At 43.8% G+C, this 144,179-nt stretch overlaps 1 protein-coding gene and 1 non-coding gene across 4 annotated transcripts; both read right to left on the bottom strand.

Annotated features, from left to right (window-relative positions):
• Positions 1-75,344: 75,344 nt before the first annotated feature.
• On the bottom strand, positions 75,345-135,783 carry Lrig2 (leucine rich repeats and immunoglobulin like domains 2). Of its 3 annotated transcripts, none has more exons than XM_048442282.3 (18): positions 135,318-135,783; positions 122,348-122,413; positions 120,025-120,099; positions 119,638-119,772; positions 117,567-117,710; positions 117,308-117,451; positions 116,693-116,836; positions 116,344-116,487; positions 111,334-111,414; positions 109,830-109,901; positions 109,484-109,552; positions 91,296-91,459; positions 88,615-88,935; positions 86,870-87,151; positions 85,567-86,016; positions 84,400-84,549; positions 83,202-83,312; positions 75,345-79,982 (listed from the first exon to the last, which is right to left on the bottom strand). In XM_048442282.3, exons 1-18 carry the CDS (start codon positions 135,554-135,556, stop codon positions 79,765-79,767), a joined length of 3,009 nt encoding a protein of 1,002 aa, XP_048298239.3. In that variant the 5' UTR covers positions 135,557-135,783; the 3' UTR covers positions 75,345-79,764. The 3 variants fall into 3 exon arrangements, with proteins under 3 accessions (XP_048298239.3, XP_048298238.3, XP_048298237.3); XM_048442281.3 differs by having other exon boundaries at positions 83,202-83,489; positions 84,400-84,528; XM_048442280.3 differs by having other exon boundaries at positions 83,202-83,489; positions 135,318-135,782.
• Positions 117,864-117,967, bottom strand: LOC125405694 (small nucleolar RNA U13). The gene has a single exon (XR_007233666.2). It is a non-coding gene; the product is annotated as a small nucleolar RNA U13 (small nucleolar RNA).
• Positions 135,784-144,179: the final 8,396 nt, after the last annotated feature.

Below are 144,179 nucleotides of genomic sequence, written 5' to 3'. Positions count from 1 at the left end.
CGCTGAGAGAAGGCAGACCAGAGACCACAGCAGCGGGCAGGTCCCAGAACGATTATTTAACCACAAGCCGCTCTGTTTCATCGCTAAATTCAACCTCATCCGGATTCTCTCACATCTTATTAGATCAAGGAGTCTCCTATCTCCTTCACAGACTGGACTACTCTACAGACAGTGACTTTCTCCCAGATGCCGGAGAGGGTGAAAAGGGAAGGCTGAAGAAATGGTTGGGAGTAGAAGGAAAGGGTGAGTGGATTTTCAGAAGAGGCAGGCCCCACCACACACCAGTTTTTCTCAGCAGGAAGAATGACTCCCCATGGGTCCCCTTTGGGCCCAGAGGAGTGAGGCACCCAGTGCCCACCCCACCTTCCCAGTGGCACAGCAGGATTCTTCCTGCAGACTCCTGGGGGCCGTGTAGATTCTCAGAAGTCTCTGTCTTTGTAATAAATACGAAAGAAAGAAGCTTTGAAGTCAGCATATTGGGTGGAAATGTGTCTCTTTGCCTCAGAAATTCCAAGATAAAACTCACCAAACCCATCATGCAGCAGTTGGTGATTTTTTTCTGTCGCAGATGTGTGTGTGTGTGTGTGTGTGTGTGTGTGTGTGTGCGCGCGAGCACGAGCACGCGCATGTGTGTGTATTTGCTCCTTCTGGTAAAAACAAAAATGGACTAAACAGCTCCCCACCCCATCCCCAGTTCCCCTGGCTGGTTTTGCTTTATGTTCAACAACAAGTTATTAATGACATTTCCGGTAAATCATTTCCTATCTCCTACAATCTTTCAAGGTTCTTGAGTATATTAAAACACTTCCCAAGAACATTATAAGAAAAATGATCTCCCATGGTACAGCTCACCATATAATGGCGTCCCTCCCCCTTTTTATCCTGTAGTCCCTCTTAACAAAATGTCATGGTTTAAGTGCAGAAATCTCAGAGAATCTTGTGGCAAACTAAAGTGCTTTGAATTTGCTTGTTTGATTTAAAGAGATAGGCAGGAAAGATACAGCAAGCCTTCCTCCAGTCTGGGGTGGGTTTCCCTAAGTGCATAAAAGACCTCAGCAATGCTTAATCAATTTCTTTCACCTTGGGGCTGGAGCAATGACTCAGCCCGGAGAGCATGTTGCTGGAGGAGAGGTCCTGAGTTCAATTCCCAGTGCCCAAATCAGCAATTCCTGACTACCTATAACTCAGCTCCAGGGGATCCGAAACCCTTTCTGCCCTCCGAGGGCAATATAGTCACATACACAGACACAAGTATGAACATATTTTTTTTAAAAGCAAATCTATGTGTTTGTTTAAGACAAGGAGTGCGTGCCTGGGTCTGCTGTGAAGATAGACAAGGGCTGTGCACACACCCCCAGTTCCCGTTACTTCAAACAGAGGTCTGGAAACCCCTCCCCATCTGTATAGGTAAATTGTTGATATTTATTGAAAAGCCCAGGAAGTCAGAACCTGCTGGACAAGCATGTGGTGGCTCACAGGGACAAAGGGAACTCTTCGTGCTTCTTCAATTCTACTTTTAATACCAAAGTCATTTCTCTGATGATGGGACAATGCCACTAAATTAAGAGACCCTGAGACCCCTTGTGTTAGTCCATATTTTTCAAAATAACACAAAATTCATTTCCTCTCTCCCCTTTCTCCCCAGTCTTCTCCTCCTCCATCCCTCAGAGACTCTTGAGCTATGAAAATTCATCTCTGCTCCTTTTCTGAAATTCAGAAAACAGTGATTATTTTTTTGGTATTTACTTCACTTTTCCCCATATTTTCCATTTTATTTTTTTAAGTTGTTTTCTCCTTAAGAACATACAAAGCAACTCTAAACTGGGGTTTCCTCCATGGAGCTAGGGATGGGCAGGGTGAGACACTTAACCTCACTCCCTTTGCCACTATTAAAATTGTGCAAAGTTCTTTATAGAATCTAAAACTCATTTCTCTAATTACCATGAGTCTATGTTTACTGTGGATAATTTGTTAAAATATAGAAAAGAAAATCGTGAGAAACTGAATGTCATTTTCATCCTTCAGGACTACGCCCTGTACGTCAAGTTCCTCCAGATAGGAACTCTGTAGGCTTCTGGATTGTGATAGGGAAGAAGGAACATGCCCTGAGTTGGAAATGGTGTCTTAGAGTCACGGTGCTTGTGACAGTGTCTTAATCCCCATCCCCGGGTACCTGACAGCCATCCTTTTGCATGTGTTTTAGTGTTAATGCTGTCTGTTTGACTTTAAATTACTATTTATTTTTTTATTTTGCTTTTTGATACGAGTCTCATGTAGTCCAGACTGGTTTTGAATCCCTGATTCCCCCTGCCCATCTCTTGAATGCTTAGACTCTGTGGTGTCTGTGATCAAATCCCGGGCCTCTCCTATGCTAGACAATCGCTCTATAGCCTGAGCCCCCAACTTCTAAACTCCGGCTGTTGTCTTCTCTCCTGTTCTGTGAGCCTGCCGGTATTTGCTTGTTTTGATCCCTGCTCATAGATGCTTACTGTATTTTCCAGATGGATAAAGGTTTGTGTACTCAACTTGGAGTCTTTAACTAGGAGCTGCCCATAAACGACTTGAAATATTTAACAGTCTTTCGATGCCTGCATAATCATTGTTGCATGAGCCATGATTTATTTAATCTCATCTTACAGGTATGGTTTTTGTCTATATTATTTATATTTCTAAGACAAAATACTAAAAGACAGGCTCTTGGCAGGTATGTACACCTACGTATTGGAATGGAGTCCGTGTCTGTGTCCCAGGGTTAAGGGAGTGCAATTCCCAACTCCCTGTGAATCTGCCCTGTCTCTCTGTGCTCCACTTTCTGAGATTGCGCCTCCTTGAGAAATGGGCCTCACTTCTGCTTGACTTCTCTTCTCTTTGGCTTTTGTTCTCCACACAGCTCCTCAGGGAATCATCTGCTCTGTACTCACCTAACCAGCATCACAGCATTCAGGGCTCTTTTCCAATCCTCATTTGCATTTTGCCTGATTTCCCATTTTGGATCTTCTTCATCAGAATGTTGGACCTTTTTTTTTAAAAAAAAAATTAATTCTATTTTATCTAATTATGTATCGGTGCTTAGTCTGCATGTATGTCTGTGCACTGTGTACATGTAGCGCCCACAGGGGCCAGGGAATGGTGTTGGATCCCCCGGAATTGAAGTTATAGGTGGTTATGAGTCATCATGTGGGTGCTGGGTATTGAACCTGGGTCCTCTGGAAGAGTGGCCAGTGCTCTTAGCCACTGAGCCATCTAGCCCAGGATGTTCCAGTCTTTACTCTTCAGCCTAGTTAACACTAGCGTTTCTGAGCTGCACTGTTTCCTCTGTTCATCAGCTTATTGGGTTAAATAAGGATTTGTGCCTTAGCCTTGTTTAAGTCTGTAACTTAGTACCTCTGCGGTCACTGTATGATTAAACCTGACTGTGGTTTTGTTGGTCTGAGCAGGGAGAGAGCTTGACAAATTAAAAAAAACTAGGTGGGCTGGAGAGATGGCTCAGAGGTTAAGAGCATTGCCTGCTCTTCCAAAGGTCCTGAGTTCAATTCCCAGCAACCACATGGTGGCTCACAACCATCTGTAATGAGGTCTGGTGCCCTCTTCTGACCTGCAAGCTTGCATGCAAACAGAATGTTGTATACATAATAAATAAATAAAATATTGAAAAAAAACTAGGCAAGCATTGGGTATTTTTGTAGGTAAATGCTCCTCTGTGTGAAGAAGCTAACTTTTCACTGTCTAAATGAGCTGGCTTGAATGTGTTTGGGGAACAGGGGAGAGGTCTGAGGCAGAGCATGGTCCCGACTGACAGCCTTCCGCAGAGCCAGGAAGAAACCCTATTGACTTTCTAGCCTGTTCCTTAATCACTAACCAAAGTTAAAGACCTGAAAATTTCCCACTAGTTCCAGGGCCCCATTGGCTCCTAATTTCACTTATTTTTCTGCAGTAGATAATTACTCTTCATTCTCACCTTGACTGAGTTAGAACCACTCAGGAAATACACCTCTGAGGCCATCTGGGAGGCCAGTTGTACAGGATAACTAAGATAAAAGTCCTGCCCCAGCTACGGATGACTCATCCCTTAGACGACTGAATGAAAATAAGAGAGTTGAGGCCCAGCATCTGTCTCTCTCTGCTCCCTGACTTTGGAGCAATATGACCAGCTACCTCACTGCTCCTGCCCGCCACCTCTTCCCTGCCAGCCACGTCTTCTCTGCCATGAAGAACTATATCAGCTCTTGAACGATGAGTCAAAATTAACCCTTCCTGTTGTGAAATATGTGTGTAAACTGTGGGAAGATATATCACTGTGATTGGTTTAATTAAGAGCTAAGTGGCCAATAGTTAGGCAGGAAGAGAATGGGCGGGATTTCTGGGGAGAGAGAGAATTCTGGGAAGGAGAAAAGTGGGATTAGCCAGTGAGGGACAGAGAGGAAACAGGAGGTATGATGGAAGAAAGTGTCAGAATGTAGATGAATATAAACGGGTTAATGTAAGTTCCAAGAGCTAGTTGAGGACTAGCCGAAGCTAAGGCTGAGCTTTCATAATTAATAAGTCTTCGTATCATTGTTTGCAGGCTGGTGGTCCCGACAACAAAGTACTGCTACACCTTCCCTCCCCTCCCCTCCCCTCCCCTTCCCAGTGGCTCTGTCAAGTATTTATTACAGCAACAAATACTCTCTGTTGAATGAACAATTTCTTCTGATAAAGAAGCATCCAGATGCTGCTTGCCCAGTGCCTGGGACTACCAAACGCTGCAGCAACTTTAGTTTTTCACGATGACGTCACAAAAGGCCGGAGATGGGGGTGGCGGTCTCTCTGACTCTATGGCGGTCTCTCTGACTCTACTTCTTGCTCTTGCTGTATCCGTTCTGTTTCACCGTTCTGTATTTTATCCTGGCCGTGTGTCGGCTTGTCTGATTCTGCTATGCGCTCTTTACTTCTCCTTTTTCTTTGAACGCCTCTCGTTGGTCTTTGCCACCTTCTTCCCCTCTTCAACAGCTGAGACGTCAAATTTCCCCTACGTATTGGAGAGCTGTCCGTTGCTGCTCGGTTCAATGCATTCAGATGTTTTCTGTTCCCAATTTTAGAGATGACTAGGCATTTTTTTTTTTTATTTTTGATGTGATTTTTCTCTCTCTCAAGCACAATTTATGTTTGCATTATTGGTTCCATGGCCCCACCTTTGACCTCTGGTGGTAAAGTTTCTTCGTAAGCAGGAGCACTCTCAGTCAGCTCTTCCCAAAGACCATCAAGATTCTGATGTTTTCCCTACCCACTTTTTTTCTGGTTTTATGTCTATGTTGTTTTTCCCTGGATGTAAGTCAATGCACCATGTGCATGTCTGGTGCCCACAGAGACCAGAAGAGGGTGTCGGGTCCCCTGGAACTGGAGTCACAGTTGTGAGGCACCATGTGGGTGCTGGGATTGAACCTGGGTTCTCTAAAAGAGTGGCCAGTGCTCTTAACTGTTAAGCTGTCTCCCCAGCCCTGTTTTATATTCATTCGGACACATCCATACACCTTTCTTCTTGGTCACTTAAAAAAGGGTTATTAGCATTAGAAGTAAGGCAGATTTCAAATATAGACGACGGAAGTCCCAGCCAGGCTTCCTCTCTGAACCTTCCAGCAGTCACCTGATAGGAGCATCAACCTTCTTAACCCCTGGTTCTTTGGCTTTTGTTATCTGTCTCACTAGGCAGTCCAAGATAACTTCAAGCTGGACGTACACGCCTTCCTCACAGTGCTGGGATTTGAGGGTATGCACCACATCACACCCCCATGCCCCACCTCCCCATACCCTGGCGCCCCCATACTTCACTCCTAACCCCCACGCCCCCACATCCCACCCCCACATCCCACCCCCACACCCTCATACCCTACTCTCAAGCCCCACACCCAACCCCTCACACCCCCACACCCAGCCCCCCCCCCCGCCTCCTAGTTTCTGTCTCTCATCCTTTTTCCTCATCTTCATTGAGAGAGAAACAAAGCTCTTCACTTAATAAAAACAAGCCCTGAAGACTCAGAGTAGCCAAATGCAGCAGTTTGCTTCATGACTTTACAAAGCAGGGCATGAGCCCCCAGACAGGCAAGCTGATTGAATGCTGAGAGAAGCTTCTATAACCCTACCACGAGCCCCAACCTTGGCTGCGTGGGGTGCAGTCTTCCACACCGTCTACGTGTTTCCCTCTGACGCTTAGGTTCATCTTTTATTTTTTTTTTCAACTAAAATCATATGCGTTCATCTCTACCTTCTACATCCTGTTCATTTTAAAGCTTAACCTGACCTTGTCATAGCTAAAGGTCACTAGGTAATTCTGGCTGTTAGAAATTTTCTTCTGTAAGCTTGCTGGGGAGTAGGGTAGCTTGGCCGCTTCCTCGTGTTTTCTGTTTGTCTGCAAAGGAACCTACAAAGACTCCAGACACTCCATTTTGTAAATGGACCATCAGATTTTCTCTCTTACACGTATCTAACATGATATGTCTCATTGTTTAGTTCCAAGTTGCTCTGTCTCCATGAGTGTTGCTCTCCGTGTGTGTAGTAGCCCTGCTTCTCAGAGCCATGCCTGGCCATTGTCACTGTCCTCAAAGGGCAGATATCAAGTGAGCAAGCTAACCCACTTAATCTCTGCCATGTCTTCTATCATCACCCCCATTTTAAAGATGAGAAAATAGAGGCATGGGATATTTGGGTACTTGTAACCATTATACCATATGTAGGTGAAAGGGCCAGCATCCTAACCACAGCGTTCTTGTTCTGCAGTCCTTGCTGGTCATTAACAAGAGTGCCTAGGTTTCTGCTGCTTGTTTATTTTCTAAACAAAATAGAGTTGTATTTAAAACAAAAAAGCTGTAGAGCCCTGTGAAGAGCCCTTTCAGCCTCTCCCATTACTGCTTTCTGCAGGGTTCCTTGCAGATATCGCCTGTCCTGTCCTGAGCTGGTGTGCCTTTCCCACCTGTGCCTGTCTGGCTTGCTGTATGGAGCTGTCTTTCTGTGACTGCTGAGCCAGAGTGGGGCCTCAGCCTGTACAATTAAAACTCCCAGATCCACCCAAGGCGAGTAGCAACTCTCATTTCTCTCCCTTTCCTGGGGTTGGAGTGATTTTTTTTCCCTCTCTTTTCTACTCACAGACACTCCTTTTTCTAGCTGAAAATAGAAAGCTTTATCAGATTGGAATAACAGTCCTTTTCGCTGTAGTTTTTTCCCCAAAGACTGGATGAATTTGGGCTTCGTCAGAAAGCCATCTGCTGTGTACGCACAGACCTATTTGGAGCCAGAAAAAGAAAACGAGGGAGGAGAAAACCCTGGCTTCTCATCTTCATGCAAAGAGCTGTAGCCTGTGGATTCCGGCTCCTCCAAAGGCAGCTGACCCCTGCCAGTGTGTGTGACTAGGGACCTAGAATCAGGGAGTTCTCGTTGAGCACAGCGACCTTGCAGTCACTGAGGAAGAGACTCTGATGGGGGGGGGGATTCCAAGCCAGTTTTCACGGACACGTATTTATTAATGGCTGACCGCCCGTTTCATCCACACCACTTCCTTTCCTGGTCATAATTAACTGTTTGTCATTCCTGCAATGTTAGGCCTTGTCAGTCTCAGGCCAGGACTATCTCAGACTATTGAGTTTTCCAGAGGCCACCTCATTCTATTGCTGAGTACACTTGCCACCACGGGAGCACTCACACCAAGGGAGCACTCACATTTGCTGCTGTAAAAAGGCAGAGAAGCAATCACCTTTGGTGTTGTCAAGGAGCAGTGGGAATGGCCACATTTGCTACTGTGGATGAAGAGATGGAGCACTTACAATTGCTCCTATAGACGAGCGCAGGATGAGAGGGAGCACTCTTACTGTGTTGCAGATGAGAAGAGGGAGCACTCACATTCACTGGAGAGAAGCAAAGAGAGCACTCATATTCGTCACCGTAGATGAACAGGCCCTCCACTAAAGACAGAGTCTCAGGGTCCTGAAGAAAACTATCTCTACCTTCCTCAGGCCACCAAGGCAAAATCAAAGTCAAGCGGTTTCATAGTCTTAAGAATACTCAATACTCGGGGCTGGAGAGATGACTCAGCAGGTAAGAGCACCTGCTGCTCTTCCAGAGGTCCTAGGTTCAATTCTCCACACCCTCATGGCAGCTAAAACCTGCCAGTAACTCCAGTTCCAGGGAATCCAATGTCTTTTTCTGGTCTCCGTGGGCACTAGGCAAGTGTGTGGTGTACAGATATACATGCAGGCAAAACACTCATACACATAAAAAAGCTTTAATTAAAAAGATACTTAATGCTGAATGGTGGTGACGCACACCTTTAATCCCAGCACTCAAGAGGCAGAGGCAGGTGGATCTCTATGAGGTGGAGGCCAGACTGGTCTCAAAGCAAGTTCCAGGACATCCAGGGCTGGTACACAGAGAAACCCTGCCTCGAAAAATACCAAAATAAATAAGTAAATAAAAACAAAAAGATACTCAATATTTTTTAAAATCAATTTAATTTTAAAATATAATTTATTTTATTTTATTTGCATTGGTGTTTTGCCTGTGTGTATGTCTGTGTGTGGATGTCAAATCTTGGAGTTATAGACAGTTGTGAGCTGCCATGTAGGTTCTGGGAATTGAACAATCGGCACTCTTAACAGCTGAGTCATCTCTCCAGCCCTCAATTTAATTTTTAAGGTTTGTATTTTCACAAGTACAAAAGTGATATAACCTGGTTATAAAACATTCCAATAACACATTGTACCTTTGAAAGTTAAAGCCCTTTGTTTCCTTGCTGCAGGGGTAGTTACTCTGACCTTCCACCTTTTGCACACTTGTGACTTATGTAAATCTGTGTACTTGGTCGTGCTGTCTACTTTCCAAACCAAGACCCTCCCCTCTTGTTGGGGACTGCAGACCACCAGACCCTGAATTTTCTGTAAACAACTTATTTTCTTCTACTCTGAGCAGCCTGCAGCTGCTCTGAGCATGAGACCCTGGGGTGGGTTCTGATGGATCTGCAGCTGAAAGATCCCGAGAGCTGGGGCATGGCCCATGTCTCTGTCTCTGTGTGTATGTGTGTGTGTCAATCTCCAGTCCCTTGTCTGGCTCACTAACTGTCTAGTAGTACCGTAGTACAGGCGGTACCTACTACCTACAGGCTTAGTAATGTAGTATATGTAGTGCAGGCGCTACAGGACCGTAATACAGGTAGTCGCGCAGACGCTACACCCTCTCACCTCCAGTTACTATGTAGTACCTGCCTCTCCTTCTAGACTGTCACGTCTACAAGAAATTAGATCCCAGTCTTTTGAGGGCAAATAGGGAACTCTGTCATCTAAGTACATCTTCCTCTTAGAAACTGTGGGAACTCATGACCATGTTCCCAACCAGAGGTCTTGCCAGGGTCCAAACTATCCCATGGAGGAGCCTCCCCATTCCACTGTGAGGGGGAAAAAGTCCTGTTCCGTTTGACATCTTTAGTAAATGGCTTACAGAGGAAAGATTATCAGTCGTTATTTTGGAGCACAGAACAGTGTTCAGGGACTGACTTGTGAGGTCCCTGGTTGAGTAAGCGATTCAGTCATGAAGGGCGGTTCTACTTGGCCTCCATGCTGACAGAGTGTGGGCCTCTCAGCTCTTGGCTGCCTCCCGCTGCCCTGGGCTCAGAGCCCTACAGTTTGTTCAGCTCTAAGAGCTGCAGCAGACCAGGGGCTCCATGGTGTCCCCCAGAAGTGAGGCTCTGGAGAGCCTCGCTGTGGTGCAGCAAGGCTCCTCGCGGTTAGCTCTGTACAGAATAGGCCCATTTACACAACCAAGGCTGGGCAAGGATCCATGCAATTCCCACCCATCCAGAAATTCTCAGGGGCACAACTGCCAGGGATGTCCAGCCTCCCAGATGGCTCTGTTATGCTGTGATCTTTTTTTATGTATTCATTATTCGGTCTTACATAGACTTGGCTCCTTCATTTCAGAGGAGACAATTTTCTTCAAAGCGAAATTGTGCCAATTCTTCAACAATATATTTCCACTTAAAGGACATTCGTCTTATTCCCTTCAGTTTTGATTTTCTTTTAAGCTAGTTTCAGAAGGTAATTCTGATATAGAATTGTGTAATTTGGTCTTTTGAATGCTCGTTGCTTTAATCATAAAAAGGGAAATATTCTTTCTCTCCCTGTTTTTTTCTTCCCTCCTCCTCTCCCTCCCTCTGTCTTCCATCTACACACCCACTGGACTTTCTTCTCTTCTTGCTTTGCTTTCTCTTTCTCATACTTCTTGGTCTCCTTCTTTCTTCTTAGGTACACCTGATTCTTATGTGTGGCACGGTTGTGCACACAGTTAAAGAGTCCCCCTGCCTCTTGCCTCCTGGCTGCTGGAATTTCAGGCCTGCATCATCACATCTAGTCAGCATTTGATTTCTTTTGAAGATTTGTATTTTTATTTTATGTGCATGAGTGTTTTGTCCCCGTGGATGGATGTGTACCACACAGATGTCTGTTGCCCATGGAGGCAAGGGAGGATACAGGATTCCCCCGGAGCTGTAGTTGCAGGTGGTGGTGAGCTGCCATCTGGGTGCTGGAAATCAATCTCAAGTCCTTTGCAAGAGCAAAAGTGCTCTTAACAACTAAGTCGTCTCTCTGGCTGCCAGGATCTGATCTTTAAATATGGTTTTATAAAAAAAAAAAACTCTCTTCATAAAAGATGTTAATTCTACTTTTCCCTAAAAAATTACTGTGCAAAACTAACTTACCAGATATTAAAATATCTTTCAAAGTTCCAGTCACCAAATCTATAAGATTACACAGACGGAGCATGGCACATAGAGGATTATAAACACATTATAAAAGAAACGTTTCAAATCAATAAAGGGATAGATTACTTAAGAAATGGTGGTGGTGACAACACTGGATGGTCATTTGAAAAACTAAGCCTGGATCCAAACCTTACTTTTATAGCAAACTAAAACCCAGCAATATCGCCAAAGGTCACGTATAAAATGTAATCATAAAAATAATAAAAGATAAGTTAAGTTTTAATAATTTTGGGAGAGACCTTTAAAAGTAAAAACATATAAAATCCAAACGAGAGTTACAGTAGCTTTTGCCCTATAAAAATGAAATGTCCCATTTAACATTCTGAATGACAGAGAACAAATCCTTAATTTACCTAAACACATACACACTTCTATACAATAAAATTAGGACACATCTACAGAAAGCTTTTACAAACCAAAAATATCAGCTGTCATGGGGAATGGAATCCTTCACTTTCTCTCTTCATAGTTGGATTTCCTTACAGTAAGGTCTGTTTGGGAGGGGGCAAACCAGGGCCCAGGGCCTTGCGCATGCACAGAAGGTATTTCTAATGTTAAAGCCGTTGCTAAGTAAAATGGTTATACATAGGTGGACACTTTCAGTAGTTAGATCCAAAGCCCAAAATGCATTTCCAGGAATCATCTTATGCTTCTACTTTCTCCTATAAATCATTAATAGCCTTCAATAATCCGTGTTGTAAGCTAATACTAATCCAGACAGACAAGATACTCAAGAAATAGTGGAGAAAATCAGAGACACAAATATGGAACAGTAGCTTGGAAATGGAGAATTTGTTCTACAAAACCTGATTTCAATATATATCTTTGGATTAAATTTGTTTGAAAAAAAAAACCCTCCAAGGAAAACAGTTCATTTAGCAAAAGTTCTCTCTCCCCAAGACATTCACTTTTAATACCAAGGTCTTTTTGTCTTAATACAGGTGTCGCCTTGCCACCTCTCTCCTTCCTCCTGACATCTAAGTTGTCCCATTAAATAAAATGCATGATTTAAATTTCAATTTTATTGAAGCTGCGGGTAGAATTAAAGGGATCATTCAGATGAGCGATTTCATTGAATGCTATTTCTCATAAATTTGCATAAAGGCTCAAAAAGAAACTGCACAGCCTCTAAAAATTCTGCTGAAGGAGAAAGGAGGAAAATGTATATTTATTGGACACCTATGGTTGTCAAGCACTGGAGTGAATGACTTTATGTCGTCTCATTTAATCCTTGTGGCCAGCAGGCCACATCGCAGTTTCACACTCACTTTCTAGGGGACAGAACAGCCCCCTGGAAGATGGGGTGATCCGCAGAGAGTCCTGCCCAGCTGACTAGAGCACACACTCTTGACCTTCCCTCACCCCCATGATCCAAATGTAGCTATTTCCTCTTAAAGGGGAACTTACACAGTATCAAGCATTCACAGGTCCTAAAAAGTGCTCTGTTAGCCTCTCAAGAGAACTCATTCACAGATGAGTTTTCTCCATCTCTGGTAAGTGACTGCATTGTCCCCTGCACAAGTTCAGATGAACTGTGGGGACCGCACCATGACTGTTCCCGAGGCACAGAGTCTAGAGTGGTCATCTTTTGCTTTGGCCAAGGCTGGAGTCCTGTCACACTCTCCCTCCCCACTCCTCTGCTAGATGCTGCTGGTGTCATGAACACGAGTGGTTCATGCTCCCACACTCACGTCTGCACAAGTGACTTGACCTCTCAGTACCCACCTCCTTCTCTGAAAGTTGAAGTCCACATGTAACAGGGTCATGGATTTCATGTTCAAAACCACGAGCGTGCTCAGCACAATGCCCAGCATGACACGTGCACCATTGCTCTCGCGATTGAGCCCCTAGCCTTGTCTCTGAGGTCCACTCGTTAGCAGACCTCAGATCACCCTTACTGTATCTTCAGGTCATTGCATCTTCACCCTTCTTGCCGTTGGGACTCATTTTCCCACATCCCCACCATGTAACCCATTGCTATTGCTATTCCTGGCTTACCTGGATCCTAGGATGGCTCCAAGTTAGGCACAAGTTTGATCTGGGGACAGAGCCAAGTCTTCCCTGGGACAGACACAAGCCCAGCTGCTGTGCTAAAGGAATCAATGTTAAATTGCAATCTTCCCTGCTGACAACTGATCTGTGGACTTCTGAGGGGAAATTGGACTCTGAGGCACAGTGGTGGTAAGGAAGCCCATGCCTGGGATACAGGCGGTCCCTAAGGATCCCTCTTAGTAGTAATTTTCCCTGCCGACAATCCTGCCAGAGACTTGTTCCAACAGAATGGCTGATGGCTGGCCATGAAGGGGCATCTTCCCAGGGAGGAGCAAGCTGCTGGATGGCTGTTCTTCCCTCTGCACTAAAATCCCAGCACATTCTCCTGAGGTCCTGGGTTCTCTCTTGCCTCCTCCCTTCCTATCCACTTTCTTGACCTTCCTTAAAACCATTGCAGATTGGATCCCTGTTATCATCCTGTGGCCGTGTGTGACTCAGATGATGGTCAATCCATTGCCGACTCTATCCATAGCTGCCCCCGCCTAGGACTCTGAGGGACTGAATGAAGAACTCCAGCCACAAAACTAAACCTTCTGGCCAAAGCCCAACCTCCCTCCCTTTAACAGCGCCAACTGCTCCCTCTTCAGGAAGCGCTTAGGGGGCTGGAAAGATGTTTCAGTGGTTAGGAGCAACTGCTGCTCTTGCAGAGGACCTGGGCTCGATTCCCACATGGTGGCTCTCAACTGTCTGAAACTAGTTCTCGTGGATCTGATGCCCTCGTCTGAACTCTGAGGGTTCCCGACATCATGCACATATATGCATGAATGCAGAGCATCCAGACACACAAAATGAAATAAATCTAAAACAAGAAAAATGAAGAAATGCCTTTCGCCATCTGTGTTTGGGTGGTGGGGGCATAGGATTCCTTAATGTCCAGCTTCCAGATACCTTATCACCATTTATGCTCTGCCCAAATCTCTATGTTAGCAATTTCTCTCTCTCTCTGTCTCTCTCTCTCTGTCTCTCTCTCTCTGTCTCTCTCTCTCTCTCTCTCTCTCTCTGTGTGTGTGTGTGTGTGTGTGTGTGTGTGTGTGGTGTGTGTGTGTATGAGAGAGAGACAGAGACAGAGAGAGAGAGAGAGAGAGAGAGAGAGAGAGAGAGCATTCCCACACTTCCACTTAAGGGCTGTCCTTGTGTTGTTTCATTTTGTATATATGAAAACAGTATTCTGAGACAATGTCTATGCCCCAGACTCTAACCCTTCCCCACAGTTCATTGAGGTGAGCTGGGTCAGAATGGATGACAGTCCTCCCAGCTGGTGCAGCACTGAATCCTCGTGTGCATGCCTTACTCGGGAGGATGCAATGCCCTGTGTGAAGGGCCAGGGTCATCCTGACTCTACGCATGCTGCTTTGTTGGCCAGGTCCTGAACTGGCTTTGGGGCTCCTGGGCTGCTGACCCAGCTGTCACTACACCAGGCTGGAATCCAGCCGCCAGCTTGTCTGTGGCTTCTCAAGGTCAAGGGAAAGCTCCATCTTAGAGCAGAGTCTCTCAAGTCTGAAGCACAGTCTCAGCAGAATTTGCTTTTGGCTAATTTGTCGTTTTTAACATCCAAGGAGGGAAATCGGACTCATTGTTCTTCTCTTAATAAAATGAAGCACAGTCTGCAGAAGCGCAGAGCTCGGCCACGCAGGCCAGCTTTCTCTAAAACTGATTCATGGCTACACATAAAATGATGTAATTTTTATGTCTCTGGAAATCCTTCACTACACATTTTACCTCTCTTTGAGGGGGTCTCAGTAGTGACTGATTCTGGAGATCACTCTTAAAGGAAAACCACCCCAGGGTGACAGACAGGCCCAGGCAGGGAGCTGGGGGTGGGCAACACACCCTCCTGAGCATCCCTTATGTCCCAGAGTATGCCACAAGTGAGCTCACTTACTGTCGCTGCGCCCCCCTGGGTAAAGCAGGAGGATCTACCCTTCACAGATGGTGAAGCTGAGAGTCGGAGTGGTGAGGAACTCACCCCAGCTAGGGCCCATCAGGGCCAGGTCTGAGCTCAGCGTGGTGCGCTCTAGGTCTTTCTCTTCCCTGCGGAGGGGTCTTGACCTTTATATCTGGAATAATGCATGCTTGGCCCTCTCACCTGGATCTGTCCATGTGTCCCTGATCCCTAGTGCTTCCTGGCCTCACCAGAGTCCCTGGGAAAGGTGTAAAATGCCCCACCACTTCCCTAACAGTGAACACGCCTGCAGGCAAGGAAGTGTTATGGTGTCCCAGGGCAGTGTTAAAGGACACTGGCCTTTCTAAACTTCCCCAGTTCTGGCTGCCTTTGTTCCTTGGTGCTACAGTTCCTCCCCATCTATCTATCTATGAACATCTTCAGAGATGTTCATGGGTCTCTCTTCGCCTTTTCTTACAGAAGTCTGCTCCAGTCCAAAGCCTCCATGGGTATTCTCTCTGTCTCACACCTAAGGAATGGATTTGTGCTCACAGAGCTGAGACTAACAGGCAGTGTAAAAGAAGATGGGAAATCGAGGAGAGGTGGACCATCTTCCTGTGAAGGCCCGAGATTCCATTTGGCATACAACTGCCAACAGCAAATTCTGTCCTTTTGAAAGGCAGCGTCTAGTTCCGCAGTTAAGGGCACTTGTTCTGGCAGAAGACCCAGGTTCAATCCCCAGCACCCACATGGCAGCTCGCAACCATTGTTTTGAGTTACTTTTCTGTCGCTGTGATGAAACACCGTGAACAAAACAACGTGGGGAGGAAAGGGTTTGCTTCACTCCTGTCTTAGGGTTTCTACTGCTGAGAAGATCGCAGCAACTCTTGAAGAAAAAAAAACACATTTAATTGGGTGGCTAGCTTGGCTCACTTACAATTTTAGTGGTTCAGTCCATTATCATCATGATGGGGAGCATGCAGGATGGCCTTCAGGCAGGCGTGATGCTGGAGTAGTTGCTGAGAGTCCTATATCTTGTGGGCAACAGGAAATGATCTCAAAGTCACACTGAGGGAAGTTTGACCAAAAGGGACCTCAAAGCTCACCCTACAATGGCACACTTCCTCCAACAAGGCAGTACCTACTTGAACAAGGGCCACTCCTTCTAATAGTGCCACTCCCTCCCTATGGGGGGGGGCAACTTCCTTTCAAATCATCACACTCACAGTTCCATATAAGACTCCATCATCAAAAGCAGCGAGGGCAGGAGCTCAAGCAGGGCAGGAACCTGGAGGCAGGAGCTGATTAGAGGCCATGAAGGGCGCTGCTCACTGGCCTGCTCAGCCTGCTTTTTATAGAACCCAGGATAGATAGATAGATAGATAGATAGATAGATAGATAGATAGATAGATAGTAGATAGATAGATGATAGATAGACAGATAATAGATAGATAGATAGATAGACAGACAGACAGATAATAGATAGATAGACAGACAGACAGATAGATAGATAGATAGATAGATAGATAGATGATAGATAGACAGACAGATAATAGATAGATAGATAGATAGATAGACAGACAGATAATAGATAGATAGATAGATAGATAGATAGATAGATAGATAGATAGATAGATTGATAGATGATAGATAAATGGCAGTATCTGAGTGGAGTGCTGGACTTGGCTCAGTGACCTCTGGAGCCCTCACCTGCTCCCAGCCTGCTCTTTTATCTCCTTAAACGCCCTGGAGGGCCATGAGGAGTCTCGCTTCCCGCTTTGCATCTGAGTTTTCTGCATGATGCTTGCTTGTTTCTTAGCTGCCCATTTGGCTGCTGTCTGAATATGTCAGGGCACCAGGGTCTAAGAGAGTATCTGTGGGCCAGTTTGGGCCCCATGACTCGGTCGTAGGGATGCTGAGGTGAGTCAATGTGATAGCTGTTTTAGGTTGCCAACTTGACTACATCTGCAATTAGCTAAACACAAATAATTAGGCACACCTGTGGGGGATTTTTTTCTTAATTAAATCATCTGAAGTAGGAAGTCCCCGATTCTAATCTGGATCTAAAACTTTAATCCAGATCTTTTGAGGAGAGAAGATCCACCTTTAATCTGGGTCACACCTTCTCCTGGCCACCTATATAAAGGACGTGGAAGAAGGAAGCTTGCTTTCTCTTTGCCTGCTTGCTCTTGCTCTTGCTAACAAGTTTGTTCCTTCACTGGCATCAGAGCCTACTTCTTCAGGATTCTGGCATCTACTGAAGACCAGCTGAGACATTCAGTCTCATGCACTAAATGAGTTCTGGATTCTTGGACCTTCCATAGTTAAAATAGCCATTGTTGGACTAGCTGGGCCACAACCATTCTAATGATTATCACCCCATATAGTGTGTGCACACATATGTGTGTGTGTGTGTGTGTGTGTGTGTAAGTGAAAGAGAGAGCGAGAGAAAGTGAGAGAGCATGAGAGAGAGAGAGAGAGAGAGAGAGAGAGAGAGAGAGAGAGAGAGAGATTCATCCTATAACTTCTGTTCCTCTATAGAACTGACTAGGACAGTTGGGCTAGAGCCTCCAGGGACTGAAACTCTGTCTCTGTCCCCAAGAAGCTTTGTCTGATAGGGACACAGGGTGACCTTACCATATGTCCACATATTTTTGCTGCCTACAAGTGGGATGCTGCAAATAGCAAAAAGAACTCACGCGTGTGAATAGCTTTGGAAGTAGGCCTTGTGAGTGGACGGATGTGCTCTGTTTAAAAGGCAAGTGTTTAAGTGCAAGTTGGCAAGGAATATACTTGTGATAATTAATCTTATTGTCAGTTCAACTGGATTCAGACTCTCCTAGAAGGCATGCCTCCATCCAAGTGTGTCTGTGAGGATGTTTCCAGAGAAAATTAACAGATAGGAGGTAAGACCAACCCTGAGGTTCAATCCCCAGCACTGCAAAAGATGGGTATAGAAAAGTGTGCAAGCCCCAGGATACATCACCATCTGAATTTCAGACCCATTCCGCAGATTTTCTTTGAGCACCCACCTCATGACTGTTAGGTGCACTTGCAGCTCCCTGAATACAGAGCTGGGCAGTCAGCCTTTCAGGAGCAGATCTATGGCTCATCGCCTGTATTAATTCATGTATTAATGCTGTTGCTGCGATAAAATGCCATAACCAAAGGCAGTTTATGAAAGAGAAAGTTTATTTGGCTTACAGTTTCAAAGAAAGAAGAGCCCATCACAGTGGGAGGTGGAGGGCCATAGCAACAAGAGGGAGGCATGGTGAAAGATGCAGGAAGCCGAGAGGTGGCATTCTCAACCACAAGCATGAAGTAGGAAGAGTGAACCAGAAGTAAAGTGAGATTGTCTAGTGATGTACTTTCTCAGACGAGACTGCACTTCCTATACTTTCCCACACAAGGTCACCAACTGGGAACCAAGTGTTCAAACACCCAAGGCCGTAGGGAACTTTCCCATTCAAACCACATCCTCACTGAACTCTTTCCTTCCGTCTCCCAGGTCTGCTCCTTGTCTGTCCACCACCTCAGTGTGTCGCAGCTTTGTTCTGTTCCAGCAAAGGGCACTGCTCTCCATGCTTAGGCAGAAATGAGGTGTGGTACCTCTCAAAGCTGACTCTGTACAGCCCACACTATCATCACAGTACCGGAAGCAGGGAGCGGAGCTTTCCAGATCCGTATTACCTATCAGTCTTGGTGTGTCTCTTCTCTGCCATAGAACCTGGCATCCAGAAACTCTACAGATGTTTACTGAACAGAGGTAGGAAGGTAATAAAGCAAGCACAGAAAAAACTTGGATTCTCCAGTCTTTGGAATACACTCTTAATAACCCCTCTTATTTCTCTTCTCCCTTCTCCTTCTTCCCCCTCCTCTTTCCTCTCTTCTCCCATCTCCCTTCACTAAAACATTATCATCAGTTAATATCTATAGTCAGTCTATAGCGTTTGTATCATTTCAGCTATAATCTAACAGCACAAATCACGTTACTATTCCTGCTCCCAAATCATTGCAGCCAGACTCTTGAAAATCCGTTCTGAACTCTTGTCCAAACCTGAGTTCCCTCTGTGCATGTGGCCTACCCTGCTCAGAGCTCTGTGTCCCTGAAGCCACCTTCCCCTGAGGAGCACCTGTTACCAACGAGATCTGTGAGTTCACTTGTACCAGGACCACTTGTTCCTCTCACGGGCAGACACTAGCTCTGACTGGTAATCTTGACCTTGATTATCGATTTGGGGGGGGCATAGAATCACCATGGGAACTAGTCTCTGGGCATGTCTGCAGGATTATCTAGATTAGATTCAATGAGATGGGCAAGCCTATCCTAAATGTGGGCGGTGCCACCCTATGGGCTGGGGCTCTTGGCTGAACAAGATGGGGAAAGTGGACTGAACGTAAGTGTTGCTCTCCCCCGCCCCTCTCTCCCTGACTGTGGACCCAGTATGACCAGCTGCCTCACACTCCTGCCACCGTCCTTGTCCTGCCATGACGGACTATTCCCTCAAACAACGAACTAAAATAAATCCCCTCCTTTTTAAACTACTTTTCTCAGATATTTCGTCCCATCAACAAGAAAAGAATCAAACTGAGAAGATTGGTACTAAGAGTTAGAGCGCTGCTGTTATAACCTGTTGTTATAAACCTGACCTTAAGTTTCTTAGGCCTTTGAAAATGGCTTGTGGCAGGAATGTAGAAGGACTTGGAACCTGGACCACAAAATTCCTTAACTACTGTCAACAGGGCTTATCTTAGAGGAGCCTGGAAGACAAGAATACTAAAAAAAGCAGAGAGAATGGAGACCTGGCTCTTGGAGTTTCAGGGGGGAACAAGAACCCTGCCATACCTGGGCTAGAGGCCAGTCATGCGATGTTCTGGCAAGGAACCTGGCTACCTCCTATTCATGTCCTGAGAGTCTGGATGAGGTTGAATTTAAAGGTAGTGGGTTCATTTATTAGGTAGAGGGGTTTTCAAAACAGGCTAGCAGGCAGGCTGTGCGGTACAACTGCTCTTTCCCAGGTCTGCGGAGAACAAAAAGCGGAGGAGGAAAGGTATGTGAGCCGCTTTGCAGCTCCAGACAGGGAGGAAGACAAAGCATCTCTAATGGGTAAAGTGATTAGTGTCACTAAAGAGAAACCTGCCGCGGGACAATGAAAGTGACCTGAGGAGCAAGATCCCATCTATCAAAGGTTCTACCTTGTAAAAATACAAATTCATTTTGCAAGGAGAGAGCCTAAACTGAGAATGTCACTGAAGGGGTTCCCTACTCAAATTAACTGGCTAAAATAGATGTTAACCCCAGACTCGAGAGGCAGAGGCAGGCGGGTCTCTGAGTTCAAGGTCAGCCTGGTCTACAGAGTGATAAAACTGGCTGGGACGGTCTTGCCCCAAGGTTAGCACGCAGATTTACACTGCTGTGGTTCAAAACCAGCCAGGCTCCATCCCAAGCTAGCTGCAGCCCTTGGCAGCATTGTCCGGCTGGTGTTGGTATTAAAGGCATGAAAGGTCAAAGACGGAAGAGGTCACGGGCTTGTACCGTGATTCCAGAAGGCCGTGAAAGCCAGGCAAGAAGACCCAAAAAGCTGCTACATGAAGCTATGAAAGTAAAGTTCAGTTGCAATGGAGACTCCAGGATGTTGGAGATGCCAAGACCATGGGGCATCTGCCAAAGAAAGCTGAGGGCAAGAGGTAGAGTTGGCACAAAAGAGCAGCTATGCTTGCTGCAGGCAGTGGAGCTGGAGGAGTGGACCACACGTGTCCTTTGGTGCCCAAACAATTCTATCCCTGTTCCCAAATGTCAGACATCGAGCTACACGGTTGCTTTGCACTGTTGGGTTTCGGAAGTCTGACTGCAGCTTGGTCACCTCTTTCTAGTTGCCTGCCCTTCCCTCTTGGAACAGGAATATTTACTCTGCAACACTGTAAACTGGTGCAGAATAAATATATAATATAATACAATTTATCTTATTTTATGCGCTCACAGTCAAGAGACTACTGAAGTTGAAGATGAGACATGGGTGTTTTGACTTCTAAACAGTGTTGTACTTGTTAAGACTATAGGGACTTTTGAAGTTGGACTGCATTTTCAGTAACTGGTGGCTCTTAGCCCCTGGGGAGGAGGAGGAAGCCTCTGGGAAGATTATGGCTTAAAAGTGATATGCTTAGGAGTCCAATTCAGAGGGGTTAGGAGAGTTCATCTTCATCATCAACTCGATGGGGGTTAGAAACAACGTGGAGATGGATCTCCAGGTGTGTCCGGGAGGGCTTATCTAGATTAGGCTAAATGAGACGGGAGGCAGCATGCCATGGGCTGGGGGCCCAGACTGAAGGGACAAGAGACGGTGAGCTGAGCACAGGCATTCACCTCTCTCGGCTTCCTGGCTGTAAATGTCCTCTATCCTGTAAAACTCTCCTGTGAGATAGCGTGCGTCGAGCACGTCAAGTACGTCAAGCACGTCAAGTACCAGCCACGTTAAGATGCCCAACGAATGAGAAGCATTGTTAGTCTCGGGAGAAGCAAGAGGGGTAGGCACAGAGATCACAGGTTTGGTCCTCTCTCTGACATTCCTTTTCAGGGAGCCAGAGTGTCAGAACTGGGGCAGAGGGGGGCTTCTCCTTACTGTGTGACACACGCGGCCCTCGGGTTACAGCCTGTGTGCTGCACACCTGCAATGAAGACTACTTCGTATTCACGTCCCTGCAGCACTAGAGGCTGAACACCGCCTGGAAAGGCTCCCGGCTCCTGACCTGGTAGACACTGGAAGAGGATATCTTCATCAATAATAAAGGGCATCTCACACAGACAGGGCGCAAGGCACAAACCTTCTCCCCGCTGTCACCCCCCACCCCACTGCAATCGTGAGAGCATAGGAACCAACCTTTAAGAAGACGATATTTGACAGAAACACAAACAAGAACATTAAGGGAAGCATAATAGCCAGGCGCCTGTCCAAAGCCCCACACTGTGCCTCAGCAGGAGAGAAACACAAGCTGCCAGACTCGCAGAGCACAGGAGAACCACGCCAAATATCTCATGCAAGTGGAAGCCAGGGAGGCTGCAGATCAAATATTCAGGGGTGGCTCTGTCATTACCTCTGAAAATTAAGTTAGAAAAGCTTCATTAAGACTTTGGAGTCAGAGCAGGCTCTCCCTTTGCAAACCTAAATGAAAGCAAGCTTCAGAAGGGAAGCCTGTCTGCTCAGTCGATCTCGAATCCCAGGCCCAAGCCAAGCCCAGGGTGAACTGTTGTCCCTGGTGGGGAAGAGGGTGTGTTCCAACCGGTCCCCCCAGATCTATGCAATATTAGGGGAAAGGGGCCGGCACATTTCTGAGACTAGAATGGCATGTCAGTGAAACGGACTGTGTGCCATAGCACAATATTGAAATGGAACTAGGTTGATAATGACTTGAATCACCAGTTACCAAAACCAGCAACACGACCCTGGAGCCCGAGTGCCTCATTCTTCTTATCCCACCACCCACCCTTATATCTGTCTGCTTTACTTCATGGTAACAAACACTTGAGATAATCAGCTTTATTTATGAGGGTTTTTAATTTTGTGTGTATGAGTGTTAACCCTGCATGTACATCTATGTACTATGAGCCCGCCTGATGCCCAGGAGCCAGAAGGCATTAGATCCCTGAAACTGGAGTTACCAACAGTTGTGAGTTGTCATGTGGGTGCTGGGAACTGAAACCCTTTGTGGGTAAGAGAACTCCACTTTGAAAGAGGGTAAACTGAGGCTTGTTGGTAGCATAACTTCTAGATAATTAGAAAGAGGAGAGATTTATTTATTGACCTTAAATTGGAATGCAGTTTCCAGAAATCCTGCAGAGCCATCCGAGACCACCTTGAGAGCAGTGGGAAGAGAGTAGGGACATTACTGGGCATTCCTTTCCTTACACCACTCAAGAGCCAAAACAGCATAGCCAAGTAGCCCTGGCCCCACTGAGAAGCTTCTGTTCAGCTCTGAACCACAAGTGCTGGCAAAAGGACTCTCCCAGCCCTGGACCTCTCAGCTCCTCTCTAGCTTGTAGGTCCAATGTCTGGGTTTACTTAACAGACCCAGTGGAGCAAAAATAATCCTTCAGTTCCAGCATGGCCCCAGACCCCAAGGAGGGCCTTGACCAATGTTCACAGAGGCCCTTCCCCAGCAGGTGGAAGTAAATACCCAAGAAGAATGTGATGCAAATGCAACTTGGCCCCCCTGTCATTCGTCTGTCCTTTAATTCAGAAGAGTGCCGTAAAAACCCTGATTGCCATTCCAGCAAACACAGACGCAATCAAAGAGCCACTCCCCTGCCCATGCACAACTGCTTCCATCCTGCTAGTAACTGCTGAGCGCTTGACAATCGCCTTCCTAAAAACCAAAAAGGTGTTCCAAGCCAGTGCACAGGCAGCTCGTTTATCTGCTGAACAAGGCTGGAGGCAGCACTTGGAAGAGCTCAACCTCACTGTGGCCGGGAGGAGCTCAGAATTGAGCGGGCATCGCCTCCTGCTTCTCCTCGGCCCCTGCCAAGGAAAGCGGTCAAAAAGGATGTGCCCCAGTGGCTCCTAAATGCCCATCACTGCAGCCCTGGGCAAATCCAGAAAAATATTTGTACCGCTCCGTGGTCACTTAAATTGTGTAGTGGCAAATCCTAAACCCCCACCACCCCAATCAAATTTGTATGTTGAAGTTCTAAACTCCAGGACTGCAGAATATGAGTGTATTTGCAAACAGGGCCTTTAAAGAGGCAGTTATGTTAAAACAAGGCAAAATGAGGTCATTAGGGTGGGCTGCCATACCCGTGACGAGCTTCCTCCTAAAAGTCGACAGGGAGACAGGTGTTCACAGAGGGAAGACCATGGACAGAGGGAAGGCGTCATCCACAAGCCAAGGAAGAGGTTTTGGAGAAAACCCACTGGCTTCACCTCAGAATCCCACCTCCAAAACGCCAGCTGTTGAAACCACCCAGCTATGGAACTTTGTTACCCTAGGAAACTAACATTTAAAACAACGGGTTTGAAATTTGCGAAGCTTTTTCTTCTAACCTCACTTAATTTTTATGAAATCGCACTTCTCCGGAGAGCCTTACACCCTCAGTTGCTGCTCCGGAGTCCTGCTGATGGCCTCTCATTCCTACTTGAAGACAAGTGTTCGGCAGGCACCGTTTTCAAGCGTCCCTGCCTGTCTGTCAAGGAGAAGAGGATCCTGTAACCTGGAGAGAGGCTGCTGCCGTCAGGCTTACCCAGTGGGTTGGCAGCAGGGATGCCATCTGCATTCCTGAGCTTCCTCACTGTAACAAAATGCCTGAGGGCACCAACTTAAAAAAGGGGAAAGATTAGGGCAAGGGAGATAGCTCTGGCAATAAAACAGCTGTCCTTCAAGCTGGACCTAAGTTCAGATCCCCAGCACCCACCTAGAAATCTGGACATGCATCTGTAACCCCAGCACTAGGGAGGCAGACCCAGGGGATCCCCGGAGCTTGCTGGTCAATCAGTTCAGTTGAACTGGTGATCCCACTCTAGAATCAGTGAGAGAGCTACTTTTAAAAAAAAAAGGGGGGGGGGCTGGAGAGATGGCTCAGTGGTTAAGAGCATTGCCTGCTCTTTCAAAGGTCCTGAGTTCAATTCCCGGCAACCACATGGTGGCTCACAACCATCTCTAATGACATCTGGTGCCCTCTTCTGGTAAATAAATAAATAAATAAATAAATAAATAAATAAATAACAAACAAACAAACAAACAAAAAAAAACAATAAGGTGACTAGTACTTGGGAGAGAGAGAGAGAGAGAGAGAGAGAGAGAGAGAGAGAGAGAGATATCTGTGAGTTCAAGGCCAGCATGTTCCAGAAAGAGAGGTTCTAAGTCAGCCAGGAACTTCATATATACATGTGGAATTAAATACATACATACATACATACATACATACATACATACATACAGAGAGCAAATGAGGAAGACACCTGATACTGATCTCTTGCCTCTACATACATATAGACACGCGGACACACATGGGGGTGGGGTATTTTGAGTCACTGTTTCCAATTGGCTCTGTTAGAGGGGTTGGGAAGGGAATGGAGGGTTCTGAGGCAAGGCAGTGGCAGGAGCCTGTTGTAAAGAAGGTATTTACATCATTGTGACCAGGAAGAAGGGACTGAGGGCCCAATGTCTCATTTAAGGAAATATCCCAGTGAACCAACTTCCTATGAGGTCTCATAGGCCTCGCCCTGCAGCAGCAGCACAGATTGGGAACCAAGTCTTCAACCCCTGACCCTTTGAGGATATTTAAACTCCAAGCCACAACAGTATTCAAATGACTCGGGATCATGGTGAACGGTGGATTTCTAGTTTCTCCTGTTTATGCTTCCGAATCCACTGAGTGAAAAACTAGTCAGCAGCTTTGAGGCTCCCAAGCCCACCTCGGCGCTCTCCTCCAGGAGTACAAAGCTCCCAAGCCCACCTCGGCGCTCTCCTCCAGGAGTACAAAGCTCCCAAGCCCACCTCGGCGCTCTCCTCCAGGAGTACAAAGCTCCCAAGCCCACCTCGGCGCTCTCCTCCAGGAGTACAAAGCTCCCAAGCCCACCTCGGCGGTCTCCTCCAGGAGTACAAAGCTCCCAAGCCCACCTCGGCGCTCTCCTCCAGGAGTACAAAGCTCCCAAGACTGCTGGTAGCTTGCCTGCCTTTGCCCTCACTGCAGGAGCACCAGGGAACACGCTGGGAGGAGGGCTACCAGAGAACCGGGTTCCCCTGAGGCGTGCTTTCAAAACAGTCATATCTTTTCCTATGACTATTGATTGAAAAGTTGATAGCATACTAAGGAGTCCGACTGGCAAATTCCAGTGCTTCAGCTTCTTTTTCCCCTTCTCTGTGTGTGGGGGTGGGAGGGCAGAGGTGAAGGGCTGAAAGGGGGCAGGGTGGAAGTACACAATAGTGAGCAAAATTTGACAGTATTTTTCTAGGTTTATTTTTATTATTTTTCATTATATGTATATGTATGGGTGGTATGTGCATGTGCATGCAGGTGCCCATAGAATCCAGAAGGAGGTGTTGGCTCCTCTGAAGCTGGAATTAGAGCTGTTGTGAGCAACCTGGAATGGGCACTGGGAACCTAACTTGGGTCCTCTGGAAAAGCGGGAAGTACTCTTAACCGTTGAACCATCTCTCTTTAAAATATTTTCTTACTTAAATACCAGACTATATCAAGAAAGGAGAAATTACATCCATGATCATCTCATTTCCTTCAAAACAAAATCCCTCTCTGTTCTTATCTAGACATACACGTAATTTTTTTACAACTACATTCACGGGAAAAAAAAAACGAGATTTGATATTTAACATCATACTAGAGCATTTTTCCGAGTCACCACATAATTTCGATGATTATATTTTGAATGGCAGCACGCTATACCCCAGAGCAATGGAAGCACCGTGTGCACAGCCATCTCCTTCACTAATTCAGTTACGCTTTGGCCAACTTTTCACTTTCAGTGAAAGCCTCCCCTGCAGCCTGCAGGAAAGCAGCATATTCCTGATGTAGCTGGGAGTTACGGGCATTGAATAGCAGTTCCATGTACAGTGGTTTGCCCAGGACTCACCCTCAGCCGTGGAAATAAATGGGTGGGTCGGCCTGGAAGCCACAGGGTGAGACCGGCCATCATGATCCATGTCCCCAATCCTTCAGGAACCGCTGCCAGTGACTCAGCTGGTGCCAGGGTAAGGGAGGGGGTACTTAAGGTGAAAGGCAGAGGGTCCAAATTTAACTCCTACAAAGATAAAGTATGGAGGGAAGGGAGGTTGCCTCCTCTAAATCTTGCCACTTCTTGAGCTTGGATGCTCCAAAAAGCATGATATTGGGAACCTCGTGTTCCTCCCAGGGGCCAGGCAGAAATGCCACGCATCTTACTGGTTACAACTCTGGCTGATTCAGGGCTGGCTCTTGCTGCTCTCCTGTATCTTTTGATGATGGACAGGCAGTTCTGGCCCCATGGTAGCCAGCCTAGCACCACCCCTCATGCTGGTAGTGCCAGCTGGGACTCCTGGCTCATTTGAGAAAAGTGCCCCGGTAATGGGAGCTGCTGACAGCTTTGGGAGGTGACAACAAGCAGGAAGGCAGAGGATGCCACCCTTGCTTTTAAGGTCAGCCCTATTTGGAGAGAATTCAAAAATGCAAGCATACTAATGCAGTCACCATCGCCAAGCTAATTTATTGCCTCCTGCTTGCAGCTGCCCTGCCCCTAACAGCGAGTTGAATTTTGAGGTCTGAAGGTGAGGCAGAACCTGGTGCAAAGTCTGCCATCATTCATGGTCAATGTCAAGGTCACTCCAGGCTTGCTCTCATTAGTGACAGAAGCAGCCAACAGTATTTATTGTTTAATATTATGTTAAACAGGATCTGTGCTCTACACAAGATCCCAAATAATTCTCACAGCAGCTCCCTGAAAGAAAGGACTGGCTAGCCCTGCTCCGTGGATGAGAAAGGCCAAGGGCAGAAAAGCCGAGTAACTGCACCAAGTCAGTCTGGCAAGCAGCTCCACTAGTTAAGACGCAGGTTCAGGCTGGGTCTGGTGGCACAGGCCTATAATCCTCCAGAGACTGAGGCAGAAGGATCCTAAATTCAAGACCTGCCTGGGCTATAGACTGAGTTTAGGGGAAGTCTGGGCAACCTAGTGAAAGGCTATCTTAAAACTAAGAAAAGAGACTAACAAGATGGTTCAGCTGCTGCTTAAAGCCTGAACACAGGAGTCTAGTCCCAGGGACCCACATGGTAGAACAATAGAATCAACTCCCCAAAGTTTTCTTCTCACCTCCACACGAATACCATGGCACATGCACACACACACACACACACACACACACACACACACACACACACACTCACACTCAGATTCAGCCAGGCTCACTTGTGCATACCAACTCCCTGTCAGGGGCACACCTTCTGCCAGCCTTGCCACAACCATGATAGAATAATAACAATGCCTGAGCCCGGAGGGAATGCAGACACTGCACTAAGAGGTTTGCTTGCATTCCTCTCGCTCCTGAATGAGGAAATTGAGAATTAAGGAGGTTATGTAAGACCTGTGGCTACTGAACCCATGGAGTCATTTCCTCCCCAGTCTGATTCCTCCTTCTTACAGAATCATAGACCCCACTCTCAGCTGCATGCGGGACCTTCTAGAATTAAGACTGCACTCCCAAACTCTAGGGGATCAGGATGTACTCACGTGACTGATCATCGGGCAAAAGATGTAAGCAAAGATAGCTTCCTGGCACAGCCAGACTTCTTTTCTCCTCCCGGATGGTGGAACACAGCTGTGACAGTAGAGCTGGGGCCCAGGGCAGCCAGGGTCATGAAGAGCAGCCATGACCATACATCTGAGACCCAGGGAACAGCAGAGCCACGGGGCAGCAAGAACCTAGCTCTCCAGGGACTCTATGAAGAAGAGATGCAATGACTGCCTCTGGATTTTTCCATTAAAAGGAAAATTTACCTAGCTAAAATCATTACTGTGTTAAAGTATGTGACATTTTTCACACACCAGTCCAATCCTTGTTAACGTAGTGGTGGACCCAAAGGCCAAAGTCAACTGATCACCGCAATTTGTTGAAGTAAAAAAAATTTCTAGCCAAGAAAATAGAATCCTTGCCCTAAGTGGAGACCTCATTTTCCAGTTGGGCCTGGGTTGTTCATTTGGTCAAGGGCTCACCCTCTAGGAAGGCAGACCCTCCTTAAGACATGATAAAAGATGGGAGAAATAATTGGTTCTTCAATGAGATGCTGAATTATTCAGAAAAGCAGATTCTCTCCTTTCTATCTCTCTTATAATTACTTTCTTCAACACTTGGGGCTTTCCCCCCCAACATTCTGGGTTTCCCCACTCTGCCTCTAAAACGTCAGTTCTCAGCCTGTGGGTCAGGGGTCACCTAAGACCAGTGGAAAACCCAGTACATTATGATTTGTAACAGTATCAAAATTACAGTTATGAAGTATCACTGAAAATAACGTTATGGCTGGGGTTCATCACCATATGAGGAACCATTTTATAGGGTGACAGTATTAGGAAGATTGAGAACCACTGCTCTAAAGCCCACCTCCCCGATATATGGCTGATAATGGCCGTATGACTGACCTCCATACCAGCTCAAATGGCATGGCTGTTTTCCTTCTCTCCTCCATTCTCTTTCTCTGGGTAGCTCCTAAACGTTACAATTTGTCCACCCTGGGATTTTTATTTTAAACTCTAATAAAACTGTCCTTGAACTTCTCTTTGAGTCCATTCTTAAGTTATTTTATTAATGAGACTCAGCACCCCAAAGGGGACTCTGATTTCCTCTGTATCAATGTTATTTCTACTACAGAACTATGCCTGGCTTGGTGGTTCGCCTGGTTCTGACCAAAGCTTCCACTCCCTTCTTTGGGTTGGTCAATTGATGGCCATCATGAGCAAGCTCTGTAGTGGGGACCGTATCAGTTACTCTGTGTGTAAATACCGTGTGAAAATACCCAATGAGAAGTAACTTAAAGAAGGAAGGGTTTGTTTTGACTCACAAATTGAGGCTACAGTCCATCATGGTGGGGGAGGCATGGCTGCAGGAACAGAAGGCAGCTGGTTACAAGAAGCAAATGGATGAACACTGGACCTCAGCTCACCTGCTTCTTTTTGTTCAGTTCAAGAGCTAGGATGGGTCTTCCCACACCAATTAATGTAAACTAGAAAATCCCTCAGGATTTTTCAGATACATCCAGGTATCTGTCTTCAGGTGACTCTAGATCATGTCAGATTGCCAATGGACACAAACCAAAGCTAGAATATGAATGTGATTTGATTGGTACTCTAGAAGAGCCAGCAGTCCCTCTTGGAAGACATGCATAAAGCAAAGGCCATGCATTGAGTCTAGTGACAGGGCCGTGAGCCTACTGACATGGGGGTATGCAGAGGGAGGTGACTTATTAGATGATAATCAGGACACGTAAATCAAAGAGATGTCAGGCAGCTGGGAGTTCCATGTTGCAGGAAGCAAATGTGACATGCCTGGTTCTCAGTACTCAGCACCTTGCTACTTCAGCACCCAGGTTCAGGAGAGCAAGTGCTCATACCACGACTCTCTGAACCTCCATCTGGTCCAGAAAGGTGGTCTAGCATTTTATATCCTAACCTCTCATCACTGGAGACCCCTGGAGCCATGCCCTCAGCAATCTAGAAAGTTCTTTGAAGTAGAGGCAAAATTATGAAGAAAAATGTATGTGAATGTCCAAGGCTAACCTGACAAGGAATAGATGGAAGTGGGCAACCAAGAGGGATCCCACAGTGGGCTCGAGAAACACTTTCCGTGTTGCTGTAGTAGCCGTGAGTTCTGTCTGAAATGACTCTGCACTTGGAAATGGCGTTTCCTACGTGACCTTTCTACCTGCTCATCCAACAGTGGAGCTGCTGTCACTGTTCATAAAAGCCAGACATGGCTCTCCCTGACTGCAGCCAATTAGGGTTACCTTGAGAAGGCAACAAGGGTAACTTGGCTGCTAATGAGGGCAGCTGACATCCTGGCATTGGCTCACTTGCCTGATCATGAAGGAACAGAAAAACTTATCCCACCAAATGGTCTCCTTCCCTCACCCAGCACCTCCAATAGCTTCACTACTCTATGAGAGCCAGCTTTGACCAAGGCAGTGTAGTTCACTGTGTAAAGGCTCCCCAGGTAGCAACGCCAAAGGGGCCTCAGCAGCAAATGCTCCTCCTTGTGGTTTAATCGTCATCATCAAAGTGATGGGACTTGGAATCACCTAGAAGACACACCTCTCAGTGTGTTTGTGTGAGGGTTTCCAGAGGGTGAACTGAGAAGGGAAGACCCACCATGAGTGTGAGCAGCACCATCCCACGGACTGAGAGCCTGGGCTGAATGAAATAGGGAGAGGGAGGAACTGACTGAGCAGTCTCATTCATGACTCTCGGCCATCTGACTGTGGACGTGATGTGGCCGCTGCTGTGCCTTTGTCAGGTATTGTCATGGCACTGCAGACAGTGTCTAAGACCCTCATTAAGGAACAACTGTAAGCCAGGTGTAACAGAACAATAAACAAGATGCAAGGAGAAGCAAACTCAGCATGGAGCTAATGACTTTTATGCTTAGAGACTACAGGCTGGGAGTGTAACTCAGTAGTGAAGCACTTCCCCAATGTGAGCAAGGCCCTGAGTTTGATCCACAGTATTGAGAATGAACACTTTGGGGTCTGCCATTCATACGGTCACCTGATTTGTGACGTTTTACAAAAGTCTGCAGGCTGGTCTTACTACTCAGTCGAAACTGTTGTCTCTCTGCACTCAATCCTACCTTCCATCATGCTGAGTGGTACTAAAGAGGTCACAGCCGAAAAAAAAAAAAAAAAAAAAAGAGGTCACAGCCATTTTGGCAGGGTCTCATTAGGAAATTAAGTCAGATGCAAATTAGGCTCTGGGGTTCTGTGGGCCATGGTTAGGCCTTCTACAGTCAGTTCTGAGTGTAATCAGTCTTCATTGGCTGGCCCAGTGTGGAAATGGCTGCAAGAATAATGCTGCCCATGGTGCCAACCTATCCTGGCACTGCCATACTGAGGCATGGAACCAAGGCTCTGCTCAGAAAGGAGAGTGTCCCGTGGAAGGCAACCAGATGTGTTGGCAGTGCAGCGGAAGCATGCCTTGAGAGACATAGCCCGTGGGGCAAATCGTCCTGTCACCCACGGTGTGATATACACAGGACCAAGTTCTCACCAGCACTAGTCCTGGTACTGGGACTGAGCTAAGTAACACAGTGAGACGATTATACGCTATTTGTTTTCTTCTTTTTTGATAGGAATGATGCCCAATAGGATTTATGAGAACTCCTGTTTGTAGGGTACAAACTACCGCAGTTCTGCTGCAAGCGTACCCGGCTGTGAAATCATGTGTTATGCACGCCATCCATCAGTATAAATATCGTTTTTATTATGCTGGAGGAAAGATTAATTATCTTTCCTTTCTCTCTACAGAAAACATCACATAATCATTGAATATGAAGAGAGATGAAAGAGGGCTCAGCCAAAAATGCAGAGAAAGCGTCCATCACAGTGGTATTTCAGGCAGTTAATTAATAGAAAATTCTATTAGTTCTCTTTAGTTTGGGACATTTGTGACATTTTCCACACTAAATAAAGGCTTGTTTTCTATTCTAATCTTGCGTTGGTAATTTTGTATTTTTTTTTTAAGGGAGCCTTCTACATGGTTTAAGCTATAAGTCCCACAAAACCTGAGTTCATCCCTGGATCATTCTGCCTTTATTGATTGCTTGTCATGTCTAACAGGAAAGCCTGTTGCCTCTTCTCCCTCCACATACATGAGGTAGACCCAACATATGCCAGGCTCTAAATCTTAGTGGGAACATGTGAAGAATGGAACAGGCCTCCTTTCCTATGAGAAGGTTGAGAAACAGAGAGGATGTTGGGAGAGGAACCTCCTAGAGGAAATAGCTCATCTGAGAATCCCAGAATGTGTACAACTTATCTAGATGAAGAGCTAGAAAAAGCGCAGGCCAACAGGGTAGGCTTCCGAGTTGGGACAGCTTGATACAACACACTCGGTAAACAACTACTGAATTAAAACAAGGAAATAAATATGTAGTCAGGGTTGAGGTGTTGTGGGAGACAGACGGGGCACAACAAACCCTTTCCATGACAGCTAGCAACAGAGGAATGAGGAATGAAAGGAGTTAGGGTGGACTTGAGGGAATTCCTGGTGTTCCAGCAGTGAACCAGCATGTGCAAAGACCCTGGAGTCAGGGAAAGATCAGAGAGTGATTCAGTGTGGTTGGACCATAGTGGCCAGCAAAGAAGAAGCTTTGAAGAGAAGTTGCAACTTTAAGACTTTAAAAGGTGGTTAATGCTGATAAATCTGGGAACGGAGCTGGAAATGGCCACATCTCAAAAGCTTACTAAGTATGGAGGTTCTGTGCTGGGTGTTGTGGGGAGGTGTGTTCAGGGAATGGAAGGACATGCTCAGATCAGTGACTTAAGAAACTGGGTTTTTGTGGCTGGCAGAGACGGGATGAGGGAGAAGGAAGGCTGAGAACAACTCAGCTCAGCTCCTGTCCCTGCTGAGAAATGCCCATCAGAGAGGGTGGGGCACCAGAAGAAGGGACAACCCTGAGGGACTCTATGAGCCTGCTGCAGAGGCATGTAAGAGGTCGCAGGAGGACAGGTGTCAACTGGGGCCTGGCTCTTCCCTCCCACATCCGGCCACTCTCACAGAAGACCCATGGCTTGCAGTGAAGGGTACTCCTATATAGAGATTGTTGTTTCCCAATATGGTGTGCCTATGTGTTTCCATTTGCTCGTTCCCCCCTTGATTCCTATCCATTGACTTCTTATCGGAATCTGCCAGTGGGAAACCCACTAAAAACTGGACAGCGGGGAATAGGATCACATCCTCATTGCCTCCCCACAAGAAGGCCCCACAATGACCACACCTCTGATTTTTCAAGATAAGCCACTCCCTTTATCTTCACCACATGACCTCTCTCCTTCCCAGTTCAGCATCTGCTTCCTTTCTCCTGGGTGGCTACGACTCCCCTGGCCAGCTCTGGAATCCACTGACACCCTTCTTGTTGAGTTACTCTAATGAGCAAGACGTGTGGCCCTGTAGAGACCCTCACTGACTCACACCAAACCGAGATGAAATAATGAAATAATGGCACCTCCTCTAAACCAGGCATTCCTCTACAAATCACAGCCAACGTGGCAAGAATCCATCCAGCCTTCATCCTGCACCCACTGGCCAGCCAACACTACCCTGTACCTCTTCCCCGCCATGGACTTGAGTTCAACTTGAATTCTGAACCTAGGGATGTTCCTGTCATTCATTCCCTAGATGGAATGAATGGAATTGGTCAGGGATGGAGCTGGAAAACCTCAAGGTTCATTTCCTCAAACCCTGGTGAGACCTGGGGAACCAGTCAAGTAACCGATGACTGAGATCCCTGCCTCCCCAGAAAGAACTAGAAACACCCGCCACATTGTTGTACTCCAACTCACCACTCTCAAGGCTGTCTGCTGACCTGCAGCCATTGGCATGTCACCTGGACCAGATGTGAATGGGTTATTGTGGCTTTTCTGTAAGTCCCGACTCCTCCACCTCAGAATACAAACATCCAGGGCAGGAATTTGCTCACAAATGTTTCCCAGGGCCAAGCCCACAGTAGTTACTGAATAAGTATCTGTTCACCAGATCGATGACTAGCCTCAGATCACCTGTTGACCATCTCCCTTCTTCCCAACAAGACACAGAAGCCAGGAGCCTTCAAGTTTTATAACTCCCACCATCTCCAGTGTCATCTCCAGCATCATCTCCCACCATCTCCAGCATCATCTCCCACCATCTCCAGTGTCATCTCCAGCGTCATCTCCAGCATCATCTCCAGCATCATCTCCCACCATCTCCAGTGTCATCTCCCACCATCTCCAGCCTCCCTCCTGAGAAGCACCTCTTGAGCATTGCAATTATTTCTAGCAACTATTTCTGGACCAACTATTTCCTCTGCAGCAGGCTTCAGAGGGCTTTGAGGCTACTTTCTCCAGGCACTAAGCATCTGTTTATGAGAAGTGACCACATGAATTCACTTTTTTATTTCATATTAAACTTAATGTGTACCAAATATTTAAAAAGCAACTTTCTAAAGAGAATGCAGTGGGTCCCACCTGTAACCCCAGTACCCCGAAGGCTGAAGAGAAAGGACTGCCAAGAGTGTGACCCGGAGGTCACACTGGACTGCAGAGTGAGACGCTGTCTTGAAAGAAAAGAAAAATTACTTCCCAGATTTCCTGCCTGCGAAACCGTGAATGAGCTCCACAGCAGAATTATACCCTCTTCTTGCTTCTAGGGCAAGTGACTTGTTTGTCTGCTGGGCACCAATTACCTCCCTGTGAGAGCATTCCTTGCATTATATATGAACATCACTAGTAGTTTTTCTACAGACCAAGGTGGGCCTCTTAGAGACATGAGATGACCCACGACCCCACTATTGATGTCTTCTATCTAGACTGCTACTCGCCAGATTCGGGACTAACCTCCCTGTTGAAAATTCACTATTCTTTTTTATGTCCAGGCTCTAAGATGCCATGAACAGCCACCCCACCCCCACCCCAGCCCCCCACATGGACAATTAACGAAAAGGTGAACCTCCCAAATCTCTCTAGGGGAACTATTCCACCTCAGGCTAAGGAATTTCAGGACCCAATTTCTGATTGAAAGTCAGGCAGAAGAATATTCTCTGAAACGCCTGACCTTCCCTTATGCTGTCCAGTGATGTGCTGATGCACTCTACAAGCTCCTCGGGCAACCGAGTCCAATGTAGCCGGCGGCTCCTTCCTTCTCTGAGTGAGGCCTTCTTATTAGCATCACTCGAGAACACCTTATCACAGGCATGACTCGCTGTCTCATCGCCTTCGATATTAACTACCTCTCAGGGTTTGTTACAGAACATTTCAAAATCTGAGCGCGTGTGTCTCTCTGACTAAATTATGAGCTCCCAGAGGGCAGAAACCATGTTTTAGATTCCTGTTGGCTTGGATAGAAGTTGATTTTAGATGACTCAAGGACTGAGGCAGAGGCCTCTAGAGAGCAAATTGGTATGTGCGTCAGGTGCGCGTGCGTGTGCACCAGAGGTGAGCTGAGATGCAGATGTCCACAGAGGAGCGGATGCTGTGAGAGAGGAGATGTCGTGGTCCAAGGACCTCCGCTTTGAGGGAAGACTGCCTTAGGGTGTGAGAAAAAAACCAAGGTTTCAAAAGGAAAAGACGGAATGATGGCTAGAAGGTTGCTGAGTCCCAAAAGTCGTCAGGTGGACTGGTCACCAGGACAGAGGCGGCTGTCGGATCTTCTAGCTGAGAAGGGGATGGTGATCTTTGGGATCCTCATGGTCCAGTGTCACCAAGGGACGAAGGAACCAAGCAGAGGTGGCACTTCCAAGACATCCAGGAGCCAAAGACAATCTGGCACACAGAAGGCATTTCTGAGCACAGCACATCATATAAATGTGAAATGGGTGGATATTTTAATAAACTGTCTCAGCGTTATAAGAGAGAGGCCATGTTTATGGGTCAGGGTTGGAGGAACCTTTGGGTACGGTACTTTGTGTCTGTGTGTTCTTCTTGCAGTACTGAGGCTTGAACTCTGAACCTTGTGCATGCTAGGTAAATACTGTAGTACTGAGCTACACCACAGGCCTGAAAGGAGCCTTCACAAGGGAGCATTTCAAGATGGAGGTAAGCCAGGTCTGGGTAGAAAAAGATGGGAGTCTCAGTCCAGATGGAGACCACAGACGCAGGAAGGAGACAGGTACTTCCTGTGAGCCGTGAATGATAGGAGGGAAGAAAGGCAAAAAAAAAAAAAAAAAAAAAAAAAAAAAAAAAAAAAGACTATTTGTGGGGATGGCTTCCTTGGCAATTTTGTATTTGAAATGATTCTGGCCCCTCTTGTCTGTGTAGATGCACTACAGTGGTTTCTGGTAGCTCCCAAGCCTCCTTACAGAAGGAAGAAATTCCCACCATTGCGTCAAAATACCTTCTTTCCTCTAGTGTGTCACAGCGCTAGCCTGGCCAAGACGTGTGAAGGCGGGCTCAGGGGAGAAGCGCTGCCGAGGGGCCAGAAAAGCACAACGCCTCCTTCAAAAGCAGAGACGGCAGTGATAAGAATTATTTTTTAAAAAGTTTTCACCAGTTAATCCCCAGCCTGAATACAAAGGTGGGATGAAAAGAAACAGGGAGAAGCAACCCTGAACTATGTGGTCTGCACTCTTCCTTTTCACGACCCTGGCAAATGCTAGCAAGGGGCAAATCCCATTCACAAGGACAGCAGAAGCTCCATCTACTCCCCGACCTCTCCATGCATCATAAACATTCCCATAGTCATAAATATTCCTGATGTGGAAGCAGAAGGCTCTTAATTGACTCCAAGTAATTTCATGGTGGAGGGTGCTGGGGTAGGGCAGGGCACACAGAATGAGACAAGGTCAGGGTGAGGGACCTCCCAGGAGGAAATGGAAGTCTAATCTTCTGTCTTTAATGATGCTGTATCTATGTGTGGATTTAAACCATGAAAATAAAAACTAGTTCGTGATCCATTGTGAAGACCGTAGTCTTCCTATGTCTCAGGCCAATTTGCTTCTGGTTAGCTCTTATGGCGGCTGATGTTCTTTATGATGTACCACTAGAAAATAAGAGTTATAACTGGCGTTTAGTAGAAAGAAAAGAAATGTTAGCATAATGGATAAACAAACAGTGGTATCTTCATGCAATGAAATACTACATAGCAATGAAAAACTGTGTTCTGATCACAGAACATGGATGAGCTTCAGAGACATTCTGCAAAGCTGAGTATGGTGGACCAGGTTTATAATCCCAGCGCTTGGGAGGCTAAGGCAGACGTATCTTGAGTTTAAGGCTAGCCTGAAAGCCCTACACTAGCCTGAGTTATGTAATGAAACCGTCTCGGAAACAAAACAAAAATCACAAAAGGTGAAAGTAGTTCATACGACATGAACAAAGCAGCCTTTTTATGCACTGGCGTGTGAATACGTGTGAGTCTGGTGAGACAACATATCTATCCACACAATAGAACGTGTTTGATTGTTATAGATAATCAAACAGGGACAACAAAATCTTAGGAGTCGTTGTGAGCCAATCCCTGGGCTGATGTCTTGTTTGTACAAATAAAGCTTGCCTAAAGGTCAGAGGGTGGAGCTAGCCACTAGTTAATCACAGGGATCTGGAGGGCTGTGCAGACAGACAGAAGGTGATATGGCCGGGCAGAGAGAGGAATTCAGTCTCTTTTTGGCTGGGAAGCGGAGTAGGTATGGCGGCTGTGGTCTTGCTCCTTCGTCTCTCTGCTTTCTCAGCATTTTCCCCTATATCTAACCCCGGGCTTTTATTATTAAGATCTATTATTTATTTTATTGTCTTTTTATTTTATTATTAAGTCCTATTAGAACTCGTGCTGTACACAAGACAGCAACCCAGCAGAGCAAACACCAAACCTGTCAGCTTCAGATGCAGCCTCTGGCCGCGCATGATGGAGTCTGGGCTGCAACAGACTTGGACAGCCCGGCTCCTCCGGTGCTGCTTTTAGCAAACGCGGCCTCTCTCTTGGGCTGGGTCCGCTTTGTACCCTCAGCTTTCCTCAGAAGACACGGCCTAGCCCTGGCTTCTCAAACATCCTAGGGTCATCCCTGTAACTGATGTTTCCCCTTCAAAGCGTCACGCACTGGCCTCTGGAGCATGTTTGTAGGGTATCCGACCTTGCAACGAATTGTCTCTCCTCAGTGTCTTGCGGGACCTGATGAAATCCTCCATTAACCGCCTGCCCACCACCAGCTTGCATTTTTACGAGCTTGTAAAATCAGCACAACACAGATAATGCTGACACGTTCTTCTGCCAACTCAATGTGGTCCGGCCCGCTTCTACCATAGCTGTAACAGCCTCCGTGTGCCTCGGTTGCCAAACCTGGGGGCAGGGGCAGGTGGACCTTCTGTGGGTTTTTGAGTAGAGGTTTTTGAGTAGAGGTCTCCCTTAGCTACAGTCTCAGTTCAATTTCTCTCCTTCCCAATGAATTTGCATTTTCACAAGCTGGAGCATTTGATGTGTGGGGTCTTGCCCTCAAGGCATATGCTCTATTCCTGGTGAGAAGTGAAGGATTTCTCCCTAATTGTGTTAATCTCTTTAACAAGTACAGCTGCTTCCTCTACACCCTCATCTGCAACTTTCAACACACACACACACACACACACACACACACACACACACACATGCATGTGCTTATCCTCACCAAACTGATCACCTTCCTAGCTTCCTCCTCCATTTACTTTGCAAACCTGGATGAGAGCCGTGAGCCAATCACGGCACAGCCTGGATACAGTACTATCTTCAAATGTCCTGTTTCAAAACAACTATCTTTTTAATTCAGTCTCACTCAGATTTCTCATAACATGGGAAGAATACAGGCTGATTCTTCGCCAGACCAGAACATCAAAGATCTCTAAGCAAGGTCCTGATAGAATTCTCATTCCCCTCTGAAACCTTATGAGCAAAGTCTTCATGTTTATATTTTTCTCCATCTGACCCTACTAGCTCCCACCAGAATGATCCACTAAGCTCCACTTACAGCATTCTAGGGCTTCTCTAGCCCACTGCTCAAATTCTTCTCATTCTTGCCATAAACTAGTTCCAAAAATCTATGAAGTACAGTCACGTTTATCGTAGCAACAATCCTACTTCTGGTAACAATTTTCTATATAGTTACTTTTCTTGTTGCTATGAAAAAAATATCTAATAGCAATGACTGATGTGAGAAGTCCTTCTGTATATGTGTTGCTTTTATTGGTTGATGAATAAAGCTGTTTCAGCCAATAGCTTAGCAGAATAAAGCCAAGCAGGAAATCTGAACAGATAGAGAGAGAGAGTAGGCGGAGTCAGAGAAATGCCATGTAGCTGCCAAAGGAGAAAGACACTAGAACCTCATAGCCTCATGGTGATACATATATTAAAAGAAGTGGGTTAATTTAAGATATAAGAGTTCGTTAATAAGAAGCCAAACAGTGTTGTAATTAGTATATTTCCGTTAACTATTTGGGTCTGGGTGGCCAGGAACAAAAGAGTACTCTCTGTTTACAAGTGACTGAGGACAGGAAGGACATATTTTTGGCTAACAGTTTGAGGGAATATAGCTCATCACAAAAAAAAGAAAAATAGGTATGGCATCAGGAGTGTGAGACAGCTGGTCACATTGCATCTGTAGCCAGGAAGTAGAGAGAGATGAATGCTGGTGCAGGTGGCTTCCTTCTTCTTCCTTGTTCTACCTCAGTCAATGGGGTGGTGCTGCCCCTCTTCAGGGTAGGTCTTCCCTTCAGTTCAACCTCCCTGGAAATACCCTAAAAGATGTGTTTCCTATATCTAATCAAGTTAACAATGATTAGCTATCACAGTAATCTATGGAGGAAACAAAAGAATGAACGACGGTTGGGAAACAGAGGTGGAGCAGGGGATGACCCGAGAAAGAACAGAAGTGAACATTCTGGTGGAAATGCTCCATAGATCTTCATGGGACTTTGATTTGCACAGGTGTTTATAGATGTTAAGACTCAGTAAATGTGTATTAAGATTCACACAGCTGGGTAGTGGTGGTGCATGCCTTAATCCCAGCACTTGGGAGGCAGAGACAGGTGGGTATCTATGAGTTCGAAACTAGCCTGATCTACAGAGTGAGTTCCAGGACAGGCTCCAAAGCTGCAGAGAAATCCTTTTCTTAAAAAAAAAATCACACATTCTAATGCTGTAAAGAGACACAATGACCAAGCAACATTTATAAAGGAAAGTATTTAATTGGGGTAGCTTACGGATTAAGAGGCTTAATCCTTTATTGTCATGGTGGGAGCGTAGCGGCAGGAAGGCAGGCAGGCAGGCATGGTTTTAGAGAAGTAGGGGAGAACTTTACATCCAGTCCCCAGGCAGCAGGCAGAGAGGGAGAGACAGTTAGGGCACACCTTCTCCAACAAGGACACACCTTCTCCAACAAGGGCACACCTTCTCCAACAAGGACACACCTTCTCCAACAAGGGCACACCTACTCTGACAAGGACACACCTTCTCCAACAAGGGCACACCTTCTCCAACAAGGGCATACCTTCTCCAACAAGGGGCACAACTTTTCCAACAAGAATACACCTTCTCCAACAAGGACACTCCTTCTCCCAATCCTTCTCAAACAGTTCGCCAGCTGGGGAGTAAGCACGCAAATATACGAGCCTATGTGGGGTCATCTCACTCAGACAACCACAGCACATGCTGTCGATTCTAAACCTGCTGACCAAAGAATAAGCGCATGCTGAAGCACAGTGATTCACTTGCTGAAAGGGCAAGTGTGCTAACATCTGCAATTTGCTTTGGGTTGCATCGCTAAAATAAGGTAGATTCATGGGTAGACAGATGAGTAGATGGACAAGCAAGAGAAACAGTTTAGTAAAATGTTAATGTCAGGGTCTGGGTGTCTCATAAACACCTCTTCACTATACCAGTTATTTTTTTTTCTGTACTATGTCTGTCAAGTTTTCCACAATAAAATTTAAAAAGCGATGAGATTTTTAAATAGCAATGATTTGCTGGCTACCTACATACGGGGAAGGCTTTGTACACGTTTTTCCTAATCCCATTATCCTGATTTTGCAGGTCAGAAAGTTGAATTCTGAGGCTAAGTGGCTTGCTCAGAGACGCAGGGTTCTAAGCACTGGAGTTCGACCTGCTCGATTCTCCTGCATGCGGACACTTAAACTCCACAGGCTTCCTGCATTCAGGGGGTGGGACATCTGTTCTCACCCTTCTCTGCAGGAGCTCCTCAGAGGCAAGGTCTGCAGAGGAAGATTTTGCAACAATTTCTTCCTGGCTAGTCCCCCTCAACCTTCCTTCTTAGCACTGACCTTCAATTGACCCAAGAGGAATGAGGTATGCATCTCTGATCCTCAGCCACGACCCACCAGCAGTCCCACGAATATTAACTGAACACCATGTTTAGGAACTTTGAAGAAATTTAAGACAGCACCTACATTCAAGAGAGTACTAGAAAGGCTAACCTAGCCTGGAGAACTAGAATCTCAAGCCAGGCATGATCGTGCATGCCTATAATCACAGAATTCAGAGGGGTGAGGCAGGAGGATATAGGACAGCCTGGCTACATAGGGAGTTCAGGTCAGCCTGGGCTGTTTTACAAAATATGGGGGGGGGGGCACAGAACAAAATCTAGACTCCATACTTGACTTTGGCACAGGTTGTGTGACCTTGAATAAGCTGGTCCAAACCCCTTATCTGTGTAGTGAGAACTTGCCCCACCAGTCTCCCCAGCCCTCTGTGACTGTGACCCATGGGTGCAGACAGCACAGGCTAATGGATGTTGATGAAGGAAAGGGCCTTGGGTGAAAAGCCATCTTCCTCAGAAGTGGAGCCTAAGAAGAACCTGAAAGAATCTCCGTGGAGGGGAGCCAATGACACCTCAGTAGGGAGGAGGGACACACAGACTCTGTGGTATAATATGGGTACACATGAACAAATGTTGCTAATGGATCAAAGAAATGATTTCACCCAGGTCGGCTTGGTGAGGCAGTGAATTGACCGGCATTACTTAGGGGTGCGTGGGTGACTCAAAACAGCATCACTGAAAAGCCCATCCAGCTCTGGTGATGAGTCACAAACCCTGCATCCCTGGAGCTCCGGGTACAAGAGATCACAGCATCTCTTCTTCCCAGTGATTGTTTGATGATCAGATAACCTTGGAGAGGGTCCTTGGGGACCTTGTTAACTTCAGGAACTTCCTGAGCCTTTTACATTTCATTTGCTTCCTGACCCTGTATGTTTTACTTCCTGACTCGTATAAGCCTCTTTCTTCATTTCAAAGGAGAATGGTTCCATTTTGAGGAAATAGCTGCTGAGCAAAATACAAAGAGACAGGGCTTGCGGGGTGGGGGCATGCAGGAACCAGGCTGAGATACAGGTTTTGACCTTAGCTTCTGAGAAGGAGGATCCATCCTGCAGTACTGAAGCATAGTAATGTGTGGGGAGATGGTATCTGAGAAAGACTAATCTGGCTATTTATAGCATGGGAAAAGGAAAAACACTGGCACAGATCACCCCAGCGGGCACCTTATCATCAAACTGGGCAGCAGGCTCTCTGACCCTCTGGATCATTGGCGCTCAGCCTGCTGCTCCTCTTGTGAGCACCTTGGGACAGAAGGAGGCTGGGCTCAGCCTACCCCCACCCTAACTGCAACAGCAAGCACACTTACAGATCAAACTTATTCTTAAAGGAAAACAGACCTCAACTGAACAGCCGCAATTAATGACAGAAATAAGTAGCTAGGGCAAGAGAGATGTCTCAGCTAGTGAAGGACCTTGACAGCAAGCCTGACAACCTCAGTTTGGTTCCCAGAAGCTCCATGGTAGAAGGAAAGAACCAACTCCCAGACAAACATATCAAGAGGAGGTTACTGAGGGATGATGCCAAGCTCCACCTCCCAAGACCGACTGGGTACTTTTACCTGAGGTAGAGCTGAGATCCTCAGAGAAGAATTGGGAGAGTCATTGTGCCCAGGGTTGGGAAAAGACTGGGCCATTCTGACTCCCTCCAACCCACCTTTCATTCTAAACTCCCAGCCCACCTCAGGCCTAATGGAACTCTCTGCCCAGCTTGGTTCCTTCCACAAGGACCTGCTCCTTACCTGCCCGCTGCAACTGCCCCAAAGTAGCTTTGGGAACTCTCCCCTAACCCTTCACCCCCTTTCTTCCTCATCTAAACACACATTTAAGAGCTTTTTACCCTGTCAAATCATCCCAGGGCCACAAAACCAAACTATACATGATTTAGATCTTTTGAGAACATTATCTTGAATCTCTCAACTTTTGTCTCTTTCCCAGGGGACAATAGGTGATGTTTATTTGCCAATAGTCCCATTATTCAGATTAGGGCTCTTCAAGGACAAATTTTAGTCCCCTTATTGTAACATGAGGGCCAGCTTGTTCGGGTATCTGTCCTGCCCAGTACCCCACAACCGGCATATCCCAAGGAAAATCACACACAGGACTCCATAAGATTATAAACTGATTGGCCCATTAGGTCATTCTACTTATTAGCTCTTATAACCTTTGTTACCCCATTATCCTTATCTACGTTAGCCACACGGCTCAGTACCTTTCTCAGCTGGGCAGCTTACATCTATCCTCTCCGGTGGTCTGGGCAGAACTGGCAGAGGGAGCTTCCTGCTTCCTAGAATACTCCCAGTCTCTTTGCTCCACCTCTACTTCCTGTCTGGCTTTCCTGTCTATACTGCCTGCCTGGCCAATCAACGTTTTATTAAAATATGATTGACAGAATACAGATAATTCTCCCGCACCATTTCCCTCTTTTTTTTTTTAAACAAAGGAAAATACCCATAGTCCATTTGTTGGGAATGTGGGCGTAGTATTTCAGGCTACTTCCTGCTGGTTGGGGGCGCTGATGATCTTATGTGGACCTAAAGAAAATTTAGAGTTATAATCAAGTCCTGACTGGAGTATCCTGTGAGTCTTGATCATCTCAGGCAGCATTTTGAATCTGTTCTGGATATAGAACTCAGACATCCAGGTCGTCTGTTCCTACCGGGGATTTCTCAGGTGGCCTTCCTTTATCGAACCTGATTTTTCTTAATTCAGAATGAATCCACAGCCTCTCATTTTCTGTGGAAACAAAAGCAGAATCTCTTCTCCAAAGTAACATACCTTTTGACTTCAGTTTTGAAGCCAAGGTATTTTCAAAATACCTATCTTGGGTTAGTTCAGCAGCATTTATAAACAAAAGTCTTTTAGCAGCTGTTGCTCCTTCCTCAGCAATCAAACAATTCAAAGAGAGCATAATAGCACACAGTATCAAGATTCTCTGTGTATTTTCCATCTTTATGCAGCTTTATTTCAACCTCTATTTCTTTTATTTTTACTTTTAACTTTTGGCTTTTTGAGACAGGTTCTCTGTATATATCTTTGTCCTGGAATAACTCTGTAGACCAGGCTCTGTCCTTGAGCTCACAGAGATCCGCCTGTCTCGACCTCCCCAGTGCTGGGATTAAAGGCATGTGCTACCACACCTTGAACTCACAGAGATCTGTCTCTGCCTCCCAGGCATTGGGATTAAAGGTGTGTACTACCACACCTTGAGGTCACAGAGGTCAATCTACCTCTGCCCCTTGAAGTCACAGAGGTCAATCTACCTCTGCCTCCCAGGCATTGGGATTAAAGGTGTGTACTACCACACCCAACTACTCTCTTTCTTTTTACTTTAAGAACTTTAACTTTTATCCTGCTTATATTTTTAACACACTGTAAACCATTTAGAGGTTTTCTTCATCTTTGAATCTCTCTTTACTGTATATCTCTCTTTTTCTGACTACATGAGTCATTAAAATGAATATTAGAGCCATGACTTTGATAGCTGAATCCAGCCCATTCCTTAGCTTTCCAGCCTCATGGCAGAGGTACTGCCAGAGTCATTTTTATCGTCACAACTCTACAGTGTTTCAAGGTCCCAGCAAACAAGCTGCAGCATTCTGCTCACAGACCACACTCAGTTGGACTGCCTGCCTGAAAGAGTCAGAGTTTGCCCTGGCAGGACAGCCTAGAAAGCCAGCATTTTAAAACAGCACAGCTTTTTTCCTGCTGTGGCTGAAAACTGAAAAGCATGCGGTCAGCTTTTCATCAACACCGTTTAAGTTTTTCATGGCAGGACCTCTTAATGGAGCTGCAGGATTTTGCAGCTAAAGCTGAGTCAGGAAGCCTCTCTTAGATGAGAGTGCTTGCTTGCCTGTAGCAAGCAGAGCAGAGCCGAGAAATTGCTGCTACCAAGAAAACATGCTTTACTCTATTCTTTCCCAAGCTTTCTCAAGCTTTCTGTGGATTCAGTTATCCACGTTGGGCACCATATGTAACATGAGGGCCAGCTTGTTCAGGTATCTGTCCTGCGCAGATCACCAAAGAGGCAACATGTGAGCTGACAGCTGAGAAAGATACTGAGCCATGTGGCTAACATAGATAATGATAATGGATTAATATAAGTTACAAGGACTAATAAGAAGCCTGACCTAATGGGCCAATCAGTTTATAATCTTATGGAGTCCTGTGTGTGATTTTCTTTGCGGTATGCCGGTTGTGGGGTACCAGGCGGTACAGGTATCCCAACAAGCCAGCCGTCATGTTACACCTTATGGTCTTAGGTGTTTGCTTATTCTCTGTCCCCCATGGGGAAAGCCCCTTTTAATAAGGACTTCCTCCCGACTTACAAGTGACCTCGTGGTGTGTGTTCCAACTGTGCTACATAAGAAATTGCCTTAAACTACAAGTTTCAATCAATCATTTACTACCTCTTATAATTTCCCTTGGGAATTTAAGGAGCTCTCAGCTGGGCAGTTCTGGCTTAGCGTCTCCCATGAAGTCTCGATCACATGTAACCTGGGTCTGTCATTATCATTAGAATGTTAAGAGGCTCCCACTTCTAAGTTGGCTCATTCACTTGACTTCACTCATTCACTTGACTGGCTGACTTCTGTCCAGGGACCCGAATCCACTCCATGTAGGCCTCTTTGTGTCACCACTTGGCATGGTATTCACAGTCTAACCTCAGACATCACACACTGCCACTTCTACCTCTTATAATATAGGTAGGTGGGTGGGTTACAAAGGTCCTGCCCCTTCTGTGTGAAAGAGTCCAAAAGGCGCCAGAGTCAGTGGAGGAGGCCTTCTTGGAGCTTGGCATCACAGATCATAGGGAGGATCAGAATCCAAGAAAAGAAAAGGCCGTCCTCACATACCCCAGGAAGCAAACTTTCATCCCCTTCTGGTCTGAGGTGAAGTGAGCAAGGAAGACTCTGCCTTCCTGAAGCTCCTGATCTGCTGGGGGAAAGTTCACAGAAATGACCGATCGCTCTTGGAATAAAACCCAGTCTCTTTGGCTCTGCACTCACTTACTTTTCTACTGGTGGCCTCCTTTCTCGCCGAGCCCCAACCTCTCTGGTCTTGTCTGTAATCCTCTCACAGATCCAGCCCTACCTTCCTCAGGGCATTGCATTGGCTGTTCCCTGGAAAGCCCTCCCCAGCATCCACCACTCAGGTCACCAGGTATTTCCCACACGATACCTTCTTGAGGGTTCCTTATCTGCCCCCTGCCACCATGACATAAGCTGTAGGGAGACACAAACTTGAGTCCTCCACATTGCTCATCCCTTGTCTCGGAGCAGAGGGTGTTACCTAAGTCACCAGGGAGTGTGGTACCTTTCTAACCAAGTTGTACCAATTCTTCCCTCGAGAATACTGTGACTGCAAGCCCCAGACACACTGCTTAGCCAACTTGCCTTCCGAAAGTGGGTAAATTGCAAACCCACTTTCCAACCCAACTGTGCTGCCTGCCAGGTGAGTAAGCAGCACACCTCTGCCTGGTGTGTGCTCTTCCATCAACTCCTCAACCAGCCCAGGCCTGGCTCCAGGCCAGGCCTTCGCTTTCGGTTCCCTTGGCTTGATTTCCAATGCCCACCCTCCTCCAGTAGAGTTCCATTCTGGCCTCATTTTGCTGAGCATGTGTTTCTGGCCTTCCCGAGCCCAACTCTGGAAAACAGTCACTCAATAACACTCCAGCCTTCCCTGCTCATCAGATGAACCGACATGATGCACCAGGACCCCCACGCATATTTATTTTTAAAATATGTTTTTTAATTTGAAAGCACACGGCCGCCGCGGGTCTGCGGGCCACCTCACCTGCTGTGGTGTGTGATTAGCCAGGCCTTTTCTCACTGGGTGGCAGGGCCGGCTAATGGACTCAAACTCCCCATGTATGTTTATCTTCAGTTAATTAAAATTTTGCCAAATCTTTCTCACAGCCCTTGCACACAGCAAGGCCAAGCCTTGGCTTGTGGCCCTGATCTGGGGTAGCAGGCTGGAAGGGGGCGGTCATCCTATTAAATATTAATCTAAGAAGGCAAACAGGTCTGTGGGCTTCCACCCCTGAAGTTCTCCCGCTGAGCAGTCCCAGATCCATGCCAGAGCTCAGTGCCTGTGGCAACTCTTCCTGCCAGGCCTCAGTCAGCATCAGACGCAGCCATCAGAACTGTTGGATGATAAATCTGAGCAGAATTCCGAGTGCTCTCTCTTAAAAATTGGGGTGAATTACACCACACGTCTGCCTTAGAGCGGGATGTTAACCAAGGTGTGAAAGTGCGCCCTATAAATGACGAATGGACCAATTTGGCAGCATTCATTTGGAAGTGCTGGGTTAGGTAAAGACTCACAAGTACCACACATATCACATGCCAGTTTTGAAACTGTCTCTGAGGGATGGGAAATATGGGCAGAGCTGACCCCTTGGCAGGACTGTGGAAGCTGCCCCTTCCCCCCACCCCATTCACCTTCTTCCCTTCATCTGCCATTAGTTCTGTCCCAGATCCCAGATCATTCAGGTGAGCGGAGACAGAGGAAACACTCTACTACGGGTTTTATTTTATCACGCAGAAGGATCTGCCTCTGTCCGGTACCTGTGTCGATGACTATGTTTGGAAAGAGAATCTTTGCAAATATAATTAGTGAAGAAAGGAGGGCCTCGGTCCAAGGACTAGAGTCTTCAGAAGCACAGATAACAGAGACACAGAGTCACACACGATAAGGCAGGAAGCAGAGACAAGAATGACATATCTACATGTCAAGCAACTCCAAGGAATATCAATAGCCACCTGCAGTTAGGACAAACAGACAGATCCACCAGACCACTGCTGACACCTGGACCCCTTAGATTCACGCCTCCAGAACCAGGGGAGAATGAACATCCTCTGTTTTAAGACGCCGATTTTGTAATGTTTACTGTGGCAACTTTAGCCATCACAGGCCTGCACCACCCTGGCACTTCCTCCTCCCTAGACTCTCTGCAGACGTCCAGTCACCCTGAGCCCTTCGCTTTCTGGGATGCCAAGGACAAGGAAATCCCAACTTCAGTTTAAGACGTGGGGATGAAGCTGAGGAGATGAGTTCACCACATTGCAGCTCTTCCCAGGGATTCCAGAAGCCTCACCCTCCACATTCCTGCCCAAGTAGACGTCAGTGAATATATAAAAGGATCACTCTTGATGGTGGGGAATGTCATGCTGTCTCAGGGTCGGCAACCTGATTCAAGTTGTCATCATAGACAGAGGGGACCAGGCATTGGCATGAACTGGTACTGGCACAAACCAAAATATGAGTTGTCATATTTTGGATTGATTCATTTTTCCTCTAAAAGGTGAATGTTAGGAGGAGAGTATAAGTCAATGGTGGTTTAATGAATTGAGTGTGCTTGAGGCACTAGCTTTTATCCCAGCATGAAAAGAAGAGGGGAGAGCAGGAAGGAGGAAGTGAGGAAGGAAAAAAGGAAGAAAGGAAAGATGGAAAGAAAGAAGGAAGGAAGGAAGGAAAAAGGAAGAAAAAAAGAAGGAAAAAAGGAAGGGAGAGAGGGAGAGGGAGGGAGGGAGGGAGGGAGGGAGGAAGGAAGGAAGGAAGGAAGGAAGGAAGGAAGGAAGGAAGGAAGGAAGGAAGGAAGGAGGAAAGACAAACAGTTAGGCTTAATCTGCTTAATCCTTCTAGAGTTGGGGAAAAGCTGAGGGGAGAGAGATAGAGACAGACAGACAGACAGACAGACAGGGACAGAAACAGACTCAACAGTACCATCAGTCAACTGGATCCTTGGATGACATCAGCTGACTACTTCACTACATCAACCAACAGCCTCAGAAGCCATACTCTTCTCACAAGCCTTAAGAAGCAGCAGTAAGCTCTATGACCTTTGCAGCTATAAAGCAAACCTTAACACAATTGAAAGAATAGAAATCATATGACCTGTGCTCTCGGGCTACAAGGAAACAGACACTAGAAATCAGCATTGAAAGGCAGCTAGGAAACACCAGCACAGCCGCCCAATGAACAGCGTATTTACGATAACACATGGGGCAGAGACAAAGTAGCATGAGAAATGTCCAAGCGTCTGAAAGAAAACAAAAATGTAACTTATCAAAATGTGCAAGGTGCAGCAAAGTCACCGTGGAGCAAATATATCTGGCACCGACTGTGTGTGTTGGCAACAAAGGAGTAGTAAAATCACTCATCTAAACTGAGTTTAAGGTCAACAGGAGAGGCTGGGCAGGAGAATATGTCTTTAATCCCAGCACTGGGAAGCAGATGCCTCATCTACATAGTGAGTTCCAGGCCAGTCAGGGCCACAGAGGAAGACACTATTTCAAAATAAATATATAAACCAAGCAATAAAATCAACAGAAGAAAAGAAATAACGTAGACTCAGCGGCGCGTGCCTGTGGTCCTGGGTATATACTGAATGAAAATGAAGACATGACTGCTCCTGTAAGGAAAATTTTATTGTAGATATGAAGGAGAAAACAGTCATAGGTATCAGGAAGAGTCCAGAATGAGCACAGCCAGCGGGTAGACTGGGCCATGAGAGGAGGTTGTGGGAAGAGCTAGAGAGGAAGACATAAGAAGAATCAAGAGAGCAAAAGGAACCAAGAAAGCACATGGCCAAAATAGCTGGGTTATATGGGAAACAGAAGCTGGGGAAAGGTGAGGGAGGCTCAGGGGCTGGAGAGGTTTAGGGTAGGGGGCAGATGCTGAGACAAGTCAAGACTCTGTAACAGGGACTTGAGATACTGGGACAGCCTGGCCGTCAGTGTCTGCTTTGATACCCTAATAGGCATCTCAGTTAAGCAAATGTCCTGAGTTCTTTGGGACCAAATACTTAGGAGGCTAAGGCTAGTTGATCACATGAACTCAGGAGTTTGAGGCCAACCTGGGTTATCACAGAAAGACCCTGTATCTTAAAAAAAAAAAAATCAATCAAAGAAACTGAACAGGAAATCAATAGAGAAAGGCAGTAAACCTAGAAGCTGGTTCTTTGTAAAGATCAGTAAAATCCATAAGCCTTTAACCAGACTATGAGAAAGAAGAGATATAGATTACTGGTATCAGAGATGAAAGGGAGGTTATTACTACAGTTTCTAATGGGCATTAAAAGGATAATGGAGAAATAGCACAAACAGCTCTATGTCCATAAATTTGACAACCTAAGTGAAGCGGGTCGATTCCTTGGAGAGAGAATCTGCTGAAATGCATGCCAGAAAAAAACAGACAAATCTGAACAGGCCTTTGTGTACGAACGAGGTTGAATCAATGATAAACCAATTGAATGGGTTAACTGGTGGATTTCATCAAATGTTTAAGGAACCACTAATACCAATTCTTTCCTCTATTCCCATCCCTAAGACAAGAGCAAGAGGAATGTTTCTATACCCACCTTATGAAGCTAATATGACCATGTTACCAAAACCAGTGTTTACAAGCAAAGAAAATGTCTACCCAATAATTCCTGTGAACATAGACACAAAACGTCTCAACAAGGGGCTAGAGAGATGGCTCAGCCAATAAGAATTCTAGTTGCCTTTGCAGAGGCCCTGGGCATAATTTCTAGCACCCACACAGTGGTTCACAGCCTTCTGTAACTCCAGCTCCAGGGTTTCCGATGCCTTCTTTTGGCCTCTATGAACGCTGCATGCATATGGTGCCAGATACATGCAGGAGAAACACCCAAACACAGAAAATAAAAACAAATCAGGCGGGAAGTTTGTGTGTGTGCAGGCCACAGCCTACGTGTGGAAGTCAGAAGACAACATGCAGAAGCTGGCTCTCTCCTTCTGGGTGAGTTCGGGGTAGGGGTCTAAGCCAAATCATTAGGCTCAGTGGCAAGAATCTTTGCCTTCTGAGCCAACCCACTGGCCCACAATAAGATGCATTAAGGGGAGTGGTCAGAGGGAACTTCTATTATAGTATAATGTAATACTATATTAAATTTTATCAGAAGTATGTGGAACCAGGAATAACATCATACATAGGTTTCAGGTATTCACTGGGCCTCTTAGAATAGATCCCTTAGGGATGGTGGGGCAACTCTTCTTTTTGCACTTTCACATGTGTGTGCACATGTATGTGGATGTAGGTACATGGAGATATGAGGTTGATGTCAGGTTAATGTCATCTTCGGTAACATTTCCAGCCTATCAGCTGAGGCAGGATCTCTCAGTCAAACCCAGGGCTCATTGACCTAGCTAGTTTTCCTAACCAGTTTGCTTTGAGGATCCCACTTTCTCCTTCAAGACTAAATGGATTACAGGTGGGTCGCCATGCCCACCTAGCATTTAAATGGATTCTATAGATCTGAACTTGGGGCCTCATGCTTGTGCCATGAGGCACAAGCAGGCTCCTTACCACCCAGTCCCCTGGCAGCCTTTCTGAAGAGCCATGCTGACTGTGGGTGAGGGAGGAACTCTCTGTCAGGGCATCTCAAACTCTCCAGTCATGACCCCTTTTCACCCTAGAAATTTTTATGTGAATCTGAGTGCATTTATATATAAAATAGGCAAGTTAATCAATTACTGAGAGTAAATCACTCATTTATTTTAAACAATTATGTGATAGTCACATACTTTTATAATTTGTAGTAAAGACTAAATCAAATTTGCATACCAATGAGAGGATGTGCATATTTATTTTTACATAAAGGATTAAATCTTGATCCAAACATTTGATACTGCCTAAGAGAGAACATGAAGGTTCTTCAGAGTTCATGGATATTTTGATTTTATAGTCAGTGCTGGAAATGTCACTTTGCATAAATAGTATGCATGCTGCTAAATGCCATAAAACAAAAATTTCTGAAATTGCTGGAAACTCTTTCCTCATCCTAAGCTCAAGACAGCAGCTCAAAAGCAATTTTTCCAATGTAACATGCTAATACAATTGGATCCAACTATCTTAACATGCTGAGCAATGGTGGTAGGGACATTCTGAGTCTTCGTTGTCTACAATTGAACCATTATTTTCCCTAAGAGCAGAAACTTCACACTGCAGTCCACATCACAGTGGCCTGGAGTTTGAGCAGAGCTGTCTGGGACAGCACAGGCGTCTCCTGGCCAGACAGTACGCACAGGGCTGTTGTCCAGATCCAAGACCACAGAGAAGTCGTGTGACACAACACAGGTTCATCCTCCCAGAGACACCTGATTCACCATGAGTTGGATTTCAGAAGTAATTTTTGCTTGTTAGACATTCAGAAATCATTTACTTTGGCCAAATTTTCCCGTACCCCTACACTCAGTTATGAGCCCCCCTCTGGGACTGGGACTTGGTTTAAGAAGCTGAGCTCCGTATGAAGAAGACTATGGAAGTCTTCATAGAAGACTATGGAAGAACATGACACAACCATGGGGGACGTGTTGTTGGATTCCCAGGGTGTAGAACACCACAAATAAGCTTTCGTGTGAGCTCTGGGCTCTGGTAACAGTGACGGAGCAATGTAGATCTTCAATCTTAAGAAATGAAGAGCTCTAACCTGGGGTAACTTCAGTAGGTGAAGTCGTCCATGTATGGGGACTGGGTTGGGGGTAACTACTCTACCACCAAGTCCCACCCCAACCCCTTTCTACTCAATTGTCCTGTGACCCAAAACTGTTCTTAAAAAATTGTGTTTGGGGGGACTAGAGAGATGGCTCAGTAGGTAAGAGCATTTGCCTGGCAAACCTGGCAGCCCAAGTTTGGTCTCTGGAACCCTTGTAGCGGTAGAAGAAGGAATAATGGAAGTTGTCCTCTGACCTCTACGTGCATGCGTGCCTTGCATGTGCTCATATTCACACACGCCCTACCACCAGCTGACTCAGCCCCTTGCCACCTGTGACTCACCTGGCATAACCAATTTCCTGAGAGTTTGTCAAAAATATCCTTCGTCTTCATAAATACCAAATGTGGGACCAGGGACAGGTGCTTGCTGCCAAGCCTGGTGACCTGAGTTCAATCCCCTGGACCCCACATGGTGGAAGGACAGATTCCCATGGGTTGTCCTCCAATCTCTACATTGTGTCGTGTATGAGAACCTGTGGTTGCTCCTTCTCCATTCTGTAAGTAGATACATTTAAAAAAATTAATCTCAAGTGTGTCCAATGGGACAAACTTGTGACTTTTTATGCCATAGCTCCCTTCTCCAGGAGAAGTGTCTGGAGTTAACCTGCAGAAACCAGCCCTTCCCTCCACCCTCTCTAAGCTCTATTTGAACTTCAGGTGCTCAAACGCCAACCGCCAACAGGGAATGTTTCCGTGTTTTTCCTGAACACTGACAAGGCATCCTGAACAAGCCTGGTCCCTGGAGTCTGTTGGGAGAAGACGCAACAGTAGGAGGAGCGCTGACTTCCCCCTCAGCTAAAAACAGAACAGGGCAATCTCCCTTACCTCCAAGGGCCTGCTGTGTGCAGAAACCAGAGAGCAGGGGAAACATCTGGCATGTCTGGCCCGTCTCCCTCCCTCCTACAGTTTCTCCAGCGCTTCTTCCAGAAGACACGGAAAGGAAGCGCAGATCTCCACCATCTCCACACTGTTTAAGCACCAGCTTTGACCTAATTCTACTTCAAAGCACTATCCTCTCCCTCCTACCTCCCACAGACGCCCACCCGCCCAACTGGCTGGGCTGCCGAGTAGAGAGAACACCGAGAAAACTTAGGCCAAATGGGAACCTGGGATGGTAAAGCCTTTGAGAAAACAGCTGTTTGTTTGTTCGTTTATTATCGTGTTTTTGCTCCTGTCTTTGATTGCAAGAGCCTGTTGGGGAAAATAATAATCCTTTGCACTTTAGAGGCGGCTGCGAGGCTCTTCCAACCTTCATTCCACTTCAAAGCGGACCCAGGAAAGGGGGTTGAAAATAGCATGCTTTAGCTAAAAGGCCCTGTCAAACAGTCCTCCTGGTCCCTGCCTCCTTCACTGTGGCCTTTATATGCAATCCCTGAAGGAGGCCCGTGGCTGCAAGGGACAGAGAACTCCTGGGCTCTTGCAGCTAGAGACGCAGGAGCCTGATTTCAGGAGCAGCAGCCTCCGCAGTGGCACTGCCTACCCGTCACCCCAACTGTGGGTCCTCCTCCTCCTCAGGAGGCCCTGCGGTAGCAGATGTCTTTCAGGCTGTCCAGCATTGCTCCAGCCTCCACCTCAGGTCATTTCCCTTCTGAGGAAACCGCCCACTGTGTGAAGCTTCCCTTCTGTGGTGACCGGAAGTGCTCCTTTGTTTCTCTTCCTGGCCCTGGCCCTGGCCCTGGCCCTGTGGGGGCGGGGTGGGGGGGGAGGATAGAAACCTGAGGTTCACCCAAGTGACCTCCCTCCCAGACTCTGGATTGTTCCAGCAGGCCAGCTGTGGCAGTGAGCAGTTGGCGTTTCTCCCAGGATCACTGCTTGGGTCGCTGGGACTAGGACCCCTTCCGGTGGAGTTTTGCCCTGACTTTGCCCGGCCCTCTTGCCTCTTCCCCTTCATTTCCTCCTGGGGAAGCCGTGGAAACTAGAACTCATTTTCCCTAAAGCCAATCTGAAAATATGTCTCTACGCAGTTCCCTGTTTTGTCATGTAAAGTTGACCACAGGCCCTGGAGAGACGGTTCACTGGTTCAGAGTACTGACGGCTCTTGAAGGGGACCTGGTTTCCATTCCAACACCCACACCGTGGCTCACAGCCACCTGTAACTACAGTTCCAGGGGATCTGCTGCCCTCTTTTGGCCTCTAGGGAAGCCTGCCACATGTGAGGTACGCATACATACACGTACGCAAAATACCCATGCACACAAGGTAAGAATAAATCTGAAAAATAAAAGAAATCTGACAGCCAGTGTTGGTGAGAATGTGGGGAAAGAGGAACTTTATTTGCTGCCGGTGGGAGTGCAAATTAAAACAGTCCTTGTGGAAATCAGTTCAGAGCCTCCATAAAAAAATTAAAAATAGAATTACCATAAAATCCACCTATATCATTCCTAGGCCTTTGCCCAAAGATCTCTATATACTACCTCAGAGACGTTACTGGTGATGTGTTCACTCATGATAGCAACAAAATGGAACCCACCAAGCAGAGAAAAACGCATGTGTGTCCTCACACATAGTAGCTGAACAAAGTAGAGAAGCAGCGGCCCAGGGCCTGAGCAGAGAGGTGGAGAAGAGGGTGGCTAAGGAGAGGGGCAGCTGGAGCGGAGGAATCGTCGCTGCGATGTCCTATGGTGTCCCAGGGTAACTGCGGTTGACAAGTAGCTCGTGGGAAGGATTTCGAATGTTCCCACACTGAGAAATGAGCAATGTCTGGAGTGATGGGTGTGCCAGTCGTCATGATCCAATCAGAATCGAGCAGACACTGAAACCGCATAGCCGTGTTGTATCTCCTAAGTGCTGCAGCATGCCAATTAAAACTCAAATCCGAAAGCCAAAAACCCTCTGGCCTACCTTCTTTGGTTGTAAGTCCTAGGTCCCAAACCACCACCCTGGAAAAGGTCCCCATTCATAGACAAAGGGCTGTACAGAGTGACCAGAAAGAACCTAGCCATACAGGCCCCATCGAGGATCTCAGGTATGACCGATCGCCATTGGCTCCTGCCCTGAGTCTTTGGGTCTTCAGCCTGAAGACTCCCATGCCCATCAAATGATGACCAGACTCATTAACCTGGTTAATTAACAAGGTTAACTCTTGTTAACCTGTCTGTTGTTGCAGGTGCTGATGGCGGCTGTGAGGGCCTCACTGTCTCCATTGCCTGGCCATTGAGATTTTTGCAGCTTTTGTCCATTTTCTAGGCCCAGCCCCTTAACCTCTCCTGATGGATTCCGGAAGCCTCCATGATGCCGCCAGTAAATGTCGTCTTTATTGAGAGGCAGTTCCTGTTGTTTGCACTCAAGAGCTCCAGCCATATCAGCCGCTCTACTCCGAGGCACCAAGAGCAATTACATCACAGGCTCATGTGAAGCAAGGACACTAGCGTCCGAGGTAGCATTGTTCACGGTAATCAGAAAAGCCAGAAACAGCTTGTCCAGCGTGCTCCCCTGCCACTGTCATAAAACACTGACCAAAAGTAATCTGAGGTTTGCGGGAGGGTCACTTGGTTTCCACAGTCCACCTTTGAGGGAAGCCAAGGCTGAAGCTGGAGGAAGGAACTGAAGCTGGGACCGTGCTGCTTCCTGGCTTGCAGGTTATAACCTTCTAATATAACCCTGGACCACGCGCCCAGGGGTGGTACCACCCGTAGTGGCCTGGGCTTGCCCACATCAATCATTAATCAAAAAAATGCCCTACAGACTTCCCTATATGCTAATCTGATGGAGACAATTCCTCAATTGAGGGCCCCTCTTCTCAGGTAACTCAGTTTGTGACTAGTTCGACAAAACTAACCAGCTCACCTGTAAAATGTTATGTGTAATGCTATAGCCCCTGAGATTATGGAACAAGTTCATATGTGATATGTACAGAGAATGTGACAGCTATACTAGCTACTGGTCTGTTAAAGTATGAATGAAGGGGAGGATTAGAAAACCTGTCCCTGGGGCTGGAGAGACGGTTCAATGGTTTAGAACGTTTGCTGCTCTCACAGAGAACCCAGTTTTGAGACCCAGAAAGAAGCCAAATGGGACTTGGCACTGAGGAACCCCTGGTACCAGACACCCCAGTCCCCATATGATGGCTGCTAGAGAGACTAGAGGGAAGAGGTTCCTTCTGGGTACATGGAACAAAGCTGACATCAGGGCAAAGCCACACAGGAGACCACGGTGTGGCAGAAGTCTTGGTGCTCAGTACTCACTAGCTGCTATCATTACCATTCCCTAGCCACTCTCCGGCTCCTCTCGGGTCTTCCTAGTGGGGTGAGGGACAGTTTCCAAGCCTTTTTGCCACCATGTATGTGCCCCTCAACCAAGACCCAAGCATGGAACCAGCCGTTGGTTTGCAGTGTGTCTGAGGAGCCTTAAGCATGAGGCTCTGACCCAAGCTCTGCTCCTGAGACCTTTGTCAGTGTGACCTTAAGTCAGACCACGTTCCCCTCTGGCCCTCAGCTTGTTCACTTGTGAAATAAAGTCAGGAGTTAATAGGATACCTAGACGTAGTCCTGCCTTCTGAACACCTCAGGATACCGCAAAATGTGGGTTCCCTGCTCAAATCCGGTTCTCTGGAACATCAGCATCTCGTCAAGCCCCCCAGAGGTTTGTGGTGTGGTGTTCAGGTGCTGTATGTGCGTGAGGGATGCTGTCTGTGTTGGGTGCTGGGGACTGAATCCCATACCTCATGGATGCGTAGCTGCCATTCATCCACTAAATCCTATTAGGTCAGGTTTGAAAGCCACTGACTAGAAATGTTCCAAGGCCGCCTTCAGTATTCAGATTTCTAAGAAAAGTGATGATGTTCTCATCTAGCAGAGAGCGGCTTTGAGTGTCTGCCTTGTGGTCCAGGGAGGATGGATGGCCACTTGCCTGTGAAGGGCCCGCTGATGTCCTGGGTAGCTTTTCTACGCTTTAATCATTCCCAGCATGGGAAGAAGTCGCTCTCACTATCTCCTCAAACACCTCAGTTCATCAATTTGCCTCTCTCTCTGAAGCTTTTGTTCTAAATGCTGTGGAGAAAGCTGGTACCTATCCCCAGAGTCCCCGTTTCAGTGGCCTGAAAGCTCTTGAAGACACTGGCAAGTACCTCTTGACTGTGAGCCCTTTTTTCTATTTCTATTGTAACTGCTCTCAATGACACTGTTAATATCTCTTATGTCCATTTATTTTCTTTGATATATTTTAAGTGTTTCAAATAACTTAGACTAGCCTTGAGCTCCCTACATACCTAAATGACCCAAAACTTCTGATCCTCCTGCCTCTACCTCCCTAGTGCTGGGATTGCCTAGTACATGTGCCACCACGCATGGATTTAAGTATCACTAGGGGATGAACCCAGGACTTCACACATGCTAGGAAGCATTCTACCCATTGTGCTACATCCCCAGTCCTGCTAATACCTCTTACTTGGACCACACAACAGTTCCTTACTCTTTGTGGTGGTTTGAAAGAAAATGACCCCCAAAAGAGGTGGCACTATTAGAAGGTGTGGCCTTCTTGGAGCAGGTGTGGTCTTGTTGGAGGAAGTGTGTCACTGTGGAAGCAGACTTTGAGATCTCATATATGCTCAAGCTGCACCCAGTGTTTCAGACCACTTCCTGTTGCCTGCAAGCCAAGATGTAGGACACTCAACCACTGCTCCAGCATCATGTCTGTCTGCAAGCCACCATGTTCCATCAAGATGAGACTGCGCTAAATCTCTGATGTAAATGTTAGCCACCCCAATTAAATGTTTTTCTTTTATAAGAGTTGCCATGGTCATGGTGTCTCCTCACAGCAATAGAGCACTAAGACACTCCACTTCTGACCTCCAGTTTCTCCTGCTTTCAGCTTCTCCTTCACAGTCCCCACAGCAATTTTCCTAAGCCAGCCTTCATTTCATCACCTCTGCCCACAAGTTCTCTACCTCCCAACCAAGACCAGACTCCTCCCCTGTCATTCAAGGCCTTTCAGAACTTGAGCCTCAGCACGTGACTCTTCTATACCTCCTTCAGGCTAATCATCGCTTTGAGGGGACGTGAATAAGGGCTATTGTATAGTATGAAAATGTAACTGTGATTTTTATTGTACCGTTAATAGCTTCCAATGAATAATAAATAACCCACTTTGGGCTCAGTAAGCTCTGTTGAATTCTTTTCACAGGATTTCCTCGGTTGCTGAAACCCCCATCACTGCCTGATTCTCATGGCAAAACATTTACGGAAATGTCGTCAGGGATGCTACAACATGTCAGGGGTGCTGAGTGATGCACAGAGCTCAGGTGGAAAACTCTCCCTGCCCTTGCATCTACTTACTGATGGCTTCTCTCTCTCTTCTAGGGTCTGCCTGGGTTTTAACCCCCAGCCCAGAGCAAGCATCTCGCTTGTCTTTGCCGCCTGAGTGTTTTTTTATATGGACAAGTTTGCAGGGACCCGGAGCACGAATATTCCTCTACCTAGCCAGAGCCTACCTTCCTGTGCTGCTGCTCAGTGCCCTTTGTGAGCTAATGAAATGAGCATGTTTGACCAGTCAAACATCTTTATTTTCCCCACTTCCAAATAAACAACTTCCTGTTCTCATCAGCAGCCAGAACAGGGACACAGCCACCACTCCTGGGACGGATCCCCATGCTGCACCTGGGACAGACATGGTTGTCAGAGCACTTGCCCCTGGGTGTCAGGTGACACACACACTCAGACTCCTTCTCAATGCGATTTCCCAGAAAGGTTACGTCCGTCAGTCAGCGTGCACAGGTGCCTGAGACATGCCTTCCTGCTTACCATCAGCAGCCCAGCTGCTTAATGGCAAATGTGTTTGCTAGGCAAGCTCCAAGAGCTTTAATTTCACCTCCCCATGGTCCCCTAAACTAGAGGAGCATCCAGTTACATTCTGTCTGCTCTGAGCCTTTCCGGCTGGACAATCTGGACTGCGGGTGGGCTCTTTCAGAAGCCTTATTTGGCCTGAGAATTGGAATAAGACAGTTACAGTGAGAAAAGCTTCCATTAAGAACTACCCTGGAGGGGCTGGAGAGATGGCTCAGTGGTTAAGAGCATTGCCTGCTCTTCCAGAGGTCCTGAGTTCAATTCCCAGCACCCACATGGCAGCTCACACTTGTTTGTAATTCCCCTACCAGGGGATCTGACAACCTCACACAGGCATACTTGCACATAAAATAAAAATAAGTTATAAAAAAAGAAAGAAAAGAGTGCTAAAATTGTGGCTCAGATAGTAGAATGCCTGCCTAGCATGCACAAAGTCCTGGGTTCGATCCTCAGCACCACTTGGTTTGTGTGGTGGTTCACACCTGGACCCCCAGCCCCGGGAGTAACAGTGGAAGAACAGTTCAAGTCATCTTCAGCTACAAGCAAGGTCCCCATCAGCCTGAGCTATGTAAGACCCTGGGGAAGCAGGGTAACCTTGTGAAGATTAGTCACCCCAACTCCGCTTTTCTCCTCCTCAGGCCTACACATACGCCCAACAAGCTGGCTGGTCTTGAGCCATAAAGAGAGGTATCAATCGAAGAGGCTACAAAATAAATTCCCCCACAGAACACGACTCCTGGGCACACAGCAACTGGAGCCACCTTCAGTGCCCCAGGGCAGGGGCAAGGTTTTCAGCCTGGCCTGAGAGACGGAGCCCTGTGCAATGGAAAAGTGATGCCTCCGGCAGATAGCGGGAAGCTCTGGTTTCTTCTCTCCTACCCACCCCCTTTCTGTTTCAAGCTGATCACATTCCCACGCTTAGTCAGAAGACTTAAGGCATAGCTTTGCATCCTGTAGGAGCTTGTCCAGATAAACTCTTGTGGGCTAATTAGTGTTGTCATCTGTGTAAGGTCCCTTCCTTCCTGTCGGTCATGCCTAAGTACTGACAGCTTCCACGTGCTACACGGTGTAGAGGCTCTGTGTAGAGACAAGAGCCTCTGAACTCTGAATGGAGCCCCTGGAGAGTCTGAAGATGAAGATGTCAGTTCCTCCAGCAGAAGAACAACATGAAGCCAGTGCATTTCAAGGTGTTTCCTCTGCTGTTTAGAGCACTAGGAAGTTATAACTGGGTCAGGAGGTAGAGGTGCACGCCTTTAATCCCAGCACTTGAGAGGCAGGGGCAGGCAGATCTCCATGTGTTTGAGGCCAGCTTGGTCTCGGACAAATTCCAGGACAGCCAGGACTACCCAGAGAAACCCTGTCAAAAAGCTGTAACTGAATAAAGGAGGTGAGAGTTCGGCAATTGAGGAAATTCTACCCCACTCCAAACCTGTTCTTAAGTACAGAATAACTACCGAGAGACAGCTGAGGCAGGGCGGGGACCTCTCAGTTGTAAGCACTTTTTCGAGACAGGGTTTCTCTGTAGCTTTGGAGCCTGTCCTGGAACTAGCTCTCATAGACCAGGCTGGCCTCATACTCACAGAGATCCGCCTGCCTCTGCCTCCCGAGTGCTGAGATTAAAGGCATGCGCCACCACGGCCCATAACATCTCCACTCTTAAGCATACACACACTCATTTTTCTGGGTATTAGCCCCTGAAATGTTTGTGCCACCCAAGGCCGACCAGACAGCGAGTAGGAGGTAGGGCTGGGACTGGAACCCCGCCTCCCTCAAGTTCCACACGACCTGAAACATGCCCTCCAAACAAAAACCAAAGAGCTGGACCCTGATCCAACGGGGTAGGATAAAAGTTACAGGTACACTTGCCCCTCCAAGGCATCCTCAATGACGTCATAAGGCTTTTGATAAGTAGGGTCAGAGTTCCTATTCATGCTTTAAACAGGGCCTCAAAAATACCACTCATTCCGTGTCATCTGTATTGTCACGTGTCCCCTTAGAGACAGGCGCCCCAGTGCCCAACCTGGAGTCATGATGTCTGCAGGCCCTGAGACGAATCTGTACCGGTCCTTTATGTTCCTACCGTACTGTGCTTCTGCCTGAAAAGCCGTGTGCTGTAATTAGCGCTAGTGGAGCCTTGCTACCGGTCCTAGGTGTCTGAAGCCCTGACTTCTAGCAAACAGTCCGCCGATCAGCTCCTCCATCCAACTCTTCATCTGTAAATGCTTGTTCATGCTGTAGATAGTTTCGAGCCCTCCTCGGTGCCAAGCTCTGAAACTACCAAGTCGAAATCAATATTTGCCCGCGCTGCTCAGTATTTGCTAGCGGTGAGAGGCATAGAAGGAGACCTTCTCAAAGACGTCTTTCAGAGAGTAGGGACTGAGAGATGGCCCCAATCTGTCCCTCTATCCCGGGAGTGGGAGCTGCAAATGAGATCACACCGGGAAATCGATTTGTAAATAGCATAAGGTGAGAATGGGCTGTGGAGGGAGGGGGAGGGAAAAAGAGAGAGGAGACGAGGCGGAAGGCCAAGGGAAAGGACTGCAGCCTCGGAGCAGTCCGCTTTGCCTGCAGACCTCCGCTGGCCCGGCCGAGCTGAGCGCTCAGCCATGGGCTGGGAGCCCAGAGCAAGGCCTGCAGCATCGGAGGACAAAACCCGAGCTATAGCCTCTTCCCTCCCAACAGGCCGAGCTGCTCTGAGCTTCGTCCCGGCAGCGGCCTAGAACTTTTGGAGCCTTGTACCACCCTGGGTAGATTTAGAGTCACAGTCTGAGCCATGACAAAGACCAGGCCTTTCCTCCATTGTGCAAGCCGAGAAGCCGAATTTCCCGTGAATCCCCTTACGTAAGGGCATCCCTGAGCAATGGTGGCCTGGGTAACGCCGTCAGCTGCCATTCTCTGTGCTGACGCGCCACCTGGAGGCCAGTTCTCGCTCAAACCGTTGTGGAGTAGAACTTTCTAAAGGCAGCCTCCACAAAGGGAAGCAGGAGATAGATGCCTTGGAACAAAAAAGATGCCTTGGCACCCTTTGAAAGGACTTCAATGTTTGTTCACTGCCTCCTGATATTTGATGATGGGATATTCAAGGGCTGAAGGACGCGGCTTCCCAACGGGACAGGATTTCTCCTTGGCTTGGGACCACAGCGATCTTGTCACCTCTTCTCATGAATTCTACAATCTGGATCTGAAGAGCCCATGTACGGAGAACTGCAGCATCTCAAACTCCAGCCTTCGTCCACCTACTGCAAAATCCAGAACTGACCAACTTGGGAAGAGAGCCTGGGGTGCGTCGTAGCTTCCTCAGTCAGCTGCCAGACACTGAGCATGACCACGCACCCTGTTGACAAGTAGTAGCCTGATGGGCTTACCAAGGCACAGAAGATTAAGGCGATTGTTTAAAATGGGCTCCAAGTTGTTTTAGCCTGAAGAAATTATAAGCTAAATGGACCCAGGGAACAGGGAGTGTCCAATATAAAGAAAAGCGGCTCAGGAGCCCAAACTGAGAGCGGATTTTGTTCTTAAAGCAAGCAAACAAGCAAAGGGCGGGGGGGGGGGGGGGGACCACCCACAACCTTTCATTTTTCATATTTTTATGTTTATTCCTTTGGCAGGTCAGCAGTTTAGCTTCCTGCAAAGACAGAAGATGCTGAGTATCTGAAGCAGGTCCTTGTCAGAAAGAGGAAGATGCTGCCAATATCAGAAATACCTGTCTCAAACCATATCACAGTCATGGGAACAAAAACAGCAAGGTATTGACTCAAAAACAGGCCTGTTGATCAAAGGGATCAGATAAAGGACCCAGAAATAAGCCCACAAAGCCTTAGTTAGCTAACATTTGACAAAGGTGTCAAAAACACACACTGGAGGAAGGATAGCCCGTGTGACAAGGGGTGCTGAGAACATGGTTTCCACACCTAGGGGAATGAGTAAACCTGTCTCTCACCCTGCACAAAGATCAACCCCAAGTGGATCAAAGACTTGAACGTCCGTCCTGAAGCTTTGAAAGTGAAAAAAAAAAAAAAAAAAACACTTCAAGATCTACAGGCCCAGGCAAGAACTTCCTGAGCAGAGCGCCCACTGTAGAGTAAATAGTGCCAACGATCAGCAAGTGAAATTACAGGAAACTAAGACGCTTCTGTTCGGCAAAGAAAGAAGCACCAGAGCCTAGAAGATGGTAATAAGGCCTTTGCCAGTACACATCTGGTGGTCGCTTGTATATACAGAACAGCACAAATTAAACACCAGGGGGAAAAAATCCAGCCCAAAACAAGCTAATGAACTGAATAGACAGTTCTCAAAGAAGGCATGCAGATAGCCAATACATACTCAAATAAGTGTTCAGCACCCTTACCATGGCGGTGCAAGCCAGAATGGCTATTACCATAAAAACAAATGACAGTCCTGGCAACAATGTAGAGAAAGAGGAATCCATGTGCACTGCTAGTAAACCTGCTCTGTGGACGTTAGTATGGAGGTTCCTCTACAAAAGCTAAACCGAGGGCAGGAGAGACGGCTCAGCAGTTAAGAGCACTCACTGCTCTTGCAGAAGACATGGGCAGTTCCCAGAACCCACATGGTGGCTCACAAACATCCATAACTTCAATTCCAGGGGATCCAGCACCCTCTTCTGACCTCCATAGTCACCAGGCATGCATGTGGTGCATGCACACAGGCAGGTAACACTCGTACATATGAAAATAATTTTTAATAAAAAACCCTGAAACTAGAACTACACTTGAGCCAATTATACCACTCTTGAGTATATGCCAGACGGACTCTAGGTCAACAATACATTCCAGAGATAACTTGCCTGTCCACATTCACTGCTGGGCTATCCACAATGTCCAAGAAATAGAACTAAACTAGACGTCCATCAATATCTTAATAGGAAAGAAAATGTGGTCATAAAAAAAGAAAGAAAGATGTGTCCACTGGGATAACCGTGGCATGACCCATGGGTAACTGACCACTTCTAGACTGAATCTGAACCTGTTCCACAGGAGAGAATTTAATCTAGTGAGAAGCCCATAGCTAAGAAGGCCACAGCGTATTGGGAGGAAAGTCGCTTAAATGTACTTAAAAGTCCTTGGATTTATTTCTAAAAATTTATGGTTTCTCATTATTACATTGAATTATTTGTGTGTAGGGGGCACACACATGCTACAGCACGGGCATTAAAGTCAGAGAACAACATGTGGGAATAAGTTGTCTCCTACGATGTGGGCCCTAGGGATTGCACTCAAGTCATCAAGCTTGGCAGGAAGCCCCTTTACCTGCTAAGCCATCCCATTAGCCCAATATTTAGGTTTATATTGATGTAGTGTTACTGTCAGCCTTGGTCGGAGAAGCATCATACTGTTGTGGTTACTGCAGAGATGCATAACCCGCGAAAGCGCTGAGAAAACCGACAGCTAAGTGTTCAGCCCTAAATGAGACTCGGAGAGCATCATGGGAGAGGAGGCGGAGAGAACGGAAGAGCTGGAGGACGGGGATGTTATGGAAAGCCTTCTTCCAGATATGACCCAGCTGCCGTCCTCGCTTATGAATTCACAGCTGTTGAACTGCTGTTACCCACCTAACACCAGCACAGCACTGGGCGCTGTCAACATTCTGTCACAGGGAGGCCCCACCCGGATGGCCACAGAGGTGACCACACCTCCACACGCAGCAGCAGCCCCATTCCTCCTGGTTGTCAGAGCGGCAGTGTGCAGTGCCCCGGATGTCCACAGAGGCGATCACGTTTGCTGTCCCTCTTCATACGAACAATGAAAACAGGAGCTCCCTTGAAGGCCTTGGGGAAAACCAGAGCCATGTTTGAACGCATTAAAAACTACAGATGTAGATGAGATGGCTCAGCAGTTAAGAGCACTGGCTACTCTTCCAGAGGACCTGAGTTCAATTCCCAGCAACCACATGGTGGCTCACAACCATCTGTAGTGGGATCTGATAACCTCTTTTGGCCTAAAGTTGATAGAGCACTCATATATATAAAATAAATAAATCCTACAAAAAAAACCAAAAACAAACAAACAAAAAAACATGTGTTCCCCAGAAAAATCATGTAGTTCATTGGTTGGCCAAAGAACACAAAGAAAGTGATGTTTTCATTTATCCGTGTTTCTAAATAAATTAGACTTACAAAAGCTGAGCTGGATATACTTATGACTGTCAGCCCAGCTGAGACGGGGGGGGGGGGGGCGGGGGGGGGGGGGAGTCCAAGGCTTGCCTGGGCTACATAATGAGCCTGAGGCCAGCCTGACTGTCTAGTGAGATCCCGTCTGCTGCGGGAGCTCCTTTCGCTCCTTCAGCCAATAGCCGCTGAGATACCAGCCCATTGGGGTGTGGTCTCTCCCTCTTTAAAAAGCAGCCTCTGTCCTCCCCTTGCTCTCTGGCTTCCAGCTTCGCTTCCGGCTCCTAGACTCCTTTCCTGATCGGGCAGAGGGGCGGTAATCTGTAAGTTTTTCCCCCTTTGAATAAATAACCATTCTATTAATCATAATTCAAAACTGGTGTGGGATTGTTTGTGACTTACGCTTTCACCCATCTCAAAAATAAATAAATAAATAAATAAATAAAATGCTATTTGCCTCCTTCTGGTTGAAATTATTTCGCATGGTGCTCACAGTGACCTTGTGGAGTGAGGACTGTCATTACTGTCCTGCAGAGAAGAAAACAGAAGTTAAAAGAAATTTAGTAATTTGCGTGTAATCCAAGTGGCCATAATGTGAACTCAAGCGTTTGTGATCTTCCAAGATGTCAGCTCCCATTCCAGCGTGAAGCCAGAATGCTAAGTACTGAAGATAATATTCTGAGAAGCAATTCTGTTTGCCAGAGAGCGCTGTGGGAGTTCCTCTGCAGTGGGAGTTCCTCTGCAGTGATGGGGACTGAATTACAAGGGGACATCTGGGCCAAAGAGGATCCCCGTCAGGAATAAGACCCACTGATGATGGTCTCGCCACACATGACACTTTGTAGAGGCCTCAAAATGTGTTGCCCTCAACCCCGTTTAGAGCAGCAGAGTGCTCTGTCCTCTTTAAAATTCCATGCATGCTTTCGCAATCACTGTTCCTTAATGGAGTCTTTTCTGGGAGTTAGGAACTACTGGAAAACAACCGAGGGCACAAAAATACGTCGGAGGCAGTTTTGGGAACAGCCCCGGATGCTTGAGAAGATCTATAGGACTCCAGCGCTGAAAGGGCTTCCAAGGGCATCGCAGGGTGCTTACGCGAGTCCTCGGCATCGAGGGTGCCATCCAGACTCCACCAACGGCTTACCGAGATCACACGACGTGAGTGTGCGTGCGCAGAGCCAGTCAGAATCTCAGTCCCACTGAGTCCTGGGTTGATGGCATTTTCCACTTCTTAAATGTTTCTTGTTTCCCAGCCAAATTTACTCAGGAACCCAAACCTCCAGGGCTAGCCCTAGAAAACCAACCTTCTCCCATTCTCTACCCAGAGCCATCTCAGGGGAGGTGGAAGGAGGGTACACTCCATTTTGAAAGCCCGTAATGTACGGACCGCTGTTGAGCACTGTGCTTCTTTTGTTATCCACATCAACTGATAACAAGTCTCGTGGAAGCAAGGCGTGCGTATTTGCATTCTGCAAATCAGAAGAGTGAGGTCCGGAAAACCAAGGCACTGGCTTAAGCTTCTGCAACGGGTAGTAGGTGGTAGTCGGACTGGAGCCTGCCAAAGACTTTTAAAAGTCATGTGGTAAATGCAGGGCCCAGCTGACCAGAAGAGACCTCCGTATACTAGCCGGCTGTCTCCACAGGAAGTGGGCAGCGTCTGCCTAGTCGTGGGACTCCCACCATAGATGGCAAATTGTACTCTTTAGAATCTTAACATTTTGTACTTTGCCCAGATGTCCTTACTGAGAACCAGAGGAAGGCAGAGGGAGCAGAAGGAAGGACACATTGGAGTTTGTCGAGAAAGAAAACAAGCCTTTTTTCAAGGGAGGGGAGAGGGGATGCTCTGGTTGGTTGGTTGGTTTTTTTTGTTTTGTTTTGTTTTTTTGTTGTTGATGTTTTTTTTCCTTTCTTTTGAGACAGGCATTCTTTGTGTAGCCCTGGCTGTCCTGGAACTTGCTCTGTAGACCAGGCTGGCCTCGAACTCACAGAGTTCCACCTACCTCTGCCTCCCAAGTGCTGGGATTAAAGGTGTGCGCCACCACCCTCTGACAAGCCTGTGTTCTTAGCCAGAGCTATAGTAAAACCATAGCTTGCCTTTAGGAATCCCCAAACTCTCAGCCGATCTTAATCTTCCGCCACTCTTGTTAGTCATTTCGCTAGCGAGGCCCGCACTATGTACAACTCGGACACAAGAGGGGACTTTAAAGAAAGTGACGAACCAGTCCTGACTCTTTCCTGGACCTAGGAAAGCAATGAACAGAGGCAGTTGAGAGGCCTCCCTAAATTAAGGCTGCCCAAACACAGAAATCTGGAAACATTCCCAGCTGAAGGTGTGGGGTCCTTTGCAAACCTCTCCTGACCTCCCTGGGCACTGACCTCGTCTGTTGCACTCTGGGTAACATTGGGAGAGTGGTGGCTAAGGGCTAGGAGAGGTGTCAGAGAAGGCTGGTGCTGGTGGCACAGGCCCACAGGGCAGCACACCTGCCAACATGATTCATGGCTTCCCCCCAGACCTGCAATTGATTATGATTTTGTGTCTCTCCAAAAGTCAAAAGTTCTCAACATCACAAGCTTGAATTTTCACCTTAAAAGTCCCGTTTTTGTAAGAGCAGCTTGTGCAGTTCCTGAGCCCCCCCCCCCCAAGTGACACGTGTAGAACAGGCCGCCTGGGTGGCAGCAATTCCTCTTGGAAGAGAAATGTGTTTCTTCTCTGCCCTGCTGTTTCTGGCAGGGGACACACACTCCGGTGCTTGTCTCTGGGGCTTGCTCCAAAGGATAAATAATGCAGGGGACCTTCTCTCCTGCCAACACCCGCCGTGTGCCCATTGTTTTCAAGACTGAGGGACTCACACTGGCTTTGATAGAACATTTAGAAAAGAGACGAATTGAAACTACTCAGGTCTCCGAGCTGGAGTAACGGTTTGGTGGGTCGGAGCGCGTACTGCTCTTGCAGGGGACCTGAGTTCAGTTTCCAGCACCTGTATCAGGTGGCTTACGACTGCTGTCACTACAGCTCCAGGGGGATTTGACATCTCTGAACTCTGATCTCACGTACTGACACACACATAAACATACAACTAAAAGTAATGAAACTAAACCTTTAAACAACCCAGCCTTTCATATGCCTCAAGAGCTGCCTGCTGTTATTCTGTGTATGGGATTCTATTGAATCTGGTTTCTCCTTGAAAAAGAATAAAATGGGAGTTGAGAAGTGTTCACTAAGCTGGGCACGGTGGGGCACACACTCAGCACTCACAAGGCAGAGTCGGGCAGATTTGAGTTCTGGGCCAGCCTGATCTACGATAGCAAGTTTCAGGCCAACCAGGGCTACATGGTGAGACTGTGTGTTGATGATAGATAGATAGATAGATAGATGATAGACAGACAGATAGATAGACAGAGCAAGCACATACTTTTGAATGTTCCAAATGCCTTTTTTTGGCTTTTGCTCTAGTCATACGCGGTTGAGCCAATTTCCTCCTTTCTGGCAAGCCTACACTTCTGCAACCCCTGAGGTGGATCAGACCACAGCACACCAGCCAATCTGCTTGATTTCCCATTTCTCCTCAGAAAATCTAAAAATGCTATGTCTCTAGGATGCATTTCAAGGTACAAAGAACTGGAGAGGGCTGGGAGATGGCTCAGCGGGCAACAGCGCTTGCTGATCGAGTGTGAGGACCTGGGTTTGACCCCCCAGAACTCACTAAAACCAGACGTGGTGCCTCTGCCATCCCAGTGCTCCTACAGAGTGACGGGCAGCAGAGACGGAACTCCCAGCTCAGCCTGTACGACAGAAAACAAGACAGCCCCCCTCAAACAAGGTGGAAGGTGAAGACTGACACCCAAGGGTGTCCTCTGACTGCCACATGTGCAACATACTCCACCCACATGCATTCCACCTCCCTCTCCCTACACACACGGGAGGGGGATAAATTAAAAGCAAACAAAACACTGGCAGCTGGTTGTGGTGATGCATGCTTTTACTCTCAGCACTCTGGAGGCAGAGGCAGGTGGATTTCGGTGAATTCAATGCCACCCTGGTCTAGATAATGAATGCCAGGACAGCCAGAGCTGCATAACAGAGAGACCCTGTTTTGAAAACAAAAAAAAAAAAAAAATCAAGACAAAACTGAGCATGGTGACAGACAGGTGCCTACCCTGGAGGTGGAGCAGGAGGATCACAAAGTCAAGGTCCTACTCTGTGCTCTCTTTGAAACTAAACATGAGACCCCATCAAAAACAAAGACAACAAACAAAATAAAAACCAAACAAAGCAAAACAAAACAAAAAACCCTCTGACTGAGACAGAGTACAGTCTCTTTGAGTAGAAAGCTTTGGGGCATGTGACTTTAGGCAAATCATACAATCTGGGCTGAACTCTTTCCCTGCAAAAGAGGTATCCGGTCAGCCGGCCGGGCTGTTGGATGAGTACCTACTGAGGCCGCTGTAGTGTTCTATGGATTGGATAAAGAATCAGTTCAGAGCAGGCTGGAGAGATGACAGCTCAGAGCAGGTAGTGTGATTTGCAGAGGCCCCAAGTTCAGTTTCCAGCACCGTTATCAGATGGCCCAGCTCCAAGAAACCCAACACCCTATTCTGGCCCCAGAATAGGGCACCCATGTGCATACACATAAATAAAAGCAACCTTTCTTTTTTAAAAAAAAAAAAAAAAAAAAAAAGGAGAAAAGGACTTGTCTTCTTACACGTAAGGAATCGAAAGGCGGGGAGGACAGTTTTATTCTCCAGGTTTTGGCTCACACGGGGCCTTCTCAGCTAGTTCACACGTGGCCTATTGTCTGAGCTCCTGTGTTCGGAGTCTGATTTTTTTCTTCTTTCTTAGGATTCCCATGAGATCAGGTTAGGACCTGCTCTTAAGAGATATCGCTTTACCTTAATCATATCTTTCAAAGACCATCTTGAAAAATGACTGTAACTGAGGTCCTGGGGTATATGACATCAGCATTTCTATTTGCCGGGGACACAACTCAGTCAATAAAGACTAACAGACAAATCAAAGGCTTCCAAAAGGCTCACGTTTTCCTTTTGATGTAATAACTTGCTCTTTGAGATCCTAGTTGCAATTCCTGGCTCTACTGCTTGCTCGTTCTGTGAATTTTGACAAGTGCTTTGCCCTGCCCCATTATCTGTATGATTCTGCCTGGTTCCTTGAGACAGGGTCTGTGGAGCCCAGGCTGGCTTCAAACTCAACAAAACTCTGGCATGTGCCTCCCAAGTGCTGGGATTACAGGATTACTCAAGTTCTATCATTTGTAAAATGGAGACAAGAATTTCTCTGTCAAAAAACATATGAAAAATGCTATATGTAGTGAGTGCTTAGCAGTATCCGGTAGGAGTAAAGACAGCGTATTTGCTACTGGTTTTAAAACGTCTTCCTGCTGGTGGTGGCCTTTAATCCCAGCACTTGGGAGGCAGAGGTGGTGAATCTCTGTGAGTTCAAGGCCAACCTGATATACAAAGGGAGTTCTGGGACAGCTAGGGATTGTAGTGCCTGCACTATGGGATGGTATGCAAGCCAGGAACTAAGCTGGAAACTTAAAAACACACGTACACAGACAGAAAGAGTCATGGAGACATGGGTCATCCTTGATACAAGAGTGCCAAGTTTATTGTGCTCCAGGGAAGCTTATATAGGGATCCTTAACTGATAGCCATGCCTCAGCTCTCGGGATCTTTCAGCTGCAGGCCTCACCAGAACCCACTCCCCTGTCATCAAGGTCTCGTGCTCAGAGCAGCTGCAGGCACAGGTGCTTTGCTCAGTTCACTCCAGCAGACAAAGGGTCTGAGGTGGACAAAGAAAGTCAAGGGGCCAGGGGTCTGCAGCTCCCAACAGGGATGTTACACAGAGAAACCCTATCTCAAAAAGCCAAATGAACAAACAAAACAAAAAACTTCTTCTTTGATGTAGGATTCCCCTCTGTATGATGTGAATATGTCTTATTATCATTGGTTAATAAAGAAGCTGCTTCAGCCTATGGCAGGGTAGAATAAAGCCAGGTGGGAAATCTGAACAGAGAGATATAGAGAGAGAGTAGGCAGAGTCAAAGAGATGCTGTGTAGCTGCAAAAGGAGACAGATGCCAGAATTTACCAGCAGGCTGCAGCTTCGTGGTGATACACAGATGAATAGAAATGGGTTAATTTAAAACATAAGAGCTAGCTAGAAATAGCCTAAACTATTGACCAAGAAGTGTTGTAATTAATATAGTTTCTGTGTGATTATTCAGGTCTGGGCAGCCGGGAAACAAAAGAGCAGTCTCCCCTTAGACTTTCTATCAGTAATTGTAATTCTTCACATTTGCCTTGACAAATAAACTTGACAGTTTGTGAACTAAATGAACATTGAAAAAATTTGAAATTTCTTTTATTTATTGTATAAATAAGTGCTTTGTCTACATGTATCTGAATACCAGAAGAGGGCACTGGATCCCATAGAATTAGTTATAGACAGTTGTGAGCTGCCATGTGGTTGGTTGCTGGGAATTGAACTCAGGACCTCTGGAAGGACAGCCTGTGCTCTTAACCTCTGAGTCACTTCTCTAGCACCCAAAAATTTCTTTTTTAAAGGATTTGTTTATTTGGGTTTGAGAGATGGCTCAGCAGTTAAGAATACTTGTTGATCTTCCAGAGAATGGTAGCTCAAAACCCAGCACCCGTGTCAGAAGGCCCACAACTGTCTATAACTCAGCTTTGAGGCATCCAATACCCTCTTCTGGTTCCTGCTGACACTGGCACACACGTTAACGCGCACCATATGCATGCAGGTACCAACTGATACCAAATCCCCTGGAACTAGAATTACAAGCTATCTCAAGCTGCCTGATGAGGATGTTGGGAACCAAATCCAGGTACTCTATACCAAGTGTTGTAGAAGGCCTTTTGTTTGTTCCTGACTGCTCAGCCCCGAAATAATCACACGGAAACTATATTAAAACACTGCTTGGCCCATTAGCTCTAGCTTCTTATTGGCTAACCCTTACATAATTTAACCCATCTCCATTAATCTGTGTATCGGCACGTGACTGTGACTTACTGGCTAAAGTTCTGGCGTCTGTCTCCAATGGGGCTACATGGCTTCTCTCTGACTCTGCCTCCTTTCTCCCAGCATTCAGTTTAGTTTTCCCCACCTACCTATATTCTGCCCTGCATAGGCCTAAGACAGTTTCTTTATTAACCAATGGTATTCACAGCATACAGAGGGGAATCCCACATCAACCAAGTGCTCCTAATAACTTTAGTCATAACCTCTCCAGCTCCAAACTGAGATGTCAAAAAACATTAGCCGAACAATGTAGCCGAGGTGACAAATTCAACAGCTCCAACAGTCTCATTTCAGCCACTTCCACAAGCTATGTGACATCCATATTGGCAATCCATCTCCTTTGCAGACTGACCCAAGTATTTTCTTTTCCCTCAAGCTACCTTGTGATAGTTTCCCTGGTAACAAACCACAGGCTTTCTAGTCCAGAGAGCATTGGCTAGAAACACAGCAGGCCTGCAAATTAACCTGCACTCAGCAGAGGAGGAGCTGGCACACAGAGAGGAGGCTGCTTCTAGCCAGGGCTACTGGACGGAAGTGTGGTGTTCAAGTTTCAACTGTTCTGGACCAGCAGGTCAAAAGGAACCGTAAGAAATGCGTACAACCAAGCCCCCAGGGACCACATGGCACCGACAGTCAGAGAGAGAGCAATTCAGAAGGTTGCAGACTGCTCCAGACTGTACTTGCTACTTGTCCATGAAAAAGTGCAAACTGAGCAAGGGATCAGAAATGCTCGCAGATACATAGAGTACCCACCCCTGGAATGTGCAGTACAATCCTTATACGTGCACTCTTTTTGTGAGCGCATGTTCACCTGAGGGTGCACGTGTGTGGGGAAGCCAGAAGAGAACCTTGAATGTCATTCCTTAGGGGTGGTCCTTTGTTTTTGCTTTTTTAAACATAGTCTCTCACTAACCCGGAGCTCACCAAATGGGCTAGCCTGGCTGGGATCAAGCCTAGCTAGGATCTGCCTGCCTGCCTTCTCCTCCACAGCGCTAAGATTGTAAGAACACACCACTATGCAGGGCTTTTAACAGGTTCTGAGACTCAATTTAGGACCTTTCTGAGCTCTCTCTCTAGCACCCCCCACTTTTTTTTCTTGTTTTTTATTTTTGTTTTTTTGTTGTTTTTTTTTTTTAAGACGGGCTCTTATGTAGGGCAGATTGGCCTCAGACCAGCTATATAGCCAAGGATAGCCTTGCACTCCTAGTCTCCTGCCTCCACTTCTCAAGTACTGGAATTATAGACATGTACCCATATATCCACCCTGTATACCTTGTCTTTTTATTCATTTTTTCTTAATATTCACTCATGCTTAATAAAAGTATTGCTCTGTAGCAAGCAAGTATGCTATATGGACAGTCTCAGTACTAGGTTAAAAACTTCCAAAATTTTCAGTGTGAATGGGTATGGGTATTTTTATAACAGCAGGATATTGCTAGAAGGCCCTAGAGTATTCCACTCCAGACTTAGAAGAAAAAGTAATGAAACTATGGCGTTGGGTGTGCTTTTGGATTCTACTTTACAAGAGAACCAAACGATAGTTGTTTCTCCATCAGAATTCAGTAGAAAAATCACGAATCTTCTAGCTCATTTTCACCCTGGGAACGAGCAGCAGCTTCACTCCTGTGCTTTAGACTGCAGCCAATGCACGGTACTCAGTATCAGAAGGCATCCTAGATGAAAACCCCTGAATCCGTCAAAACCCGACTCAACCCCTACCTTCGCTGCTCGACAGCTTCTTGCCTCTGGGTATCTAGCTCCACTGAAGCAGTTTCCTTAACTACACATGCACATCAAAGTAAGCTGAGCTGTCTGCCTCATCTGTACCCCCAGACTGCTGGGAGAGTCAGTGAGTGCATCCCAAAGCACGGCAGATGTACACAATGAGATCAACATGACAATCCCAGTCTTCAAAGAGCTGACCCCCGAGTTGGTGGAGCAACCAAGTTACAGAATATGACATTCCTCAAACACGTTAATTTACCAAACTAGAAAATATTGCTCTCAAATCCTCTCCTTGTAGAGAACTTACATGGCTCTTGAACCCATTTGTCTCCCAGCACCTAGCATCACGGAGGACCTCTGGAGTGACAAGCAGGTGAGCACACAATGCCTGTCCCACACAGCTCAGTGCCATCCATGGTGCTGCAGCACTGGGCACAGAAAGGACTTGGTGACAGCAAGAGAAAGGCAATCTCATTTTAACTTGTTTAACTATTTAATAATTCCAATCAGACCAAATTAGACTGGATAAAAGATGCCCACGTTTAATGCAGTGCTCCCTGGTGGCTGGGAAAAGCATGGTGAGAGAAAGAGCAAGGAAGACCATGCAAAACCCGGGGACCACTGCGTCCCAGCCTAAATAGCCTGTGTGAGTGATCCTGACCTTCCCTAGGGAGGGGTCAATGCTTGGTGGGCTTTTCAGGAAGGGGAGTCTGGACCAAGGCAACTCCCAGGGGCTGGGGTGATGCTTCCAATCATCCCAGTCTCCTTGGATATAGGGGTGGCAGAGGGCTGAGATCTCTTTTGACCAAACATCCCAGAGTCCTTGGATATAGGGGTGCCAGGGGGCTGGGGTCTCACATTTGACCAAATAACTCCCCTCAAAAGGGCCCAAACAAAAACACACTTTTCATTCCTATACTTTAGGCAAGACAAGAAATTTACGGTTTAGCTTTATTGACATTACAGTAGACAGGACGAACACATGCTCTATAAAATATACATTCTTATGTGAGAAAATATAATCGATACCGGGAAACAGCCACACCGAACAACGTGGCTTGTATCTCTTTAGAGGTGCCTTACAGGAGGGCTGCTCAGCTGGCAGCCTCTAACAGGAAAAGAGAACAGAAGGCAGCAGGGAGTAGAAGTCACTCGGTGGGTGAAGAGGCCATCTCCAGCAGCCAGGACACACTTCAAGGGCACTTGAAGTATGAAGATCAGTTTCTCTTTGGAAACACTTACAGTCACTACAAACTCACTGCACGTCCAACACCAGATGCAGACAAATCAAGCTGCTCTGCACCCTCGCTCCACCACTTGGTTACCAGCGCTGCGAAGAAACAATGCGCAACCGAGAAGGAAGGGACCCAATCATAACTTACAGCACACGGGCTGCGAGAGTGCTTACCTGGGTTTGGTTCCCAGGACACCACACACCAAACTCTCCTTCCCCTCCCACCTCCTCACAAAGCCTACGGGTCTTGGGTTTTCAGATGCTCTAAGTGCAGTTTCTCATACATCCCTAATTCAGAAACTTGGTACTTCTGCCAATGAACTAATGTTCAAAAAAGAACAAGAAAAAGAAAATCTAGGCTAAGTGCTGTATCTTTAGATCATGTTCCAAACAAAAAATATAAAGTGGAAAGGGAGGTGCATACTGGACTGGCAGAGAGCGCCAAACAGAAAAAAACTCAGCTCAGCCATTTATGGTACCATTACTTTTATAACCACTCATTAATCTGTAGCAAAACAACATTTCAGCTGAGGCTGCAGCTCGGAGGTAGACCACTTGCCTGGGACGCAGGAGGCTATAGATCAATCCCCAGGACTGCCAAAAGGAAAAAAAGAAAACGCCCAAAGATAGACCAAGTCTCCCATAAAAAGAGCACAGATATGGGGGTCTGAGCTCAGTGGGAGAACATGCACCTGGCATTCACAGAGTTGTAGGCTCAATGCCCAGCACCAGGGGAAAACAGCCACACTTACCTGTTACTCTTTACCCCTACAGCACATCAGTGGATAGCCAATGAGAAAAGGCTATCACAAACTTGGGTAAAACATCCTAAAACTGAACACTGCAATACCAACTCCACTTCAGTTGGGCTCCATGGGCAAAAACAAAAATTAATCAAGACAGACATACCTGTAGTTGCCACATTTGGGAGGATGAGGCAGGAGATTGAGAGTTCAAAGCCAGGGAGCTAAAAAAAAAAATAGTAATATTTTTTTAAAAATCAGAGTAAAGAGCTATAATACAACACAGGCTTAAATTTTTTGTTAGAGTAATGGCACTTGTGTCAAAAGTATAGGGTTTTTCTTGAGAGAAAATAATGCTACAATTTCATGCTTTTAGCGGGGAACACAGATCAGATTCCTTTGTTAACCAAAGTCCCAATGGCTTGGTTTAAAAAAAAAAAATCCTGAAGTGCACTAAACCAAACATAAAGATCAAAGGACAAACTCCCAAGCTAATGAAAACACGGCAGACATTACAGTGACCTTGCCCGTGTTCCACTCCATCGGAGGACTCTGTTCAGCATGGCTAGCAATGATGTCTGCACACACCTCCCTCCAAAAGGCAGGTTATTTCCATCACCAGAGAAGTGTACTTATTGGACTAAGATGTGTACTTTATACCTCCCTACAACCAGATGTACATAAAGACTTCTCTCATGTCCCCCTTTTCACAGAATGACCGACAGTGCCAAAACTGCTTGGTCCTTTACAACCCCTCACTGGGCAATGTACAGCCTGCTGAGTGAAAGTCACCTCACCAAAAACTGCCTGGGCAAAGCTTTTAGGGTGGGGTCTTACAGACAGCTGTTCACAGGGCTGGATTTCACATGCTTCCTATCTGGACAGCAGCCTGCAGATGAAGGTGCGACCAGCAGAAACCCATCAGCTGCTGAGTACTGTACGACTTCGAGTTCAAGGAAAAGGCTACTTACTATACGGGCTTATCAGCCCATGAGGGGCACAAACAAATTCAGAGAGCTTGTGTAGTTCCAACAGAAATGAAGTAGGAGCTGGCTGGGGGGTGGGGATGGACCACTTCTCTCAGCATTTCAGTCTGCCTGGCTCTACAATGTCCCTAATTAACATTGTCCTAAGTGGACCCTGTCCAGCCTGGAAGAAGCGCTGAGGAGACGTCAATTTTATCACTCTTGGAGGGTAGACACTGTTTGGTCAAACATGGGCAAGTTTTTTCAGGAATTCCTTTCTCTAATGTAAGAAGCAATTGTTATTTTAAGAGCAGAGGCAGGCTCTTCCCATATGTAGATGGATTCCTAATAAGTTATGTAACAAGCCAGGGATATCTGGGAGGGAAGTCCAACATTTCTTTCACAACCCTTAGGAGATCAGCCTGACACCCCAGCAGAAAGGTCACTGCTGGAGCTTAGAGGTGACATCTGCACTGCTGCTCCGGAGACAAAAGGCAGCTTTTCAATTCAGATGTGAGTCTTTGTTTACTGACACTGTTTAAAAGCAGAGATTGTTCCCTCCCCTGAGCATTTCTTAGACCATTAGTCCTGTTTTGGGGAAATAAATACAGCTAAAGTCAGAGCAAGCAGCATGACTCTTGATCTAGCTAACAGTTCACAAAGGCGGCTCTTTACTGAAGTAGCACAATCCTCTTTGGTTCCTGGAGAGCAGCTTAGAGCAGCTAGTAAACAGCCTCTTTCCATCAGTAAGAGTCAGATGTGGCTAGCCAGAGCAGCACCAGGAAGGGGCCCGGCTCTTAATTTCTAGTCAGACCACCATAAAACTGGAACACAGTCCAAATGGAAGAAAGCGTATGGTCCAAAGGGATGAAACACTATAATAATATTTTAAAGGTTCAAAATGAAAATGAAGAAAACATGACAATTTAAGTAGAAAAGGAAAATTTAAAAAGCTAACAGTGCTGCTATCTCAAGAAGAAATATTTAGGATTAAAACAAGCATGGAAAAAGTCATAAATTCATCTTAACTTTCTAATAAAAAGCTAAAAACCTGTGAATTTGGAATTCTAGAAATATACAATTACTCAAAAATAAACACCTTTAGAAGTCGAGAGCTATCTAGCAGAAAGCTGGTATTACATACAGAGGACAGACTGAAAGCACAGGACATTTCATTAGCATTAGTGCTGCATTCGCTGTTTACATAAAGTTTCTTGGCTCCCGAGAGCACACTTCCCTTCTTAATACTCTACATTCGTGGAGATTAAAAACAAAGTAAACATAAAAAAAGAACAATCTTTGGTTTCCTTGTCATCAAAGCACTTTGCTGAATGAAGACAATCCCCAAATAAGCCATCTTCTACGCTCACAGGGCTGTGGCAAGGCTGCCGGGCTCTGGAAGAACAAGACATTTATGCTAGCGAGAACAAGAGTATCACCTGGCACTTGTAAACAGGTGGCGAGTGATCAGCTGTGTGGACCTTCAGGCATGAAGCAAGCAGTGAATTATGCCAAGCTTGAGTCGTCTGTGAGCACACAGTCACAAAGTACCCTGTCCCTCTACATGAGCTTCGTGACAGAGAGTCTTAGAGCTTTAAACAGTGTGTAGACCTCACTACACTAAGTTATGTAAAGTCTGTGATCTTGAGAAGCTGCTGCCCATACAGAAACCAGATAGACATTACATATAATTTGGGCATATCAAAAATATTTACACTGTAGCCAACACACAAGATCAATAAGTAGAAAAATTATTTATAAATGCACATATATTTACAATGACATCCCTGGTTATAGGGACAAAACAAACATACAACACACACACACAAAAAAAAAAAAAGAAAAAGAAAAAACTCTAGAAGAATACAAAAGCCTCTGCTCTGGTACCAGTCGGCGAAACTTGGAGTCTAGCCAAAGACCTTGAATATCAAAGTCTCGGCCTCCATTCTCGAGTCTTGGTCAGACTTAGGAAAGCTCAGAAGTTATTTCTGCTCCTTGCTTAGAAGGCAAAGTAAAATGTCAAAGCAGTAATGCCTTCTCATGACCATTCTGAGGACTGGGGCAAGCCAGTAGGCTAAGCAGCAATGACACCCTTCAGGACAGGCAGTGCACACCTAGGCATGTCACTGTGAGGCCGTCTGGAGGGACAGTTGTCCATATCGTCTTCTGCCGGGGCTGTGTACTCTTAACGTGGTACACATTTCCGTAGCACATTTCTGCCAGTCACCACTACCTTTTCTTCGCCAGGTGTAAGGCCAAACATCAGGCCACTCTGGTGTGGCCAGATAGAATTCGAAGCAAAGAGTAATGCAAACGCTGACTTTGGGGGTTCTTCTCAACTCTGAGGTAGTAAATGACCAACTTGAGTCTCTGCTCAGACTTCCTCGTGGACGGGCTTCATGTGCCCTCACTACCATCTTGAATGTTCCGAGTCCTGCTGAAATCAAAAGTGTGGTCATGTAACCTGTGGCAGGACACAGGTGAAGAGCAGTTTGGATCCCTCTCTGCCAGGCCCTCATGTCGCTGAAGCTGCGGTGACTCAAGGACAGGCTGTTGGCAAAAGGGAAGCAGGCCTGGTTCTCTGTTCATGTTCCACAGAGGCCGCTGGAATATTTCTGAGAACAAGAGACAAGAAATATCATCAGAGACAGCAGGAATTTCAAAATTAATTTCTTGGTATCCTTTTTTAAAATGTGTATGGGTGTTTTGCCTGCATCTATCACTGCATATCACAGAAAAGGGAACTGGATCTCCTGGAACTCAAGTTACAGAAGTTGTGAGCTGCCATGTCAGAGCTGGGAATCAAACCCAGGTTCTCTGTAAGAGCAGCAAATGCTCTTTATCCCCAGCCCCCTGATACCCTTTTAACCTAATCCTCAAAAGAAGTAAAGATGCCCAGCATTCTTGATAAGGACACTAAGATCACAATGCCAACATTAAAAACAACAACAAAATAAAAACTGGAACTACAAACTACCAAACCTTTATATTCAACAGAACTAAAAAGCTAGTTTCTAGTATCATGCTTCTTTTCTTCACCTGCTAATTTAGTAGCTTTTCTGCTTTAAAAATTGTGTTGGCTAGTTTCATGTCAACTTGACACAGGCTGAAGTCACTGGAGGGAATCTCAATTAAGAAAATATCTCCCTAAGGTGGGGCTGTAGGCAAGCCTGGAAGGCATCTTCTCATCAGGTTATAATAAATATTTTATTTATCAATAAATAGCTATATTTATCAGACTGGGATGAAAACTGGCTAGCTATCAGTGAGTTATCAGTGTGTCATTTTACTGCAGAGTAAAAGTCCAGATTTCAGAAAGGCCTGGAACTTCATCTGTGATGCCTAGTTCAGCGGATCTCAGCCTGTGGGTTGAAACCCCTTTGGGGGTTGCATGTCAGAAATCCTGCATATCAGATATTTAAATTTGATTCATAGCATTAGCAAAATTACACTATGAAGTAGGAACATAATAATTTTATGGTTGGGGTCACCACAACACGAGAAACTGAATTAAAGAGCCACAGCATTAGGAAGGTTAAGAAACACTGTTCTAGTCCCTCTTTAAGACATTTTAAAAGCTGAGTGTGGGGCTCAGATGTTAAAGAAGCTCACCACAGAAGCAAGGGACTTGAGTTCAAACCCCAGAACCCACATAAAGGGAGGAGAGAACTGACTCCTCAAATTTGTCTTCTGACCTTGTTATGCCCTCTGTGGCACATTCATTCCCCCAACACACACAAGACTAATATATAAAGGTTAGAGGTTAGGTATGGCAGTATACCTCCAACCCCAGTACTCAGGAAGCAAAGGCAAGATTGCTACAAAAATTAAGACTAGCCTGGTCTACACTGCATATTCTATGCCAGCCAGGGCTCCTTAGCTAAATTCTGTCTCAAAAAGCCAAAGGAAAACAGGTTGTAAAAATAACCATTCTCTTACAACTTCTAGTATATAAAAATCAAACAATAAGAAACAAATAGTAAACTAAAGTAACTACAGTAAATCAGATTATCTGTACTTTGGTTTCAAAAATGTGTATTTCTTGAACCAAGTGTGGTGACGCACGCCTGTAGTCAAAGTACTGAAAAAAATGGAGATAGACTGATCACACACACACACACACACACACACACACACACACACACACACACACGGCATATTTTGGAAAAAGCTAGTCTAACATTCTGGAAACAAATATCCACAAATGAAAGCAAAATTCACCTAGAATGTTAAGGGAGGGCAGGAACTCTCAAGATTTAATATGCATGTTAGGGCTGAGGAAACGGCTCAATGGTAAGAAGGCCTGCTGTAAAAGCAAGAAGACTTGAGTTCAAATTCCCAGCACTCATAAAAAGCCAGGTGTGGTCACGTATGACTATAACTTCAGCCCTGAGGAGCAGTGACAAAAGGATCCCAGGACCTTGCTGTCTAGTCAGCCTAGTTTAAATAGCAACCTTCAAGTTTACAAAGTGACTCTCAAAAAACAGGCTCAAAAGCAATGGAGGATGACTCTATACATTCTCCTTTAGTCTCCCCAAGCATGTGTCTGCGTGTACATAAAAGCATACAGATCTCATGAGGTGGCTCATGCCCATAATCCCACCTATTGCCTATTACCTCAGCACTTGGGAGGTTGAGGCAGAGGAATTAGTGTTGAATTTGAGCATGATACCACCACACGCAAAAACACCCCCCCCACAAAACAAAACAAAACAAAACAAAACAAAAAAACCATACAAATAATCTTAGGACCTTATTACAATTTGGATTCAGATTCACTAGGTCTAAGCTGGGAACACAACTGCATGTCTAACAAGCTCTGAGGTAATGCTAAAGGATTCTAGCATATACTGTGTCAAATTAATTAGCATACCCTAGGCAAAGGACAGATAATCCAAGGCAGTATCATTTGTTATTTCCCACAGGTTAAAAGGGGTATTGCAACTTTAGTTCTTTCAAGACACTAAATGTAAAGCTAAGAGACTACCTTCAAGGACAGTGCTCTTCTCTGACTTATACGAGGCATCTTTAGAACTGGTCTCTTACAGAACACATCTTCAGTCTCATAATAGATCACTTATTGCTGCTGGAACCATCCCTGAAACAACACTATGCCTTCCTCTGTGACCCTGTGACGTGGGATTCCCCTCTGTATGCTGTGATTATCATTAATGAATAAAGAAACTGCTTTGAACCTATAGCAGGGCAGAACTTAGCTAGGTGGGGAAAATTAAACTGAATGCTGGGAGAAAGGAAGAGGAGTTAGAGAGAAGCCTTGTAGCCCTGCTGGGCAGACGCCAGTAAGCCACAGTCTCATGGCGATATACAGATTACTAGAAATGGGTTAAATTAATATATAAGAGTTAGCCAGTAAGAAGCTAGAGCTAATGGGTCAAGCAGTGATTTAAATAATATAGTTTCTGTGTGATTATTTTGGGGCTGAGCAGCCGGAAACCAACAAGCGGCCTTCCTCACAACAACCCTACAATTACTGCCCTGTGCCCCATTCCCCATGTTCTTCCTCTGAGGGGATGTGACAGCTGATTGGTCCAGAAAGAGCTCTGTTTTGCAGACAAAAGCTCGGTATATGAGGCCGAGATTGCTTGCTTGACAGAAGAGCAAACAAAACATGTTAGGTTTTTCATGCCATACGTTTAGCACTCATATCTCCATTATTTAAATAAAGATAAGTAAAGACCTCTAGTTGACACTAGCTAACAAGGACAATTATTCTAGTATACTAATTTGTTTCCTGTGAAATGAATGGCTACCGAAGGGCAGATCAGGTGGAAGTGAAATCAAAAGTTCAAAAAAGGAACAAAAGCATCCATTACCACTGCTCATCTGTGAGAAGGGAAGCTTCTCAGTCATCCTCTCATGGTTGGTGGGAAAGGCAGACAGCTCTCTCTCTGTTGATGGTATCAGACTCTCCAGAGTAGCAGCATCTTGGGGAGGATGTGATAAAAATGTCTCTTTGGGCATCTGAACCATGAGGCTGGACAGAGTCTGATCCAGAACATCCTCCTCAGCAATATAGGTGTATGGACAGTATTCTCGGGTCCTCGAGTAGATGTTGGCATTGTCATAGCAATCTGAACAGATCACTCGGGTACCAGTGCCACCTAATAAGATGGGAAAGAACCCATATGCTTTTCTGTTAAGGTAGTTTTGTCATAATCAACTTTCTTCTACAGTTGTAACGTTTACTGCACACTTACTTTATAAACCAGGTGAAATTTCAAGGTCCTTACGCGAATTAACTCACTTTTTCCTTACCGCATCCCCATGGAGCAGACACAGTTCTCATCTCCACTACTGAGAGTTACGACAGGAGGAAGAGCTGAAATGTACACCTACGCATTCTGGCTTCAGAGCCCATGCTCTGGAATTCTAATGCTAAGTCTCTATCTAGCCTGGAGAGACTAAACTCCAACCAGGGGCTTTAAGACAGGCCTGAACCTGTGCTCTGAGATACAGCTTGGCTTGAGCCCACGTTTCTTTTATGAGTCAACCAACAGTAACTGCTCACACTATCCCTAGTCAAATCACCTTCCTGGGTCTGTCACTTTCTACAGAAGTGAGGAGGGAAGGGCAAGAAGAGGCTCTTGTCACTTTACTAGGGGACAGCCCTCTGAAGTTCTCCATTATAGGATGAGAGTCGTATTTTACTCAGTATCTACCTGTCAGGAGAAGAACCTAATGTCCTTTGGATGCTATCTAAGGATGCTCATCTCTAAAAGGGCAAGAAACACTTAAAAAGAGTTTCTAAAACATCCTCTTCTTGTAATGACAGATATACAGGAGCCTCGGCTGTGTCCTTCAATTCCTGTTTAAGGGTAACGTGTTGCATTTTTAAGATGGCCTCCTCTGGTTAAGACTTTATAGTCAATTTTCATTCCATTTTGCATGAAGTTAAATGTTCTAAGTATTTTATCTTAAAATACTGCCTCAGGCTAATGGAAAAACTATACAGTGAACAACAAACCCACTAGAACAGGCTGAAAGTGTAACTACAAACAGTAAAGTGCCTACCGTCAGTGCCTTTGTGTGTGTATCCGTTGGCAGGAGGCATAAGTTGCTGATGACTGCCTGCCTCAGAGTTGCTGTAGCCTTCCTGTGGTTCAGACAGTGTTCCTTGGGAAGACAAATAGCTGGGAATGTCTGCAGGCAAATTAAGCTCCTCTGTAAAGAGACATCTGTAACTCTCAAACTCAGGCAGTTGAAGTCAATATTCAGAAGGCAATTTTATAAATATGTTCCACTTTGACACTGTCCTAGAAAACGGTATGGACTTGGGACCCCAATATCTCTTCATACTTCCCTTAGCGTAACTTTTTTTAAACTAATGTTCTCAGAGTTTCATTTTAGAAGTATGACTTGGTTTGCCTAACATGTACAGGCTGTGGGTTCACTCCCATAATTACCAGCAGGAGGCTAGGGGTGAGCAGTTATCAAAAGGAAAAACAAAAAACAAAAAACTAAACATTAAAATCTTATCTATAGCTACACTTTAACCATCTCTCTACATGGCTCACTTCTCTAGCAGACCCTGGGGTGAGTGGGGTAAAAGACCTAGTCACACACAAGGGTTCAAATCTCCCCTAAAACAAACTATGGTGGAAATGAACCTTAGACTCTATAGAAAGCACTATATATATCACAGCTAGGCATAGTTCACCACACCCTAATGCCATGCCAGCACACCGGAGGTGGAGGCAGAGGATCACTGCAAACTCAAGGTCAGTCTGTGAGTTCCAGGTCAGCCAGGGCCATACACTGAGATCCTCTCAAAAGAAAAAAACAAACTGGGCATGGTGGTGTAGGCCTTCAATCCCAGCACTCTGGAGGCAGAGACTAGTAGATCTCTGAGTTTGAGGCCAACCTGGTCTAGAGAACAAGTGCTGGTAGCCAGGATACACAAAGAAAACCTGTCTCAAAAAAAATCAAAAGACCAAAACAACAAAACCCCACAAAAACAAGGAAAACATACCTGTAATACAATTTTAAGAGCTAAATTTAGGGGCAAGTATATATAGTATATACAAATTCTTACAAATTTTTCCCCAGATAGGTCATTTTCATCAGAAAAAGCTCCTTACATCTCTTAGCAAGTAATCAATCACAGTACTCAGCTTTTTTATTTTTGACTAAATCCTACATTCCTAAGAATACGCCATGTGTCATCTGGGTGCCACTTACCTGTATTTGTGATACTGTAGTCTTCATTTTTCCTTCTCATATGGTAAATAACAATGACCCAGATCAAAGAAGTGCCTACAACACAGCAGACCACAACAATGATGACAATGCCAACTGTAGTCCAACCATCATCCTCATGTCCAATGCTATTCTGAGAAGAGTCACAATTGGGGGATGAAATGACATTTAAGTAAATATGTCCTCGTTCTGTTCCAAGAGTATTAGACATAATGCAGGTATATTTTCCAGCATCTTCTAGCCCAGCATCTACAATGATGAGAAGCTGATTGGCTGCAGCAAAGAAGTGTCGTTCTGTTACTAAGAGCGGCCCATCATCTTTGGTCCAATTGAGGCGAGGAGCAGGACTCCCTCCAGCTATGCACTGCAATACTGCTGTTTCACCTCGAGTGACGGTCTTGTCCTCCAGAGGTCTAACAAACGAGGGTGTCTCTAATAGGAAATTAAAAATACTAAATTAGGAAATTAATACCCTAAGACTATTAAGAGTATGATGAAATGCGTGGTTTTATGAAGATTAACAGTTAATGTTTCAGAAACACAAAAGCCTCAAAAAAGAAAAAAATGTAATTATGAACTGATTATGATGATGCATGGCTGAAAACCCTCTACTCAAGAGGCCAAAGCAAAAGGATTATAAGTTTACATCCATTTCAGCAAATTAGCAAGACCTATCTCAAAGAGAAAGAAAAGCAGGATTGGGATACTAGCTCAGTACAGCTAGCACGCACAAGCCAGTACTACTAGCCATTAGTGCTGGAGATGTCTACTGGTTTTGAGGCATGTTATCAACATAACCAAGCTCTTGATCCTTCTGCCTCAGCCCTCAAGTTAGCACACTTCTTTTAAAGGTTTTTGACAATCAGATCAGAGTAGCTCACCTGTAACACATAGTGAGTTCTCAGGGATTATAGAGTTCTCCTGGGCTACGGGGGTAGTGGAGGAGAAGGAGGAAGAGATGACCCCACAAAACTTTGTATCTAAGAAAACAGAGACCTGAACTGCCTTGGATTCAAGGCATACATAAAAAAAACATGTTTTAGCCAGGTAGTATTGGTGTATACCATTAGTCCCAGCACTTAGGAAGTAGGAGGAAGCAGAGCTCTTTGATCAGCCTGGTCTACAGAGTATGTTCCAGGACAATCAAGGCTACACAGAGAAACCCTGTCTCAAAAAATCAAAAACAAAAACAAAATACAAGAACAACAAAAAATTAAAAAAAAAAAAACACAAACACATCAAAACCTCCAAGCAGTAAAGCAGTGGTCCTGACAAAGGAACACACCTAGCACAGTGAGGGAGGCATTCGCTGAGAGGCCGCCTGCGATATTCTGTGCCATGCAGCTGTAGACCCCCATGTCTTCTATCTTCACATTGGCAATGAAGAAGACATCATCCTCAGGCATGACATGCATTCGCCTTTCTCGGGCCGCAGGGAAGTCAGTGCCACCGTCTTTCTGCCAGGAAATCTGAGGTGCAGGGTGCCCTTCTGCAGCACATTCTAATCTGGCCATGGCACCAGTGCGAATAGTTAGATCCATAGGTGTTTTTAGAAAAGACGGCATCTCTGTTCAAAGAAAATTGCAGAGAAAGTAGGCAAAAGGAAAACACGCACAAGCACACAAATCTAATAATCTAACAGGTGAAATTCTGATGTAAAATGCTTCATTTCTTTGAGAAAACATATTCTCTGGACTGACAATGAGCCCAACTTCTAAAGGCATCTTTCTCACCAGCACTGAGTGTGTGAAGCACAGCAGCACAGCACTTCTAGAGTACACACCACGCCTAGGGACTACACCATGAGAAGGAAGTCAGAAAGTCAAAATCTTTCCCAAACGCCAGTTTAGAACTTGATATTTAATATTACTCTTTCACTTAGAAAGTTAAATGAGACTTCCCAATCTAATATCAACAGGTGTCAAGAGAACCATGGGGTTTTTTGTTTGTTTGGTTGATTTTAATTATGCTTTTAAAAATCTAACTTAAGGGGGCTGGAGAGATGGCTCAGCAGTTCTGCTCTTCCAGAAGCCCTGAGTTCAATTCCCAGGAACCATATGGTGACTCACAACCATCCATAATAAGATATGGTACCGTCTTCTGGCCTGCAGACAGACATACAGACAGAACACTGTATACATAATAAATAAATATTTTTAAAAATCTCATTTAAGAAACACTGGAGCAGGGTTCGGAGCTGGAGAGTTAGCTCAGTAGTTAAGAGCACTTGTAGGACTCGAGTTCAATTCCCAGCACCCACATGGCAGTTCACAACTGTCCGTTACTTTAGTCTCAGGAGATCCAATGCTCTCTTCAGGCCTTCATGGCCATCAGGTATGCATGTGGTACAGACATACATGAAGGCAAACTACTCATACACATAAAATAATAAAATCTTTTTTAAAAAGCTAGAAATTTAAAAAAGAAGCAGGAATAGGACTCAAGTACATCTTTTGGTTGCTCACAGCCTAAAATGCTGTAGTTACTCAGTCTCACAGACAATAAACCAAGTTGCTTTGGAAAACTTTTCTTATAACCACTAGGAGAGCTTTATTTTCAAAATGATTCAGGCCATATTGGAGAACTATGGAGACCACTGGATTTGGAGATGTCCTAAACACTCTCGAGTATAGAGGACACAGCATATTAGAAAAAAATTCATGGTTTTCAAAGAACTGTGGTTTTGGAAAGAAAATGAAGGCCATGAAAAGAATGTCTTCAGGAGAAACAGAAATAGGAGTAAAGTATCTCCCGGGGCAAAGAGTGCAGGACAGTGGGTAGGGGGGTAACCCAAAAGTCCACCCCTTCCATATGCCACAACCAAGAGAAAACACTAAGAGTTCCCTCCAAATGTGGTATGACCTAATTTTCTTGGTCAAGTGACTTATAATTTAGATGTAAGAAGTACTTCAAAGTATATTTGCCCATCAGCATGGCCAGACAGGCCAGACAGTCATAGCATATATTCCAGAAATATACAAATAAGTAAAAAAGAAAGCATTTCAAAAGTCAAGTAGCACAATTCCTTACCATTCACAGTCAGTTTGGCTTTCTGTGAATAATTAGAGCCAAAGTGATTAGTGACAATACACTGGTATTTCCCTTCATCTGTGAAGTTCACGTTGAAGAGGTGCAGGACACTAGTATATTCCAGAGCTTCTCCAGCCTGCTGCCGATAGCGAACAAAATTCTCGATATCCACGTCGTAGAGGATTTCACTGTCCTTGCGCCATACAGTAGACATGGGCGAATCACTGCTGCTCACCGCAGTGCATGTCAGAGTCACATTAGCACCTCGCAAAGCAACTGTGCTTTCAGGATGTGTCCTCATCTGCGGCTTCAGAAAATCATCTAAAGGGAATAAATGCAAGTGGCCAAGTCAGTTATTTTTACTTCAGATTCAATTTTAAAACAAAAACTGTAAAACTATAAGTTTCATTCACAAGGGTTAAAATTGAAGGAGATTAAGAGCTTAAATTCCTTGCTATTGGTTTTTTATTTGCTTTGTTTTCAATAATTTATTTATTTACATATTTCATTTTGATTTTTCAAGACAGGGTTTCTCTGTAGCTTTGAAGCCTGTCCTGAAACTATAATTTATTTATTTTTATTTTGTTTGCATTGGTACTTTGCCTGCCTGTGTATCTGTGTGAAGATGTCATATCTTGGAGTTATAATCAGTTGTGAACTGCCATGGTAGGTGCTGGGAATTGAACCTGGGTCCTCAGGAAGAGTAGTCAGTGCTCTTAACTGCTGAGCCATCTCTTCAATCCTATCTAATCCCTTATTTAAAGGTGAGAAGAGTAAACTCCAGTTAAACAGTTTATTCAAAGGCATTAGGCAGTGACAGAAGGTGGGCTGGAACCCAGGTTCTGGATGTCAGCATCCAGTACTCTTTCTACCATCCCTCAGGACTCTTAGATGCTTACTATCCATTTCCTAAGCATTACCAATGGGTAGGGACAGATGTGGAGAAAAACCTTATATAAGAATTTCAAGGTAAATTCTAATTTTACCATACCATGTATATATATACACACAATATATTTATGTTCCATATATATATAATGATACATATACAAAATGTTTATGATAACCAATGATAACCATTATCATTTCTGTATAATACAGAAAATAGGAATAGAAACTTACTCTTTTTCATGGAAACTACTAGTAAATACATGACTTGAAAGTACTTTGCACATAGCTTCAACATGAAATAGTGAAGAATTCAAACAGGATAAATGCACAAGTGAAAACTGGTTTAGGACTGGTGAGTGCACTATGTATTCATAAATAACAACATTATGGATTCAGAGAAGCTGCTACAGAAATCCTGAACCAGTATCGTTACTAAGTAACATTCCATCACGCCTTCAAGGTGTAAGTGGAATAGTATAAAACGTATCATATGAGGCAGAGTGGTGGTACACACTATTAATCTCAGCCCTTGTGAAGCAGAGGCAGGCATATGTCTAAGTTCCAGGCCAAGCTGGTCTGGTCTGCATAGTGAATTCGAGACCACAGACAGGGCTACACAGTGAAACTCTGTCTCAAAAACATAAAGTATGCCTTACATTTAAAACTAAGTAAAATTTAAAGGGTACTGTATGATAGTGTAAGCAGAATTCAATCCATTGTAAAGAAGATTCAATTATTAAAAAAAAACTTTCCAAGTTGAGGAAAAAAAATAAAAATTTATTCTTGAAATCATAAATGTTATATTCAGGACATACTGCCTGAACATACTGTCTATGACTGTCTCTACTGTCTCAAAGATATGCTGTCACTTTGAGCCCTAAGAAATTGCATAAAGGGGCTCAAGAGCAGTTAACAAGAGCAGTTAAGAATACCAGGTATTCTTGCAAAGGACCCAGGTTCAGCTCCTAGCACATCAGAGCTAACCTTCTACAACTCCAGTTCTAGAGGATGTAATGTCCTCTTATGGCCTCCTGGGTACTGCACACATATAATGCACAGACATGCATGCAGGCAAAACACCTACATACATAAAATATAGATGAATTTAAAAAAAAGAAAAGAAATTGCATTTGGGCCAGTGAAATGCCTCAATGAGTAAAAGAGTTTGCCATCAAGCCTAATGACATGATCCCTGAACACTCCCATAGGGGAAAGAGAGAACTGACTATCCCAAATTGTCTGTCCTTTTACCAAAAAACTGCATCAAAAAAATGAAATTGGTGCTTATAAACACATACTGTTATACACTTAAAATTATAACATTGCTGATGACCACATAAACTAATGCATTTTCAAAATTTGTCTTGGTGGTTCTTTTCAAAATCTACTAAAAGTCTTCACATGAAAAAAAATACATAATGATTCTGAAGTCTTACTTCTAAAGTTAATCCTAAAGTTAATAATTAAAAAATCCTGAAGTCTTACCCTCAAGTTAACAACTCCTCTCAAATAAAGCCAATGAGAAGGGAGCACTGAGGGTCCTTGCGTTATAAACACAAACAAGAAGAGTGAGGAAAACACCATTTGTGAAACACTAAATCAAAGAACACAAAATATATCCTGTGTTTGCAAAAGACAGAGAGCAACACCACAAGGACATAAGATGGGCTGTCGAAAGCCATTTGGGGTGGGGTTTTCTTTGTTTGTTTGTTTTGTTTTTGTTCATCTCCTTTATTTTGTTGTTACAATAGTTAAGAGAAATTTAAAAACTTGGAAACAGAAATACAAACCACAGACAAAATCTTTCAGGTCCACATTCAGGATGCTTTGCCCTGCTAACCACTCAGGATGCGCACAGCTTACATTCACAGAATGGTGAAAGTTGTTATCCACCAGCCACTGAAGGAGCCACTTCAAATGACAATCGCAGAGCAAACTGTTTGTGTTCAGAACACTGCAGAAAGAAAACAAGGAAAAGAACTTTTCATTTTAGCTTTACTGTAGTTTCTTCAGTATAACTTTGCTACACATTTATGTATTTGCTTGTCAAAAAAGTTCACCTAAGTGTAAAAAACAGATAGTTAGCCTTAATTATATGTCAGTGTTATGAAATACATCAAAAAAGATTGAAGGACAAGAGAATCATTTTAGATTAAAGACAAGTAAAGACTCATTTCATGCATGCATGTTTGTTATGAGACAAGAGTTACTATGCTACCCAGGCTGGCCTCGAACTTAGAATCTCAGAAATATACAACAACACCTACCGACACATGATTCTTGTTTGAGAGTAGGGGTTCTAAACAGGGAGGGATATACATGTGTATATATTATATGCATGTGTATATACTTCTGTGTGTTTGGTTTGTTTGCTGGAGATGGGAACTCATATATCATGGGATGGTTTTGAGCTCACTGTACACAGGGATGACCTTTAACTTCCAGTCCTTTTGCTTCCACCTCCCAAATGCTAGGATTTAGGGGTGTGCAACACCATATCTGGTTTAACTGGGAACTAAACCTAGAGTTTCTTAGGCATGCTAGAAAAGCACTTTACCAACTAAGCTGCATCTCCAGCCAGGGTGATATTTCTGATATTGGAAAAATTTGAAGATAAGCAATCTTCTAGATATAATTTTGTAAATGTTAATTTCATTGAGTATGAAAATGACATTGCAGCTATGTAAAAAATGTTCCTGGTTTTAGGAAATACATGCCAAGCTATTCAGACATAAAGTATCATAATATCTACAATTTTTTATTTTAATGTGTGTTGAATGTTTTTCCTGCGTGTATATGTACTATGTGTATATGCTTTGTTGTGGGAGTAACTTCCGCTGCCTCAACCAATAATCACTGAAGCAGGAGCCCACAGTGCAGCGGGGAGCGACTTCCGCTCCGTCAGCCAATAGCCACTGAAATACCAGCCCACTGGGGCGTGGTATATTTCTCTTTTAAAAAGAGAAGCATATCCGGAATAGGCCCTCTTGGTTCCGGCTCTTGGTTCCGGTGCTCGGTCTCGGCTGTTGCTCCCGGCTCCTGCTCCAGCGACTAGGCTCCCTTCCTGACGGTTTATGGTGTATGTAAGTTTTACCCCCTGCCAAATAAATAACCCCTTAAGACATAACTGGTGTGGGATTGATTCGTTAATAATTGGCGCCCAGCGTTTGGTTTAAGAACCGCCCCACCCCCCCACCCCCAGCTCGGCCTCCCAGGATACACAGGTCCGGACAGTCTCTGCCGGCTTACTTTGCCCTGTTCGGCACGGATTTTTAAATTTCTCCTTGCAACGTGAGTCAAAGAGCTCACAGCGCAAGCTCCCTTTGAAGTTCCAGCAAGCTGTTTGAAACCCATAACTGATCAGGAGTGCTGAAAGCAGCTTGACCCTTAATCCCAGCACAGGGACACGGGGCCCAAAGCACTAGGCCTCTTTAGCAACAGCGCAGTGGCTGTGTCACGACCCTCTGCATCCGGTTGAACAGAGCAGCAGGGCCTTGTTTATTGCCTTGTTTATTGGCCACTAGAAGCTCTCTGACCTTTTGTGATCTGTGGATTTAACCTCTGGATTTGAGTGTATATATTCTAGAGTTTACTTCCTCAATCAATACCACTGCCACGTGGATTCAGGTGCGCCCCACCTCCTACTGGCAGGCAACGGTCATTACAGGTAAGATTTTTCTTTTCGGTTGAAAATAAATACATACATACATACATACAAGTACAATTTCCTTTGATTGAAAATGTCGGAAAATATTACTATCCAAAAGTTCAATGGTTTTTTCAGTTGCGCTATGGAGGATATTCTGAAGGATGTCTCAGATATTCCTCTTACTTTGTTATTCCTGGGATCTGTTGCTTTTCTGGTGTTTGGCTATTTTATAAGAAAGATACAGTCCTTACAGACTGAATCTACAATGCTGAGGGCAGAGATTAAAACCTTAAGAACAATTCAGACTGATACCAACCTCCTCAAAAAAGAGTTTGGAGATTTCAAGGAGGAAACTAGATCAGAGTTTGGAGTTTTCAAGCAGGAGACTAGATCAGAGTTTGGAGTTCTCAAGGAGGAGAATAGATCTTTGTTTGATATGACTCGGTCAACTGGCCAAAATATCAAGAAGGTACAGTCTGATATTGCTTCTTTAGAAGGGAGCATCACTGCCCTGGAGGAGGGGACAACCAAAATGACGCATAACCTCCAGTCCATGACTGTAAGTGCTGAAACATTAGCTGAGAGGATTATAACCATTGAATGTGAAAATCGGACTTTATCAAAAGGGTATGATAGATTAATTGACAGGATTTCCATACAAGAAGGCACAGTACATGCCATGAGGATTATGTCCAAGGAGGATATCGTGTCTCTGACGGACAAGCTCCATGCCTTAGAATCGTTAATGAAGGCTTTGGAGCATAATACTGGACAGGAGATTCAGGACTTACAGAAGGCAATGGTGAGCAGATTTAATAAAATTGAGGAAATCATAGACTCTGATGAACAGGAGCAAAAGGTAGAAAGGCAACCTTCACCTCAAAAAACGCTCAGTCTACATAGAGTTATACCTGCCTTTCCAGTAATAACATCAGAAAAGATAACTGGCTCCAAAAACCCTAAGGTCGTTAAAGAACATACATGGGAGCCTATACGTATGAATGATCTGAAAGAATTTAAACAAGCAATTGTGAATTATGGACTACATTCATCCTTTGTTAGGGAGATGTTAAAATCCTGGGCTCTGAGCAACAGGGCCACCCCTAAAGATTGGAACCAGCTCACATCAGCTGTCCTTGAGAACGGACCTTTATGGCATTTCAAATGCCTATTCAAACAAGAGGCCAGACTTTTACAACAACAAGAATCAGCGAAAGGAATTGAGGTTTCTCTAGATCAAATTCTAGGGGAAGGACCTTACTCTGATCCTCAGGAACAAGCTCTTTATGATGAAAACATTTTATCCATATGTGCTACAGCAGCTCTAAGGGCCTGGGACAGGGTTCAAGACTCTGGTCAGAGAGTAGAATCGTATGTCAGGGTCAAACAGGGTCAGAGAGAACCCTTTAGTGACTTTTTGCAACGACTAACTAAGGCTGTACAAATAGGGATACCTGATCCAGAAGCAAGAAATATAGTAATTGAGTCTTTGGCTTATGAGAATGCCAATGTAGAATGCAAAAGGATCCTGGGGCCTTTAAAGCTCAGATCAGCGCCTTTGGACGAATGGGTTTTACATACAATGAATGTTGATACATTTGATTATGGCAATGAAACATGGGTACAAGAAGCAATTTCCAAAGGTAAAAGGAGACATCAGATTACAAAATGCTTTCATTGTGGCAAAATGGGACACATGAAAAGGGACTGCAGACAATGGAAGTCCAGGAATAATGCCTCTTCTAGGAATAACAGGAATAGGAGGACTCAGCCTTCAGGTTTATGTAGGAGATGTGGAAAGGGCAGGCATTGGACGAATGAGTGTAGGTCAACAAGAGATAAACAGGGCAACCCGTTGCCATCGGGAAACTCAATAGGGGGCCTCTCGAAGGCCCCCATGGCAAATGTGGTCCAGTCATTTCCGATCACTGCAGAGAACATGCCTCTTCAGGGAAATTAGAATGCCCCATGCCTGCTGTTAAAAGCAATAACGGCCTGAAGGATGAGTTAAATGTGGTGAATGAATCAAGAAATCTAAGAGGACAAAGTAAACGAATATTCTGGCAGACTTCTATAAATGAACAAAGGCCACAGCTAAGAGTGTGTGTAAATGGCAAACTTATTACTGGCTTACTGGACACAGGTGCGGATGTAAGTATCATTACACCAGAGTCTTGGCATCCGCATTGGCCTCTTCAGGAGGTAGATATTCAGTTCTTAGGAATTGGAACCCTATCTCGAGTAAGACAAAGCACGAGATGGGTCAATTGTATAGGTCCAGACGGACAAATAGGAAAACTAAGGCCATATGTAGCAAATATTGCAGTGAATTTGTGGGGCCGTGACCTATTGCAGCAATGGAATACCCAAATTAACATTCCTGCTGCTTCCAGAGCCCATATTTCTGAGGACAATATTACAAGATATTACAGATGGCAGAAACCAGCCATTAGAGCTATACAAGAACACAACACAATTGATGGCTCTTCAGAGATACCAACAGCCATGCCTCTACAATGGTTGACTGAGAAACCAATATGGACTAAACAGTGGCCTTTAGCTGAGGAAAAGTTACAGGCTTTAGAACAGCTGGTACAAGAGCAATTAGATGCTGGACATATAGAAGAATCTACCAGCCCTTGGAACTCTCCTGTGTTTGTTGTTAAGAAAAAATCTGGTAAATGGAGAATGGTGACAGATCTTAGAGCTATCAACAAGGTTATTCAACCTATGGGCCCTCTGCAATCTGGAATTCCTCTGCCCTCCCTGTTACCAAAGGGATGGCCTCTTATAGTTATTGATCTGAAAGATTGTTTCTTCACTATACCATTACAAGAAAAAGATAGAGAAAAGTTTGCCTTCACAGTGCCTACCTATAATAACTCTCAGCCTGCAAGGAGGTACCAGTGGACCGTCCTCCCACAGGGAATGTTGAACTCTCCCACCCTGTGCCAATATTTTGTAAGCCAACCATTGAAAATTATACGCAAACAATTTCCTAAGTCCATAATATACCACTATATGGATGATATCCTGATATCTGATCAAAACAAAGATACCTTAGAAAGGCTGTTTGAAGAAGTAAAACTAGTATTACCTAAATGGGGATTGCAAATTGCTCCTGAAAAAATTCAGAGAGGAGATTCTGTTAATTATTTAGGTTATAAAATAGGCTTACAAAGAATTAAGACTCAAAAGGCACAAATCAGGAGAGACCGGTTACGAACGCTTAACGACTTTCAAAGATTATTAGGAGACATTTCCAGTCTACGACCAGCTGTTGGGATAACACCTGATCTAATAATTCATTTAAACAAAACCTTAGATGGTGACAAAGATTTGAATAGTCCCAGAGAGTTAACAGCTGAAGCAGAAAAGGAACTGATGATGGTTGAGGAAAAATTACAGGAGGCACATGTAGATAGGGTGGATCCAAATTTTAGTTGCGTTCTAGTTATATTGCCTTCCAGAATTTCTCCTACAGGAATTTTAATGCAGAGGGAAGATACTATTTTAGAATGGATCTTCTTACCACACAAACCAAGTAAAAAATTAAAAACGTATGTGGAAAAAGTCTCTGAATTGATTATAAAAGGAAAATTGAGACTTCGTCAATTAGCAGGTATAGACCCAGCAGAAATTATAGTGCCTTTCACTGCTGATGAGATAAAAAAGTTGTGGGAAGACAATGAACCATGGCAAAGAGCTTGTGCTAATTTTTTGGGAGAAATCAATAACAATTACCCAAAAAGCAAGAGACTTAACTTTATAAAGAGAACTTCTTGGATCCTCCCTCGAATTGTCCGTGATGCTCCAATAACCGGAGCCCATACATTTTATACCGATGCTAATAAATCAGGGAAAGCAGGTTACAAATCAGAAGAATTGAGTAAAGTGGAACAAAGTCCTTATGATTCTGTCCAGAAAGCAGAATTATATGCCATCCTTATGGTGCTTAGGGATTTTAAAGAACCTCTTAATATAATTACTGACTCACAATATGCAGAAAGAGTTATTTTGCATATTGAAACTGCTGAATTTATACCTGATGATACAGAACTGACCTCATTGTTTATCCAGGTACAAGACATGATCAGAAACAGGCTCTGCCCTATGTATATAACGCATATCCGATCCCATACAGGTCTGCCAGGTCCTCTAGCACAAGGTAATGCAGATATTGATCAATTATTGATTGGTAGTGTGCTGGAGGCATCTGAATTTCATAAAAAACATCATGTCAATAGCAAAGGCTTGAAAAAAGAGTTTTCTATTACATGGCAACAAGCTAAGGAGATTGTAAAGAAATGCCCTACTTGCTCTTTTTATAACCAAACACCATTGCCTGCAGGGACTAATCCAAAGGGTATTAAAAGGAATGAAATTTGGCAGATGGATGTGTTTCACTTTCCAGAATTTGGCAAGTTAAAATATGTACATCACACCATTGACACTTATTCAGGCTTTCAGTGGGCAACCGCTTTAAGCTCAGAAAAAGCTGACTCAGTAATCACACATTTATTAGAAGTTATGGCCATTATGGGTATACCTGCACAAATAAAAACAGATAATGGTCCAGCTTATGTATCTAGGAAAATGAAACGATTTTTTGCTTATTATAATATTAAGCATGTTACAGGTATACCATACAATCCTACAGGTCAAGCAGTTATAGAAAGATCAAATCGTACTATAAAGGATATGCTAAACAAACAGAAAGGGACGAAAGATACCCCCAGAAATAGATTGCATAATGCTTTATTAACCTTGAATTTTCTTAATGCTAATGAGAAAGGAACAACAGCAGCAGAGAGGCATTGGATAATGGAAAAAACTTCTGAACTAAACCAACCTGTTTATTTCAAAGACGTGCTGACCTCTCAATGGAGGCCAGGAGATGTGCTACGTTGGGGAAGGGGTTTTGCTCTTGTTTCCACAGGAGAAGAAAAATTGTGGATACCATCAAAATTAATAAAGGTTCGATTTGAAGAGGAGAAACCTCTTGGAAAGGAGAAATGACAGCTCATCCACAATGATGATATTCATACAGTTGGTAAGAAAAACATATAGAATGGGGGCAGGGTTCTGTTCTTATCTCCACAGGAAAACACTGATTTTTGAAAAGTTCAAGGGACCCTGGATATCTGAATACTGACAGATGGAAAATAATGGCACAATAAGGACTATCAAGAAAACTGAATAGGTTCTGTAAGTAAAATATACTAAATCATATTTCTAAATTTATAGAGCTGGTTTTAGAGTTGGACTCTGGCTCAGTCCCTCTCTAATTCCAAGCCTGTTGTTAAAAGAAAAACCCAGAATTTCTGGAGTTTCTGTCTCATGTCAAGAGCCATGATATGGGACAGAAAGAAATATGAGTTTAGAAAACATTTTTACTTTTCTTCATATCTATCATACCTTTCAGTGAATATATCTATCATGTCTTTCATTGAATATATGTATGTCTGTATATGTCTATATGATTAATATACAATTATATATTATTATAATCATATAATATATGATATTAATATATGATTAATATATATGATTAATGTTTAATTTTTCCACAATGAACAATAAGTTTTTCCTGCAGTGACATTTGAAGTTTCCAGGAAGAAGATGGGTCCCCATAACAACAACTCCACCTGGTTGAGATGACATCATGATACTGATAGCGCTACTACAAGACCTGTTTTGAGTACCAGCTGCACAAGATGATGCCAACGTGGTTAGCTGAAATGATGCACATCTTGTACAACATTCTGGCCAGACCTCCACAAAATACTCAGAGACTATTTGCAATTTTAAAAGACATTGATCTTGAAATTTAACCATCATTTTACTTTCACAGGATCCCCCAGAAAGAACGTCGCCCCCATGACAGCTGGAAGTAATTCTAGAGAACGACGTCCCCTCTCCCAGTAAAGTTTGTCCTTGGGTTTAGGGACATCATTTAGGGGTTGGTTATAATTAGTATAGGGTTGAGGGTTGGGGGAGGAATTTTATAAGCGCAGGAATAAAAAAAAAAAAAAGAGGGATAATTGGATTATGGGATAATAGCTTTGTACTTGTGAGTTATTGTTTTTGACAAATATATTGGTATTGATTCTTATATATTGATACAAAGTTAAATTATGTTGACTATTTTATGCATACATGCTTCTACCTCTGTTTAAAACATTTTTATGTATTGACATATATATATTGTATTGATATATGTATATTTTACCATATTGCATTGTACACTTCTACCTCTGATTAAGATACTTATATATTGTTTATGTATTGATATATATATTTACCATATTGCAATGTATACTTGCACATTGTTTATATTTGGAGGTCATATTGTCCCCATTTATTGCACAGTTGTTTACTATTTCAGTCTTTAAGTTAGATAGATATTGAGAATAATATAGATCAATAGTCATCTAAGTTTGTCATTTATAATTAGACTAATCAGGTTCTTTAGATACATAGAGATTATATTCAGTATAGATAGATAATCTTCAACCTCTTCAAAGAGCTGTAGAAAATGGCCTTTAATCTAACTCAGAGTTCTGTGGTAGGGAGACACAATCCTTCCTGGCAACACTGATCTATTCCCGAGAGAATGTTGAGCACCAAAGACACTCCACCTGGAGCCTTTCTTCTTGGTAGAACTGGCCTTTGGGTAAAGAAATGCCCATACCTCAACTACTAACAGAGTTGCAGAGTATCCATAAATGGATAAAACAGGACTGTCATATCCTGCCAAGACAGGATAAGATAGTTTTGAAAAGTTCCTTGCCTTTGAAAATGGTATGTCAGTTACGTTAGGCCTTAGCCAAAGTTGGTTGCTTCAACGCTGCAAACGTGATTTTGGGTGATTGCCCAGGTAGCCGGTTGTCTCTGTGATTTGTTACATGTTCTGGAAGTTTGATTACACTTCCTAATTACTTAGGTAACATTATTTCCCTTCCCAGATCTTTGATGGGATTGAAGATTATATAAACGTAGTTACTTTCCTTTTATGACATGGCCAAGTTATTTCTTATACAAGACTTAAGCTAGTTAGAATAGGATATTTGTATTTATTGTATATAATTGTGTAGGTTTGTACTTACTGTATATAATTTCGTAGTAGGCTTAGAACTCTCTTACTTAAACAAAAGGGGGAGGTGTTGTGGGAGTAACTTCCGCTGCCTCAACCAATAATCACTGAAGCAGGAGCCCACAGTGCAGCGGGGAGCGACTTCCGCTCCGTCAGCCAATAGCCACTGAAATACCAGCCCACTGGGGCGTGGTATATTTCTCTTTTAAAAAGAGAAGCATATCCGGAATAGGCCCTCTTGGTTCCGGCTCTTGGTTCCGGTGCTCGGTCTCGGCTGTTGCTCCCGGCTCCTGCTCCAGCGACTAGGCTCCCTTCCTGACGGTTTATGGTGTATGTAAGTTTTACCCCCTGCCAAATAAATAACCCCTTAAGACATAACTGGTGTGGGATTGATTCGTTAATAATGCTTGGTGTCTGAGGACATTTGAAGTAATCAGATCCCCTCAAACTGGAAAAACAAATGGTTGTGAGCTATCATGTGGGTGTTGAGAACCAAACCTGGATTCCCTGCAAATCCACCAAGTGTTCTTCACAGCCAAGCCAACTCTCCAGTCCCTTGATGTCTTTAGTACTTTTAGATGGTCTGAAAACAAGACTTCTATATGTACAATGTATACATAAAAACTATATATGTATAGGGAAGCAAAGGTGAAGGTGAGAAAAGAATGAAAGGAATTGGGTAAGTCTGTCAGAAGGTTAACAACAAGTATATTCAGGTGAAAGGTGTGTGGATAGTCATGTACCGGGCTTACGTTCCTGACATTTACATTCTTGAAACATTGTGGGCAAGGCTAGTCACAGATTTTGAAGCACTGAAAGAGCTTTATGTGGGAAGTATATTGCTATTTTCAAATTATTTCATCAAGACTGAAAGCACTTTAGCCCTCTGGCAATATACTTCAATTCAGAGTAAGAGCCACTTTTAAAAAAAATGTCTATAAAACAGATCCCTTTGAGAAATCAATGTTTTTCTCTCCATGATCCCTTGGCAGAGAAAGCAAACAATTTGGGGAACACTACAACTTATTCTTTGTATAATTTAAATGCTCTGTTAACTTGGTGGGAAGGGGGATCATGCCACAGTACATATATGGAGGGTCACTCCTTCCACTGACCCAGGAATCCAACTCAGGTCATCAGCCTGGGAGCCTAGAAACTGTTTTTTACCTCTTTAAACCACCTATCCAGCCCTTAAAATATTTTTAAGTCTGCTTAAAAATATTTTAAAATTTATTAAATTTTAAATAAAATTTTAAATAAATTTATAAAAATTTCTAGGAGCTGGAGAGATGGCTCAGAGGTTAAGAGCACTGCCTGCTCTTCCAAAGGTCCTGAGTTCAATTCCCAGCAACCACATGGTGGCTCACAACCATCTGTAATGAGATCTGGTGCCCTCTTCTGGCTCGCAGGCATACATGCATACAGAATACTGTATACATAATAAATAAATAAAAATTTTCTATGCTTTTTGGCATTCCTCCTCACGCTTTGCCTACGTATTGTGATGTTCATGAGAGAGTTACTTATAAATTACAAGATACTTTTTGCTAATATTTTATTATATTGTATTCACACACTTCAGGGAAAACTCTGTGTGTGTGTGCGTGCACACACTGTTAGGCTCTTGAAGGCAGAGTAGGTGTGCAAGGGATAGAAAGCAAAAAAAAAAAAAAAAAAACCAGAAGTGAAGAAAACTATACTTGAATTGAGGATGTCCTCATGCCTCAGCTTCCTAACTGTTAGGATTATAGACCTGAGTCACTACCCTTGCCTGCTAAAGGTTTTCTTTTCTTGTTTTAAAGGGAAACAGGTAATATAACCACGTAAGCATTGTCTGCCCTATTTTTTAGACACAGAAATCAAGACTTAGCAGATTTATAGTGCAGTGCCTAGTGTAGGTAGTAGTTTAGGATCTGAAGATGGAGCTGTCCCAGCTTTGTATAACTAAAAAGGTGACATCTCCCATCCCCCTTCCAGGTCTCCTAGATATGAGCAGCCCAAAAATACACTGCCCGTGTCCTCGCTGCCATTAATCAGACTTAAAAAGAAAACCTCAGGAGATTCTATAAGGACAAGAAATATAAGCCCCTGGACCTGTGATCCAAGCAGACAAGAGCTATGTGCCATCTATCAAGCACAGAAGGAGCTGCACCCACTCCACAAGTATGCAGTCAAGACCTGACGTGGTTAAGGCAATAAAGTGCAAGACTAGCAAAAAAAAAAAAAAAAAAAAGAATATCACTAGATGGTGTAAGTCCTTAATATACTTAATGGGGGGGCACATTTCTATGAAAATAAAAACAAGGTTCAGTGGTTAAAACAAACTGTAAACTCAAGTTTCTAAGTCCAGAAAAGAGTAGCATGGTGGCCACACCTTTAATTATGTGAAAGGCAGAGGCAGGTAGATCTTTGAGTTCAAGGCCAGCCTAGTCTACTAGTGAGTTCCAGGACAGCCAGGGCTACACAGAGAAACCCTGTCTCAACAAACAAAAACAACTCTTGCAGGCAGGCAGTCCGACTGAGTGTGGTCTGTGAGCAGAATGCTGCAGCTTGCTTGCTGACAGAGACCTTGAAACACTGTAGAGTTGTGACCATAAAAATGGCTCTGATGGTTCCTCCACAATGAGGCTGGAGAGCTAAGGAATGGGCTGGATCTAGCCTTCAAAGCCACAGCTCTCCATATTGCTTAGTAAATTTAAAGCTCATGTGGTCAGAAAAAGAGAGATATACAGTGAGGAGAGATTCAAAGAGGAAGAAAACCTCTAAATGGTTTACTATGTATTGAAAATATATGCAGGCTAAAGGTTAAAGTTCTTAGAAGTAAAAAAAAAAAGAAAAAAAGGGAGTAGTTGGGTGTGGTGGTACACACCTTTAATCTCAATGCCTGGGAGGCAGAGGCATATTGACCTCTGTGACTTCAAGGGGTAGAGGTAGATTGACCTCTGTGACTTCAAGGGGTAGAGGTAGATAGACCTCTGTGACTTCAAGGTGTGGTAGCATACACCTTCAATCCCAATGCCTGGGAGGCAGAGACAGACAGATCTCTGAGAGTTCAAGGTTAATCCCAGCACTTGGGAGGCAGAGACAAGTGGAGCTCTGTGAGTTCAAGGACAGCCTGGTCTACAGAGTTATTCCAGGACAAAAATATACAGAGATCCTGTCTCTAAAAGTAAAAGTAAAAAATAAAAGAAATAGAGGTTAAAATAAAGCCGCATAAATATGGAAAACGCACAGAGAATCTTGATACTGTATGCTATTATGCTCTCTTTGAATTGTTTGAATGCTGAGGAAGGAGCAACAGCTGCTAAAGGACTGTTGTTTATAAATGCTGCTGAACTAACCCAAGATAGGAATTTTAAAAATACCTTGGCTTCAAAACTGAAGTCAAAAGGTATGTTACTTTGGAGAAGAGATTTTGCTTTTGTTTCCACAGAAAATGAGAGGTTGTGGATTCATTCTGAGTTAAGAAAAATCCAGTATGATCAAGGAAGACCACCTGAGAAATCTCCGACAGGAACAGATGGCCCAGATGTCTGAATTCTACATCCAGAACAGATTCAAGACTGTCACCTGAGATGATCGAGACTCCCAGGATACTTCAGTCATGACTTGATTATAAGTCTAAATTTTCTTTAGGTCCCCATAAGATCATCAGCACCCCCAACCAGCAGGAAGTAGCCTGAAATACTACGCCCACATTCCCAACAAATGGACTATGGGTATTTTCCTTTGTTTTAAAAAAAAAAAGGAAATGGTGCAGGAGAATTATCTGTATTCTGTCAATCATGTATTTTAATAAAATGCTGATTGGCCAGGCAGGAAGTATAGGCGGGAAAAACAGACAGGAAGTAGAGGTGATGCAATGAGAACAGGAGAATTCTGGGAAGCAGGGAGGTTCCTCTGCCAGTTCTGCCCAGACCACCAGAGAGGAAAGATGTAAGCTGCCCCGCTGGAAAAGGTACTGAGCCATGTCCTAACGTAGATAAGGATAATGGGCTAACATAAGTTATAAGAGCTAATAAGTAGCCAGCGCTAAGGGTTAATCAGTTTATAATCTTATGGAGTCCTGTGTATGATTTTCTTTGGGGCTTGCTGGTTGTGGGGTACCGGGTGGGACAGATACCTCAACAAGCCGGCCCCTCATGCTACAAACAACAACAAAAGATTAACTACAAAGATTCTTAGATGTTGGTCTCAAAGCATCTTCAGTTAGGATGAATCTTGGCAACTGTCAGATTTCCCCAGTTTCCACCCAGCAACACGCAGGAAGGTAGGCTATACAAGACTGATTATGATTACAGCATGTCTCCTGCTGCAACTAACAACTTTGGGGAAAGGTTGTTTTATTATGTACCAAGTCAGGACGCTGGAGAACAAATGGAAACATTATCTCAGAAAGCTGGCGAGAGGTATGAGAGCAACTAGAGGACCAAGAACTCGGTACAGACTGACAAATCTGCACTACAGAAACCACAAAGGGCACACTCTAACTTTCCATGAAACAATTCTCCCTCTACAGCCACTCCTTCCCCTTTACTCTTGCTTAAAAATAAAGTCAGTTCTCATTAGCTTTGGCTCATTATTTATAGTGCAGTGAGAACAGTGCTTGACCACAGAGGCCTTTTTAAATTAGCTTTGCTGGAACTTTTCAAAGCTTCTTAGCAGGTTAGGAAGCCAAGTCAGGAACTGGTCACTAGACATAACCTCCAGGATTTACCTTCAGATAATTCTTCTGTCCTAGAGGTTCCCAAAATACTCAGAAGTTTGTGGGACAGCCAGAACATGCTTACTTACAAGGAAAAATTTTTAAGTTTTTCCAGGAGCTTTATAAACATTGGTGTCTTAAGGTCAACCTGAGTTCCTTAAAACTCTCTAGTCATACCTGACTTAATGTCACTCAAATATGACATTCTAGTCAAACTCTTCAATTGTGTACTGTTAAATGGGAATACAATCCAACTCACTTTACATAACAACTATATTGTCATGAAAATAATGATACCCACTAAGTTTCTGAATTCTGGAAAGCTCTATAAATAGAGGAAAGCAATCATATCCCCCCTAATGAAATAGTTTGCCAAGTTGTTCCAAGTCATAGAAAGCTTAAGAAAAAAGAGAAATGAGTTCCTTAAATCTAGAAAGAGAACATTAAAGAACCAGCAACTTGACTGGTTCATTCATCATCATCATGATTATTATTATTACTATTACTATTATTACTGATGAATAGTCTTACTAAGTAGCCCTGACTGACCTAGAATTCACTATGTAGACCAGGCTGTCCTGGAACTCAGAGATCCAACTGTCTCCCCCTCTTTAGTGTTGGGATTGAAGAGAGGCGCCATTAAGCTCAAGCCCCATAATTAATTTTTAAAGTATTTTATTTTTGTGTGTGTGTTTGGGTATTTTGTCTACATATATGTCTATGTACCAAATGCATGCATGGTACCCTCAGAGGTCAGAAAAGGGCATGGGATTCCCTAGGACTACAGTTATAGACCGCTATCAATTACCATATGGGCGCTAGAAAGTGAAGCAGGGTCCTCTGGAAGAGCAGATGGGGTTCTTAACCACTGAGCCATCTCTCCAGTCCCCAAGAGTTAATTCTTGCTTTAACTTAGAATAATAATTCCATTAATTCCTTCATCAGAATTCTACAAGTTCTGAGAGCAATGGTATAATTACCAATGTGGTTATCATACGTTATCAGAAATCTATACTTGTCTAACCTTCTCCACGAATCTCTGTCATCACAGATGATTATATTTTACTCTGATGTGTTCCTGAAAGTTTCTAAAAACAATATAATACAAACGTGCTGCAGCTTCAAAGAGGTTCATGGGAAGATGTGGTTAAGAGATCGTTTTATTATGCAGTTATTCCTGTGGCAAACAAAATTTCAAAATTATGATTGCTAACACTATAGCAGATAGCAAGAACTATGAACAAATTTCTAAGAACTTGAAAAAACTTCCAAAGTATTTTAACCAACAGAATGTTTAGTATCATTTAATTGACGTTTCCCAGGTAACATACCACATAAATTAGCTTAATGCTTCCCTTTTCATAAGGCAAAGAGATAAAGATTTTTCAGGAAGAGTTGGGTGCTATAACATGCTACTTGGGAGGCTGATGCAAGAGGATCATTTAAATCCAAGAATTCAAAGCCAGCCAGGTCAACATAATGGTGGTTTGAATAGCGATGACCCTCATAAACTCATGTGTTTGAATGCTCAGCTCATAGTGAGTGGCACTATTAGGAAGTTTGGCCTTGTTGGAGTAGATGTGGCCTTGCTGAAGTGTCACTGTAGAGGCGGGCTTTGAAGTCTTACATGCTCAAACTAGTGGGACAGTCTCCTTCTGCTGCCTGTGGCTCTTGATGTAGAACTCTAAGCTCCTTCTCCAGCACCATGTCTGCCTGCATGGTACAAAGTCCTGCCATGATAATACACTGAATCTCTGAAACTGTAAGGCAGCCCCAATTAAATGTTTTCCTTTATAAGAGTTGCCATGTCACGGTGTTTCTTTACAGTAACAGAAACCATAAGACAGAGGTCCCACATAAAAAGGGCTCAGGCAGGGTCGTGTTGGCACATATCTTTAATCTCAGCACTTGGGAGGCAGAGGCAAGGAGATCTCTGTCAGTTCAAGGCCAGACTGTCTACAAAGCAAGATGCGGGACCCCTAAAGAGTGAAAGCCTGTTTCAAAAAATAAACAAGTGAACAAATAGGGCTCAGAGCATAAGAGGCTTACTCTTGCTCATTCTTGCTGTTTTGAGTGCATGCCCACACTCTCTGCCATCTGAGGATGAGGGGAAAGAGGCCATCTGCAAGCCAGGAAGAGAACTGATACAGTGGCATAATCTTCTGGTGTCTTAATTTTGGACTTCCCAGCCTCCATAACTGAAATAAAAAAGGGGTTGGGGAGGCTCAGGTAGCTGTCACAATGATTAAGTAGATAAAGAGAGTTGCCATGAAAGCCTGGTGACCTGAGTTTGACACCAGAACCCATATATAAAGGTAGGAGGAGAAAAGAATCTACAAAGTTGCCTCAGACCTCTACACATACACTACCGCATACAAGCCTCTCCCCACCCTACACACCAAGTATACAATATACAAAAATTTTTTATAAAGTCATAAGGGCTAGGGATAGATCAGTGTTAGAGCACTTGCTTGGCTCTGGGTTTGAATCTAGCACCACAAAAGAAAAAAAAATTTCAAAGGGTTAGCTAAGCAATCCCAAAGTGAACCTGAAGTCAGAAAGTAGACTTTATATAAAATTTATTTTGAGACATTTGTCAAAAATAAGGCAAAGTTTGAACATTAGACTACACAAGATCACATTAAACTAAAACAATCCCTACTTATTTAGCCTAGGGGATCAGGTACCCTCACAGAGACACATATGTAGCAAAACACTAATGTACATAAAATAAAAATAAATAAATTATCTATAAAGAGCTAGAAAGAGAGAGCATAATCCAATCGAGTATACAAAGGATGAAGAACAAACATCTCTTTAAACCGCTATTTCACTGTATCTCCACATGATCCTAGGGAACCACTCCTCCCACTCTGACAACAAAGAGTGAGTCTCCAGCTAAGCAGTTTGTCTACTGTGACAAGTTATAAGGACTGGAGTAAATCTCAATCTGTGGTAAGAACCAGTTTTTACATTTTCCAACCTATTACAAATCAGTACTTTAATATAAATTTGTTTAGATTTTTATCTACCATGTATGTGTGCACAGATGTTGTGGAGGAGTAGCATACACATATGCCACATTCTTTTGGGGGGCATGGTGGACAACAACAGGGTCTCTCTACATAATCCTGACTGTCCTGGAACACACTATGTAGAACTGATGTGAAACTCATAGGGATCTTGCCTGCTTCTGCCGCCCCAGCACTGGGATTACAGGTGTGTGCTATCACGTCTAGCAACATGTCATACACTTATGTGGAAGTCAGAGGGCAACTTTTAGGAGTCAGATCTTCCATCGTGTGGGTCCTGGGATCAAACTCAAGATTGAAGGCTTGAAGGCAGGCACCATTATCCATTGAACCATGTCACTGTCCCAAAACTAAGTCTTTTATAAACTACTAAAAACTACAAAGATGTCATAATTATATCAAATTGTTATATAAATTTCTACAAGCTTTCTCTTCATTTTTAATCACTGACTTGTCACGAACTGATTCTATTGCATGCCCTTTGAGTAGCCGCTAGTCAAAGCGTTTAAAATACTGATTTTCCAACACCACAGTTTAAATTAATAACAATTCCCAGCTAACTCCCTTAACTCAGAAAAATCTCTAAACTAATAATAATAGGGAGAGATGACTTAGCAGTTAAGAATTCTTATCGTGCCAGGCAGTGGTGGCGCACACCTTTAATCCCAGCACTCGGCAGGCAGAGGCAGGTGGGTCTCTGTGAGTTTGGAGCCAGCCTGGTCTACAGAGTGAGTTCCAGGACAGCAGGACTGACCTCCTTGAACTCATACAAGCATGTACATGGTGCACTTACACATAAAATCATTTTTAAGGCATTGTTGAAGAAATGGCTCAGTGGCTAAAAGCACTGCTCTTTCAGAACCTGAGTTCAGTTCCCAGCACCCACAAGGCAGCTCACAACTGTCTGTAACATCAATTCCAGATGATCTGACGCCTTCTTCTGGACTCCACAGGCACCAGAAGCATACATGGTACACAGATATACATGTAAGCAAAACATTACACATTTAAAATTTTACTTTAAAAATATGTGTGAAAAAAAGTATAAAACACTATCTTTTTCTACTGAAATATTTAAATTGTTGAACATTTTAGTAGTTTAAATACATTAAAATTAATAACTCAAAATTGTAGAGAAACTTCACAAAATAAAAGAACATGATCCACTGCTACCCACCTTAACCAATCACAAGGTAAGAACTGGAGACACATGTTTCTGATAGTCCAGAAAGTAAAGTACACATTCGAGCCCTGAGTCACCGTCTTTCTTTACAGACAATGAAGAGCTACAGAGATGGCTCAGTGATTAAGAACATTGTCTGCTCTACCTGAAGACCCAGGTTCAATTCCCAGCACCCACATGGCAGTTCACAATCATCTGTAACTCCAGTTCCAGAGGATCTGATGACCTCTCCTGGCCTCTGTCTCCACCAAGCACACAAATGTACTTTACATACAAAAAGCACTAATAATTAAAAGAGAAAAAAATTACTTACAGTTCCTTTAAATGAGTCTGAGAAAAAGCATTTTCTTGGATAGACATTATAGCATTGTTGTTCAAATCTCTGAAATCAAGAGAAATGCAAAATCAGTAGCCATCTCTATAGTAAGCTACATACATGCTTTATTGTTCATATACCTCCCGGGGACAGCAAACATTGTTTTGTTTTGGGGCAATCTCAGTATGCAACCCTGTCTGCCTTTAAACTTGCTATGTAGACCAGGCTGACCTCAAACTCAGGAAAATTTGCCTGCCTCTGTCTCTTGAGGTCTGAGATTAAAGGCAGGCACCACACCCAGTACAAAGATTCTGCAGTGAGGAAATATATATGAAATACTTACAAATACTCAAGGGATTCAAGACCAATGAATGCTTTCTGTGTAATTGACTTAATCTGGTTTCCTTGCAAGATTCTGAAATAAAATTAAATTAATTAAATATTTATCTATACAAAGTATAGTAAGTTAAAAGTTTATAGTGTGGTTTAGTAACACATTTTAAAATTATTTTTAATTATGTGTCTGTGTGTAGATGGTGGGGTAGAGGTATGTTCATGTGAGTGCTGTGCCTATGGAGGCCAGAAGAGTACATCAGACCCCTTCAAGTGGAAGTTACAGGTGGTTACGAGACACCTACTATAGGTGTTGAGAATCAAACTCAGGTCCTCTGAAAGAATAGAAAACATTCCTAACCTCTTTAGCCCCTTTAATGGCTTGAGACATAACTGAGAGAAAAAATTATACACATTGAATTGTGGCTTAATGAAAGCAAGCATTTATTTTAAAGAAAGTTATGAACTTACTAATTAACGCAAAGCGCAACATGGAAACTCCTCTTGAGATTTCAGAGCTCCTCTGAGCTCCTCTCAACAGTCATCCTAACCACTAAAATGCTGATAATTTGCCATTGCTACTTGGGGTTAAATTCCCCATTTCTCTCCTTAATAAAAGATGGTCAAATTAAAGACATTCAGAGTATAAATATTTGGAGAAAACCTTCTCAAAAAGATGTAAAATGCATCATAGGAGAATATTTTCTCCTATTATTAGACATATTCCCCACATATCTCATGATTAAACACACTACCGCTCAACTACACTTTCTGAAAGCATTTATTTCTCTTATTTGAATGGAAAACTCTATTCTGTAACTTATTCAAATCCCGCATGATTTAGAATGCAAACTTGTAGTCACTATAGAAATCAGTATGGCGGTTCCTCCAAAAACTGAAAATAGAACTACCCTGGCCTAGCTAAGCTACTGGTAAATATAAACCTGAAGGACTCTGAGTCAATATGCCACAGCCTAGGTGTCCAGTAAAACATGGATGGATAAGGAAAAGTAGCACATATATAACAAAAATTTATAAAAGTTTTATAAAAATTTTATCTCATGATAAAAGGTATCACGAGAGGGGAGGAAGAAATCTTTAAAAGGGTGGGAAATACAGCATGGTACATAAGTCCTAAGAAAGCAGAAGGAACTACCTGGATGTAAAAACGAAATCATTCAAGCAGGGAGGAAATGCGAAGAGGACAGTAGGGGAGGGGAATGAATGAGAACAAGGAATAATAAAACATATGGATGAACATTCTATGATAAAACCTATCTCTTACAATGCTAACCTGAAACTAAGAAATAAAAAAATACATTTCCATAGGCATACTTTATAAATAAAAAGCGCCTAAACAATAACAAACTATTTGACAAACAAACAAAGCTCCTTCCTTTAGGAGATGATAGGAAAGCTCAGACTTTCTAGCTATATAAAAAACACATTATCCAATAACATTTATAATTGCTCCTTGAAAAGACCTTATATACACAAACACCACAGATACATACAATTTAGTGAGACTTTTCAGTCCAGCAAAGGCTTCACTAGCATCTTCTATGGCCCATGAAATTTCATTGTTTCTCAAATCTCTGAAAGTGTCAGGAAGAAAAAAGTTGTTAATCAATATGACTACCATAAACTAGGCAAGATCATGGTATGGCAGCATAAAAGGATACATGCTAATTTTGACCCTTGTTTTAACAATTATTTACAGTGAAAACTCAGTCCTACTTTTTAAAGGATTATTTTTGATAAGCACAGAAGAATTAATAAATTAAGCAGGCGTGGTGGCATATACCTTTAGTCCAGCACTCGGGAAGTAGAGGCAGGAGGATCTCTTTGAGTTCAAGGCAGCCTGACCTACATAGTGAGTTCCAGGATAGCCAGAACTTATAGAGCAACGCTGTCTCAAAAATAAAAACAAACAAACAAACAAATAAGCAAGTCAAGCAACCTGCTAAGGTTACTAATCTTTCTAGTTAACCACATCTAATTGTACTGGCCTATTAAAAATTGTAAACAGGATCCTACATAAAGGAGGATTTCAAGATAAAGAAGATAGATAACAGCTTACAAATGTAGTTTTAGATTAATGGAATTTCTGGGTGTTTCAAGCCTTCCTCTGGGCCCTTAACCTTAAAATAGCTCAAAAAGTAATACCAACACAAAGCTTCACAGCTCAAGAGCAATCCAACATTCCCCTTGGGAATCAAAAAATGGTGTGCCCATGTGCTAGAATAGTCACTGTGTTTTCTTGAAAACTACAGCGTTTTAAAATCCACTATTCCAAATTCTCAGAGGAAATACAATTGTATGCATCATGTGCTGATAAAATATCAGTTATATTAAAATATTTAATCACAAAAAATTAATCAATTTGCTTCCTAAAGCCATCTTACACTAAACTAAGACACACGCTTTCTGATTTATAAGATTATATAAAGAGGCTTCTTCTTTTTTTTTTCCAGACAGGAGAAAGGGTTTCTCTGTGTCACAGCCTTAGCTGTCCTGGAACTAGCTTTTGTAGACAAGGTTGGCCTCGAACTCACAGAGATTCGCCTCCCAAATGCTAAGATTTAAGGTGTGCACCATCACCACCCAGCTGAGAGGTTTCTTCTTAGCCCTCTTCAAGCAAAATGCTAACAAAGCTCATAATCAGTAAGGTATGGTGGTGCATACCTTTAATTTCAGCGCTCCAGAGGCAGAACTCTCTGAGTTTAAGGCCAGTTTGGTATACATATACAGTTATGTGTGTGTGTGTGTGTGTGTGTAGGTTTGAATGAGAAATGGCCCCCTTAGGCTACTACAGTTGAATGCTTGATCCTCAGTTAGTAGAACTATTTGGGAAGGATTAGGGGGTGTGGCTTTGTTTGAGGAGGTATCACTGGGAAAGGACTTTAAAATTTCAAAACCAGGTCAGGTCCAGTCTCGCTTACTTTATCTCTATTTTGTAGATCAGGTGTAAGCTCTCCAATTACTACTCCAATGCCCTGCCTGCCTGCCTGCTGTTACATGTTCCCCGTCATGATAGTTATGGACTTACCCTCTGAAACTGTAAAAAAGTCCGCAATCAAATGCTTCCTTCTATAAGTTGCCTTGGTCATAGTGTTTCTTTCCTTTCTTTAAAGATTGTGCTTATTATTTTATATATATAGTGTTCTGCCTGCATGCCAGAAGAGGGCACCAGATTCCATTTTAGATGGTTGTGAGCCACCATGTGGTTGCTGGGAATTGAACTCATGACCTCTGGGAGAGCACACAGTGCTCTTAACCTCTGAGCCAGCACTCCAGTCCGGTCATAGTGTTTAATCACAGCAGTAGAACTAAGACAGAAGTCAGTATCAGGAACTGGGGTATTGGTGTGACAGGCCTGACCATACTGTTATTTAAAGAAATATGGTAGACGTGGGACTTTGGATGAACAAAGCAGTTGAATGCTATAAAGTAGGGCTTAACTGGGCCACCCTAGTAGGAGCATAGAAGACTGATGTGCTGAGAGCAATGTGTCCTATGAAGGCCCAGTTCAGAAGGTTTCAGAGGAGAAGAATATTAGAGGCCATTCTTGTGATGTGTTAGCAAACAATGTGGCTGCTTTCTGCCCTTTGTCCCCCCCACCAAAAAAAAATCTGTCAAAGACTAAATTGAAGAGGTTTGGACAAATGTCACTGGTAGAGACTTCAAAACAGCCTAGCACTGACTGTGTTATGTGGTTATCAATGATCACTATCACACAGATCTACAATGAAAAGGAGCCAATAATGCAAAAAGAAATAGAAAATAAAATATACAGTTGGGGTGGGGAGTACACCAGGGAATGTAACACTGGAGCCAAGCAAGCCCACAGAGATGAGAAGTTTAAAGAAAGGTCTGATGCTAAATGGAATAAAAGGAATGTTACCTCAGGGCAAAAACCAACTCAGCTAATCCTACAACTTATAAAAAGGAAAGTTTATGTGGCAAAGGAAATCACCAAGTCAAAGCTTATGCAAATGTAAGTCATGGAAGAGACCAGGTTTTAGGCCAGGCAGAGGAACTTCACACTTTGGCTACACTGCTCTGGTTTGACCAAGGATACAGGAAAGAAATTGTAGAATATTCCTCAGCAATTAGGGAAAGTCGCTAAGGCAAGGTGTGTGGCAGGGGAGTCCCTTCATCGTGGCCCAAAGAGGCAATTCCATGAAGCTATTAAGGTGAAACCTGGGTAATTACATTGGAGATCCCAAGACGATGGCAATGTCAGAACTATGGATACCTGTCGAGAGCTATACACAGGTGCAGAACCAGCCAGAGAAATGTGCTACAGTCAACAAAGCTGAAAAAGTGGGATATAAAAAACCATCTGATAAGCCCCTTTACACTGCACATAGAGACACAGAATTTGGAATTTGCCCTGCTGGGTTTTGGTCCTGCTTTGGTCTAGTGTTTCCTATGCCCTTTTTTCTCCCTTTTGGAACGGTAATGTACATTCTGTACCATTGTATGTTGGGAATATTTGATTTTACAGGGAATTATAATTAGAAGACTGCCTTGAGTCTCAGAAGAAACTCTGGGCTTTTTAAACAGTGTTTGAGACAATGAAAGACTATGAGGACTTTTGAAGATGAACTAAATGCATTTTTCATCATGATATTGCTAACAACTGTTTAGGGCCAGGGAGTGAAATGTGGTGGTTTGAATTAGAACAACCCCATAGGTTCATGTGTTTGAATGATTGATCTCCAGTTAGAACTATTTGAAAAGGACTGGGTTATGTATGTCCCTGCAGGAGGAAGTATGTCCTTGCTGGAAGGGGTGTGTGGCTTTGTTAAAGGAGGTATGTCACCAGGGTTTTTGATTTTGAGGTTTCAAAAGCCCACACTAGACCCAGTCTTTCTGTCTTCTACCTGGGGATCAAGATATAAGCTCTCAGCCACTGCTCCGGTGCCATGCCTGCCTACTGCCACACTCCCTGCTATGATGTTCATGAACTAACCCTCTCTAATTACAAGCAAAGCCCCAATTAAATGTTTTCCTTTATAAGAGTTGCCTTGGTCATAGTGTCTCTTCACAGCAATAGAACTAAGTAACTAAGTATAATAGTAACAAGACAGTGTGCATCCTAAGTATGAGAGTATTTTCTTATACTTTTTGTGTCTCCTTCTCATTTGGTTAGGTAACAAAATTTGGAGCCTATCTCTTTCCTGAAACCATTTATTAATTTTGAATGTAATAATCACCAAGTATTCTAATCAAAAGCCATTAAGAATTTAAATTATGAGAAAGAGGCCCCTACGAAGGGACAAAAGACATTCTTAGGGGGAAGGGATAGAACCCAGGAGATATAAAAAGTAGGAAGAGGAAAAACAAAGTAGAAGTGTTTACATGGGAAAGGAAGCAGGGGAGTAGGGGAGGATGAGGAAAAGAAGGAGAGGAAAGGATGGGAAAGAGTCAATTAAATCTATGGACATGGTTTTAACTAAACACACCAAAGCGGAGGGAGTCTCATGGAAGAGGGAGTGCAAAAAAAATGCATGGGCAGGAAGAAGGGGTGGAATGTTGTGGAGCACTGTCCTCCAGGCATCACACAGCATAATAATCCTAAACTCTCAGAAGCGGTGATCACCTACATAAAATGAGGCCCATCCTGGGAGAAAAGCAACTGTCAGAAGGGTTAACACTGTCCCACACCTCACCCCACACACCCAATCCTTGGTCTCCTGAGCAAGTCCTGCTTTTCTTCATCCTCTTCTACAGTGCCTGGTAGATAAGTGCTTCTCAAGAACACAAACCTCTTGTGAAGACTTATCCTGTACTCTAGTATTACAGATGTGCTACTAGTGCAATGAAGTAAAGATGCGGTCTCACAGACACTGCTACCTGAGCCAGATTCCTGTAAGCAATCTTAATGAAATTCATCAATGGTCCTGCTCCACTGAACAAGGTCAATAATCAACCAACAGCAGCAGCAGCACATGTACGTGCACTTCACACACACATACTATTTAGCCAAGCATGATAGTACATGCCTATAATCCCTGTACCTGGAAGGCAGAGCTAAGAGCTCATGTCTAACCTAAGCTACACACTGAGATGACATTAGTTTCTTTTAGGCAATGCATGAAGATGTAGCTCAGCAGTAAAGTGCTGACCTAGCATGCTCAAGTTTTGTACCACAGCACTGCCCCCAAAGACCCAAAAACCACACACACGCAAAAAGACATGCAGCAAACTACCACAGTGAACAGACTGCTACCACTATCCACCTGCATCCTTCCAGACAAGGCTGGAGTTCTGGTACACTACTCACCAAGAGAAAAAACAATGACTGCATTCTAACATTGCCAACTGGCATGGAAAGGCTTTGCTGTTATGAGATTAACTCAGAATTAAAGTGTAAGCTGCGGCAAAATTTATTTATGGGGTAGAGAACAAAAGAAGCACAAAATACTAGCATATATCCATTTTCATACTGATTATTTTCATTCATTTGCTTAGTTTCAATCTAAAAAAAAATTTTAAAAAACAAAACAAAAACTTACAGTGTTTGAAGATTGGAAAGAAACCTAAATACACCATCAGCAATATGAGTGACTCTATTGTCCCCTAAATTCAATCTCTCCAGTAAACTCAAACCCACGAAGGCAGATTCATCAAGGCGGGTCAGTTGGTTATTGGACAAATCCCTAAAAAACAAAAAACATTGAAAGTCAAAAATTATTGTATTTAGCCCAACCTACAAATTTTACTCCATTGACATGCTAAGTTTAGTGTTTCTAACAAAGACCAAGGAAATAGGGATGCTAGATCTCATGACTACGATGAGCTAAGTAATTTACTCCAACCTGCTCTAGTCTCACACCCTCCCATGAAACACCACTCAACACTTACAGTTCAGATAGTCTCTGGCAGAACTCCCATGCATCGGGGCTGATTCTTTCAATAGCATTCTGGCTCATATACAGTTGCTGTAACATTCGCAAGCCATATAGCCACCCCTTGCTCACTCCTGTAAGGTTATTATGTTCCAGTTCTCTGTACAATTATAGAGAGAAGTGAGTAACTCAAAACAAGACGTTCAATACCAAAATTTTAAATCTCCCTTAAATGATCTGACAGACAGACACCTTTGTTGAACTCTAGTAATCCAAGAAACTTAAGATCTAGCCCTAAAGGGACTAAGTATCTATAATACAAACACACCAAGTGGTATTGGATTTCTGATTCAGATAAATTCTGGTGAGTCAAAACAATGTAATTTATATTGAAAAACATAACAAAATTACCAGTTAAATAAAAAAAAAACTTAAAAGTCTCTATGCAAGCCATGTGTGAGGCCAGGCTTCAATCTTGGAGGGGAGGAAGAAGGGAGAAGAAAGTGAAGGTTTTAGCATTTTACCTCACATCAGAAAAACCATGTATCTCTGTTAACTAAGCAACTACACTAGTTATTTGATTAAAAGCCCAGCAAGAGTCCTCCCAACTCTCCCCTATCCCAGTACTTACAACTCTTCCATATTATTCAAGCCAAAAAATGCTCCATCTTTGAGTATGCTAATTCCATTTCGCTGCATTTTCAATGAGCGTAAGGAATCAAGACCTTGGAAGGTGAGGCCTTCTACAGTTTTAATCCTGTTTCTTTTCAGCTCCCTTAAACAGAATATTTCACAGTTAGAAAACTGGCTGAGTTACTAACAGTAATTTAAACAGAAAAACTGCTGTAGAGGAAAACTTGTCTCTTACAATCCGTAATTGTGTTACTCACAAGAACTGGAGATGAGGCAGCTTGAAGACTTTAGGTGGAATCATGCTAATTCGGTTACGGTTCAATTTTACCACTAATAAAGAACCCGATAAGTTGTCGAAGCAACCGGCCTCCAAGGTGGTTATCCTATTATTACTCAAATTCCTAAAATGACAAGGTAGCAGCAAAAGAAAAGAAACAGTGATAACTAACCAAAGTCTGTAACTCTGGCTCTAATTCCATCACTTAACTACATACATTTTGTCAAATTATTTAACTGCTATCCCCACAGCCCCCCAAATCATGCTTTTTTTTTAATGTCAGAAAAAGTCATGTGCCAAGGTTATAACAAAGTCATGGGACACACACACCATGCAAAGGCATGAACACCCAAGCATCGTGCTTATGAACCAAAAAAGAACCTTAACTGGTACTTTTTGTGTGTGTATTCATGTGTATATGTTATCCAGGTGAATGTGCATAATGTGGAGGCGGGGGTAGAGGCCAGAGCAGTATGGGGGGAAGAGAGGACTACCTCTACCATTCTCTGACTTTAATACCTCAAGACAGGGTTTTTCCTGAAACAAGAATCTCAGTCGCTCATGGAATCAGGAGTCCATCACTTTGGCTAGACAGGCTGGCTGGCCATCGAACTCTCACTACCCCCAATGCTGGAGTTATAGACACACACAGCCATGTCCCTATTTTCATATGGGTGTTTGGGACTTGAACTCAGGACCTTGTGTTTGCAGAGTCAAGCATCTGTACCCACTGAGCAATTTCCTCAGCCCCTAACTATTATTTCAGTCACAAATCACTTAATTGTTTTCTCCCTACATCTGCAAAATTAATTATGTTACGGCTGAAAGTACAGCTCAGAGATGGAGTGCATATGGCAAGGTCCTGGGGGTTTAGAGTCCTGATATTGAAAAACATGAGGAAGGTGAGACATGGTGGTACATACCCTTAATCCCAGCACTTGTAAGACAGAGGCAGATGGGTCTCTATGAGTTTGAGGCCAGCCTGGTCTACCTGATAAGTTCCAGGCCAGCCAGGAAAACACAGTGAAACCCTGTCTCAAAACAAATGGGCAAAAAAAAGTAAAGGTGTACTTCATTTAGGAAGTTACAAGGTAGTGTGAATGAGTATGCTTTAGAAACTGGCATGCATGCTAACTAACATCATCATTACACAGGATAAGCTATTATTTAACAAACAATAACAAAGCATTCCTGTTTTACTTTTTACAAAACTGCTGATTAGGACTGGAGGTGTGACTCATGGGACAGAAACTGCCTAGTGTAACAAGATACTGATTTGGTTCCCAGTACCAAAATGAAAAACTCTCAAACTAAATCTTGTGCTGACAAGATGACCTAGCAAATAAAAACACTTGCCAAACAAGCCTAACAACCTGAATTCCATCCTAGGAACACACATAAAGATGGGGAGAAAAAAAGAGCACTATTAGCACACATCTTTAATCCCAGCACTAGGGGAGGCAGAGGCAGGGGGATCTCTTGAGTTCAAGGCCAGACTGGTCTACAGAGCCAATTCCAGGACAGCAGGGATACACAGAGAAACCCTGTCTCAAAAAACCAAAAGGGAAAAAAAAAGCAAGCAAAGGAAGGAAGGAAGAAGGGAGGGAGGAGAGAGAGACAGATAGAGGTGGAAGACAGAAAACAGTTGCACAAAGTTGTCCTCTGACCTTCACACTCTCACGTAAGATATTACATCACGCCATGTACAATAACAAACAGACCAATGTTACAAATCTCAAACTTTGCTCTCAATGCCTAGTAATTTTTTTTCTTCTGGCAACAGAGTACTCTTTCTTTTCGGGTGAAGTAGAAGAATAAATAACTCCAAAAGCCCAAAACTAAGCTTGTTTTACACATGAATATCAAAATTAAATAAACAGCAGACATTTGAGGGAATGCAGTTAACCAATGAATTACAGAAATGCACTTTAAAGAGAATCCAGAAAGCAGGCAGGACACCAGTTACTGCCCAGCCCACTGTTTCCTTGCAGTTTACTCAATAAATTATTCTTCCAATCAATTCAGCAAATCTAGGTTTCTATTTTACTTACAGGTATTTCAGCGACATTTGAGGAAATGAAGATGTCTTGATTTCTGTTATTATATTGGAACTGAGGTCTAAACTCTCGAGAGCAGAGTAAAGCTGAAGTGCTTCTGCATTTATTTCTGGTATTAAATTATGGACTCTATAAAACAAGGATTACACTGAAGTTATTGCCAGTGACCCATTTCAGGCCACAAGGAAACTAAACAATTAGAAGAAAACGTATGGAATTTTTAAAAACAAATAACAGGTACTGTTATATTCCAGTGACAGCAGACTCATAGCAGGTGTTGGTTCTCCAAAACACACACACACACACACACACACACACACACGCAGGTGTGTGCACATATATATACAATTCATAATTTAAAAAAATGAAATCTTAACTTACAATGAAAGTAGAGTAATATTAGGTGTTGGTTCTCCAAAATATGGGATCTCTGTTAGCTCATTGTAATTCATTTTCCTACGCAAAAGAGAAAACAGTTTTGAAATTTTAATGGTAGAAATTACCTTCTGAATCTTTTTTTTTTTTTTTTGCTGATATGTTAGTGTATCCAAATTTGGAAAGGTCTATGACACAGAATAAGTTAGACTAATATAAAATGTGGTTTTGGAGAAATTAGATTTTTTTCTTCTTTTGTGTAAGATTTTTATTATTTCTAATTACATGAGAAGAAGAGGGTTATACACATTAAGTGCAGTGCATCCCCTGAAGCATAGCTGTGAGCTGCCTCACAAGGCTGTTGGGAATGGAACTCGGTCCTCTGGAAGAACAGCAAGTACTCTTAACCACTGAGCCATCACTCCAGCCCTTCTTTCAATTTTTTTGACAGCATCTCTAGATTAAATATTACCAAATTCAGACTGGAGAAATGGTCCAGGCAGCAAAGTACTTGCTATGCAAACATAAGGATCAAATTTAGATCCCCAGCACCAATGTAAAGCTGAATAGAGTAGTACACATCCGTTCACCCAGTATTGAGGTGGGGGAAGTAGAAATCTCTGGTAATCAATGACCAGCCAATCTCACTGAATCAGCGAGGTCCAGGTTGAGAGCTGCTGTTTCAAAAACTAAGGTAGAATGAGGCCGAGAGCCTGAGGCTAGACAGGTCATAGGCCCTAGGGGAAATCTACTACTATTCTGTTAAATGAACACATCAATAAAACGACTCTTAATGACATACTGCTATACCCATAGATCAATGTATCTCTCAACCCCTATCAGAGAAGCTTCTCCTTGAAGCAGATGGTAATCAATGTGCAGAGTGTAAGAGACTTTGGAATGCTCATCCCATCAAGATTCAAGGATGCATGAAAAAGAGGGGGCAGAAAGACCCTAAGAGTCAGAGGTGGCAGATGACCTCAGGAAAACAGCTGTCTTCTTAGACAAAACAGGGCAAATGGACACACGAACTCACATAGACAGCAGCATGTACAAGACCTGCACAAGCTCAAACCAGACAAAACCCCCAGGGAATGTGAACACAAAGTCCCACTCCAAGATAAAAAGCTATTTACAACTGGTAACTGCTGGGAAAGGAAATCGGTCTGTTTTCAGTGGAGTGATATTGACTACATCAACCACACTCAAGGAAGGCTCCATGTTCAGGAATAGCTAGCCAACACAAATTACCATGTTTGTTTAGAGATTTTATTTGTTTGTTTAGTCTTTGCTTTTTAAGAGAGAGAAAGAGCACTGATTAGGTGCAGAAGCTAGTGGATTTTGTGAGTTCAAAGTCAGACTGATCTACAAGCTGAGTTTCAGCACTCAGGAGATAGAGGCTGGGGTTGGGAGGGAGAGGATCTCTGAGTTCAAGGCCAGCCTGAGCTACAGTGTAAATTCCAGGACAGTCAGGGCTACACAGAAAAGCCCTGTTTCAAAAGAAAAACAAAGTCAAAAACAAGAAAGAGAGAGAAAAAACATGAAGTTGGGTGGGGAGATGTGTGAGGATCTGGGAGGACTTGGAGGAAGGGAAAGAATATGGCCAATGTAATAGTCTGTCCTGTCTCTTTAAGAGACAAGACACGCCTACCCCCCACCCCAGTTGCCCTTCATTCCTTCATTTTCCTCACCCTCTCCCCACTTTCTCCCTTCCCCCCCTTCTGTCTGTCTGTCTCTCTCTCTCTCTCTGCACCTCTTTGTTCTTCTCCCCTTCTCCCTTTCCCTTCCATAACCCACTAAATAAATATCCAACCTCACTCTGCATGGCGTGTCTATCCATGTCTCTGTCTCTCGCTCACCACCACATGGCTCCCTGCCCTGGACCAGCCACCTTCGGAGACCTGCAGCCTGGTCTCATGGTGTGCCCATCTGTCTGTCTCTCTTTGTGGCCTGCTGCAGCCACTCGGGGAACTGCACTGTTCCTGCCTGGGACTGGCTGCTCTCAGGACCAGCTGCCTGACGCCATATGGCCTGCTGCCACCACTTGGAGACGTGTAGCATTTTTGCCACTGCAACTGCCGGGGATCCTGCAGGATTTTTAATTATTCCATTACAGTCAAAATATATAAAATTCTCAAAGGATAAATAAAAACATTATTTTAAATAAAAAAGTAGGCAAGCAATTCAGGAAGACACCTAATGTTCATCTCTGGACTCCACAAGCACATACAAGAGCACAGGCAAAACACAAACATACACCAAAAAATACTCAAATTCATAATTAGGTTATTTCAAAGATCATAATAGTAAATAAATAAAAATAACTTACACTTCTTGTAATGTTTGTGATTCGAAGCTGATGTTCCAGTTAGACAACCGATTGTGACTCAAATCCCTGAAAAAGACAAATATACATAGCTTAGTGGTGGAAGCTGAACCTCACATAAAAATAAAACAAAACATGAGCTATATAGATATAGCAGTGTTAGAGAGGCCAAGATCCAGGCACGCCCTAGTGTGTCCAAGGAAGGGAGGAAGTACAAAACTAAAATGGAAATACTGGAAGTCCTACTAAAGGTAAATTTTTAAAGATTCATTTTAGTCAGGTGTATACGCCTTTAATCCCAGCACTCAGGAGGTAGACTACTCAGGCAGAGGCAAAAGTTTTAGGTCAGAGTGAAGGTAGGGTTATAGGCACTAAATACGGTCCTTTGCAAGATTCCTCTCTTCAAGAGTAGTATGTGCCCTTAACCTCTGAGCTACTTCACCAGTCCCTAAGTGTGAATACAGGGCATGGTACTGAATTGTCTGTAGTTCTCAGCACTAAAAAGGTAAAAGTAGGAGGCTCACTCAATGTGAGGTTTGCCTGGTATCACAGTAAACTCTAGGACAGCCAGAATTACATAGTAATCTCAAAAAGAAAAAAAAAGTGCAACTGAATTTCAGCATTACCAAAATAAATGCTTAAGAATAAGTCCATTCAAATTTCAAAACAGATTTAATACTTTTCAATTTGCAATGTGTTTTTAGTAATTTAAAATATATCAATATGGTTCCATAAAAAAAGCAAAAGCCAACTATGGTGATCCATACCTATAATCTCAGCACTTGGAAAGCTGAGGTAGAAGGAACATAAACTTCAATCCAACCTGGGCTATATAACAAAAATTTTGACTCAAAAACAAACAACCTGGGTGTGGTGGGCACTTGAAAGGCAAAAGTAGACAGATATCTGTATCTCTGTGAGTTCCAGGCTATAAGGCTACATAGTGAGAAACTGGGACCCTGTCCCTGCCCCCCCCCAAAAGTTAAGTATAAAAGAATAGAAAGTCTTCAATCCTTGTCATCAGCTTCCTAACAGTTTGTCTTTTTCCAATAGCAACAAAGGAAACTACCGTGTGATTGCAGCCCTCCAAATGTTTTATGCATACGCCAGCAAATTTTTACACAAATGATAATGCACATTTGGTCCCTTGCTTTCTTCACTTAACAATGAGTTTCTTTATCTCTTGTAGTGATTATATAAAGCCAGATTAGCTGTAAACAAATCTAAAGGTAGAAGTCACAAGTCAAAATGAGTGTTTCTATACTAAAACTTGAACTGAGTTGCATATGCAGTGGCGATACACAAAGGCTAACACTAGTATGTAAGGCTAACCTGTGCTCACAGCAAGACCCAATCTCAAAAAGCAAGCAAACAAAACTAATTGCAGCCTTTAGGGAATTGAGTCTTCTTAAAAGGAGCTATTCAGCTTCTGGAGATGGTAATGAATCTCATTCAAATTATGTTGATGATGGTGACAGTTTTAGTTTAATATTTATTAAGTGGTGGACAGTCTTCTGTGTACAACTAGCTAAATTAGCACAAAACTACAAGACAAATATATTTACAATCCTCACATTTGCCAAGAATACAAACTAATAGTTTGTCAACCCAAAGTCACACAACTAAAAGTAGAGAAGCTATTTATTCAAAATTTCTTTCCATCTCAGACAAGTAGTTAATTAGAGTAGAAATTTCACTAAAGTTCATCCTGAGTTTAAACTTTTGAATAGTCTTTTTAAAATTCACGTGGATGATTCCTGTCATCTTTACAATGTTAAAGTGGATGGAATGTGGTCCACGCGAGCTGTTTGCCTAAGAGACTTATTATATGTCTAGGGGACACACTGGAGAAACACTACAGATCAATTCATCTCACTGTGCCGCAACAGGCAGTTGGCAAGTGGCATGCGGGTTTGAATGATGTCTCTATCATAGCACAGCAATTTCTGAGCTAGATTCAAGCCTGCATATCTTGGCCACTTTCATTTAAGAGTGTAATTTATTTACACTCTAAGCATCGTTATTATTTTTTAATTGATGGTACTGACATCAAACTATATTTCTAATTTTAACAATTTATTTTCATTTTGTGTGCACTGATATTTTGCCTGCATGTATATCTGTGTGACAGTGCCTGATCCCCTATAACTAGAGTCAGAAAGTTGTGAGTCACCAGGTGATTGCTGGGAATTGAACTCAGAACCTCTGGAAGAGTAGCCAGTGCTCTTACCCTCTGAATCATCTCTCCAGTAGGAAGAAGAGCAATCAAGAGTTAGACTACCAACAACCTGGGAAGATGACTCAATAAAAAAGATGCTTGCTGTGCAAGCATAAAGAACAGGATTTGGATCCCCAATACCCACACAAATGCAATGTAGGGCCTAGAAGCCTACCTATAATTCCAGCACTCAAAAGGCAGAGACAGGATCCCAAGAACAACCTGGCTAGCTGAGTTCTGGGTTCAGTTGAGGGACACACCTGCTCAAAGGAACACTCACAATATCAACTTTGGGCCTCCACAATCATGTGCACCAACATTTGCACAGATACGTATGTTCACACATATGCAAACATACACACAATAAGAAATTAACTACCAGGAAGAGTAAGGGTTTGGTAAGGCATCACCAACACTGTTATAATTAAAATAAAAGCTCCATCTGTTCCCTTCAACTATTCCCAAAATGTACTTAACAATCAGTAACCTTTTCTGTATTTGTAGTGCGAGTGACTGATGTGTAAACATCTCAATGAAGGCTTTATTGCTCCGAGTGTAGATTCCCCTCCCACTCATGCTATGGGGAAGCAGCTGCGATAACCAATGAATTATTAAAGTGCTCAATATCATCCAAAGCCTGAGGTGCCATTACTGTGGTTGTGCAGTGTTCTCAGGCTGTAAATTATTTACAGAATGCCCAGAGAAGTCACAAGTTCTGCAAGTCAACTACAAAGAATTTCTGCAGCCACAAAGATACACTTTTCTTCTGCTCAGTCAGGTGTGTCCACTTCTGTGTTAATAATCTTTTTGTTTTCAAGAATCATTGGACTTAGCCAGGCAGTGCCTTTAATCCCAGCACTCAGGAGCAGAGGAAAGCAGATCTCTATGAGTTAGAGACAAGCCTGGTCTACTGAATGAGTTCCAAACAGCCAGAGCTACACAGAGAAATTTGTCTCAAAAAACCAAATAAATAAATAAATAACATATTAAAACCATATCTATATATTGAATTCTGAACTCTGATTCCATGAAAAAGATAGCAGTAAAAAGATAGCCCACCAAAGACCTTGTCAATATATTAGGGTACACACCAATATCATAATCTCATTAACACCATTTCTAAGAATCTATTATACATATATAATCATACAATCTTGGAAAACTATCTACCAAGAAGTTATTTTATTAAAAAAAAATCGTAAATGAAACCTACATGCAATCAAAATGAGTGAAGTTAAATAACTTACGAAAATTCCATCCTACAGAGTTCTCTGGAGCCAGTTAAAATATACAACACATATTTATATAAACTACACAATGGCTTCATTTATGTTTTCAAAAGGAAAAAGATCCATGTGTAAAACGCCTACCCAACAAATAACAGTGGTTTTTCTTAACTGTGACTAAAGAACTTTTACTTTCCCACTTCAAATGTCTCCATTCTATTTTAAAATTTGACCATGGAAAAAAACCTTTTTAAAAACAAACTCATCCTAAGTGGTCAAAGACCTAAGTAACCATGAGTGCTCAGCTGCGGATGAGCCATCCATCAACCTTCCCACTCCCACACAGTCATCCAAGGCTCAGAGAGCATCTCCAAGGAGGAGGCAGAAAAAAAATGTAAGAGCTGGTGGATGGAGAGGAGAACTATGAAATGTTGACTTCCAGACATGATATGGCTATTGCACTCACTAACTTGCAACTGCTGTGGCTATCTGCACAAAATCTTACCAGCCAAAATTCCAGCATGAATGGGGAGGAGCACCCACAACATCATGCCCAGCCTCAGCAGAGGAGTTACTGACAACCTATAACTGAAGGAGGGAGGGTCACTCACAAACACACATAATTTAAAACAATAAAATATATCTTTAAAACAGTAACAGGCTAGGTGTAATGATACACACCTGCAGTCCTAGCACTCTGAGACCAAGGCAGGAAGACTGTAAATTGGACAACATATAGTAAGATTGTATCTCAAAACAAAACAAAACAAAACTCAAAATGAGAGACAACAAAAAAGTCTGAAAATAATGGGACAATGCTGTTGATTATATCCTATACTATACGTATATTATATATAATATCCTACACTATACATTTTCCATTATTTGTGAGCATTTCTGAGATTATTTATTATTATGAAGTCAAAACTTTTAAATGTGAACTAGACATTAAAAACAAGCTATTTCCAGGCAGTGATGATACACGCCTTTAAATCCCAGCACTCGCACTTAGGAGGCAGAGACAGGTGAATCTTTGAGTTGGAGGCCAGCTTGGTAAGTTCCAGGACAGACAGACAGACAGACAGAGAAACCCTGTCTCAAAAAGCAAAACAATCAAAAAAAAAGCCTTATCACTTAAAGACTTTAAGGGCTGAGATGGCTCGGTGGGTAAAGGCACTTGCTGCACAAGCCCAACAACCTAAGTTCTAAGTTGATCCCTGGAACCCAAGAGGTTGAGGAAAGAACAGATTCCACAAAGTTGTTCTCTGACCTCCACACTTACGTACCACACGGATGCACATCAGGACATCAGGTCTACACACATATCCATGCCAAAACTTTTTTATTTTAATTTAAATAAATAACATGTGGTGAAGATCTAATTACAAAGTCATATATCAACTGGGTTTCTCATCACTAATATAACTCATGATTCCTCAATAACAAATATAGGCTTTGTTTATTTTTTATTATGTTGTGGGAGGAATTTAAATTACCTCAATTGCTGAGCCATCTCGCCATATCTCTCCATCTTACCTTTTAAGACAAGGTCTCTAAATGAACCTGAAGCTCTCCATTTCAACTAGACTGGCTAGCTATCAAGCTCCTGAGATCCAACTACCTCCACCCAATCACTGATGTTACAGCCATGTACAGTGGTGCCCAACTTTTAAATGAGTGCTGAAGATTTTAACTCAGGTCACCCTGCTTTCACAGCAAGCACTCTTACCCACTAAGTCCATCTCCTAGTCTTTCAATGGCAACACAGTTAACCCAGCACCAGGTTTAATAGTGTCCCAAAGAAAGACTTGCATGTTCCGAATTATCTATACATTTTCCAATGAAACTAGTCATGATTTAAGTTATACGAGCAAGATGAAATAGTATTTTGAAACAAATATATTACAAACAAAGTAAGAGAAACCCAAAAGAAACAGTATTTAGTTTTCAATTATTTCTACAGTGTACTTTCTGCTATTAAACTGTTCATCACTTAATTCTAAAATTGTTCATCACTAGTTATCCTGGCACTATTTTACAAATAATATAATAGTAGGTTATATACTGTAATATAAAATAATATATTCAAATAACATAACTATATTTATATATAAATAATATATATTAATAATATTTTTGGAAGCAGGGGGTAAAGAATACACATTCTTTTTAAAAAGTTTATAAACTATTCCATTTTTCTAGGAATTGTCCTAAATATAAAGCTAGTAATTTGGTTTGGGAAAAACTAAGCTGCTTTGATTTTTTTTTATTTGTATCAACTGAACAACCTAACGTTTTTCATGACTACAGTAATAGAGAATAAGTTGAGTCATTTACTTTGGCACACTAAAGAAAATATAAGAACACATTCACAGCCCTTCTTTAAAACATTTTTGCTAAGCTTTTATGATCTTTCTCCATTGGTTAAATGCCAGTTTTTCACTAGGTGAGGACTTTAAAGAATAAAGCAGGGTTGGGAAGATGGCTCAGCAGTTAAAGTACTTGGCAAGGTTAAAGACTGGAGTTCAGAGCCCCAGAACCCACATAAATGTTGGCTGGGTCTGGTGATCCATCTGTAAGTCCAGTCTCCAAAGGCAGAGACAGGAGCTCCCCCAGCAAGCTAGCTAACACAAACCAGATCTTGGTTTGACTAGGAGTCCCTCCCTCAAGAAATAATGTAGAACAATCTTGCAATCTCTCTCTCCTTCTCTCATAAAAATAAAATAAATCAAGAACAATACATGTAAAATATATAAAATTTTAGAACTCTAAGATTAGGCTGGATAGATGGTCAGCCCTTGTCTTAAAGGGTGCACAGTGCTCTTCAGGAGGACCTGAGTTCAATTCCTAGCACTAACATCAAGCAGCTCATGATACCCTGTAACTCCAGCTTCTTGGAGATCTGATGCCTTCAACCTCCAGGCACTTGTACAGAAACAAACACACACATACACACATACATACATACACACACACACACACACATTAAAAATAAAAATATATCCTATTTACTAAGTTGAGAGAAATGTATTTTCAAGCATTTGGAAACTATGCAATTATAGTAATAAAATTAAGAGCTTGATTACTCCCTTGTTGATTATGCATGCTGTACACTAGAAATACAAAGTGGTTTATTACTCCCTTGTTGATTATGCATGCTGTACACTAGAAATACAAAGTGGTTTATTACTCCCTTGTTGATTATGCATGCTGTACACTAGAAATACAAAGTGGTTTATTACTCCCTTGTTGATTATGCATGCTGTACACTAGAAATACAAAGTGGTTTATTACTCCCTTGTTGATTATGCATGCTGTACACTAGAAATACAAAGTGGTTTATTACTCCCTTGTTGATTATGCATGCTGTACACTAGAAATACAAAGTGGTTTATTATTTTTTAAATTTATTTTGTGTATATGGTGTTTTGTTTGCATGTATGTCTACGTATCATGAGCAAGCTTGGGACCCGTGAACAAACAGAAGAGGCATCAGATCCCCTAGGACTAGTTACAGATGGTTGTCACCTGCCACTTGAGTACTGGGAACTGAATCCTACTCTGCAAGAGCAGCTAGTGACTTTAACTGCTGAGCCTTCTCTCCAGCCCCCTACAAAGTATTTTTAATAAAAATAGAACATGCTTGGGACACTGATTAGTACTTAAGTGGGTTCTCCAAAGCACAAAGGAATTTTTGAAGACCTAAGTAAACACAGATCTCCTAAATTGGCATTTAAGAGGCAATGACAATTTGGGCTGCAGACAGAGCTCAGAGGACTTGCCTAGCAGGCACGAAGTCCTAGCACTCTAAAACTATTTTGACTAAATGGTTCTCCACTAACACTGGATATACGTATAAGTGGAAGGATTTAAAAACACAAGTTGAACATTCCTAACCAAAAAATCCAAAATGTTTCAAAGTCCTAAACTTTTGAGCAGTAACATAATGACACAGAATGCCACAAGTAAAAAATTAGACATACTAGTATCCAATGAGATGGTTCACAGTATGATCTTAGCACTCAGGAGGCAAAAGTTGAAGACTCACGAGTTTGAGGACAGCATGGAACTCCCTTAGCAAGGCCTTGTCTCAAAAACAAAAAAGCTCTGCTTTCTGGTCCACCTAGCTATGAGCAAGTCACTGCGTGCTCCTTCTGCCATGGAGTCTTCCTTTCTATAACAGACTGCATCTCTCAGAGCATGAGGCAAAACAAATCCTTTCTCCCTTGAGTTGAAACATGCCAGGTAATTAATTGGGCATAGCAACAAGAAAAGTAACTAACATAAAAATTCCATACTAAGAAGTGGGGCTAGCCAGACCAAGGTGGCGGACACCTTTAATTCCAGCACTTTGGAGGCAGAGGCAGGAGGATCTCTGTGAGTTCAAGGGCAGCCTGATCTACAGAAATAGTTACAGGACAGCTAGGGCTACACAGACACCCTGTCTTGAGGGTGGGGAGTGGGGTGGGTGGAGCTATTTTACAATATGCTGATCTTGTTTTGTGGGTCTTAAAACTGGTCTGCAGGAAGAAAGAGGAATAATTTCTCTAAACTATGGCTTAGAGAAGCTCTAGAACATTAAGACACACAGGTTAGTGTGCCACACATTGATACCACCAAAATGCTGATAAAAGTATAAACAGTAGAGGCTATGTTCATAAAGCTTCAGAGAGCAAGGACTCTACTGGGAATTAGACTAGACAGCCAGTCACATTACCAACTCTGACAAGGAACATGGCTGCATTCTGCCTGTGTTTTGAAATTTTTGGTGAGGCTGAACTCAAAATAATTGACTACATTTGATGGAAGAAATTTTAAGGCAGCATACATTCAGACTGGGGCAGGGTTACTTCTTAGTATGCTTAGGAAAGTTTATAGTGAGAATTCAAATCAGAAAGTGGACAGGATATGGAAAATAAGCAGTTGAATCAGAAAAAGAAAACGAACCTACTTAAAGCCGTGAAAAGAATATGAACAAATCCGTTTATTTGTTGAGAAGACACCATTAAAGAAAAACTATACACTTTCCACAGGGATAACAGGAAAGATGCCTTGAGTGGAAGACACCATTCATCAAGGCACCAACTTGTAAAAGTGAAAATTCATTTGAAAAGAGAATACCTGAACTGAGAATACAGTCACACAGATAACCTCACAGGAAATAAATATTTTCAGCTAAGCAAACACCCAACAGCCCCTATAGCTGTGGTCTAACAGGGTTAGGTAGGTAGGTACTAGTTTTACAAGCACACAGAATGCCAGAGTGGGAAGTCTTGGAGGCTTGAGTCAAGGTTCCAGAAAGCCAGGCCAGGAAAACTATAGCAGTATCAAAGCCCCTGCAGGGATACCCAAAGTAGGTTGCTATCCATCTGTGAAGAGGGAACCACAGGTGCAATGGAGAATCTAAGATACTGGTGATGCCAGAAATGTGTTAAGTTAAACAAAGAAAACTGAAGGCACCAAATGAAGCAGGCCCAATGGAAAGACCATATGTCTCCTATGCAATGTATCTATCTGGAAAGATGGTGCTACCCAAGCCCACTGAAGAACTAAAGATGCTGTCACAATCCCATATACGACATGGAGCTGCAGGGTCAGGTGTCTGCCTGACAAGTGATTCAGTCTTCCTTTGGTTTGATTTCTTTTGCTACGCATCCATTTCCCCTTTAGGAATAATACTTATTCCATTATACATAAGAAGTAGGAATCTTGTTTTTTGATTATGCAAGAGGCTCCCAATTAAGACTTCCTTGGCCTTAGATGAAACTTTGGACTTTTTGTTTGTTTTGTTTCTGTTTTTCAGGACAGGGATTCTGTGTATCTCTGGCTGTCCTAGAACTCAATCTATAGACCAAGCTGTGCAGTGATATTTCATTTGTATTTTAATAAATCAAGTTTTCCTGAAATTCAGAGAGTAAAACAGTTGCACTGCTGAGCCTTACAGTCCAGGCAGTGGTGACACACACTTTTAGTTCCAGTTTGCCACAGAACAGGGGGTAGTGGTGCACGCCTTTAATCCCAGCACTAGAGAGGAATATAAGATGGGAAGAAATAGCTCTCACACAGTCTCATTCTGAGATTACAGGAGGCAGGATCGCCATCGCAGACTGAGGTAGAGGTGAGACCCAGTGGCAGGCTGCTTTGCATTTCTAACCTTCAGGTTGATCCTGTCTTAAACAATTTCTGTCTCTGGGTTTTTATTAATTGTGCTACAAGGCTGGCCTCAAACTCAAGAAACTACCTGCTTCTGCCCTCTGAGTGCTGAGGTTAAATGCATGTGCAACTACTGCCCAGATGACTTTGGACTTTTGAACAGTGTTGAAACTGTAAGTTTATGGAAACTTGAAGAATGACTTAGCTAAAGTTATTCAACAGAAACTAATGTTCTCTATATAGTAAAGCATTAACCTGTTTACAACTATTCTAAAGGAACAAATGGAAACAAATCTTAGTTATTGTAATGAAAACAGAATGAAGGACAGTAAGATGACTCAGCAGGTAAAAGTGCTGGCTGCCAAGGCTGACACCCTGAATTCAATACCTGGGACCTACATGGCAGAGAGAACTGACTTCTACAGGTTGTCCAACCTCCACAAATGCATCAGAGCATGTACCTGCCCACCCAATACACTCAATAAACAAACAAATGTAATTAAACAAACAAACCTTACAATCCCCCCCCCAGGGGTGGTGACTCACACTTGGGAGGCAGAGACAGGCAGACTTTGGTGAGTTCTAGTCCTTGGAGGGAGTTTCAGACCAGTAAGAACTATACAGTAAGATCCTGTCTCAAACAAACAAACAACAAAACAACACCACACACACACACACACACACACACACACACACACACACACACAAAATACCCCAACCACCAGAAAGCAGGCAGACACAGAAAGGGATTAGGAACAATGCCAGTTCTCACCATGTGAGCCTATGGGAGATACTTCATATTCTAACCATAGCACCAACTACATGGTGCTCTGAAAAAGGAGAGCTATAGAGACAATACAAAGCTCAGCCAGTTGTGGTAGTCCACACAAGTACGACAGGCAGAAAAGGCAGAAGCAGAGGTAGAAGGACCACAAGTTCCAGGTCAGCCCTTTGGTAAAATGGCTCAAAGGAGCAGTTCTCAAAACTGTGGGTCACAACTCTTTTGGGGGGAATCAAATGACCCTTTCTCAGGGGTTCGCCTAAGACTATCAAAAAACACAAATATTTATGTTATGATTCATAACAGTAGCAAAATTTCAGTTATGAAGTAGCAAAGAAAATAATTTTATGGTTGCGTCACCACAACATGAGGAGCTGTATTAAAGGGTCGCAGCACCAGGGAGGCTGAGAATCACTGGCTCAGAGTGACAGTATTTGCCATCAAGCTTGAGGGCAAAAGTCTGATCCACTGGGACCCATATGTTAGGAGAACCAACTTCCACAAGTTATCCTCTGTCCCCCACACATGGTCATACATACAAAACAATAAAAAAATGCAATAAAATATTTTTAAAAAGAAAAGTTACAATTTTACCTGGTCCTTCACTTTATGAATGTGGGTGTGTGCTTAATTAAATAAAACACTATGTCAAGTTCTGTGCCCAGAGAATCCAACTTTGAAAAATCAAGTGTTTTAGAGAATTGCTAAGACACATAAATATAAAGACCATGCCTAAAAAATTTTAAAAGAAATCAGAGCTGTGCTTGAGGTGTGGCTCTATAAGACAACAGTTGTCTAACACGCCTGAAACCTAGATTCCATACCCTGCACTGAAAAAAAATATAAGATAGCCCTAAGTATACCTGATGGTTATGTAGCTAATAGCAATTGCTGAAGAATGCTTCAGCCTGGACTTAAAACAATACAATTCTATCCTTGAGCAGTCTTATGAGGTTTTGTGCTAATGAAGAAGACTCCATTTCTGTAAGAGAATCATTCTCTGAGACATTCCACTCCAACTGAAAATGTCAATTTCATTACGGACATTTAAATTTTCTGACTGCAAATTGGGAGCAATGGTGCAGCACTACGTAAACTCAGGCAAGAGGATAGACAGCTGAAGGCCATCCTGAGCTACCTGGCAATGCATCCTCTCAAAGCAAACAACTAAATGTCAGCTTCTGGTGACATTCTGCATCTCTGGTAACATTACTTCTAATTACTATTTACCTACTAATGATTTTTTTTTCTTTTTTAGTACTAGTGATCAAACCCCGGCCTTCATGCATGTCAAACAAGTATGCTCGGCAAGCCTCAATGAAGGATCTCCAAAAGTAGGCCATATTTATTTCAATGACAGTTACATTAAGTCACACTGTGTTTACACTTATGTTTAAACAGTCTACCATAATCACTTGTCTCAACAATTTCTTCGAAAAAAGACACCTGCTGTATAAGGAAGATGCTATGCTAATTCAGACTACATTACATGATAAGAATCTTAAATTTTGGGTCAATAAAACTAGAATTAGCTACAGCTGTCACCACCATTAAAATGGCAAAAGCTGTGTTACTATATTCCAATTCTACGCTTACGGTAGCAGTTGCTAATTTTCTCAATGAATATACGAGTTAGCTTCTCTCCAGTCTATACTACCCTATAAGTCATACTGCAAATATATACTTAATCTCTGCAATGCAGACGCTCCACCTGCATTCTATTTTCAATGAGAACCCAACCATTCTTCATATTTTAATTACACCCCAAAGTATTTTCAGTGATAATTCTTTTTCAGCGGTAACTAGAAGACAATTAATAAGCACATCGCTCAGCTAGTGGCAAAAAATACATAACTGTATGATGGTGGCTAAGAACTCCCATAATTACAGTATTTAATACCTACTGTTGTGTTTAATACCTACTGACTCAGACCAATGAGCTCTCCAGGTGCCACTAGCTAATACAAGTTTGTCAGGATTTGGAGTCAGACTCCTGAATCTACTCAACTACTGTAGTGGACTCTCATATATAAACAAAGATATCTGATGTGAAGGTTCTTTGCCTCAAAGCAATGTAGTGAAAACAAAGTATCATGATTTGGGAAGAAAAAAAATCTTTCCCTTCTTTAAACTGACGGCTTACAAAAATATTCGGGGTCGGCAATGACCTTTCTTATGCATGATGAGATTTTTCAACCCTGTCAAGTATTCAACCTGGAACATACAATGAGCCAATGGGAGAACTGGGGACAAAAGAGAGCTCCTGTGTCTTTTGGGAGAGATCGTGTTTGCATCACGTGCCCGCCCAAGGACCAGTCAAGCTGGAACACAAAAATGATGCAGCCCAAAGAGGGCTTCGCGCTTGCAGCCAACCCAAGGCCACCCAGAGTATCCGCTGTGCTCAGGATGCCTGAGTCCAACGTTAACCATCTTCAGCCCAGAACATCACCAACTCCCCGGAGCCCCCAATCTTAGTCCCAAATTTCCCGCGAGTCCCGGCAAAGCTAACACTCCAAGTTCACAATCTCCACAGGGTAATCGCCTTCAGAACCCGGGCTGGCGACCACGACCGCGCCCCTCGGGCCGTCTACTCACAGGCTGGAAGTGTCGGGGGGCAGCGGGCCTGACAGTGCCCTCCAGCCGGGCGCGGGCAGCCTCCTGCGGCTGCAGTCCATCAGGGGAAGGCGGCAGGCGCAGGGCGGCGGGCACAGGCCTGCCCGGGCGGCGGGCAGAAGCAGCAGCAGCGCCTGCGCGAGGACGAGCAGCCGCGCCAGGGGTCCCGACCCACAGCCCGGGAGCCGCTGCTCCCAGACGCCGCGGGGCGCGGCCGCCATCTTCCCGCGGCCGGGACCCGCTCGAGGACGGCGGCTGGTTCCGAGAGGCGGCTGACGGACAGATGCCCGGAGGCTGGGCCGCCACCCGGAGCCCCGGCCGTCACCTGTCCCCCGGCAAGGGAAGCTAGAGGTGGCAACCACGCGACCACGGGGGAGGGGGGCGGCGGTCGGGGGCGTAGAGCTCAGGCCCTGACAGACACTGCTCGTCCGCCCCGCCCCGCGACGCGACGTCCTCACGCTCAGAAACCAGCCAATCGGAGCCGCATGACTAGGTTGCGTCGGAAATGGAGTCCAGAGGGGGCGAGGCCTGAGATGTCCCCGCCCCCTGGAAGGTGTGACTAAAAGTGGCCCTGCCTCCTTACCGTGTTTCCTCTGCGGTTCAGCCGCTTTTCCTCCGCTTGGGGGCGCACTGGGTCCTTAAAATAGAACGATGTTCGCTCCGCCGCGTCTTCACTGCGGTTGATGTTGTAGCAGTGGAAAAGGAAAGGACCTTTTCTGTAGACTGCAGGAGAAGGGAATGGCAAAGGGCTGCCCTCCTAGCTTTGACCACATCGACCTCCGGAGCCCAAACACGGCGGCCTCTGCGGCATGTGCTACCCCGAAAGAGGGCAGCAGCTGGTACTCCCGGCGCACTGCAGGTTCTCTCTGTGGAGCGACTTCGTGGTCCTGGTGGCAGAGGCGATGTGCTGACATCTGTACACCTCCAGCTTCTGCTCTAGCCAGGAGTTCCGTAAATGTCTCTAAGGAAAAACAAATCTTTCCTCGGTTTGGGAGACTATTGTCCATCTTCAGAAAAGCAAGTGGGGCAAATAGATAAAGGGTTGTTTGGGGGGAGTGGGTTTTCTGGTTTCTGTTCGTGGTTTTTGAGCAATCAGCAAAGTGAAGGCTGAGAGGAAATCATCCTACAGCTGTGGAGACTTGCTGGGAACAGCGGATTCTAGCTACCTGTGCCTCTCAGCCGCGTGTTACCTACGAAATGAATAAGACTGAAAATAGCAATGGCTTACTGACGTGTAGTGTGTTTATACTTTTCTAAGACTGCTTGCAAGCCAGGCGTGGACTAGCACACCTGCAGCCCCTGCACTTGAGGTTGAAGCAGGAGGAGCCCAAGTCCAAGAAGGAGGAGGGGGTAGGAGAATGGGGAGGAGGGGGAGGAGGAGAAAAATAGGGTGGATGAGATGGCTCAGCAATAACAGCCTTGCCACCAAGCATATCGACTTGAGTTGGATCCACATGGTAGAAGGAGACAACTGACTTTTGCAAGTCACTGTGGTCTGACCTCCACATGCATGCTGTGGCACTTGAGCACACACACACACCACACGCAGGCATGCACGCACACACGCGCGCGCACACACACACACACACACACACATAAGCAAAAGATCCATGTCTAGTTAAAAAATACTGTAGCGGCGCTGATCCAGTGCTCCTGCTCAGAAAATCAGAATTTTGTGTATTTAGAGGCATTAAGGCCCAAACCCGGAGCCTCGTGCCCATTAATCAAGTGCTCTACCACTGAGGTACAACCCAGCCCTAAAATCTTACTTTAAAGGCTAAAATAACAGAGAGGATTTTATTCTTTGCCTCCTTCCCCTGGCTGTTCTTACCAAGCTGGCCTTGAACTCACAGAGCTCCACCTGCCTCTGCCTCCTGAGTACTGGGATTAAAAGGCATGAGCCTGTGTGTTTGTCTGTGCACCATGTATGCTTGGTGCCTATTAGAGGTCAGAAAAGGGCATTCAGTTACAGATGGTTAGTAACCACCATGTGGGTGCTGGGAACTGAACCAGGTCCTCTGCAAGAGCAGCAAGGCTCTAAACCCCTGAGTCATCTCTTGAGTCCTGACATTTATGCTTTTCAAAGCCTATTTGCAAACCAGGTTTTGATTTCAAAGCTTTTCTCTGAAACTGTGTCAATGGCCCAAGGGAAATGTATCATATCAAACCAGAGTCCTCCACAAGTGAACAATGCAGGTAACCTCAGTTTAAAAAGGCACCTTTTAAATAATTCCCCCTGCACATTATTTTTATCACAGTGATTGCACGTATGTGCACCTATATAGCTTTATATCGTCCATACTTAGGAAAGGGGTACAATCCTAAGGAACTGAACCCATGCTATACCACTGAGCTTCTGTTCCAATCAGCCTATATTCTCCATATTGGCTAAATGACATGGGGGGTAAATAGGTAAGATTATCTTACATCTTACATGATAAAACTAACTACATTTTCTCCTTCTAAGGTTTTTTTGAGTTTTTGTTTGTTTGTTTGTTTGTTTGTTGAGGACCAAGGGAAATGACTCAGCAGGCAAAGGCACTTGCCTCCAAACCTGATAACCTGATTTTGATTGGGACCCTCATAACAGAGAGAACCAGCTCCTGAAGGTTGCCTTCTGACCTCTAAGCCCATAGACATGCCACAGCATACACACATATGCACAGTCAATCAGTAAATAAATACATAAATAAATAATGTGATTTTTATTTTAATGTATGGGGCCGGAGAGATGGCTCAGTGGTTAAGACCACTGGCTGCTCTTCCAGAGAGCTCAGGTTTGTTTCCCAGCAGCAACATGACTGCTCAAACCCATCTGTAACTCCAGTTCCAGGGGATCAATGCCCTCTTCTGGCCTCTAAGGGTATCAGGAACACATTTGGTACACAAACATGCATGTAGGTAAAACATTCATACACATAAAATAAAATAATTATTTTAAAAATACATCTTTCTTTTTTTCTTTTTTTTAAGACAAAGTCTCTTTAAACAGCCCTGACTGTCCTGCAACTCACTATGTAGACCAAGCTGGTCTTGAACTCACAGAGATCTGCCCAGCCTCCCCCAGTGCTGGAATTAGATAGATGGACCATCATACCCAGCAGAAGATTTGTTTTAAATTATACTTAAAACATCTGTATCCCTTCACCTTTTTTGTGGTTGTTCTTTGTATTTTGTTTTGTTTTGAGACAGTGTCTCACCATGTAGCTCTAGCTGTCCTGGGTCTCACTATGTACACCTGGCTGTCTTTGGAACTCACAGAGATCCTCATGCCTCTGCTTCCCAAGTTCTGGGAGTAAAGATGTGCACTGCTATGCCTGGCTTGTTTTTGGATTTTTGAGATAGAGTCTTACGATGTAGTCCAGGCTAGCCATGAATTTGCTATGTAGCCTAAACTGGCTTCAACCTTAAAATCCTCCATCCTCCTGCCTCAGCCTTCCGAATGCTAGGATTATAGGTGCCACCAGCACACCCTGCTCCACCACTGCTTTCGTTGAACCTTTCACCTCCTCTCCTCCTGTAGGCTGTCACTGGATGTCTCTCTACGGAAGAGGATTGGGGATTGTCAAATGGCTTTTATTATTTGTGTTTCTCTTAATATTTGCTAATAAACATGAACTATTTTGGAAAATAGGAAGAATGTTTGTGTTAATGGCTTCTTTTCACCTCTTCTGTCAAGGTCTACATTCTTTGGCCTAACGTGTATTCACCATCAGCCCCCAGCCTAACTATCTCTTCATTTCCTGTGTCCCCTCACCATTGTGTCCATATTCCAGTCACAGATAATTATGACTTTTCATAAACTGAGCATAATTTGGGCCATGAACATCACTGGTTCCCTGCCCACTTCCTTCACAGGGCACTTCATGTTCACTTCACTTCAGCTTCTTTCTCTGGAGGTTTCTCTATTATTATTGAAGCAAAATGTGAGGCCAGAAAACTGATCCAGATGTCAGACTTTGTCAAAATGTAAACCTGTGGGGGCAGGAGAGGTGGCTCGGTGCTTAAAGCACATAGTTCCTAGCACAGACACCAGACAGTTTGAAACCCAGTGCCAGGGACTCCAAGGCCCTCTTCTGGCCTCTGAGGGTCTTCTAGAACAGGAACAGCAGCCAAGCCCTCTGTCCCACCCCTGATTGTTTTCCAGTGTGCATGAGTGTTTTGTCAGCATGCATGTCTGTGTACACATGCACGAAGTGCCTGACAAGGAGGGAAGAGGGCATGGGATCCCCTGAGACTAGAGTCCCAGAGGTTGTGAGCTGCACTGCGGGTGCCTGAGATCCAATCTGGGTCTTCTGCAAGAGCAGCCAGTGCTTTTAACTACGGAGCCATTGCTCCACCCCCTCAACCATGATTTTATTTTTTAACATCGGGGTCTCACTATGAGGTCCAAAGTGACCTTGAACACAAAACCATTCAGCTTCAGTCTCCAGAGTGCTTGGGTTACAGGCATACACCATCACACCCTGTAAATTTATTTTAATATAGTCAAATTCCTTATTCTTTTACGGTTAATAACTTTTTATATCTAAAATTACTTATGTCTACTCCAAAGTGAAAAAAATATTCTCTGATAATTTTCTTCCAAAATAGTTATAGTTATGTATATGACATTTTGGTCTGGAATTTATTTAAATTTTACTTGGGAGGCAGAAGCAGGAGGATCTTTTTGAGCTTAAGGCCAGCCTGGTCTACAGAACTGGTTTGAGAACAACCAAGCTACACAAAGAAGCCCTATCACTAAAAACCAAAAAAAAAAAAAGTATTTATTTTTGTGTATAAGAATGTTTTGCCTGCATATCTGTCTGTGCACCATGTGCATGCAGTGCCCAAAGACACCAGAAGAGGGCATCGAATTCCCAGGACTGGAGTCACACACCATTCATTGTAAGCCACCTTGTGGGTGCTGGCAATTGAACCTGAATCCTCTGGATGATCACCCAATTTTTCTTAACTAATAAGCTTTTTCTCCAATCACTGATTATTATATGTGTGGGTACATGATATATGGTGGTGGGCGTGTGTACCATGATTTAGCATAGAGGTCAGAGGTCATCCTTAGGAAGGAGGTTCTCTCTCTTCGCCTGCCTTCATGTGAGTCCTAGGGATTGAACTCAGGTTATTAGCTTTGAGCAACAAGCACTTTTATCTCCTGAACAATCTCCCTGGCCTTATATTGGTTTTTGCAAGTGATTAAGGAAAGATCCGGTGGCTCAGAAGGTTAAGAGCACTGACTGTTCTTCCAGGTCCTGAGTTCAATTCCCAGCAACCACATGGTGGCTCTCAACCATCTATAATGAGATCTGTTGCCCTCTTCTGGCCTGCAGGCAAACATGCAGGCAGAACACTATATACATAATAAATAAATAAATATTAAAAGAAAAGAAACGATCCAGGTATCGCATGGTTTTGATCCCAGCACTCAGGAATCAGAGACAGGCTTGTCCCTGTGAGTTTGTGACCAGCCTGATCTACATACTGAGTTTCCAGAACAGACAGAGATACACAGAGAAACCTCGTCTCAACTCCCCACCTCCCCCAACACACATAAAATAACTATTAAAAAAGAAAATATCCATTTTTTCTCTCATGTGACAATCCAGAGAACTGAGCTTCACTTAGTGAAATATCCTTTCAATCACTGCTCTGAAGTTCTATGTCATAAATCAAATATTAATTAACATCTGATGGCTATCAAAAGTCAATTTAACTTTCCCTGGGGCAGTACTATATTTTTTACTACAGTAGCCTTCAAATATACCTTGGTAGCTGGCCCAGCAAGTTCTTCTACATTTTTCACAACTGTATCTTTGCTGTTATTTTTATTGGTTTTTTTTTTTTTTGAATTGCACTAAATCTGTATATCAACTTGGGAGAACTCGAGATCTTTATAGAAAGTAATCTTTCAGTCTAAGAACATAATACAGCTTCCCCGTCCAGTTGGTCTTATCACATTTATTAGCTGGGTGGTGGTGATACATGCCTTTGACCCCAGTACTTGAGATGAAGAAGCAGGTTGGTTCTCTGAGTTCGAGGCCAGCCTGGTCTACAGAATGAGTTCCAGCCAGGAATACACAGAGAAATCCTGTCTCAAAAGACCAAACCAAACAAGCAAACAAGCAAAGAAACCCCACTATTTGTGTATGGCCAAAGCAGGCGTATGGAACTCGGAGGACAACTTCCAGAAATCAGCAATTGATTCTCTTCTTCCACCGCATAGGTTCTGGTGTTTTCATGTCGAATTCCAGCCAACCAGGGCTGTATAATTAGACCTGTCTAAAATAAATGAATAAACAAGCAAGCAAAACAAGTGAGCATAGTAATACACACCTATAACCCCAGTATTTGGGAAGTATTAGGAGTATTAGAAATTCAAAGCCAGCCTTGACTACATAGCCACTTCGAAGTCAACCTGAACTTCTTGAAAGCCTGGCTAACAACAACAACAAAAAAGCCAGGTGGTGGTGCATGCCTTTAATCTCAGTACTTGGGAGGCTGATCTCTGTGAGTTCAAGACCAGCCTGGTCTACAGAGCGAGTTCTAGACAGCCAGGACTACACAGGAAGACCCATCTCAAAAAACAAAACAAAACAAAAAACCCAAACAAACAAACAAAAAAAAGTGAGACTCAATGGAATATACTTATAGTCTCTGTACTCAGGAGGCATCAGCAGTAGAATTGTTGTAGGTTGGAGGCTAGCCTTAGCCAGATAATAAGTTCTAGACTAGCCTGAGCTAGTAATACATATGAGTAACTTATCTCAATAAACAAAACTTAAAAATAAAACAAAACTCAGGCCTGGTGGCTCAGTCAGCTGGTGTGATACCAACAGTCAGGAATCACAAGTTCAAGGCCAACATGGACTACAAAGTGAGTTTAAGGCCAACCTGGGCAACTCCGTGAGATCCTGTCTCGAAATAGAAAATAAAAAAGTGCTGGGAATGCAACTCAGTGCTAGGATGCTTGCCTGTCATGTACAAGGCCCAAGGTTCAATCACCAGTGCTGCAAAAGGGAAAAAGGACCTGCTGTCCCAGAAAACAACTCCGAACAAGTCTTAGCAGGGAAACAAGGAAGGAGCGCGTGCACAGGCAAACAGGCAAACACAGCAGAAGGGGGTATAGGACCAAAGTCCCACACTCAGGAAATGTATGGCCAAAGGTCACAGCAAAGAGTCGGACATGATGAGATAGCTTAGTAGGAAAACGAGGAAGAAGAATGTGCATAAGCAAATATCAAACGCTACAGAAGGAGGGGTATAGAATTCAAGTCCCACATGCAGGAAATGTATGACCAAAGGTCAGTCATCAAACACGCTAGGGGCTGGATGTGGAGCTCATGGTAGAACAGTTGCCCAGTGTATTTGAGGCCCTGGTGTGTATGTATGTATGTATGCACTTGCATGCACACACTAGAGCTATTTGTTAGACAAAAAAAGAGAAAGAAAAGAAAGAAAGAAAGAAAGAAAGAAAGAAAGAAAGAGCTAGAACAAAATTAGACTCTACTCACACTGAAAGCAAAAATCCTGTAAAAAAAAAAAACCTTAAGTAAAAAACAAAACAAAACAACAACAAAAAAACTTTTTTGTTTTTTATTTTTTTTAAAATATTTATTTATTTATTATGTATACAATATTGTATCTGTCTGTGTGCCTGCAGACCAGAAGAGGGCACCAGACCCCATTACAGATGGTTGTTAGCCACCATGTGGTTGCTGGGAATTGAACTCAGGACCTTTGGAAGAGCAGGCAATGCTCTTACCCTCTGAGCCATCTCTCCAGCCCCCAAAAAAACTTTTTGGAAGAAAAATTTAGAGGTTTTTCTTGCGTGTAAGTAGAGGTGTGACAGAGACTATTTGCCTGTCTCTAAAACCACTCTATTCTTCCATGATAAACACACTGTAGCTGGGCACATTCCCCAGCCTCCGCTTTGTTTTTGGTTCTGGTCTTCATTTTATTTATTTATTTGTTTGTTTGTTTGTTTTGGTTCTGGTTTTGGTTTTTAGAGACAGAGTCTTTCTATGTAGCCTTGGCTGTCATGGAGCTCACTCTGTAGACCAGACTGGCCTTGAACTCAGCGTACCACCTGCCTCTGCCTCCCCAGTGCTAGAATAAAGGTGTGCGCCACCACCATACCTGGCTGTCTAATTTATAGTTTTAAGCCTTAAAAGTTAAGAACCATTTAAATGGCACATACCGCTAGTCCCAGCACTAAGGAGACAAATCTACTCCACCACAAGTAGACTTCTGTGAGGTTGACGCCAGCCTGCCTAGTCTACTTGGTGAGTTCTAGGACAGCCAGGGCTACATAGAGAAACTCTGCTTCAAAGATAGATGCATAGATAGATACACAAACATACAGACATACATAGATTGATAGATAGATACATAGATACATAGATACATAGACATAGATAGATAGATAGATAGATACATACATACATACATACATACATACATACATAAAGTTTTTTTTTTTAAAGGAAAGTTTTGAAAAAAAAACTGGTTAGAATATCTTGGGCTAGGAATGGTAGAATACTTGCCTGTTATGCAAAAATTCCTGGGCTTGATGCCCAACACAGCACAAAACCTGGACTGGCTGCCCGTAGCTGTAATTCCAGTGCAGAGGAGGAGAAGGAAAGAGGACCAAAAGTTCAAGGTCATTCTCAGACACGTGGCGTGCTGGAACCCTGTCCTGAGCTGCGGGAGACCCTACCTCAAACAAATGAACAAACAAACCAACACCAAGCAAGAGACTTCCTGTTGCTTATCGTCCGTATTTGGCTTTGCTAAACTTTGATAATTTGTCAGGTTTGGCCAGTGAAGACTCCTTTATTGTAATTTTTC

The sequence above is a fragment of the Myodes glareolus genome, chromosome 17 (assembly GCF_982192425.1).
Source record: "Myodes glareolus chromosome 17, mMyoGla1.1, whole genome shotgun sequence".
Lineage (NCBI taxonomy): Eukaryota > Metazoa > Chordata > Mammalia > Rodentia > Cricetidae > Myodes > Myodes glareolus.
The sequence above is the reverse complement of the archived record's forward strand: the minus strand, read 5'-3'. Positions and strand labels throughout refer to the sequence as shown.

What these genes read in the sequence shown, in the direction of transcription:
- Lrig2 (XM_048442280.3), bottom strand. Translation starts at nt 135,556, where the DNA reads ATGGCGGCCGCGCCCCGCGGCGTCTGGGAGCAGCGGCTCCCGGGCTGT. An exon ending in CTGAAAAGTCTCACTAAATT is followed by an intron (nt 109,902 to 111,333) that starts GTATGTATCTGT and finishes ATTTTATTTCAG; the next exon opens with AATCTTGCAAGGAAACCAGA. An exon ending in CTTCTCACAGATGAGCAGTG is followed by an intron (nt 79,983 to 83,201) that starts GTAATGGATGCT and finishes TCTTGTTCTCAG; the next exon opens with AAATATTCCAGCGGCCTCTG.